At 53.9% G+C, this 121,896-nt stretch overlaps 6 protein-coding genes and 1 pseudogene across 7 annotated transcripts; 5 read left to right on the forward strand and 2 right to left on the reverse strand.

Moving 5' to 3' along the window:
• Positions 1-4,913: 4,913 nt before the first annotated feature.
• Positions 4,914-5,822, forward strand: LOC128063755 (vomeronasal type-1 receptor 1-like). The gene has a single exon (XM_052656569.1). It carries the CDS (start codon positions 4,914-4,916, stop codon positions 5,820-5,822), a length of 909 nt encoding a protein of 302 aa, XP_052512529.1.
• Positions 5,823-14,102: 8,280 nt separating this feature from the next.
• On the forward strand, positions 14,103-15,032 carry LOC128063748 (vomeronasal type-1 receptor 4-like). Its single transcript, XM_052656561.1, has one exon. It carries the CDS (start codon positions 14,103-14,105, stop codon positions 15,030-15,032), a length of 930 nt encoding a protein of 309 aa, XP_052512521.1.
• A 9,718-nt stretch (positions 15,033-24,750) lies between these two features.
• Positions 24,751-25,647, forward strand: LOC128064098 (vomeronasal type-1 receptor 4-like; annotated as a pseudogene).
• Positions 25,648-27,320: 1,673 nt separating this feature from the next.
• NLRP13 (NLR family pyrin domain containing 13) lies at positions 27,321-49,658 on the reverse strand. Its single transcript, XM_052656683.1, has 11 exons — positions 49,358-49,658; positions 42,370-42,435; positions 39,352-40,960; positions 36,937-37,104; positions 34,564-34,731; positions 34,032-34,202; positions 32,525-32,695; positions 31,869-32,039; positions 30,925-31,095; positions 29,840-30,010; positions 27,321-27,444 (listed from the first exon to the last, which is right to left on the reverse strand). Exons 1-11 carry the CDS (start codon positions 49,656-49,658, stop codon positions 27,321-27,323), a joined length of 3,291 nt encoding a protein of 1,096 aa, XP_052512643.1.
• Positions 49,659-55,570: 5,912 nt separating this feature from the next.
• Positions 55,571-71,886, forward strand: NLRP8 (NLR family pyrin domain containing 8). Its single transcript, XM_052656709.1, has 10 exons — positions 55,571-55,943; positions 56,888-56,962; positions 57,437-59,036; positions 61,183-61,353; positions 61,705-61,872; positions 63,521-63,676; positions 66,086-66,256; positions 67,079-67,249; positions 70,559-70,729; positions 71,757-71,886. The coding sequence occupies exons 1-10, from the start codon at positions 55,571-55,573 to the stop codon at positions 71,884-71,886; spliced, it is 3,186 nt and encodes a 1,061-aa protein (XP_052512669.1).
• Positions 71,887-82,411: 10,525 nt separating this feature from the next.
• NLRP5 (NLR family pyrin domain containing 5) lies at positions 82,412-101,652 on the forward strand. The gene is made up of 11 exons (XM_052655256.1): positions 82,412-82,718; positions 85,123-85,200; positions 86,129-87,740; positions 89,470-89,637; positions 90,875-91,042; positions 96,975-97,145; positions 97,529-97,699; positions 98,830-99,000; positions 99,185-99,352; positions 100,829-100,999; positions 101,523-101,652. Exons 1-11 carry the CDS (start codon positions 82,430-82,432, stop codon positions 101,650-101,652), a joined length of 3,297 nt encoding a protein of 1,098 aa, XP_052511216.1. The 5' UTR covers positions 82,412-82,429.
• Positions 101,653-106,038: 4,386 nt separating this feature from the next.
• Positions 106,039-120,816, reverse strand: ZNF787 (zinc finger protein 787). Of its 2 annotated transcripts, none has more exons than XM_052655286.1 (3): positions 120,683-120,816; positions 113,363-113,450; positions 106,039-107,147 (listed from the first exon to the last, which is right to left on the reverse strand). In XM_052655286.1, the coding sequence occupies exons 2-3, from the start codon at positions 113,439-113,441 to the stop codon at positions 106,072-106,074; spliced, it is 1,155 nt and encodes a 384-aa protein (XP_052511246.1). In that variant the 5' UTR covers positions 113,442-113,450; positions 120,683-120,816; the 3' UTR covers positions 106,039-106,071. The 2 variants fall into 2 exon arrangements, with proteins under 2 accessions (XP_052511246.1, XP_052511245.1); XM_052655285.1 differs by lacking the exon at positions 120,683-120,816 and adding an exon at positions 120,163-120,344.
• Between the last annotated feature and the right edge of the window lie 1,080 nt (positions 120,817-121,896).

Genomic DNA, 121,896 nt, shown 5'->3' on the forward strand with positions numbered 1-121,896 from the left:
AAAAGGAGCGAGGGCGGCCGTGGGGTTAGAAACGCCTGAGGTGCCCGAAGGCGCTGTTTCCTCCTCACGTTGCCGCAGGTGCTCCGTGACAAGGGGAATGTTCATCTTTCCAAACGCCAGCTCGTGGTTTCCTTGGTCTTCTCTATTGTTTTTCTGGTCTCTGCTTCATTTATTTCCATTCTGTTCTGTTTTATTTCCTCGTATCCATTGACTTTTCCTTAGTTTGGGGTTTGGTTTTTGGGGGGCGGGGGAGGGGATGGTGGTGGTATTTTGGTGGGTTTTGGTTGCTGTTGATCCTTGTGGTAAAAAGCTAGCTTGATTACTAGAATCTTTTTTCTTAATGTAGGCATCTGTTGTGAAAAGGCCCCTCTTAGAACAACTTGTGCTAAATCCCATAACCTTCTGTTTGCTATGTTTCCACTCACTCTTGTCTCAAGGTCTTTTATTTCCTTTTGCATTTTGTGACCACTGTTTGCTCTAGAGGTGGTTGTTCATCTCCATGTGTCTGTGAATTTTCCGACTTTCCTGCTGTTATTGGCATCTAGTTTCATATCATAGGGGTTAGAAAAGACACTTCATGAGATTTCAGTCTTAAATCTGTTAAGACTCGTTGGGGGACTTCGCTGGTGATCCAGTTGAGATCATTTTTGTATATGATAGTGCCCAACTTTTGTTTTTGCAGGTTTTAAAATTGGAATATAAGCTCATATAATGTTATGTCAGTTTCATGGGTAAAATAATGATTCAGTGCTTATGACTAATACTGTTAGTTTGACATGTATACACTACAGTGTGTAAAATAGATAACTAATGAGAACCTACCGTATAGCACAGGGAACTCTGCTCAGTGCTCAGTGGTGACCTAAAGGTGAAGAAAAGAGGGGATAAGTGAATCACTTTGCTGTACAGCAGAAACTAAATAATATTGTAAAGCACGCAATGCAACTCAACTATACTCCAATAAAAACCTGTGTTACAACATTGTAACAGCCATCCTCCAATGACAAACATCCCATTGTATAATACACCACAGCTTCTTTGTCTATTTGTTTATAGTGGGCACTTAGATTATTTCCAGGTCTTGGATGTTGTAATAATTCAACAACAGTGTATCTGGGTGGGACCAAGGCGCTGACTTCACTGCAAATCCCTGTGCCCTGGGTTCCTTGACAATGAGGGCAAAAGAGGGGGGGGGGTCACTGCGGAATCTGTCAGGTCTGCATGACCAGAGCCACTGAGCTTCTCAACCATGTGTAAAGCCGTCTAGTGACTTCTCAGAACCTAACAAATTAGACTGTGGGTTATAATTTCTGCTAAGACATTCTGCCGGGAGCCACCACGGGAGATCCCACCCATGACAAAAGTCATGTGGAAGAGAACTGTTAAGCAAGGCTTCAGAACTCTTCGGGCTCCCTAGGCTTTCTCGAACATCTACCCCAAAACCAGAATCTGTTTTACTATTTCATGATTTTCACCAACTCCTCTGACATTAACAGGGGGCTATTCCTGACCACCTCTCTGGAGAAAATCAACGTAGGGCTATAGCTAATAAGTCTGGACATGAGAAAAATATTTCCAATCAAAACCCCTCTGTTAGCATTTTAGCTTGCTTGGCAGATATATCCAGACTCCTACAGCTACACATGTGATTATTTACAGCCTCCCAACTGTGAGAGGCACAGAAAGCCTGAAACATAGAGCCTTTCAAAGAGTTAAAAGTTATTAGAGTAGTGCTAATGTAGGATTTCATTATTGGGCCAATGCTCATTGCCAAGTTCCCATATCTTATCCACTGTGCACCTGGGAGTACATTAGTTAACATAGTTGGAAAGTGAGAAAAACAAGTGTAGCCTTGAAATGAACCATATCGGACTTTTGAGCTAATTGGTTCTTTCTTGTAACTCACTGCACCTTTGCTTCGTGAGACTGTAACTCTGTTTAATACTTTCTGAGGCTGACGTAGATTAGAAATATAAGAAAAAACATTTCAAGGGAAAATAAGTTTTCTGGTTGAGAAGCCTTTATCAAAAGAGGGTCATAAAATGTTCACAGGCCTCCAAGGCCAGAGGATAATGTACACAACATTGTATATGGGAAAGGTTTGCAGAAAAAATCCTGGTTTTGATAAAGACAAAACAGATGTAATGTTTGGGCTGACTCTGTATGACTTTGCATCTTTCATTTCCCTCTATGTATAAGACAAGCTATATAAGTACCTTTAAAAAATAAAGCTATCGGGCCTTGCTTACTGAAGTAGCTTGGTCTCCTCGTGTCAATCATTTTCTCCCTCCCTCTTTCTTCAGGCTGATTCCCTTGGAGCATGGAGGCTCCCTGCGTTCACTTATCTGCCCGGGTTTCTAAGACCTGAACGGGAAGACGTTCTGCGTCTTCACTCCCTCGGGAGACCGGGAAGGCACCTGTGGCCTCCGTGAACAGGGCAGACTTCTTGTCTCGAAGTTTTATTGGCTTTCTATGTAAACCAAGGAATATCAGCCTCTGTCTCTCCCCTATTTTCTTATCTACAATAGTCTTTCCTTATCTCTCTCTCTAAATCATCCACCGACGCTGTTTTTCCTTCAGGTTCCGCTGGATCCTGCAGGGGCTGGACCCCGGCACATTCTGTTAGAGTTCTGGATGTTTTTAAGTTGTGTGTATAGATGTTACTCATATTTTTGTCTCTCTGATTGAATGGGGGATATGCTCCCCCGCTACTTTATTTTGGAGCAGGAGGAGAAAGAAAAAAGACTTCGTAATGAGATGAAATCTAATGAATTTTCAACTCTGTGAAAACTGCAAATGCTAGAAAATAAGCAATGTATGCCCTTTTTAAAGAATTGGAAGTACTAAAATGGAAAACCAACAAATGACCTACTGTATAGCACAGGGAACTCTGCTCAATTTGATCTGGCAGTCAGGATGGGAGGGGAGTTTGGTGGAGAATGGATACGTGTATATGTATGGCTGAGGCCCTTCACTGTTCACCTGAAACTATCATAGCATTGTCAATCGCCTATACCTCAGTACAAAATAAATTTTTTTTAAAAAATGGTAATAGGATTAGCATAATACTGTCTGTGACAATTCAGTGCTGAATTTAATATTTTCAAATACAGTGAAATGTAGCTTGAACCATGGAATTGTCTGAGTATTTCTGTCCCAAAATTCATATATTGATATCATAACCCTAAACATGATGGTGTTAGGATGTCATGAACTATAAAAGTGCCCTTATAAAAGAGACCTGGAGAGCTCCATGACTCTTTCCATCACCTGAGAACACAGCAAGAGGCACCAGTCATGAATCAAGAAGGCAGCTCTCCTCAGACAGGAACCATGCTGCAGCCTTGATCTTGGACTTCTAACCTCTGGAACTGTGAGCAATAAATTTCTGCTTATAATCCTCTCAAGTGGGTGATGTTTTGTTGTACCAGTTCAGACATTCTAAGGCCAGTATTGACAAGGACCCCAGGTGGTCGTCGTGGCTAAGACTGAGCGCTATCAGAGGCAATCTCAGAAAAGGCTGAGTGATTCTGCACTGGACGCAGCCTGCTCCGCCCTCCCCAGCGGCCCCCCTGTGTCCCTCTGTGCAGGGCTGAGGTCCCGACTCCTCTGTCCATGGTCCTGGGCACATGACAAGCTCTCTCAGCAGGGCTTTCTCCCTCTCTTAAGAGGCCTGCACAGACCAGCTCTGACTTCTGTGCTCACCTGGGATGAGGTGAGTTACACACTTCTCTGCTGATGCAGCGTCACACTAATAATTATTGCTTCTACTGGCTTGTGTGCATGTTTAGTCACAGCGGATACAGAACTCCAAGTGATCTGGTGGATTTCTCTGATAGTAACTGAGGGAAATGTCACCAGACTCACAGAACTGTGGGGTGAGGGGTCCTCCTGGAGATTCTGTCAGACTCCTGCACACGGAGTCCCCATCAATCCATTGATTATGAGGCAGGATTTCCTACCCAGGGCTTGCTCCAGAGGGATTTCTGCTCAGGAATCTTTGCTCCAGTATAATCTTGGTTCCTTCTCTTCACCTGCTGTCCCTTCCCTTGTGGAGGCAGTGATGTCCCCTGTCTCTCACCTCTGTTACTGATTCGAGAATTTTCCGTCTATTTGGTGTTTTCCTTGTTAGGACAGAGAGGTGACTCCCAAGCTCCTCACACGAGGAACTACAAAGTGCAGGTCCACAACTGATTTCTTAAGTTATACTGTGTGTGGTAATTCTGATGAAATGTGAGTTTCAAGTGTGGATAACTGACTCTGTTGAAACTGTGTTAAAATCAGCTGGACAATCGTATAAGTTCAATACTTTTGCAATTTGCGATTTTTTTCCTTCATGCACTCTTAAAATAGGCAGGAATGTCTCTAAGAGGTTTGGTGTATCTGCTTTTCTGTCCTGTCGCACAGTCATATATACTCAGTACATATTTGTAACATCTATTATGCATCGACCATGTTGGTAAACAAGATAAAAGTGGTCCTTTAAAAAAATGTGTTTATTTATTTGGCTGCATTGGGTCTTAGGTGCAGCGCATAGACTTACTTGCTCCTCGGCCTGTGGAACCTCGGTTCCCCGATAAGTGTTTGATCCTCTGTCCTTGCATTGCAAGCCGGTTTCTTAACCCCTGGGCCCCAGGGAAGTCCGGGTGTGGTTCTTAACTTCATGGAACTTACATGCTGGTGGAGAATAAGGATATGCCATATTAGGACCTAATATACTAATAGTGAAAAGTATAACTGATGTCACGCATGTGTCCTAGAGGTTGAGCTCCACATGTGGAGTATGACAGTGTCTCCCTTCTCAGGAGAGGAAAAGATCAATAATTCTTTCCCAATGTTGATTCTGTAAGATGACTGGTGATGTCATCTCCTGCCCAGCTTCCTTTCACCTTCAGGACACTGACGTCTTCTCCATGTCTGTTCATAGAGATGCCCTGAGAAACCCAGGGGAGGTGGTTCTGAAAACCATCTTTCTCTTCCAGGTGGTGGCTGGGGCTCTGGGTAATGTCATCCTTTTCTTCCACAGCATCTCTCCAATCTTATTTGGCCAGAAAAAGAGACGCACAGACGTGATTCTCACACACTTGGTGCTGGCCAATCTCTTGATTATTCTCTCCTCTGGGGTTCCCCACACAGTGGCAGGTTTTGTTTTGAGGAACCCCCTGAACAGCCTCGGGTGTAAGTTTGTGTATTACGTACAGAGGGTGGCTCTCAGCACCGCCCTGTGCTCCACCTGTGTCCTGAGCACCTATCAGTCCTTCAGTCTCACCCCCAGGAGAGTGGAGTGGGTGATGCTCAGAGGAAGGGCCCCCAGGGTCACTGGCCCTTCCTGCTGCACCTGCCGGGTGCTCAGTTTCTTAATGAGTATCTGTGTTCCCTTGATGATTACTGGTCCAGAGAACACAAGAAATGATACTGACAATCAAGGGAAGTGGTTCTGCTCACCCACAGCTCCTTACGCAGGTTTTATGTACTTTTGGTTCATCTCTGATGCCGTGTTTCGTACCCTCATGGTCTGGTCCAGTGGCTCCACGGTGCTTCTCCTGCTCAGACACCACCAGAGGGTGCAGTATACCCACACCCACACTGGGCACCACAGATGCCCCCCGGAGACCAGAGCTGCCCACACCACCCTGATGCTGGTGGTCACCTTTGTCATCTTCTACGTGCTGAATTCTATTTTTTCTTTTTATATCAGTGCCCTTTTAGATTCTTGTCTATGGTTGATACAGACCTCTAGTGTCTTGGCTTCATGTTTTTCCACTGTTTCCCCCTTCCAGTCACTCCTGAGGGATCCTAGAACTCCTAGGTTCTGCTCTTGAATTGTTAGAAAAAGTGGTTAAGTAGCTAAATACGTAGTGCATCCGTGTTTAACCTCTCAGTCATGTCTGACTCTTTGCAACTCCAGGGTCCTCTGTCCACGGAATTTTCTAGGCAAGAATATTGGAGCAGGTTGCCATTTCCTCCTCCGGGGGATTCCCCTAAACCAGGGCTCAACCTGTGTCTCCTGCATTAGGCAGGCTCTACCACTGTGCCCCCTGGGAAGCCCCTTAGATACATAGTAGACAGCTTCAGTAATAGCCAATTCCTTTCTTCTGTAATTATTTATATATTTGTTTTATACCCACTTTTATTGAAGCATAATTAATGTGACATTGTATCACTTCAGGTCTTACAACATTATGATTGGATATTTGTATACGTTGCAGATAATCAGTCAAATAAGTCTAGTTAATATCTATCTACCGCCAGGTTGTTTTCAGTGTTTGTCACATCTGATTCTTCGTGATCACGTGAACTGCAGCACACCAGGCCTCCCTGTCCTTCACCACCTCCCAGAGTTTGCTCAAACACACGTCCATTGAGTCGGTGACACCATCTCATCATCTCGCCCTCCGTTGCCCTCTTCTCCTCCTGCCCTCAGTCTCTCTCAGCATCAGGGTCTTTTCCAGTGAGTCAGTTCTTCACATCAGGTGGCCACAGTATTTGAGCATCAGTCCTTCCAGTGAATATTCAGGGTTGATTTCCTTTAGGATGGACTGGTTTCATCTCCTTGCTGTTGAAGGGACTCTCAAGAGGCTTCTCCAGCACCACAGTTTGAAGGCATCAGTTCTTCAGTGCTCAGCCGTCTTTATGGTCCAACTCTCACATCCATACGTGACTACTGGAAAAACATAGCTTTGACTATATGGACCTTTGTTGACAAAGTGATGTTCTCTGCTTTTAATACACTGTCTAGATTTGTCATAGCTTTTCATCCAAGGAGCAAGCGTATTTTCATTTCCTGGCTGCAGTCACCATCCATAGTGACTTTGGAGCCCCCCAAATAAAATCTGTCACCATTTCCACCTCTGTAAATACTACAAAAATTTTCCTGTGACAAGAACTTTGAAGATTGACTCTCTTACCACTTTTCATTATGCAATACAGTATTATTAACCACTGTCTCCATGCTGTACGTTTATATACCCATGACTAATTTATTTTTTATAATTAGAATTTGGCACCATTGATGTACTCAGTACAAATTTTTACACAAAATCCAAACAACTTTGAAGGTCAAATAGATAAATGTTCATGCTGCCTTGAGAGGTCTGAAAGTGAATCCATGAGATTATCAACTTGAAAAAGATTCCAGCCATTACTAAGGAAACCCGCTTTCCCCTTGGCCAGTTCAGCTGCCTGAAAGAAGCCTCCTTTCTTCAGGAACGTCACTTCACTTTGTGAAGTGTTTCCACAAAGTTTGTCTCCCTGGGGTGTAGCTCATATCCGATACACGCTTACACATAATCCAGTATTACTCTACATTGTGTTACTCCAGAGGGGGTGGACGTTTTATTTCATAGCTGAGGGTAAGAATCCTGGGAAATGGAGACGGAGTTAGGTTTTTGTTTGTGGTTTTTTTTTTCACTCGTGTTTCTCTGATATGCTGTAGTGTTACACAAAAATCAATGTTATTCAATGGGTTACATCATTTTTCATGTTGGATTTTCTTTACATGGTTCAGTTCAGTCGCTCAGTCATGTCCGACTCTTTGTGACGCTATGGATTGCAGCACGCCAGGCTTCCCTGTCCATCACCAACTCCCGGAGCTTGTTCAAACTCATGTCCATTGAGTTAGTGATGCCAACCAACCATCTCATCCTCTGTTGTCCCCTTTTCCTCCTGCCTTCAATCTTTTCCTCCTGCCTTCAATCTTTTCCAGCTTCAGAATCTTTTCCAGTGAGTCAGTTCTTTGCATCAGGTGGCCAAAGTATTGGAGTTTCAGCTTCAGCATCTTTCTCCTTCCAATGAATATTCAGGACTGATCTCCTTTAGAATGGACTGGTTTGGTCTCCTTGCAGTCCGAGGGACTCTCAAGAATCTTCTCCAGCACCACAGTTCAAAAGCATCAATTCTTCGGTGCTCAGCTTTCTTTATAGTCCAACTCTCACATCCATCCATGACTACTGGAAAAACCATCGCTTTGACTAGATGAACTTTTCTTGGCAAAGTAATGTCTCTGCTTTTTAGTAGGTTGTTTGGGTTGGTCACGGCTGACCGTCAGTAAATTTGATGGATTAGACAGATGAAGTCATATGATGGAGGGAAGAGAAGCTTCCCGTTCCATATTTTTCACTTAAACGTTTAGTCTTCGTCACTGAAACACAGAATATTGAGACTTAGTTTTATATTTTATCCTTATCACTGTTTTCTGTGTTGCTTTGTCATAATATATTTTTTCTGGGAAAATGTGGCATTTTTAATATTCCATTGTACTTAGTAGTCTTAATGTGTAATTATTTGTATTTATTGCTGTATCAATTACATATGAGCTTCCAAATTTTCTTATATTCTCCTTAGAATTATTATGACTGTTTCAAATAATATGTCAGAATAGAAATGCTCCAACCAAAGGACACAGACAGGCTTATTAGATAAAGAAACAGACCCATATACCTGCTATTTACAAAAAACTTTCCATCTAGAGACACACGTAGACTGAAAGTGATGGAATGGAAAAGGTTATTCCGCACAAATCAAAGCAAAATCAGAGAGATAGTTATTCAGAAAAGACTTGAAAATAAAGACTGTTACAAGAGACAAAGAATAACACGACATATTGATTGAAGGATCAATCCACGAAGAAGGTGCAACAACTGTGAACATATATGCACCCAACACAGGAGCACCTCAGTACAGAAGGCCAACCTGGTGTGTGTGCTACACCCACGCCCCTCAGTCTAAATGAGCCCCTTTCAGGAGCTCAGTGGCCCCCTGGGACTGGCTCGGATCTGGATGCTTTCACCCACTCAGCTAGAAGTCTGGGGATGAATCGTGTGTTTCAAATATCAGAACCTGAAGTGTTAGTAATTCTCTTTGTGTCTTCATTACCTCGTTGAGGAATGGCACATAGTAGGTCTAAACTGTCTCTATGTGTTTGTGTTGAGCAATGTCCCCATAGTGAATAATCATTCAATATATTAAAACCTTTACGCACATTGTCCCAGACATGGCCATGAATGTACAGCTTTATAGGAGCAGTAAGCGTTCCCTGGTGGCCCAGTGGTTAAGAATCCGCTTGCCAGTGCGGGGGACATGGGTTCCATCTCTGGTCTGGGAGGGTTTCCCACGCCACAGAGCAACTGAGCTTGTGCCACTGTGCCCGAGAGCCGCTGTGCCCCAGAGCCCGAGCTCTGCAGGAAGAGAAGTCACAACGAGAAGCTCACGCACCACAACTAGAGTAGCCCCGCTCTCCACAGCGAGAGAAAGGCTGTGCACAGCACCAGAAGCCTCGTGCAGCCAACATAAATATTGTTTTTTGAAGAAGCGGTAGATGTTCTGTCTACCAGGGTTATCTCGGAAGCCCCTTGTTCATGAAATGCAGACGTGTCTGCGGCCTTCATGCACCAGTTCTCCATAGGAGGCGCCTGATGGGGAGGGTGGATGGTGTCCCTTCTGCTCCATGGTCCCCCAGGAGAAACACCAGGCCAGCTGCCCACCTGATGGATCAGGTATCAAACATCCAATTATCAAGTCAAACTTCCAACTAGCAATTGATCACCCATGGATCAATTTAAAGAATTCTAACATTTTCTCCCTAATATAAGTTTAATAAATTCTTTTCCCCAACCCCTGTCTGCATGTCCCAGAGTGCATGTTGCCAGAGCTAATGGACTGTAACACAAGGGCAGGCTGGAGGTTCAATGAGAGACTCAAGGAGGTGGCCTGTGGGCGACGCGGAGCCAGAACGTGGTGACATGCTGGAGGTTCAATGAGAGACTCAAGGAGGTGGCCTGTGGGCGACGTGGAGCCAATGACAAGGTCCTTGCAGAGTCACATGGATACAAGGGAGACCTGAGGATCCTGAGCCGGAAACTCTGGCTTCAAAGGGGGCGCTTTCCAGATTAAACGGACCTGAGGCCATAAATAGAAAGGGCTGTGAAACTTAACCTGAGGGGAAAGCCCAGCCTCCAGATCACATGCTGATGATCAGTGAAAACACACTTTGGAACAATTTGGAAAAGTGAGTCCGTGAAGGAAAATGCCCACCGGGAGACAGTGAAGGGAGCCCGGGTGCTCTGTGAGTGTCCCTCCCCCGGCTATGACTGTCACTGTGAACTTGGGCTCTCCCGCAGGGAACACAGAAAACGCTCCTGCCCTCTGCTCAGCTGCTCGCGCGGACCTTCTCAGTAATTGCCAGGAGTTGTCCCTAGTCCCCAGGCGTGGATGAGGGTGACGAGCACTGGGGGCAAGATCTGGCCCTCACTGGAGACGCCCCAGACTCTCCATGCAGACATGTCACCTCCGCTCCAGACGACATGATAATGGCTCCTCTGTGGGGAGAGCGGGCCCAGGGGCCCTGCCCCTATAACTGGGGCCCATCCCGACCGACACTTCCCTGCACAGAGTGTGGCGCCGAGTGCAGGCAGGTGAGTGCTCCCTTGTGTTCAGCCTCAGGGCAGGAAACAGGAGAGCCGGCTCTCAGCAGGAGAGGAGGTCAGAGCTGCGTTGTCAGCACCTTGGGCAGGACAGGTGCCCCCCTGCCTTGTCCTGAGCTGCCCCGTCCACGCCCTGGCTGGCAGGTGGAAGGGGGGAATGTGCTGGGGTGTGTATCTGAGTGGGACCAGAGCTGGGAGTTCACTGCAAATCCCGGGTCCTGGGGTCCCCGACAATGAGGGGAAGAGGGAGGGGGTCACTGTGGAATCTCTGCTGAGTCCTGTACGGCCAGAGTCACTGAGTCCTTCAACCATGTTTAAAGGAAGTCTGTTGATATTCTCAAACCTAATAGATTAGGGTTAGTATGAATACTGGAGAAGGCAATGGCACCCCACTCCAGTACTCTTGCCTGGAAAATCCCATGGATGGAGGAGGCTGGAAGGCTGCAGTCCATAGGGTCACTGAGGGTCAGACACGACTGAGCAACTTCACTTTCACTTTTCACTTTGATGCATTGGAGAAGGAAATGGCAACCCACTCCAGTGTTCCTGCCTGGAGAATCCCAGGGACGGGGGAGCCTGGTGGGCTGCCATCCACGGGGTCGCACAGAGTCGGACTTAGCAGCAGCAGTAGTATGAATACATGAGAACATATTTTTGTGCTGAGTTCATTAGAACTGGAAAATCCTACAGCATCAAATAAGTCCTGATGACACAGACACACACGTGCACACACAGAAATACACAGAATTACGCTTCTTAATAACGACAGACACATTTTTCCTATTTTCAGTCCCTCTTCAGTTGGATGAAGGTTTTCACTAATTTTGGCAAAGATATTCTCTCTCCATTCTGCGTGGGCTTTGTGTTGTTGTGTGTGATCCACATATTTTTCTCAAGAATATGGAAAAAAATCCCAACTGTCCTTCCTTAACCTGAGGCATTATGGAAAGGGAAAAGAATCTGCAGTGAGATGAAATTCAGGTAATTTTCAAGTCTGCCAAGAAATGTGAGTGATGGAAAGGAACCGTGTACACTTTTTTTTTTTTTACTTATAAATAGAAATTAGAATATGACTGGCTTTTGTAAGTTAACTTTGCATTTTATACTCAGAAATGCACTGAAATATATCTTGGGCTGTCCGTGGTCTGAAGTTTGCTGCTGTTGCTGCTAAGTCACTTCAGTCGTGTCCGACTCTGTGCGACCCCATAGAAGGCAGCCCACCAGGCTCCCCCGTCCCTGGGATTCTCCAGGCAAGAACATTGGAGTGGGTTGCCATTTCCTTCTCTGGGTCTAAAGTTTGAGTCCCTGCAAATTTCATGCTTTGAAAACCTAACCCCACACATGACCGTCTTTGGAGGTGGGTGCTCCGTGCCCTCACATGTAGAATTAGTGTTGCTGTAAGCGAGGCTCTGCAGAGCACCATGGACTTTTCCATCACATGAGGACGCTCTGAGAAGCGCCAGCCATGAGTCAGGAAGGGCGCTCTCACAGAGGGGTCCTCACTACAGCCTTGTTTGTGGGCGTCCAGCCTCCAGGACTGTGAGCAGTGAATTTCTGTTGTTTATAATCCCCTGAGTGGGTGATGCATTTTTTTTGAAATAACACCTCAAGCAGACTAAAACAGGTGAATACAGAGAAGGACCCCGGGTGGCAGTCCTGCCTGAGACTGAGGACTTTCATCGAGGCGAGCTCTGAGAAGAGGCCGAGTGATTCTGCACTGGACGCGGCCCGCTTCGCCCTCCCCAGCCCCCGCTGCGTCCCTCTGTGCAGGGCTGAGGTCCCGACTCCTCTGCCCATGGTCCTGGGCACACGACGTGCTCTCTTAGTGGGGCTTTCTTATTCTCTTAGGAGGCCTGCACAGACCAGCCCTGATCTCTGTGCTGAGCTGGGGTGAGGTGAGTTACATTCTCCTCTGAAGCTTCAGCATCGCGTTGATTCCTGCCGCTTCCACTGGCTTGTGCGTGCTTAGTCAGCACATACGAAGTCCAGAAGGTTTGATCATACCCTCGTTCCTGCCGTGTCTGAATCTAAAGTTTGCTCTGTGTCTCCAAATTTTTCTTTGCCTTGTAGTATGCCTAGGAGTTTTTTCTTGATATCTGGACATGAGGTACTGGGTAAAAGGGACTGTTAATCAGCCTTCAGTGATGTGGTGGTGAGGTGAGGGGAGAGGGGAGGTTCTACACCCTACAATGAGGTCCCAGTCTCTCTGTGAGCCTGTGCCTCTGGACTGTGAACCTCACCAGCAATTCTCTGCTTTTTTTCTCCCCAGTCGATTGGGCAGGATGGCTAGTGTGGGCTGGATGCTGGGTATTTCCCTTCCCAGGTCAGTCAGGCTCTGAGAAAAACCCCGGTTGGTTAGGCTCCAGTTAGCTAACCTCTCCTAAAGGCAGATTAAGAAGAACCTCGTGCTCTGATGTTTTTCAAAATGGTTTTTCCCCTTCCAACCCCCACTGAAAGCACAAGGAGATTTTGCCACTGATTTTTTTTCCACTGATTTTTCCCTCAAAGAAATATCACAAAACTCAGAACTGTGGGGATCTCCCTATAAGTTGGTCTTCCTGGAGTTTCTAATTGCCAGACATCTCCACACGGAGCCTCCAGCAATCCATGGAGCCTACGTAAATCCTTTATTAGTTCAGGGTTTTCTGCCCTGGGTCCGAGGTGTTTCGCTCATGAACCTGTGCTCCAATACCCTCTTCCCCTTCTATTCACTGTCCGTCTCTCCAATCATGGAAGCAGAGGTTTCCCCTCTGTTCTCGCCTCTGTTAGGAATCCAGGAATTTAAGAGTGTTCTGTGTTTTAATTATTGTTAGGACAGAAAGTTGACTTCCACGAGGGAGCAGAAGCCAGAAATGCATGACCGATGTTTTATCGTTCTTTCGTATCTCTGATGAGCTGTGAGTTCTCCAAGGTGGACAACTGGTTCAGGGACAGCTGTATTAAATGTAGTCAGACTCTCCTATAATCTCAGTAGTATTGTTTCATTTTTCAAAGTCAATCTGTTACTATAATAGAATGATCATACACTCTAAAGGGGAAGGGTATATCGCTGTCTTTCTCTCATGTCACCTGTAATATGTATATTCAGGACATATTATTTAACACCAATTATTGGTCAACCAGGGCTTCCCAGGTGGTGCTATTTGGTAAAAAACAAAAACAAAAACAAAAAACCCACCTGCAATGCAGGAGACATAAAAGACTCGAGTTCGATCCCTGAGTCGGGAAGATCCCCTGGGGCAAGCATGGCAGCCCGCTCCCAGTATTTTTCATGCAGAATCCCAAGGACAGAGGAGCCCGGTCGACTGCAGTCCACGGGGTCACTAAGAGTCGGAAGCAACTGAGACTTGGCATGTATGGACACACGCATCCGTCAGTCATGTTATTGATCAAGAGAGACATGGTTCTCAAGTTCCTGGACCTCACAGGCTAGTGGAGCATCAGCTTATACAAGTGGACAGAAATAAATACAAAATAATAAGTATTTTGTATTAGACATTGTAACTGATACCATGCATGTGTTCTCTAGGTTGAGACCCTCCTGTGGAACAGGACAACGTCTCCCTTCTCAGGAGACAGAAAATGCAAGAATCCTTTTCCACTTTGATTGTGTAAGAAGACTTCTGATGGCATCACCAGCTCAGCCCCCTTTCCGCTCCAGGACACTCTGACGTCCTCTCCATGTCTGTTCACAGAGATGCCCTGAGAAACCCAGGGGAGGCGGTTCTGGAAACCATCTCTCTGTTACAGATGGTGGTTGGGGCTCTGGGTAATGTCATCCTTTTCTTCCACAGCATCTGTCCGATCTTGCTTGGCCGCAAGACGAGACCCACAGAAGTGATTCTCGCCCACATGGTTGTGGCCAATCTTTTGATTATCTTCTCCCCTGGGATTCCCCACATAATAGTAGCTTTTGTTTTGAGGAAGCCCCTCTCCAGTCTTGGGTGTAAGTTTGTGTATTACGTACAGAGGGTGGCTCGAGGCACCACCCTGTGCTCCACCTGTTTCCTGAGCACCTATCAGTCCTTCACTCTCATCCCCAGGAGAGCAGAGTGGGTGATGCTCAGAGGAAGGGCCCCCAAGGTCATTGGTCCTTCCTGTTGCGCCTGCTGGTTGCTCAGTTTCCTAATGAATATCTGTGTCCCTGTGACAGTCACTGGTCCACAGGGCACAAACAACTATACTGATAACCATGGCAAGTGGTTCTGCTCCTCCTCAGCTCCGAAAGCACGCTTTCTGTACCTATGGTCCGTCACTGATGCCGTATTTATTGCCCTGATGGTCTGGTCCAGCGGCTCCATGGTGCTTCTCCTGCTCAGACACCGCCAGAGGGTGCAGTATATCCACACCCCCACTGGACGCCACAGACGCCCCCCGGAGACCAGAGCCGCCCACACCATCCTCATGCTGGTGGTCGCCTTCGTCACCTTCTACGCACTGGATTGCATTTTTGCTTTTCGTATTGCTGCATTTTTAGATTTTCGCCTGTCGTTGCTTCATACCGCTAACATCTTGGCTTCGTGTTTCCCCACTGTTAGCCCGCTGCTGCTGCTCCTTAGGGATCCCAGAGCTCACGGGTGCTGCTCTTGGGTTTTTAGGCATCGTGGCTGAAATAGTAAATATGAAGAAGCTTGCGTGTTAGCTACAAGCTCTCTATTTTATGCCTATCTACTGAGCACTGTTTATTTTGAAGTATAATTAGCACACACCATTACAGACGTTTTGGTTGTGCAACAGAATAACACAGTCTTTTTGTGTTGCTGACGTACAGTCGCTAAGTTGTATCTGACTCTTTGCAACCCTATGGACTGCTGTGGAAGCATGCCAGGCTTCCCTGTCCTCCACTATCTCCCAGAGTCTGCTCAAATTCATGTCCATTGAATCGGTGATGGCAACCAACCATCTCATCCTCTGCCGCCCTCTTCTCCTTTTTGCCTTCAATATTTCCCAGCATCAAGGTCTTTCTCAGTGAGTCAGCTCTTCACATCAGGACAAAGTATATTGGACCTTCAGTCTGAGCATCAGTCCTTCTGATGAATGTTCAGGGTTGATTTCCTTTAGGATTGATAGGTTTCATTTCGTCACAGTTCAAGGGACTCTCAAGAGTCTTCTCCAACACCACAATTCGAAAGCATTAATTCTTCGGTGTCAGCCCTTGGTATGGTCCAACTCTCACATCTGTGCATGACTGCTGGAAAAGCCATAGCTTTGACTATACAGTCCCTTGTTGGTAAAGAGAAGTCTTTGCTTTTCAATATGCTGATCAGGTTTGTCATAGCTTTTCTTCCAAGTAGAAAGCATCTTCTAATACCATGGCTGCAGTCACCATCTGCAGGGATTTTGGAGCCCAAGAAAACAAAACCTGCTGCTGCTTCTACTTTTTCTCCTCCTAGTTGCCCTGAAGTGATGTGACCGGATGCCATGATCTTCATTTTTTGAATGTTGAGTTTTAAGCCAGCTTTTTCACTCTCCTCTTTCACTTTCATCAAGAGGCTTTTTAGTTCCTCTTCACTTTCTGCCATTAGAGTGGTGTCATCTGCATATCTGAGACTGCTGATATTTCTCCCAGCAGTCCTGATACCAGGTTGTGCTTCATCCAGCCCATCATTTTGCAGGATGTTCTCTGCATATAAGTTAAATAAGCAGGGTGACAATATACAGTCTTGACATACTCTTTTCCCAGTGTTGAACCAGTCTATTGCTCCGTGTAAGGTTCTAACTGTTGCACCTTGACCTCCATACAGGTTTCTCAGGAGGCAGGTAAGGTGGTTTGGTATTCCCATCTCTTTAAGAATTTTCCAGTTTGTTGTGATATAGCGTAGCCAATAAAGCACAAGCAGATGTTTTTCTGGAATTCCCTTGCGTTTTCTGTGATCCAGCAGACGTTAGCCATTTAATCTCTGGTTCCTCTGCCTTTTCTAAACCCTGCTTGTACATCTGGAAATTCTTGGTTCACATACCGCCGAAGCTTGGCTTGAAGGATTTTGAACATAACCTTACCAGCATTGGAAATGAGCACAGTTGTCCAGCAGTGTGAGCATTCTTTGGCAGTGCCCTTCTTTGATAGAATGCAAAACGTCACAAGTCTAGTTAATACAATATCTGTATATAGTTACAAAGATTCGTCTTGTGGTGACAACTTTTAAGATTGCTCTCTTAGCGACGTCCAGATATGCAGTAGAGTATTGTTGTCACGTCTTATATACCGCCTCTCCATAATTACTTATAAGAGAAAGTTTGTACCTTTTTTCTGTTCTTTACTAATTCTTTCCTTTCTTTTTTAAATTTTGACCCTGCTTGCAGGATCCAGTCCCTGACCAGGGATTAAACTCGTGCCCTCAGCAATGGAAGCACCGGGTCCCCACCACAGGACAGCCAGGAAATTCCCTATGCCTTCTGATTTCCCTGGTGGCTCAAATGGTAAAGCGTCTGCTTAAAATGCGGGAGACCCAGGTTCAATCCCTGGGTCGGGAAGATCCCCTGGAGAAGGCAATGGCAACCCACTCTAGTACTCTTGCCTGGAAAATCCCATGGATGGAGGAGCATGGTAGGCTACAGTCCATGGGGTCACAAAGAGTCGGACATGACTGAGCGACTTCACTTTCACTTCCTGACATGTGTACTCAGTACCAAATTTTTACATAAAATCCCATCAACCTAGAAGGCAAATCAATGTTGGCACTGCCTTGAGAGATCTGAAAGTCAAACTATGAAATAGCAGCTCAAGAGCTATTCGCAGAAACATTGAGGAAATCAGCTACCCTCTTGGACAGTGTAATGCTCTGAAAGAATTGTCCTTTATTCGGTATCATTTGAAGTGTGTCCACACACTTTATTTCCATATTAGTTTAACTAATACCTGATGTACATTGATTGGCACTTATTCCAATATTGGGCCCGATAAATATCACCCCTGAGTTGTGGGGAGATTTTATTTCATGATGATGCTATGAAACCTGGAAAATGGAAGTGACTTTCTACACTCTTTTGTATCTTTGTTTCACTTCTATTTCTTTAATATGCTCTAATGCCACACATAATTACCCATATTGTACAATGGATCATTTTACCTTTAAACCTGGACTTTCTTTCCATATTTGACCAGTAAACATCACTGACTTGATGGATGGAGTAACAGGAAGGAATAGTAGAAGGTGCCCACTCCTGTTTGTCACATAAACGTTTAGTTTTCATCACTGTTGTGCAGCATCTTGGGACTTTGTTTTCTGTTTTATCCTAATCGCTATTTTCTGAGTTCCTTTTCTCTAATACTATCGTTTAGGAAAATGCGGCATATTTATTATTGCATTTTTAAAAGAGGTAGTCTTAATGTGTAACTCTTTGTATAGAATGCTCTAGTCATTACATGTGGGTTCACAAATTCTTATATTCTGGTTAGAATTACTATGACCATTTCAAGGAAGATGTAAGAATTGAAATGCTCCCACCAAAATGGATAAAGAAACATACCATGCACCTGCTGTACAAAGCACTCACTTTCGCGCTAAAGACACACAGGCTGAAAGTGAGAGGATGGGAAAAGATTTTCCTCACAAAAGAAAATCAAGAGAGAGTCAGAGTAGCAATACTTGTTAAGAGAAAATAGACTTTAAACTAAGATTGTTATAAGAGACATGGAAGGACAGTACATAACGCCCAAAGGATCAGTCCACGAAGAAGATGAAATAGTTGTTAAATATATCTGCACCCAACATGGGAGCACCTCAATACAGAAGGCGAATCCAGTGTGTCCGTTACACCCAAGCCCCTCTCGGTCCAGATGAGCCCGGTCCAGATGAGCTCAGTGGCCGCCTGGGACGGGAGCTTCCACACTGGACAGCTCAGATCTGGACACTTGCACCAGCTCAGCTAGAAAGTCTGCTGATGAGTCATGGGTTTCAAATATCAGAATCCAGGGTATTAGTAATTCTTTTTGTATCTTCACTACCTAGTCGAGGAATGGCACATAGTAGGCCCAAACTATCTCTGTGTTTGTGTCCAGCAACGTCCCCATGGTGAATTCAGCATATTAAGATGACTATCAAGCACACTGTCCCAGACAGGGGTCATGAATGTACACCCGTGTAGAAGCAGTAGGTGTCCCGTCTGCCTGGGTCATCTTGGAAAACCCACGTTTATGGAACGTGGACGCGGCTGCTGCCTTCATGCGCCGATTCTCCACAGAAGGGGCCCGATGCAGAGAGTGTACCGTCTTCCCTCGGGACAATGATCCCAGGCCCACTGCGCACCTAATGGAGCAGGTTTCAAGGACCCCAACACCGATTTACATCTCCAACTAGCAATTGATCATTACAGCGATCAACGTAAAGAATTCTGAAGTCTCATATTGTCCTAATAAGTTCATCTTGCTAACCCCTGTCTGCACATCTAGGAATGCATGTGACCAGGCTCGTGGACCAGAACACGGGGACAGGCTGGCTGTCCAGTACGAGGCTCAAGGAGGGGGCTCCATGGGCGATGCAGAGCCAAAGACAAGGTCCTTTCAGAGTTATGTGGACGTGAGGGAGACCTGAGGATCCTGAGGAGGGAAACTCTGGCTTCAAAGGGGGCGCTTTCCAGGTTAAACAGACCTGAGGCCATAAATAGAAAGGGCGGTGGAACTTCAAGTCAGGAGAAAGCCCAGCCTCCAGATCCCATGCTGATGATCAGTGAGAACACACTTTGGGACAGTTTGGAAGAGCTGAGGCCATGAAGGAAAATGCCCACCAGGAGACAGTGAAGGGAGCCCGGGTGCTCTGTGAGTGTCCCTCCCCCGGCTATGACTGTCACTGTGAACTTGGGCTCTCCCGCAGGGAACACAGAAACCTCTCCTGCCCTCTGCTCAGCTGCTCGCGTGGACCTTCTCAGTAATTGCCAGGATTGTCACTAGTCCCCAGGCGTGGGTGAGGGTGACGAGCTCTGGGGGTAAGATCTGGCCCTCACTGGAGACGCCCCGGACTCTCCATGCAGACATGTCACCTCCGCTCCAGACGACATGATAATGGCTCCTCTGTGGGGTGAGCAGGCCCAGGGGCCCTGCCCCTATAACTGGGGCCCATCCTGATGGACACTTCCCTGCACAGAGTGTGGCGCCGAGTGCAGGCAGGTGAGTGCTCCCTTGAGTTCAGTCTCAGGGCAGGAAACAGGAGAGCCGGCTCTCAGTGGGAGAGGAGTTTGGAGCTGAGACTGTGCAGGATGCCAGCTGACCCTGCCTCACTCTGCACGTCCACGCCCAGGGTCGCAAACAGGTGGACACGACTGCAGCGACTTGGCAGACATGCAGGCAGCGTTGTTTCTCAAGCAGCGCAGCTGAGCACAGGCAACGGGGCGCAAAGTTCACAGCCAAAGGAGGAGGTCCAATACAAGGTGAGGTTTGTTCTTCTCTGTCATGGCTGGGGCCACGGCGAGACGCAGCTTTCTAGGAATGCCGTGGAAGTTGCAGGTAACTGTAATTCACAGCAGAGATCAGAATCCGTAAGTCTTGTATCTCCTCCCTCTGTTGCTGGAGACTCTGTGTAGTAGCAGTAGCTGATGCTCACAGCATGTTGAGTGTCCAGACACTGTGGGCAGAGAATCTGTTAGTCAACAGGGGGAGCTGTACTAGTCCTCAAATGACTCTCAGTGTATTGCAAGAGGAAGTGTTGGTCCTCAGTCGCGTCCAACTCTTTGCAGCCCCATGGACTGTAGCCTGCCAGGCTTCTCTGTCCATGGGATTCTCCAGGCAAGAAGAGTGGGTTGCTATTCCCTTCTCCAGGGTATCTTCCCGACCCAGGGACTGAACATGAGTCTGCATTGCAGGCAGATTCTTTACCATCCGAGCCACCAGGGAAACCCAAAGAGAGAGGTGGAGTTAAAACAAAAGGAAAAAAAAAAAAAAAAAAAACGTAGTTTTTGTGTTTTTTTCGAGTAAATGACATTTTATTATTCAAATTCTCTGGTGTCAGTGTGCAACAGGAAAATCACTTCCTCCTTATAGACTGACTTGCGTCTCATCAGCAGCATCAGTGGGAGGTGGGTATAGGAACAGTGGGATGTTAAAGAAAGTTCATCTTCTTTCCAACGGAGCAAGAATTTCAGCTTCTTTCCCAAGGTAACATCTGTGTTTACGTCAGTGATCTTACCCCGTTTTGCTTTTTCTAGTATCTTCTCTTTCAAGTCTTCTTTTTATTATTTTTTTAATTGGAGGCTAATTACAACATTGTAGTCGTTTTTGCCATACATTGACATGAATCAGCCATGGGTGTACATGCGTCCCCCATCCTGAACCCCTCCTCCCACCTCCCTCCCCATCCCATCTTGAGACTGAGATAGTGAATCAGAACCCGTCATTGAGGATTATCATCAGGGGACTGTAAGCAAATGAAACCAAGTGGGCTGGAGTCTGAGGGAGCAAGACAGTTGAAGGAGTGGAAAGAAGGGAGTTCCAGGAAAAAGGATGGATGTGAGTTGTTGTGATAAAAGGAAAATATGTTTCTTTTTTTTTTTTAAGGGAAGTAAATTCAGCTGGACTTCAGACAAGAAACACTAGTGAGATGGGAAATGCCTTAGGCGCCTGACCTTGAGTGTTACAATCATCCCTCACTGTTGTGCCCACGGTCCGGTTCCCTGAGACAGACAGAATAAGACCCTCACAGCAATGGAAACGCACAAAGGGGGTTATTGCTAGCTCGAGCTAGGGCTCAGGTCTCATCCAGCGCAGGGGAGTCTTGACGAGAGCCCCCAGCACTGAATCACATCTACTTTTATACAGACGGTTCTTCGTTCCTGTAACAGCATAGCTGATTGGCTAAACCGTATGCGCACGCGGGACTTTTAAACCTCGCATCCCTATCCAGATTGGTTTGGGTCTGGCGCAGGCAGGGGGCTACAGGGGTTTTTTCTGACTGGTCGAGCTACACTGCCTGCGGGAGTTCCCAGTGCCTCAACTTTCCTAGAGACTAAACCTCAGGCCTAGCCTGCCCCTTAGAGCCTGTCCTGGCTCCAGTTTGGTCCTAACACTCACATTCCTACCGGGCGGGCGGAGAGTTTATCTTTTCAAAAAACCAGCTCTTGTCTTTGCTGATCTTTTATCACTATGATCTGTATTTCATTTACTTCTGCTCTGATTTTTGTTAATGTTTTCCTTCAGGTGAGCATTGGGCTTAGTATTTTTTTTTTCTTTTAGTTCCTGGATGTATAAAGTTAGATTGTTCCTTAAAATCTTTCTTTTGGGACTTGCCTGGCAGTCCAGTGGTTAAGACTTAGCTTTCCAATGCAGGGGGTACGGGATCCATCCCTGGTCCTGGAGCTAAGGCATCCCACATACCTTGAGGTCAAAAAACCAAAACATAAAGACAGAAACAATTGTAACTAATTCAATAAAAACTTCAAAAAATGGTCCACATCAAAAAAAAAAAACTTAACAAAAAAGACTAGTTATCATATTCGTTTCCAAGTTTAGCAAGATTCTCATTTTTACGAAAATGAAAACTAATGAAGATGTAAAGCAATCTGTCTGTGCATTGGGTCTAACAACCAAAGTATTTTATTTGCTTTCGGGTGACATCATTGACAAGCAAAAACTGTACTTATTGAAGGTGTACACCTGGATGTTTTGACTGAAGTGTTTATTTTTACATACGGCCTGAGGCAAGCTGGAAACTGCTCTAGAAAAATCTCTCCACAGACTTCTCAGCAAGTCAAGACCTGCAAAATTATTAATGATTAAAATTCTTTGCAAACTAAGGATATTTTCCATACCAAATAGATCATCTGAGGGACTTTCAGCAGCCTGTACAGTCAGAGAGCTGCCCATTTCATGACGGGTGTTCTGTATACTATCACTGCCGGGGGGCCAGCGTGAGGAACTCCGCCCATGGCAAAGGTCATGAGGAAGGAGGCTTGGCATATGCAAAGGCGTGATCAAGCCTCAGGAAAGCCCCTGTTCCCGAGCATCTACCCTGAAACCAGAGTCTGTTTTATGCTCTCACCTACACCTCTGACTTTACGGGGGGCTCTCCCCCATAACCGTTTCTCTCGGGAAAGGAGTAAATGTGCAGCTCCAAGGCAATAAAAATTCCTGGGCGTGACAAGAGTGTTTCAGCTTATGGACTCCTCTGAAGGTTATCTAGCCCACTTGTATAGGTTCGTCTGGCCACATGTGATTGTTTATAGCCTCCCAATCTGAGAGGCACGAGATGTTTTAGACTTACTAAAGGCAATTCTTTCGGGGAGTTGAAAATTATTAGTATAGTGGGTTGGTTAGGAATTATATTGGTGAAGGGTTTTTCATTTGTTGTGCCAATAATTACTGTTAATTCCCTGCCGTGGGTGGGACAAGGATGTCTCAGGTCAAACCTCTCTGCTGACAGACTAGCTTGTGTGACAGGATTATCCATACTCCTGCCACTATGCACATGATTGTTTACTACCTCTTAACCATAAACAGCACAGAGAGTTTTGGAGTATTTTGAGAGTCTTAGCATAGGGCTTTTTCTTCTTGTTGAGTCAATGATTGCTGCCAGGCCTCCATATCCTTAGGCACCTGGGAATATATTAATCAATGTATTTGGAATATAGAAAAGGAAATATAGTAGTTTTTAAGGTTGGCAATACTAGACTTTTTGAGTTAATGAATTTTCTCTTTTGTAATAGATCACTGTACTTTGTTATAAATCACTGTGTCCTTGCTATGTAAAAATGTAACTCTATCACTATCTTAAGACTAAATAGATCTTAAGGGGAGCATTGGTGAAAGGATTTTCATTTGTTGGGCTGATGTTTGCTGCTAAATCTCCATGTTCCCTGACCTTATAATGAATATAACTAACATATAGGAGAAATAAGTATTAACCTTTAAGATTAATCATGTTAACCTTGGGTTAAATAAATTCCTTTCTTGATTGTAACTTGCTACACCCTCATCCTATAGGAATGTAACTTTATTTGGAGGTGGAGGTTTAAGAAAAAACACCCTTGGAAGAAATAAGTTTTTTGGTTATCAGAAAGAAAGGATCATAAAATGTCAGCGGATCTCATGGCCAGAAGATGATGTAATATCCCTAAGACTTTTTTTATGTGAAGCACCTGATTTTGATAAAGGTCAGGACTGCTGACCCCTGCGTGACTCTGTATTCATCCCTATGTGTAACAAAAGGTATATAAGCAAACCTAAAAATAAAGAAATTGGATCAGTTTCCAGAAAGACTGATTCCCCCATGTCGCTTCTTTCTTGCTCCCCATTTCTCTGGCTGAATTCCCATCTGGAGCATGGATGCTATTCCACGTAAACCAAGTTATTCAGCCTCTTTTTCTCCACTAATTTTCCTACTACACTATCTGTTTCTAATCTCTATATATCTGTAATTAAATATGTATTTTTCCAAGGATGCCGACTCCCTCCCCACCTTCGAATCACCCTGGATCCACCGGGGCTGGACCCCGGCATATCACATCAATGTATAATTTAGATTTCTGCACAGCTGGAACTATATTCTTTGAAAATTTCGATAACTTCTGTAACCCTGTAATATGTATATTACTCTGCCTTCCTGTTTAATTCTCCTCATGCATGATAACGGTAAGGAGGGTGAAAATGAATTGTAAATATGGTGTAGGCACCGACTCCACGGACGAGAGCTTGAACAAACTCCGGGAGATAGTGAAGGACAGGGAAGCCTGGCGTGCCGCAGTCCATGGGGCCGAAAAAGAGTCAGACACGACTGAAGAACAGCCGTGTATTTTCATTTTTGTCTTCTTTCACTTATTTACCAACTACACGTTTATTAGATTTAATTCATTATTATGTGTCAATCATATATTTTTTACCAACACAGGCATGGCTTCTAAGCTCCTAGGTTTTGCATCTGTGTAGGGAGTCAGAATATGAAAGTAAATAGAAAGAAATACCAAGTAATAATGATAAAACGTGAATAGGTGTCAGTGGTATACTTCTGCAGGCTCAGTCCCTCCTCTGTGATGGATGATGGTCTCTCTTTTCAGAATAGAAGGTCCAGGACCTGTGTACGAGGTCATATAAGCGTCCCCATGCCTGCACTAGCAAATCCTGATCTTCACGCCAGGCCACTCTGAAGCCCTCTCCACGTGTGCTCAGAAGGATGTGAGAAACCAAAAGTGCCAGTTGCTCGGTCATGTCCGAATCTCTGTGACCCCGTGGACTGTAGCCCGCCAGGCTCCTCTGTCCATGGGATTCTCCAGGCAAGAATATTGGAGTGGGTTACCATTCCCTTCTCCAGGGGATCTTCCTGACCCAGGGATCAAACGCGTGTGTCCTGCATTGCAGGCGGATTCTTTACTGTCTGAACCACCAGAGAAACCCACATTCAGAAAGATGCTCCGCCCCCAGAAAGAATCAGGGGAAATGTTTCTGAAAGCCCTATTTCTGTTCCAGGTTGGGAACGGGCTCTGGCTGATGTCACCCTCTTTTTCTGCAGCGTCTCCCCAGCCTTGCTTGGCCACAAACAGAGACCCCTCCAGACGACTGTCGCCCACATGGCTGTGGCCAGCTCCTGGGTTCTTCTGTCTGCTGGGCCTCCCCACACAATGGCAGCTTTTGTGTCAAGGAAGCCCCTCTCCAGCCTTGGGTGTGAGTTTGTGTATTACATACAGAGGGTGGCTCGAGGCACCACCCTGTGCTCCACCTGTGTCCTGAGCACCTATCAGTCCTTCACTCACCCCCAGGAGAGCAGAGTGGGTGATGCTCAGAGGAAGGGCCCCCAAGGTCACTGGTCCTTCCTGTTGGGTCTGCTGGATGCTCAGTCTGTTAATGAATGTCTGGATTCCTGTGAGCATCTCTGGTCCACAGGACAAGCACAACTATACTGATGCCCAAGGCATGTGGTTCTGCTCACCCTCGGCTTCTAAAGCAGGCTTTGTCTACTTGTGGTCCACCTCGGATGCCGTGTTTCTTACCCTCATGGTCTGGTCCAGCGGCTCCACGGTGCTTCTCCTGCACAGACACCACCAGAGGGTGCAGTATGTCCACACCCCCACGAGGCACCGCAGATGCCCCCCGGAGACCAGAGCCGCCCACACGATCCTGATGCTGGTGGTCGCCTTCATCACCTTCTACCTGCTGAATTCTGTTCTCACTTTTTATAACAGGGCCCATGATGATTTTCGCCTGCGGTTGATGCAGCTCTCAGACGCCTTGGCTTCGTGTTTTCCCACCGTTTCCCCCTTCCTGCTGCTCCTTAGGGATCCCAGAACCCCCAGGTTCTGCTCCTGAATCTTGGCAAATAGATGGGGAAACAATGGAAACAGTGACAGACTTTATTTGGGGGGGAGCTCCAAAATCACTTCAGGTGGTGACTACAGCCATGAAATTATAACACGCTTGCTCCTTGGAAGAAAAGCTATGATCAACCTAGATAGTATATTCAAAAGCAGAGACATTACTTTGCCAACAAAGGTCCATCTAGTCAAAGCTATGGTTTTTCCAGTAGTCGTGTATGGACGTGAGAGTTAGACTGAGAAGAAAGTGAGTGCTGAAGAACTGACGCTTTTGAGCTGTGGTGTTGGAGAAGACTCTTGAGAGTCCCTTGGACTGCAAGGAGATCCAACCAGTCCATCCTAAAGGAAATCAGTCCTGAATATTCATTGGAAGGACTGATGCTGAAGCTGAAACTCCAATACTTTGGCCACCTGATGCAAAGAATTGACTCATTGGAAAAGAGCCTGATGCTGGGAAAGATTGAAGGCAGGACGAGAAGGGGAAGACAGAGGATGAGATGGTTGGATGGCATCACCGACTCAATGGACATGAATTTGAGCAAACTCCAGGAGATAGGGAAGGATGCTGTAGTAAACAATAGTAAAGGGAAGCCTGGCGTGCTGCAGTCCATGGGGTTGCAAAGAGTTGGACATGACTTAGCAGCTGAACAACAACAAAAAAATGAAGGTGTTATAAATCATCAAGTTCAAAATAAAATCTCCGTCTGTGCCCTGAGACCACTGGTAGCCTTTGCTTGTTGAAAAGGAGGGTAAGAAAGAATCCTGGGGGTTAAGAAAAGGGAGAGAAAATGACCACTCTGTGACTTCCTGCTCTTCACATACTTTCCATGCGTGACACCATCGACGTCACGTCACATCCTGTGCGGGATCCACGTTCGATATTTCCAGGTCGGTGGATTACGCTTTAGATGTAAACACAGCCTGTGATCTTTCACAAGAAGCAAAGGCTGAAACTGGGTCTGTCTGCATCTTAAGAACCAGTCTAGCCCACCTCCCCTAGGAGTGGAGGATGGACGTGCAAACAGGGTTGTATTTAAAACGGAGAACCGACAAGGACCTACTGTAGAGGGAACTCTGCTCAGGGTTATGTGGCAGCCTGGATGGCAGGGGAGTTTGGGGGAGAGTGGATCCATGTGTATGTGTGGCTGAGTCCCCTTGCTGTCCCCCTGAAACTGTCACAACATTGTTAATCAGCTGTACTCCAATACAAGGTAAAGTGCTGAAGAAGAAATACAATTTGTCAAACAAAAAAGAATCCGTCAAGTTGTCCATCAGGCAAATTTCATCACAGTATTATAATTATGGAATTATACCTACATCTATCCCACCTCTCAGTCCATGAGAAATGAAGTTTTCAATTTCCTCAAGACATCTTTTTATATCCTTTGCTTTATTTAATCCTCTTAATGGCCCCAAGAATTTAAATTATTACACCAGTGAGGGAAAAAAACACAGGCAAGCCCATGAGGGATCTTAGGCCAAATACAGACTTGGGTGAGGATTCGGGAGACTGGGCATTTAACCAGCTGCCTGTCACAGGCTGAAGGGGCATTCTGGAGGCAACAGCTCATTCGTCCCCATGAACGGAAATTCCTGAGTGACACACACGTCCGGGAGGCTGTTCTCCCAGGACGGGCCGCGGTAAACCTGCGGTGTCGTCTCCCTGGGTCACCACCACCATCTCTCTTCAGGGTCGTTAAAGTCCCACTGAGACGTGACTCGCAAAGAACACCCCTTCTCATGCAGTTTCTCCAACTCGGCACTCACTACAGAGCACAAGTCTTTTTCGAGCCTGCAAAAGCAGAGACAGAAGGAGAGGAGATGGAGACAGCATGGGATGCTACGACGGGTGCCCCAGAGAGGCTGACTTCTATGTCCCACGCATCTCTCTCTACCTCCAGCTTCACGCAGAGATTCCAAGGCACTGGAGCGCCTTTCCACAGACGGGAAATCCCCAGGAAAGATGATGGAACAAACCTAAGACAGGGCATTCCAATGAAAAGCACAACCACAAAGGCCTACACAGCACAGAAAACTAGACCCAACATTTGGTAATAACCCACAAGGGAAAGGAATGAGAGTAGAAAAGAGCAGATATAATCGACACGGAACGCATAACTGAATCACTCTGCTTTACACCGGAAAGCAGCGCAGTTATACATCAGCCATACTTCCATTTTTAAGCATGTGTGACGGAGCATCTGCAGAGACGCGGAAGGACCTAGAGACTGTCAGACAGAGTGAAGTAAGTCGGTGGAAAACAAATGCCATATATTAATGCAGATATGTGGAATCTGAAAAACACTGGTGTATACAGCCTTATTTACAAAGCAGAAGTAGAGACACAGACATTGAGAACAGACATATAGACATAAAGGGGGGGTGTAGAGGGGGTGGGAGGAACGGACGGGGAGATTGGAACCGACACATATCCACTATTGATACTACGTATAAAATCGGTGACTAAGGAGAACCCCCTGCACAGCACACGGGACTCTACTCTGGCAACCTAAATGGGAAGGTGAAAGTGAAGTCGCTCAGTCGTGTCCGGCTCTTTGCGATCCCATGGACTGTAGCCTACCAGGCTTCTCTGTCCATGGGATTTTCCAGGCAAGAGTACTGGAGTGGGGTGCCATTTCCTTCTCCAGGGGATCTTCCTGACCCAGGGATCGAACCCAGGTCTCCTGCGTTGCAGGCAGACGCTTTACCCTCTGAGCCACCTAAATGGAAAGGAAATGCAAAATAGAGGGGATGTAGGAAGCAGACGGCTGATACACGTTGCTGCACAGCACAGCAGAAACTAGCAACACTGTAAAGCAACTAGACCCCAATAAAACCTTTTAACGTGTGTCTTAGTTATGAAGTTGATAATACGAAACCCTCAATGTACAGCTTTTGACCAGCTTCTCCAAGTGGGCAAGGTTCCCTGGTATTGAAGAGGATTCCTGCTAAAACATGCTTAGTTTAAGGTCTTTCTCAAAAAATAAAAATAAAAAAGTAAAACCACAGCTTATCTTTCTGACCTCATCTCCAGGATATTAAACAAGGTGGGAAGTGTTCTAATTAAATGCTCTTCTTTCAAACGAACTCACAGTTGCCAGTGCCAAAAAAATAGAGTCTGGGATGGACATGCATACACGGCTGTGTTCAAAATGGGAAACAAGGCCCTACTGCAGACGCAGGGAACTCTGCTCAGTGTCACGTGGCAGGCTGGATGGGAGGGGAGTCTGGGGGAGAATGGGTATATCTATGTGGATGGCTGAGTCCCTTCGCTGTTCACCTGAAACTATCACAACACTGTTCATCAGCTGTACTCCAACACAAAATGAAAAGTTTAAAAACTCAAATGCGCTTCTTGCAATGCCCCCAAAGGCCACACAGAGCTCGGTCCAACCTTGGGGCTCTGCACACATTCCTCTGACTTCCTCGGAGCACATGCCTCCCTCAGCTGCAGTCACTGTCTGTCTTCCCCACCAGATACACGGTTCATCCCTCCAGCCTCGCCAGGACCCCCCAGACACGCCTTCCCTCACCACCCTGCTCACCCTGATCTCCACCACAACCCGGAGCTTCCCTCCCAGCATTCACAGCAGCTAACCCTGCTATCATGGGTCTTGGATTTATATCCCAAAGACAAACACACACCATGATGAGACGGCCCAGGACTGTGTGTCACACCAACAGCCACGCCCTTGTGCTCGGCCCAAGGTCAGCACTGGGAAGGAAGTCGCTGAGTGAACGTCTGAGTGAGACTCGGCAGGCACCAGAATGAGAAAAGTAGGGGACTCACTCCCCAAAGCACCAAGTGCGTAGGACCGCGCCATCCAGTCTGGGGACCCCCAGGCACACGTGGCTGGTTACTTCAGCCTAAAGACGAAAGAGTCAGCTTGTCCACCCCAGGAACCACATTTCAAGCGTCTGGTACATGCACGCCACTAGCAGCTCCTCTACTGGACAACGTGGATGCAGACCACCATGCGTGACGCCGGAAGTTCGCTGGCCCGAACCGCCCTAGGAAACTGAACGCCCTGGGAAACTGAACGCCCTGGGAAGCTGAACGCCCTGGGAAGCTGAACGCCCTGGGAAGCTGAACGCCCTGGGAAACTGGACTGTGGGCTCGCTCTAGGACCTCGTCCCATTCATCCCCATCCTGACAGCCGCTTCCCCGCATAGGAGTCGGGGATTACCCGAGTTTCCGCAGCCTGCACGTCGTCTTTCTCAAGGGCTTCCACAGTCTGCTGACTCCGTCCGGCCCCAGGTCGTTTCCTAAAAGGTTCAGGTTCTCCAGGCTTTTACTGCTTCCGAGAACAGAGGACAGTGGCCGGCAGCAGGTGGCCGTCAAACTGCATTTCTCCAACCTAGGAGTGGTGGGACAGAAGCATGAAAGATGGTCCTCCAAGACGGAGGGGTTACACACAAAAGGGACTCAGGATTTAGGGGGAAACACGCTACTGAAGGGCTTCCCAGGCGGCCCAGTGGTAAAGAATCCGCCTGCCAACGTGGGAGACACAAGAGACGCGGGCTCGATCCCTGGGTGGGGAAGATCCCCTGGAGAAGGCAATGGCAACCCCCTCCAGTACTCTTGCCTGGAGAATCCCATGGACAGAGGAGCCTGGCGGGCCACAGTCCACGGGGTCGCAAAGAGCTGGGCCCTGAAGACACGCACACAGCACACGTGCTACTGAAGCAGACTTGCTAACACACACCAGACACTTTGCAAGTGTTGACAGGTAACATTTAATCCACATGCCGATCCTGTAGAAGGCAGGGGATATCTTAAACCCCACCTGACAGATGAGGAAACTGAAGTTTAGCCTGCCCGAACGTGGAGGAAGTAATTTTAGGATAAAGTGGACGTGTTCATTTATAAGGCCCTGAAAAGGACAAAAATAAGACGACCATCCCTCATTACACTTTTTCCATCCTATTTCTACATTTCAAATGCAAAAACCTGAAATACTAGCTAGCTGCTAGCAATACAAAGCAAAGGTGACAAGAGGCTGACACATAAATCCACAGATAACAGGCGTATACACAGCGGGTAGACTCACAGGTGCCTGGATGACAAATGTTACAGATACGGAGAGACGGGGACGGAGAGAGATTGCAGAATCCATCTTTCAGGCAGAACGTGAACTACCACTGAACCTTGTTCAAAGGCTAATGGCAATTCTTTGCACCTCTTTTGCACCTTTTCTGTAAATTCAATGTATTACCGGAAGAAAAGATAACCACCCCCCCCAAAAAAAAGAAAGAAAAAGCACTGACTCACCCAAGTGTCTGCAACACACAACTCGGACTTTTCAGGACACTGCACAGCTCCCTCACCCCCTCGTCCTGAACGGCATTGTTCCCGACGTCCAGAATCTTCAGGTGACCATTGCGCTTGAGGGCGTGAGCAAGCTCGCAACAGCCCGCCACCGTGAGAAAACAGTGTGACAAGCTGCAAGATGAAAAAAAGAAAATACAATGAGGGAAAAGCAACCCTTGAACCCTTCCTCTCTGCACGATCCAGCCCGCCTTCTAAGGAAGAAAGCGACCCCAAAACCGGCTTCTCCTGAGCCCTGGAAAGAGGAAGGTGCTGGTTAGGAGGTCTGAACGCCTGGGCGCCCCATGTACCCGTGAACGGAAGAAAGTAGAAGGAACTGTCTGTCCCCACCCACCCTCAGGCCATCGACAGGCTTGTCTGTGTTCAGGACTTCTCTCTGCAACACTGACCCCCAGAGCACCCAGACTCTTTCTTTTTTTTCTGTTGTTGCTATCAGAGAATATTCCGTCCTAAAGGAGATCAGTCCTGGGTGTTTATTGGAAGGACTGATGTTGAAGCTGAAGCTCCAATACTTTGGCCACCTCATGCGAAGAACTGACTTATTTGAAAAAACCCTGATGCTGGGAGGGATTGGGGGCAGGAGGAGAAGGGGAAGACAGAGGATGAGATGGCTGGATGGCATCACTGACTCTATGGACGTGAGTCTGAGTGAACTCCGGGAGTTGGTGATGGACAGGGAGGCCTGGCGTGCTGCAGTTCATGGGGTCGCAAAGAGTCGAACACGACTGAACGACTGAACTGCCACCACTACCGACATCCACCCACACATTCCCACCTCCAGCAAAACCAAGAGCCCGCTGGGGACTAGCCACCGGGCCCAGGACTCAGAGCCCAGCTGACCTCAGGCCGAGTGACACACCCCTCCTCGAGGCAGTGGCGGGACTCACTTCAGGCTCTGCAGGGCGCAGTAAGCACGGCCCAGGGCTGCGCACAGAAGCTTCACTCCTCCATCTCCCAGGTTGTTCTTCCTCAGGTTCAGGTGCGTCAGGCTCCGGCTCCGGAGGAGGGCGTCCGACAGGTGCCTACAGCTGAGTGCACCGAGCCGGCAACACCAGAGCCTGTGCAGCCAGAGGCACAGAGATGGGCGCTCAGGACAGCGGCTCGGGGCGACACTGCCCTCCCGCCCCGCGGGGCCTCCCTGAGCCCCATCCCGGACATGCCCGGTACCTGCCTGTCACCCTCTCTCACCCCAGACTGACCCACTCATGGCTGGGTTAAAAAAATAGAAGCATCTTTTGTGTTGCTTTTTGGAGCTTTATACAAATGTGTTAAGTCATTTCAGTCATGTCCGACTGTGTGACCCCATGGACTGCAGCCTGCCAGGCTCTCCTGTCCGTGGGATTCTCCAGGCAAGAACACTGGCGTGGGTTGCTGTTTCCTCCTCCAGGGCATCTTCCCGACCCAGGGATGGAACCCAGGGCTCCTGCACTGGCAGGCAGGTTTTTCACCACCAGCGCCACCCAGGAAGCCCAGGGATGCAAAGGGACCCCGAGGGGCCGCCCCACGGAGGGTCCCCCCGGACACCGAGCCAGGAGGGACTCACTCCAGTCTCTGCAGGATGCACGCTGGCCAAGTCAGGGAGCCGCACAGCAGCCGCGCGCCCTCGTTTCCCAGCGGGTTCAGTCCCAGGCACAGTCGAGTCAGGCGGGGGGTGCTGGTGAGAAGTGAGGCCAAGTCCCCACAGGCGGCCGCCGACAGGTTCCCCTTCTCCAGCCTGCAGCGGGGGAGACGCCAGGTGAGCCCCGGCATGCCCGGCTCCCTTTCTGCTCCCCAACTCTCCGTCCCGGTGCCCAGGGCTGTGCAAAGATCAAGTCAGGTAAAGAAGAGAAGCACCAAGGAGGAGAGTGAGGTGGCAAAGGTAACACCTCTCTACCGCATGACATTCCTCATATCTTCACAGATGATCTTACGGAACAGGAGGAGGCTCGCAAAGCTGTACAAAGCTTAATTATGTCGAATTTAAAAGGAAACCCACAGACTCAGAGAATGAACTTATAGTTTCCAGGGCGGGAGGGTGGGGGAAGGGATAGTTAGGGAGTTTGGGATGGACGTGGGCACACGGCTGTATTTAACATAGAGCACCAACAAGGAGCGGCTGTAAGCACAGGGAACTCTGCTCCATGGAAGCCTGGAAGGGAGGGGAGCTTGGGGGAGAACGGATGCATATTCATGTTCGGCTGAGTCTCTTTTCTGTTCACTTGAAACTCACACAACATTGTTTGCTAATCAGCTATACCCCACTACAAAATTAAACGTTTAAAAAAAAAAGATTTATCCATTTCAGTCCTGCTGACCGTTGGGCCAGATCATTCTCGATTGGGGGCCCCCTCCAAGGCTCCGTGGGGCTTCCCACGTGGCTCAGCGGTAAAGAATCCACCTGCCAATTGCAGGAGGCCCGGGTTCAATCCCTGGCTCAGGAAGATCCCCGCAGGAGGAAATGGCCAACCCACTCCAGTCTTCTCGCCTGGAGAACCACACAGACAGAGGCTGCAGAGAGCGACCAACGGTTGGATGCAACCGAGCACACGCGCTCCAGGGCTCCGGAGGCTCTGATCACAGCTGGTCCTGACCCACTAGATGCCAAGAGCAAACTCTCCTCCCCACATGTGAAAACCAAGCCCGGGTCCAGACACTGCCTCACGTCCCTGGCAGGACAAAATCGCCCCTGGGTGAAAAGCAGCCTGTTTGGAGGAGGCTGGCAGAGGCCTGAGGAGGCGAGACGAAAGAGACGAAAGCAGCTGATGGTCATGACAGCCAAGACAAGGTGAGAGCGAAGCTGGCTGAGAAGGGGCCCCAAGGGGAGAGGGGAGAGGCGGCTGAGACGCCCCGAGGGGAGAGGTAGCCGAGCCAGGGCCCTGAGGGGAGGGGTGGCAGAGATGGGGCCTGAGGGGAGAGGGGAGAGGCGGCATGAGGGTGACGAGACCCTTGTAGGGGGTAGGGAGACACAACACGGAGGTCCCTGAGGCGCCCCAGACGCAGCCCCACTGACACCCCCACTCTGCCCTGCAATCCTGCAAGGAAGGGCTTTCTGCCGAAGCAGGGCGACTTACGACAGCTCCTTCAGGGCACAGGCGGCCGTCCCAGGGGGCGCCCGCAGTCTCTCCAGCTCAACGTGGGAGAGGTCGTTGTCTGCAAGGCTGAGGAAGCTCAGACTCGAGTTCCTGCCGAGTTCCATGAAGAGCTGATGGCAAACCTCAGCGCTCAGGCCACAGGACTCCAACCTATCGGAGAGACCCGGGGCTTCCCTGGCGGCTCAGACAGTAAAGAACCCGCCTGCCAATGCAGGAGACCTGGGTTCGATGCTTGGGTCGGGAAGATGCCCTGGAGGAGGAAATGGCAACCCATTCCAGGATTCTTGCCTGGAGAATCCTCAGGGACAGAGGAGCCTGGCAGGCTACAGTCCATGGGGTCAGAAAGAATCGGACACGACCAAAGCAACTTAGCATGCGTGCTCCACCCCCATGCATTCTCCCCCTTTGCTAGCCTTCGCATCCTTTTCCTGCAATGTTGACTCCAGCCCCCCCAGTGAGTCTTCAAACCCACGCGTGATGTTGGGGACAGGCCTGGAACGCAGAGACTCACCACAGATACTTGAGGCTGCAGGCCGAGTGCCCCAGCATCCTGAACACACCCGGGGACACGGCGGCATCCAGGCTGTTGGAGCTCAGGTCCAGGTGGGTCAGGTGCTGGTTACCGTGAAGCAGAAGGCCAAGCTTCCTCAGACCCTCCACAGGGGACACGGACTTCCAGCTGCAGAGAGACGCAGGGACGGAGTGCTGGAGGGGAGACGCTCCCGCAGCTCATCTTTCCAACACTGCTGCTGCTGCTAAGACGCTTCAGTCGTGTCCGACTCTGTGGGACCCCATAGATGGCAGCCCACCAGGCTCCCCCGTCCCTGGGATTCTCCAGGCAAGAACACTGGAGTGGGTTGCCATTTCCTTCTCCAATGCATGAAAGTGAAAAGTGAAAGGGAAGTCGCTCAGTCGTGTCCGACTCTTAGCGACCCCATGGACTGCAGTCCACCAGGCTCCTCCATCCACGGGGTTTTCCAGGCAAGAGTACTGGAGTCGGGTGCCATCGCCTTCTCCGGCACACACACCCAACCGCCAGGGCGAGGGACTGATACAAGAGGAACCCAGACACTGAGGGGAGTCGCGGCGCTGAACAGCACTCGGTTTCCATTTCTAATTGGACGACAATCGTTTTACAGCAACGGGCACCAGCCAGGGGCACACACAGGCCCCGCCCTCTGAACCCGCCTCCCGCCTCCCGCCTCCCGCCCCACCCCACCCGCTAGGTCATTACAGAGCACCGGGCTGAGCTCCCTGAGCGATGCAGCAGCTTCCCACCAGCTGCCTGTTTATCTACTCTGGTGCGTCTGTGGGCTTCCCAGGTGGCTCAGTGGTAAAGAATCCGCCTGCCAATGCAGGAGATGCAGGTTCGGGATCCCTGGGTTGGGAAGATCCCCTGGAGGAGGAAATGGCAACCCACTCCAGAATTCTTGCCTGGAGAATCACACGGACAGAGGAGCCTGGCGCGCTGCAGTCCATGGGGTCGCAGCGAGATGGGGGTGGGGGAGTTGCTGAACTGGCTTCCTTCTGCTTTGGGAGAAGTCCCCATCTCATGAACACTGAAGTCTGTTTCCCCAGGGACTTCCCTGGGGGCCCAGTGTTTAAGATTCTGCCTCTCAGTGCAAGGGGTGTGGGTGCAGTCCCTGGCTGGAGAGCTAAGAACCCACAGGCCTTCCGGCGAAAAAAATTAAAAAAAAAAAAAAAAAACAGAAGCAGTACCGCAACAAATTCAATAAAGACTTTAAAAGTGGTACACACACACACACACACACACACACACACAATCTTTAAAAAAAAAAAAAACTGTTTCTCCGCCATAACGTAATGCTCCTAACCCTAAGCTCCACGAGGGCAAGGAGTAACTGTTCTGGAACTTTCCTGGTGGTCCAGAGGTTAAGAATTTGCCCGCCTATGTAGGGGACACAGGTTCAATCCCTGACCCAGGAGGATCCCACGCGCTGCAGGGCCACTAAGCCCATGCGCCAGAACTCCTGACGCCCGGGGGCCCTAGAGCCAAATTATTAGAGGGTCGGGTCCCCAGGGGTTCACTGCAGTGCTGTTTGCAATAGCCAGGACACGGAAGCAACCTAGACGTCCAGCGACAGATGCATGGATAAGGAAGGTGTGGCCGTATATACAACAGAATGTCACTCAGCCATAAAAAACAATGCATTTGAGTCAGTTCTAGCGAAATGGATGAACCTAGAGCCTGTTTTACAAAGTCAGAAAGAGAAAAACAAATACTGCATATCAACGCACGTATATGGAATCGAGAAAGATGGTGCGGATGAACCTATTTGCAGGCAGCGATGGAGATGCAGAGAATTGTGGAAACAGCGGGGGGAAGGAGAGGGAGGGGCGGATCGGCTAAGGCTGGGGGCGGGTCACGAGCCGCTGGCGAGCCCCTTCCGCGACGGAGGGAGCGGGGAGGCAGGAGGCGGATGGACGTGTAATTATGGCTGATCCCTACACAACTCGGCACAATTAAAACACACACACACACACACACACACACAAAGGTCAGACTCAAATAAACCAAGTGGAAATGAAGGGCACCACGTGCGCGGGAACGCCACACACTAATTCTAGAGCCAAGATTCATGACAGTTACTGAGCTGTTCATGGCTCTGAAGGAATTTGCTCTAGAAAGGGCAAGTCTCTGGCCAGCTTGCCACTTCTTACTCCATCAGATGGCCATTTTTAAAAAAACTTCAGGAGACTCTGCCTAAGTAGGCGCTTCATGACTCTAAGGCCCTTGATTTTATTCTCCTAAGCACCCAGCTCACTTTCTGGCTAGTAGATACTTATGACCGTTATCAAAAGATAAAATAAGCTGGGCTATCCTCCAGTTGTGTTCTTCAAATTGTGAGCGTCTCACACTTACGCCAGTTTCTGAAGTCTGCACCGTGGGTTTCCCAGGTTGAGACAGAGTCTCATCATGGAGGCAGCGCTAAGCTTGCTGTTACTCAGGTCCAGCTCGCTCAGGTTCCCGCTGCAAAACACCGAGCAAATATCCTCCCACTGATGCATCCGGAAATCGGCAGCCCTCATCCTTCGTGGGGGAAATGAGAGAACGCTGATGAGAGTAGGTAAAACCCAACCAACACCCAGAACGTGAAGTACAGGGGGCAGCAAGACACCCTCACAAGGGACTCACTGGGGCCCTGAACAGGAAAGTGTGCAACCCGAAAAGCAGAGACACCACTTTGCCGACAAAGGTCCATCTAGTTAAGGCTATGGTTTTCCCAGTGGTCATGTATGGATGTGAGAGTTGGACTATAAAGAAAGATGAGCGCTGAAGAACTGATGCTTTTGAACTGTGGTGTTGGACTCTTGAGAGTCCCTGGGACTGCAAGGAGATCCAAACAGTCCATCCTAAAGGACATCAGTTCTGAATATTCATTAGAAGGACTGATGCTGAAGCTGAAACTCCAATACTTTGGCCACCTGATGAGAAGAGTCAACTCATTGGAAGATATCCTGATGCTGGGAAAGATTGAGGGCAGGAGAAGGGGACGACAGAGGATGAGATGGTTGGATGGCATCATTGACTCAATGGACAGGAGTTTGAATAAACTCTGTGGGATAGTAAGGACGTGGAAGCCTGGCATGCTGCAGTCCATGGGGTCGCAAAGAGTTGGACAGGCTATGACTTAGCAACTGAGCAACAGTAATACTCATACAGCGTTTAAAACCACTGAGGGGAAAAAAGCCAGTAAGAAGCTGTGCTGTAGAGAAGAAAGAAATAATCTCAACATCAGAAGATCTTCACTTCAGGGAAGGTCTGAAACTTCCTTACACCTTAGGATGATCACGAATAAAGTGAGGGATGATGTTGCAGGTGTTAATTCTCATAATAAGTTGAGATTACTGTTGGAAAATCACTTGTAGTAAAAGCACTTACATGACCCATTACTGAACATCACCAAAATAGTCACCTATTGAAGTTTTAGGGATTCCAGGACAGGACAAATGATCACCAGTAAGTATCAGTTCAGTCGCTCAGTCACACCCGACTCTTTGCGACCCCATGGACTGCAGCACGCCAGGCCTCCCTGTCCATCACCAACTCCCAGAACTTGGTGAAACTCATGTCCATCGAGTCAGTGATGCCATCCAACCATCTCATTCTCTGTTGCCCCCTTCTCCTCCTGCCGTCACACCCCCAAACCAAGCAGCTTATTGATATCACAGTCAGGTCAACACAAAGAAATTAAGCTGCTCAGCATTTCAACGTCTTCACTCAAAACTGAACTGCTACTTCTCGAAAATTTGAGGGTTAAACAGGAAAGGGTTTGATAACATATACAGCAACTCCTGTTTCAAGATAACAATTTAGAAAACATTTCTGGGGCCTGAATTTAGGAGAACAGCTAAGCTTCCTTATCATCCAGCCAGGAAGCCAGAAGTGTCAGGGACAGGATAAAAAAAGGTCACAGGAGAAGAACCAGATGAAACCAAATATTTTAAAATATTATTCTTTCAGGAGGACAAACTCAGAGAAAGCTTTAAGACTTTGGTGACGCCACTGGCCCCACTGTGGCTCAAACACATGCTCAGAGGAGAGCCACAGGGCATTTTATGGATGGTCTGGAGCTCTGAAATAGAGCTGGGCACTGACCTGGGCCGGGCTACTTCAGAGCCACAGGGACTAAGAGAACTGCGCTTTCTTATCTCTGAGAGACAATAGCAGACCCCCCTCCACTGAGTTTTGGGCACCAGTTTGACACAGTAGATATCATCTCTTGATGCCTGGTACATAAACCTTCAACATGCAGGGTCTGAGATACAAAAATTACCTCTGAGTAAATGAGTTAAGAACCCAGGGAATCCTACATAAAACCTCCAGGAAAAAGTGCTCACGGACTGGAGCTGATTTAGGATGCTTGGTCAGTCCTAAAAGAAATCAGCCCTGAATATTCACTGGAAGGACTGATGAAGCTGAAGCTCCAATCCTTTGGCCACCTGATGCGAAGAGCTGACTCACTGGAAAAGACCCTGATGCTGGAAGGGACTGGGAGCAGGAGGAGGAGGGGACGACAGAGGAGGAGATGGTTGGATGGCATCCCCGACTCGGTGGGCATGAGTTTGAGCAAGCTCCGGGAGATGGTGAAGGACAGAGAAGCCTGGCGTGCTGCAGTCCGTGGGGTCTCAAAGAGCCGGGCATGACTCAACAAGCAAACAGCAAACCACAGATAACACAACAACAGACCAGACCCCCCGTGTTTCCTGGAATAACGTGGGCGGAGCCGGCGAAGGGGAGCCAAAGTCAGGTAAGGAGGGGGCCTCCAATACTCACTCCGGAGTTCCCAGGCCGGACGTCCTTTCCTTTTCCAGGACGCCGCTGACGGAGAGCCTCAGCTTTCGTAACTTCTGACAGTGCTTGAGGCAAAAGGAAGAGACCCGGAGGTGTTCGCAGCCCTGAATGTCCAGATCGGCCTCCGGGAGGTGATTCAAAACCCGCCGGGCCAGGTTTTCGTCCTGGGTCTCATGCAGGCACTGGAAGAGCCAAAGGAAGTCAAAGTGCGCCGAGACGGCGCCGCACCTCTCCAGCTCCTCCGCCCAGTCCAACAGCTCGCCCGCCGCCCCGGGCGACATCTGGCAACCCAAGGCCTCTTCCAGTTGCCCGGCCAGGTCTGTTCCTAAGAGGCCGAAGAAAAAGCGCACCGTCTGACGCCAGTAGGGGCTGGCGTCGGCGAAGGCGTGGTTCAGCCACCGCCTCATCTCCTGATGCCGGGGGACCCCGCCCAGCGAGCCTCGGGAGCCCCGGAGCACGTAGAACAAGGCCCCGAAGAACTCCTGGAAGCTCCGGTGGGCAAACGTCACGCAGTGCTCACAATCGCTGACCCTTCGAAGAATCTGCAGCCTCAGCAGACCGTCGATGAAAGGGGCCTCCAGGCGCCGGCGCTCCAGGGCGTTTCCCGCAAAGGTGAAGGTGGCCAGCCACAGCCCCTCGGCGGCCAGCGAGCAGAAGGCCCTCCACTGTCCGGCCGAGCTGCCGGCCCGCAGACCCGGCTCCGCCTCCTCGAGGAGGCTGCAGAAGAGGCGGGCGTAGAGGCTGGTGGGGGTGGGCGCGCCCGGCGCCGGTGCCGGTGCCGGTGCCGGTGCCGAGGCCGGGCTGGCGGCCAGCTGCCGCTTGAGGCCGGCGCACACGGCCCAGCACGCCAGCGGCGCGGCGCACGAGCGGACCAGGGTCTCCGACCCGCGCATCCGGCGCCAGGCCTCCTCGGCCACGTCCGGGTCCCCCAGGAACCTCCTGAGATACTCCCGGCGGTCCCCTTCGGTGAAGCCCGGGATGCCCACGTGGCACGGGCTGAGCAGCAGCCTCCGGAGGGCGCGGCCCCCAGGGGGCCCGGCGGTGACGAGCAAGGTCGCCTCAGGGACCAGCTCCTTCTTCAGCAGGCGGACCAGGATGCTGGCCGCCGGGAGCTCCTGGTACCAGTCGGCGCTGGGCCGGCTGGCGGAGCCATCGGAGCCCAGGATCACCTCTTCCGCGCCGTCGATGACGAACAGCAGCCGCTCGGGGTGCGCCCTGAACTCTTCCACAGGGACCTGCGAGTCCGGCCAGTCCAGGGCCAGCAGGCCGGCGAAACTGGTGTCGCCGAGCTCGGCCAGCCGGTGGCCACTGATGTAGAAAACGTAGGAGAAGCGGCCCCGGAAGAGGACGCCCTCCGCCCAGTGCAGCACCAGCTTGGTGGCCAGGGTGGTCTTGCCCACGCCAGCTGCGCCCTCGAGCAGCACGGTGAGGGGCGGCGCCCCGGCCCCCGGCGCCTGCAGGAGGCCCCGCAGCTCCGCGTGCTCCCGCTGCGTCACGTCCCGCAGGTAGATGTGGTCCTCGGGCCAGGGCGTGCGGTCCCACAGGGCCAGGATCCGGGTCCTCAGCCTCTCCCTGTATCTTCTTCTGTGGGCTGAAAGGGAAGGGAGGCGACACAGACGGCCCAGAGGCGCCTGAGATGATGCTCCGCATCACTAAGGACCAGAGAAACGCAAGTCGCAGGTCGGAACTACAGGGTGGTGGGAGCGAGGTTTGGGCGGAGAATGGATACAGGTATAGTAGGCTGAGTCCCTTCACGGTCCCCTTGAAACTGTTACAGCATTGTTAATCCGCTGTGGTCGCTCTAGAGTTGCTAAGTCGTGTCTGACTCTTTGCAACCCCGTGGACTGTCGCCCACCAGGCTCCTCTGTCCAGGGGATTCTCCAGGCAAGAATACTGGAGTGGGTTGCCATTTCCTTCTCCAGGGGATCGTCCACACCCAGGGATTGAACCCTAGTCTCCTGCACTGGCGGGCAGATTCTTTACCCCGGAGCCAGAGGGGAAGCTGTACTCCGATATGAAAGGAAAAACTTAAAAAAAAAACAAAAAGCCTACAATGAGGTATCACCTCACACTGGTCAGAGCAGCCATCATAAAGTCCACGAGAAATAAATGCTGGAGAGGGTGTGGAGACAAGGGAGCCCTCCTGCACTGTGGGCGGGGAATGGAAACTGGTGCAGCCACTAAGGAGAAGAGTGTGGAGGTTCCTTTAAAAAAAAAAAAAAAACTACCACATGCCCACTTCCGGTCATATATCTGAAGAAAGCCACAGTCGGAAAAGACACAGGCATCCCAGCGTTCACAGCATTGCTATTTACAACAGCCGGGATGCGGAAGCACCCTAGATGTCCATGACAAATGGATAAGACAGACCCAGAGTGTGTGTGCGTGAACGTGTGTAGTGGACTATTACTCAGCTATAAAAAGAATACAAAGCCACCTGCAGCAATATGGAATGGGCTTGGACACCACTTTACTAAATGAACTAAGTCAGACCTACATACAATATCATTCATATGTGACATCTAAAAAAATCAAACTAGTGACTATAACAGAAAAGACTCACAGACACAGAGAACAAACTTGTGGTTGCCTGTGGTGGTGGGGGGGTGGGGAAGGAGGTACGAAATACTGTTCCTAAGACAGGCTACAAGGATGCTGTGTACCACATGGGGAATATAGCTAATAATTTTTTTTCAAAAAAACCCTGTAAATACAATGCAACCTGTTACAATTGTGTAAAAAATAAAATACAGCTACCTATCACTGCAGCGCAAAGTCCAGAGACGGACAATGTACCTAACCCCTTAGAGGGGACCCGGTGAGAATGTCCGGCTAATGGTGACCTGTTGCTCTTCCAGGCTTGATCGGAAGGTCAGATCGGCTAGTTTCTGGCACACTGTAACTGGAAGGCAATTTCAAGGCAGGGGCAAAAGTAGAACGCGAGGAATGCGCGTTCCACCGAGCAGCTTGTCTGCGATCATCGCGAAGTAGTCTACAAACCTGTCTCTTCCAGCGCCGCTGGTTCTTCCTGGTTTGGGTCTTGGAGTCTGCACACCTGTGACATTTCTGAAATGAAACAGTGAGGTTGGGATGCTGAGATTCTGCCCGGCTGGAAAACAAGCTCAGAACCACGGGTGATCTGAGCAGAACCAGCCGTTTCTCTGCCAGACGTGGGATTAAAGAGACCAGACGTCATAGCTTCCAGTTTATCGACCTGACCACACTGGAGACATGCTCCTTTGCAAAGCCGCAGCTCATGTTGAAAGCGCACCCCTGTGGGCACAGGGAGAGGGGAGGAGAGGGGGAGACGCACGGAGAGAGTAACACGGAAACGTCCATTCCCGTGCGCAAAAGACAGCCGACGGGAATTTGCTGCGTGGCTCAGGAGACTCAGAGGGGTGGGGTGGGCGGGGAGATGGGAGGGAGCTGCAAGAGGGAGGGGCGTGTGTATACCTGGGACCGATTCATGTTGAGGTTTGACAGAAAACAAGTCTGTAAAGTAATTATTTCAATTAAATTTTTTTAATTATTAAAAAAAATACCACTTCCTGGGGCCCTGGATGCAGCCAGCACCCCCCACCTGGTCTGGAATGCTCCCCCCCCACAACCCACCACCCCCGCCATTTCCGCTTGGCTCCCTCCATCCCCTCGGAGGCTGCTCACATCTTGGCCCCTGGCGACCTGGGTGGACCTACAGTGTGTCAGAGTGTGGTAAGTCAGAAAGAGAAATACACATATTGTTTATGAATTCCATATATGTGGAGTCTGAAAAAATTGGCAGAGATGATCTTAATTATAAAGCAGAAATAGAAACACAGCACAGGCGAGGAGAAGACACGTATGGACGCCAAGAGGGGCGGGGGTGGGGGGCTGGGAGACGGGGGCACACGCTGTGGAGGCCGCGCAGGCGCCGAATGAGAACCTGCCGGCCCGCAGGGAGCTCCGCTCAGCGCTCGCGGCGACCGAGCGGAGGCCGAGGGGGTCTGGGCGCACGGACGGCTGCCTCGGCCTGCTGCGCAGCAGAAACCGACCGCACTGTAAGCAGCTATACCCCCAGAAAGACGGTTTTAAAGAGAAAAGAAACATATCTGGCCCCCACCAACTGTAAAAGCAAAAAAAAAAGAAAAAAAAGTAGTTGGTGACCCTGTTAAGAATGCATCACACGCCTTCCTCACCACGCGCCTGCCTCGGCCCTGCTCGCCCTCCCCTCCCCTCCCCCTTCTCCCCTCCCCCTTCTCCCCTCCCCTCCCCCTTCTCCCCTCTCCCCTGCGTTGCTCACCGTCTGGTGAGCAATGTACTGATTCATCACGTCCATCACCAGCTCCCACACTGGAGCAGGAGACAGCTCAACACCCGCCATACACGGACGCAGCCACCCACACCCAAGCGTAGATCCAGAGAACCCAAAACTTTAAGGACGCCCGCACCACAACGGTCACGGCGGCACCAGGTCCAACAGCCAAGATGCAGAAGCAGCCTGAGTGCAGGACAGAGGGCTGGACAAAGGAGGCGGGGCGCACGGGCAGAAGGCAGTGTCCGCCCGCCCCAAGAACGGGCGAGAGACGCCGCGCTCAGCCGTGGGGAAGCGCAGCGGCGACCACACGGAGCGAGGCCAGGAGAGGAAAGACAAGCGCCATGCAATATCACTGAGAGCTGGAATCTCAACGTGGATACACACGACCTTGCTTAGGAAACGGAACCAGCCTCACACACGACGGCTACCAAAGGGAAAGGTGTGCGGCAGGGAGAGATGAGCAGGCAAGAGAGCACAGACCCACTACTATTTATAAAAGAATCCGCAGGGACCCGCTGCGGAGCACGAGGAACCCCACTCAACACTCTGTATATACGGGAGAGAACCAGAAAAGAGCACGTATGTGTATGTATAAATGAACCAAGTTTCTGTACACCAAAAAAAAAATCCCACACCACTGTAACTCACCTATATACTCCAACTGAAAATAAACATGGAGGGAGGGAGAGAAAAAGACAGAAGAGCCGCTGACCCTGTCCCCTCAGGCCTTGGGGACCCGGGCTGGCGTCGCAGCCCTGGGGCCTGAGCAGGCTCGGGTCCCCAGGCGGGACGGGGCTGAGGGCGCCGGGCAGGCTGTGCCCGCAGTGAGCACCCCCCCCTCCTCCCCAGACCTGGCCTTCCTGTTCCCCGCTGCCTGAGCCCACCGTCTCCAGACCCAGGGGTCTCTCCCGCAGCAGAGGCAAGCCCAGCGCCCCCAAACGGCCGTGCGGTCTCTGGGCTGGAGGCGCTTCGCAAAGGCCCCGGGGCTCCGTGAGTCCTGGGGGTGGGGTTCAGCCTCCTCCCTTAGGGTCCCCGCCTGAGGACAGCTCCCTCTGCAGAGCGGTGTGGCAGGAACTGGGGTGTGTCTGGGGAGCAAAGGTAAGGAGAAGGACACACAGGCCTTAGGTGTCTCCATTCTAATTAACACCCCAGGACCACGACTCGCCCGGAGGCTCTGGTTGCCCAGGTAACCGGAGTTGGGCAGGAAGAAATGCTGCCGCCTTGTGGCCATTCCCTGTAACAACCCCTTGAAAACCGGTGTTGATGGGCCGACTATTCACCAGGCCTGCGGGGCTGGAAATAACACCTGCCCTCAAGAAATGATCCCGAGGTAAGTCACCGGGAAAGAATTCATAACAGGGCTGATTAGAAGATAAAAAGCCCATGGAAAGAGACTCTGCATCACTAATTATTCAAGCAACGCAAATCAAAACACATGATGTTATCAGTCCCACTGCTCAGAATGGCCATCCTCCCAAAGATTAAAAATCAAAACACATGATGCTATCAGTCCCACTGCTCAGAATGGCCATCCTCCCAAAGATTTTGGAAAGATTAAGTGTCGCACAGGGGGCGACGGGAGCATGGAATCCTCCCACAGTGTAGGCCGGATGTAGGAAGGAAAACAGCGCGGAGATTTCTTAATACACTAAACATGGAGTTACCACATCTAAGCCCACACCTTGGCTTAGATCCACAGAAAATCATGATTTGAAATGATACGTGCACCCCTATTTTCAGGGCAGCACTCTTCATAATACCCTAGGCAGAGCATTGGCCAAAACATCCACTGACAGAAAAATGAGTGCCTGGTCCATCCACACACCGGAATACACTCAGCCATCAAAAAGAGCGCGGAAAAATGCCTCCGTGAGCAGCATGGATGGAGCCAGAGATGACCGCACTAAGCGAAGCCAGGGAGAGAGACCACTTACAGGAGAGAGCCATCACTTCATACCAGTGAACTCATTTACAAACAGACTCAGACTTAGGAAACCACCTTATGATTATTAAGGGAAAAAGGGAGGAGAAGGGAGACGTTAAGAGGCTGGGATTAACAGACACACACCACTTCTTATCCTACTGTTAGCCCAGGGAAGTCTACTGAACACACTGCCATAACATACATGGGAAGAGGAAAAAAAAAGATACACATGGATGTATAACTCAGTCATGTTCCTGTTCGCCTGAAACAAACACATCGGAAATCAACGCTGCTCCAATAGAAAATAAAAAATATATTACCAAAAGGAGAAAAAAGTTGCGCGTGGGAAAATGCTGCCACCTTGTGGTCTTTTTTTGGTAACTACAGTGGAAAAACCTGTGCTCATGGGCAATTGACCCTGATAGCTCAGCTGGGAAAGAATCCACCTGCAATGCCTGACACCCCGGTTCAATTCCTGGGTCGGGAAGGTCCGCTGGAGAAGGGGCTAGGCTACCCACTCCAGTATTCCTGGGCTTCTCTTGTGGCTCAGCTGGGAAAGAATCCGCCAGCAATGCGGGAGACCTGGGTTTGATCCCTGGGTTGGGAAGATCCCCTGGAGAAGGGAAAGGCTGCCCATTTCAGTATTCTGGCCTGGAGAATTCCATGGAGTATATAGTCCATGGGGTTGCAAACAGTCGGACACAACTGAACGACTTTCACTTCACTTCATGGGCACTTAATATCGCCAAGCCTGCAAGGATGGATGGAAAGAAACACAAATGTCCTTGGGTAGGTCCCGGGAAAGAATTCAAAACGGAGTAGACGTTTAACAGGCAAATTTCAAGAGGTTAGTTTTACTCACACTGCTTTTTAAAAATCACATGAAAAAGCCTTCGACATCGCTAAATCTTTAGAGCAATGCAAACCAGAACTGAAAGGCGGTCATCGCCTCACACTGGTCAGAGCGGCTTTTGTCAGAAAGTCCACAAACAATAAACGCGGGAGAGGGTGTGGAGAAAAGGAAGCCTCCTGCACTGACGCTGGGAAATTGATAACAGCCAGGAGGGAGGACTAAGTGGAGGGTCATTAAACAAGTGAAAAGAGAATGAAGTTAGGACGCTTCCGAACCCCAGACAGGAAAAGAAACCCCAAATCGATTGAAGACCTCCATGGGGGCACGGCTGCGCTCAACCTCTTGGGCAAAGTATAGGCAGAGCGAGTTTTCACGTTAGCCACAGGCAGGGCTTTGGGGCCCAACTCAGAAAAATGAAAAAGAAAACTCAGTGAAAGGGAAGAGCATTTGCACAGCTAGGGAAAGCCATGAAGAAAAAGACAAGCCTCAGAATGAGGAAAAAACCTTCAAATGAAGACACCCACAAGAAATTCATCTCTGAAACATGCAAACAGCTCATGCAGAGCAAATCAGAAAATACGAACCGAACCACCTAATGGGAAAATGAGCCAAAGACCTAAATGGACATGTCTCCAAGGAAGGCATCCAGGTGGCCATACAGCACGTGAAAAGATGCTCAGCATCACTGTTGGAGAAATGCCCATCAAAACAGCAATAAGGTACCATCAGCCCACCCCTCAGAACGGCCATCCTTGAAAGACCTACAAAGATAATGGCTGCGGAGGGCGGGGGAACAGGGACGACTCCTGCTCTGTGGGCAGGGACGTGGGTGGGTGCGGCCACCAAGGAAAGCAGTATGGAGATTCCTTAAAACACTAGGCGCCTTACCGTCTGAGCCACCAGGGAACTCTTAAAACACTAAGCACAGTCTAACCGCCTGATCTGGCAACCCCACCCTTTGCCTTAGGTCTGGAGAAAATCAGTTTAAAACGACACAGGCATCTCAATCTTCAGGGCAGGACTGTTCACAATATACGAGACACAGCGTCAGAGCAGAATGTCCATCAGTAGAGAAATGAAGAGGAGCGGGTCCACCTACGCCCTGGAAGACACGCAGTCGTCAAAAAAGAACGGAAAGTGCCAACGCAGCTGCATGGATGGACCTAGAGATTTACCACATGGTGCGAAGCCAGAGAGGGAGAGAGGCCGCTCTTACAGACAGAAGCGATAATTCACACTGATGAACTCATTTAGAGGCAGAAACAGACTCAGACTAAAAGAGCAACTGATGATTATAAGTCCAGGGGGAGGGATACATTAAGAGCTTGGTTAACAGATACACACTGCTGCTGCTAAGTCGCTTCAGTCGTGTTCAACTCTGTGCGACCCCATAGACGGCAGCCCACCAGGCTCCCCCGTCCCTGGGAGTCTCCAGGCAAGAACACTGGAGTGGGTTGCCATTTCCTTCCCCAATGCATGAAAGGGAAAAGGGAAAGTGAAGTCGCTCAGTCGTGTCCGACTCTTAGCGACCCCATGGACTGCAGCCCACCAGGCTCCTCCGTCCATGGGATTTTCCAGGCAAGAGGACTGGAGTGGGGTGCCATTGCCCTCTCCGAATATACACGCTAGTATATATCAAACATAATTTTTAAAAACCTACTTAATAGCACAGGGAAGTCTATCGAACACACTGTGATAACCTAAATGGGAATACTCCAGGAAGAATATATAAACGTCTAGGTATAGCTGAAGCAATTTCCTGTAAACCTAAAGCAAACAGAACATGGGAAATCAACTGGACTCCAGTAGAAACTAAAAACTGAATTATCACGTAGCGCATGAAGAAATGCTGCCGCCTTGTGGCCACGTTTGGTAACAACACCTGAAAAACCTCTGCGGATGGGCACTTACCATTCACCTGGCCTCCCCGGATGTAAGGGAAAAACACCCATGATCAACAAACGTCCAGGAGTAAGTCCAGGAAAAAGAATTCAAAGCAGGGCAGACGGTCAAGAAGCCAATTTCCAAGTTTACTCCTACTGGTTTTTTTTAAGTACACTGTAACCTTGAAAGCAATTATACTCCAATTTTTAAAAAGAGAGAAACACTCCACTTTGCTAAATATTTAAGATATTCTAATCAAAACTACAATGAGCTATCAGCTCACATCAGTCAGAATGGCTATCGAAAAGTCTACAAGCAATAAATGTTGGAGGGCGTGTAGGGAACATTGATGTGCGTGGTAAGTCACTCAGGCGTGTCGGACTCTGTGAGACCCCGTGGACTGTAGCCCACGGGATTTCCCCGGCAAGAATATTGGGTAGGTTGCAATTTCCTTCTTCAGGGGATCGTCCCAGACTAGGGATTGAACCTGAATCTCCTGTGTCTCCTGCATTGGCAGGTGAATTCTTTACCACTGAGCCACTGGGGAAACTCAAATAACTAAATAAGCTTTTAAAAAAAAAAAAAGCAGGGCTCCCCTGTGTGGCCCAGTGGCTACAAATCTGCCTTGCAACGCAGGAGACACCAGTTCAATCCCTGGTCCGGGAAGATCCCACAGGCTGTGGCTCAACTCCTGCGCCGGTGCTCTGGAGGCCGGGGGGAGCCCGCGTGCACCGCGAGCCCCTGCTCGGAAACCAGAGACGCCCCGCTGACTGCAACTAGAGAAAGCCCGGGCGCAGCAGTGACGACGGAGCACAGCCAAGAATGAGTAAGAAGTGAAGATTTTTGAAACGAAAGCTGTCTAGTAGCAGAGCTGAACTTTCAGTTCCCTCCTGGTGCCTTCTTTCCATCACCACCCGCTCCCGGGCCAGGGCGCCGGACTCCCGCAGCCCGTCAGGGAGGCTCCCGCTCAGGGGGGACCAGCAGCCAGGGAGCACCCCGCAAACGCCCGGCAGCGCGCCCGCCGCCCGCTCACCGTGCAGCTCTGCTCGCAGCCGCTCGCACAGCGAGCTCAGCCGCAGGTGCTCAAAGACGCGGAGGGCCGCCTCCCACGTCCGCCTCCCGGGGAAGCGCTCCTCCAGCAGGCAGAGCAGGTCGGCGGGGCCCGCGGCTCTCAGGTCTGCCCAGGGGATCCTGCGGGCGCCCTCCGGCAGCAGCTCCGGGCACTGCAGGCCGAGTTTGAAGTCCTCCAGCTGCCAGGGATCCAAGCGCCTCAGGTGGGACAGCAGCTGGTCACGGGCACCGTCGTGCCCAGAAATGCCGGCAGGGGAAGCCATCGGCCCGGGAGCGAGGTCTCCAGCCGCAGCAGGAACAGCTCCTGCGGAAACAGACAGCGGAGGCCGGGCACCGCGACTGTCACCCGCTTCGCGCAGCGGGATCCAGCCACGCGCCGTTTTCTCCGCGCAGCCCGCCTGCCTTGTTTTGCTGCGCTTACAGACCTCTCTCTTGCACAAGGACGGCTTCCCAGGGGACTCAGCCGTAAAGAATCCGCCTCCCAATGCAGGAGACCCGGGTTCCACCCCTGGGTCGGCAAGATCCGTGGAGGAGGAAACGGTAACCCGCCCCAGCATTTTTGTGGGAAATCTCATGGACAGAGGAGCCTGACGGGCTACAGTCCATGGGGTCGCAGAGAGTCGGAAACGACTGAGCAACTAACACTTCCATTTTTCCCTTCCTTTTTAAGGCTAAGAGCCTATTGTATTGCTTTGTATCTCCCAGACTAAGTGCAAGTCCTGCAGAAGGAATTAGTTTGGGGATGTGCCCTACAGCAAAGGGCCCCCGGTCATCAATACGCTTTTGTACCCTGAAAATTGTAAGAGGGTCCGCCTCATGTTAAATGTTCCCGCCACACACACAGACCCTGCAAAGAAATTTCTGGAGGTTCTGGCTACGTCTCCCCTTGTCTGTGTCCACACTCATTAAGCTGCTTGTTAAATGTTTGCGTGCTGTGGGTTGGTGTTTTTTCTTTTTTCTTCGTATTTAATTATACCTCAATATAGCTGGGTTTTTTCCCCCCTTACTTTTAAATCCATCTCAACAAAGCTGTTTAAAAAAAGAAAAGAAATAAAAAGCCAGTGTAAGGAGACCTCACTCACCAAGCTGTCTTCTCAGCTCTTGCAAGTTTCTGGAACGCAGACGCCCCACCCCTCCCCAGCCCGCGATTAGCCCCGGGGCCCTCCAGCTCCTATCAGGTCTGTCCGCGGCTGTCCCGCCCCCTCCGCCGCAGCCGCGTCTCCCGAGAGGTGGAGAAGCCACGTGCCACAGGTGATCCTGGAGTCCTTCTCTTCCAGGTGTAAGTCGCCCTGGCTAGGAGAGGGATGCAGAGATGGGGTTCTAATTAAAACCCAGCTGATGTAAATGAAATCTCCCACATCAGCTGGAGGCCACTGGTGTGAATACCTGTCCTAGAGTGGGGCCATGAAGAAGGCTGAGCGTTGAAGAATTGATGCTTTTGAACTGTGCTGTTGGAGAAGACTCTTGAGAGTCCCTTGGACTGCAAGGAGATCCAACCAGTCCATCCTAAAGGAGATCAGTCCTGAATATTCATTGGAAGGACTGATGAAGCTGAAGCTCCAATCCTTTGGCCACCTGATGAGAAGAACGCACTCATTGGAAAAGAGCCTGATGCTGGGAAAGACTGAAGGCAGGAGGAGAAGGGGACGACAGAGGATGAGATGGTTGGATGGCATCACTGACTGGATGGACATGAGTTTGAGTAAACTCCCGGAGTTGGTGATGGACCGGGAGGCCTGGTGTGCTGCAGTCCATGGGGTCGCAAAGTCGGACACAACTTTGCAGCTGAAAAACAACAGCCGTCTTCAGGGCAGGGGTGTGTCCAGAGGTCTTAATAGGATGATGAGAGAGGAGACCAATAAAGTCTGTGAAGCTCCGACAAAGGAAGCAGACTGCTGGTCGCCAAGGGAGAGGCTGGGGAGGGCTGGGGCTCTGGAGTATCGGATGTGAACGATTATAGAGGGGGGATAAGGTCCTACCGCAGAGCTCAGGGCACTGTATCCAACTTCCAGGATAACCCATCATGGAAAAGACTATTTAAAAGGGTGTACGTGTCTGCGTGTAACTGAACCACTTTGCTGTACAGGAGAAAGGAACACAGCATTGTATATCGACTAGACTTCAATAAAACAAAAATAAAAATAAGCATCTGTGAGGTCTGAAAATCACAACCACATCTGGAACCATTTCTTCTCCCAACGCCATGAACCAGAAACATGGAGGCTTTTCCACTGAAGGCAGGATCGAGGCACCTTAGTCTTTATACCACCACTACTTACTATTGTGTTAACAATTAAATTAGTGATTTTTAACTAACAATTTAAACTCATTTAACTCTCCCCTGGAGGGAAGTAGGCTTCTCGACTCCTTCCTGTCATAAACATCTCCCAAAGCAGAAGGAAAATGCACTTGGTCCGCCCCACCATCCACCTTCCCCCCCCCGCCCCCGCCGCCCTTTCTTTTAAATTTTTTAAAGTCTGAAAGTAGGGTAGCACATTTACAGTAGGCTTGAAAAACTCAGAACAAAGTTACATAAAATTCCACTATCGTAATTATTTTTTAAGTAGATAAATTAAGATTTCTAGTTGGAGTTTCAATATGAAACTCTTAGAAATCACTATTATGAATAGACAGAAAGTAGAAGGATATGTGTGTGTAATGTTAAGTTGCTTCAGTCGTGTCTGACTCTGCAACCCTATGGACTGTAGCCCGCAAGGCTCCTCTGTCTATGGGATTCTCCAGGCAAGAGTACTGCAGTGGGCTGCCGTTTCCTACTCGAGGGATCCTCCTGACCCAGGGATCAAAGCTGCACCTCCTGCAGCTCCTGCTTTGCAGACTCCTTCCCACTGAGCCACGGGGAAGCCCAGAGAAGGATTTGCAGACCTAAAAGCACTGTGAACCAGTTCAGCAACTAAGATTTACACAGCTTTCACACGACAGCAGGGAATAAACTCTATTCACGTTCCCATGGGGTGTGTACTAGGAGACACTGGAACATGTTCGGTCGCTCAGTCGTGTCTGACTCTTTGCGACCCTCTGAACCACAGCACACTCGGCCTCCCTGTCCGTCACCATCTCCCGGAGTTCACTCAGACTCATATCCATCGAGTCCGTGATGGCATCCAGCCATCTCATCCTCTGTCGTCCCCTTCTCCTCCCGCCTTCAGTCTTTCCCAACGTCAGGGTCTTTTTCGACGAGTCAGCTCTTCGCATCAGGTGGGCAAAGGATTGGAGTTTCAGCTTTAGTCCTTCCAAGGAATATTCAGGGTTGATTTCCTTTAGGACTGAACATATCCAGGTGAAAAAATGTCACGGTCTAAAGGTTTTGAAAGCATACAAAGTCTGTGCCCTTGTCACTGTGGAATTATGTTAGAAATCAATACCAAAGGATATTTGAGAATAACCCACATGTGCCCTGCCTTCCACCTTTAATAGGCTGAGGATCCAGGCAATGAGCAATCGTAATTAGTTTTAAATTTAGCAATGAGGAAGCAATTAGAGCAAGGCGTAAGGCCTGGAAAAGAACAGGTAATGGTGTATATGCAGATTCTTGATTACATATTGGAAAACCCAAAAGATTTTGTGGAAAAGCTAAGACCAAGATGTGTGTGTGTGATTTTCTGACACGCTCTGTCTCTGGGTCTCCCTCTGAGAGGGTCTGTTTTGGGGAGACCCACATTAGGTCCTGCTGATACCAAAACCTTCCTTTGGCTCAGTGAAATTACATTCCAAATAGGGGTGACGGTCATGGGAACAAGATCATCCGGTTAATGGCTCTAGAGGTTTACCGCTGGACGCAGCATCTCTGGGCTGAGGACAGGCGTTTTGCCCTCTACGAGTCCGGGGAACGCCCCAAATCTGTAATTTTCTAAAGTTGCCTGTTCTTCTGAATAGAGGCAGGGGCGCAGGTCCTTCCCAAATGGGAGCACCCGTGAGGACAAGCCTTGCAGCCCAGGGCCTCGCACTCAGAATGCTAAATGCTTTCCAGCTTGTGCGGTGAGGAGGCGGCAACACGCCAGCCGCAGCCAATGGGAAGCTGAGTGGAGCCCGGAGCTTATAAAGGTGGAAGGCGGGCCGGCCCGGCGCTTTCCCTTTCTGCTTTGGGAGATGTCTGTGACAGGAAGGAGCCAGGAAGCCTAGCCCTCTTCGGGGTGAGTGGGTTGTTTTCCTTTGTACGTCCTAGTCTTCCGCAGCGCTTCCTCACCGTTACTGGGTCAGACCCGTGCATTCGCCAGGCCAACGAGGCTTAGTTTGCGCTTCTTTCTAGTGCCTCGAGGTGTGAAGTGAGGTTGTTATATTGAAGATCTTTCCTTTTTCTTAACCTAGGCTGCTGCTTTTTGCTCAAATAGCGGAATAACGGAATCAAGAGTGGAGGTGGTTCTTACCCATAGGGAGCTTGCAATTGTCCAAAACCACTGCTGGAAGGGAAAGAGAGAAAACTTGGAGTCAGCGCCCAACACCGGATGACTGAAGCAACCGGGAAGTTCCCGGAAGCGGGGATGAGCGCGGAAAGATAGGAAAGATGACTCAGAGAGGGGCTCCCCTGGTGGTCCAGCGGTTGAGACCCCACCTTCCGGTGTGGGGGCGGGTTCCATCCTGGTCAGGGGGCTAAGATCCCACGTGCCTTGTGGCCAAAAATCGAAAACAGGGAACAGAAGCATTATGGTAACAAATGCAATAAAGACTTTGAAAATGTCCACATCCCAAAATCTTAAAAAAAAGACAAAACCTCAGAGAAGCAATAGGATGTGAGCATAAGGAGACCGAGACACAAGCCCCTCCTGATAAAGACGTCCTTCTCTCTTCCTCCCCATTCCGCTCTTTACACACAGTAAATCCGGTGCCAGCCGGCGCAAGAAGGATGTGACGTGGAGAAGATCGGTAGAAGGCAATAACGTATATACCTTAAAAAAAAATCTTTTCATCAATTCTTTAATACCATATGTTATCAAATCCATATTCAAATTTCCGCAGCTGTCCTACGAATGTCTCCAACAGCTGTCTTATTTAAACTAGGAGCACAAGTTGCATCCGCTTTTATTACAGCCTCTGGGCTTCCCAGGTGGCACTGGAGTAAAGAACCTGCCTGCCAATTCAGGAGACGCAGGAGACGCAAGAGACGCAGGCTCGATCCCTGGGTTGGGAAGATGTCCTGGAGAAGGAAATGGCAACCCAGTCCAGTATTCTTGCCTGGAGAATCCCATGGACAGAGGAGCTTGGCGGGGTACAGTCCATGGGGGTTGCAAAGAGTCAGACAGGACTGAAATGACTTAGCAAGCACGCATTACGGCTTGTAAAACACTTTTATTTTAGAACTTCCCTCCCCTCCCCGCCCTTTTGACATTGGCTTTTTTTTTTTATTGTGGTAACTGTGACACAATATAAAACCTACTATATTAACTGCATTTAACTGTACAGTTCACCAGCCCTAAGAAATTCCCATTGTCAGGCAAATCTAACCATCGGCCCTCTCCTGAGTGTTTCACCTTCCTAAACGGAGATGTTGGTTTCAGGTGCTTTTTATAAACGCTCATTGGGTCTTTAAAATGACCATGGCGTAGAAGGAAGCCCTGAGTCACTACTCGCTTTGTTGTACCAGGCACTGTCTTAAACGCACCTCTGCGTGTGTCTCTGAGAGCCGTGCCCAGCACCTGTGATAAGATTCCTGCCATCAAAGGTGAGAAGAGAATGAACACTGGAGCGGATCTGAGTCTAAATGCTGAGCCCCAGCACTGGACGGGCCCCACGTCTTCCCACAGGACAGAATTTCCCAGGAAGGGAGCGAAAGAGAAAGTCCAGCGTGTGACCGGCTCCACCGCTTACAGTGTTCGCCACTCAGTCATATCACACCCTTTCGTGACCCCGAGGACTGCAGCCCCCCAAGCTCCTCCGTCCATGGGATTCTCCAGGCAAGGGTACTGGAGCGGGTTGCTATTTCCTCCTCCAGGGGCTCTTCCCCGCCCAGGGATGGAACCCGGGTCTCCTGCGCTGCAGGCGGGTTCTTTAGGTCTGGACCACCAGGGAAGCCGCCAGGCCCCGTCTAGACGACGTAAACCCCCTCCCCAGGTGGTGCTCTCACGCTCTGTAACCTCATGTCTCCGCAGGCTGCCTCTGTCTTCCCTGCCAGCTGGTCCCCTCTGCCCGCCGGCGCTGCGGTTCCCGACCCTGAGTGACCATGGGCGACGTGGACTTGAACTCTGACCCCTGCTCCTGCCCGTCCTCCCCTCTGTCCCGCTCTGGTGTCTCCCCTCCCTCGCTGGAGCCCTCCTCCTCCTCCACCCTCCCCTTCAGAAACGGAGTCATGCTCTTCATGCTGTCTGTGAGCGCGGAGCAGCTGCAGAGGTTCAAGGAGCTTCTGGTGGAGGAGGACCCCAGCCCCGGCTGCACCCCGCTCGCCTGGGGCCAGCTGAAGTCAGCCCGCTGCGGGGAGGTGGTCCATCTGCTGACCGAGTACTTCCCGGGACGGCGCGCCTGGGAGGTGGCTCGTGACATCTTCGCCAAGATGAACCAGACAGAGCTGTGTCTTCAGACGCAGAGGGAGCTGAACGGTGAGAGGGGATCTAGAACAGGGCGGGCTTGGGGGCTGGAGAACTCGGCGCTTTCTCAGCCGCTCCTGTGGGCCAGCTGAACAAGGGCAAGTGGTGGAGTGTGTGTGTGTGTGTGTGTGTGAGTGTGTGTGTGTCTCTGTCTGTGTGTGTGTGTGTGTGTGTGTCTCTGTCAGTGTGAGTATGTGTGTCTCTCTGTGTGTGTGTGTCTCTGTGTGTGTGTGTGTCTCTGTCAGTGTGAGTGTGTGTGTCTCTGTGTGTGTGTGTGTCTCTGTGTGTGTGTGTGAGTGTGTGTGTCTCTGTGTGTGTGTGTGTGTGTGTCTCTGTCTGTGTGTGAGTGTGTGTGTGTGTCTCTGTCTGTGTGTGAGTGTGTGTGTGTGACACACACACACCTATGGGCTTCCCTGGCGGCTTGGTGGTAGAGAGGTCGCCTGCAATGTAGGAGACACAAGTTCCATCCCTGGGTCAGGAAGATCCCCTGGAGAAGGAAATGGCGACCTGCTCCAGCATTCCTGCCTGGAGAATCCCATGGACAGAGGAGCCTGGTGGGCTACAGTCCACGGGGTCGCAAAGAGTCAGACACGACTGAAGTGACTCAGCACGCACGCATCACAGCTTTTAAAACACTTTTATTCTAGAACTTCCCTCCTCTCCCCACCTTTCTGACATTGGCTTTACCTGACGACTAAGCGACTGAATACACACACACAGACACCCTGCCCGGTGCCGCCGCCTCCGCACCGTTCTCACCTCCCACCATTCTCACCTCGCACCATGGCGATGGAAGCCGGGAGTTTCCCTCTCCCTGCACCAAGAAGGGGAGAGGACGGATGGCCTGGCCACCGCTCTCCTTAAAGGCCCTGTTGCCTCTGGGCACCTCTGTCTTTCTGTCCGTCTTGTCATGCCTGTGAGACAGCCTCCTTTTTTGTTTTTTCGGTCTGTTCCAGAAATGTTACCTAACTTGGAACCGGAGGCCTCGAGCCTGAGAAGGAGGGTGCTGACTTTGGAGGAAGATGAGTCTGGTGCGTGCTGGCCCTGCATAGACCCTGGCGGACGAGAGGCAGTGGGTTGGGATGAGATGCTGGCTTCCTGAGGCGCGGGGGCTGCAAACGGGTGTGCCAGTGTCCCTTCCGCGAACCAGAACTTCAGATAAAGGACTCATCTCAGGAGGACGTCCAGCCACCATCCTTCTCTCTCTCACTTGGTTGGATTCAGTCTTTTTCATAATATATTTTTAATTTACTTTTGGCTGTGCCAGGTCTTAGTTGCGGCATGTGGGGTCTAGTTCCCTGGCCAGGGACAGAGCCCGCGCCCCCTGCATTGGGAGCGTGGAGCCTTCGCCCCCGGACCGCCAGCGCTTGCGGCACAAGCGCCTGATCAGTGCACCTGCGTGCTGCAGCCGGCGGTAGACACGCAGGCTCGTTCTCTGGTTGGTCGCTTAGTTCTGAGCAACAGCTGATGCTGGACCCCGTGTCTCCGCCGTCTCGTTCCTGCAGATAAAATTCGGGAGTACAAGGCACGTGTGATGAGTGAGCAATCAACCCTGTGCGACAGGACATCTTGGCCTGGGAACAACGTGGACTTCTTTTACCAAGAGCCCTGCAGAGAAGACACTCTCCTGCAGTGCCTTCTTCTCCCCAGAAAGCCCCAAGGAAGACAGCCCAGGACTGTGGTCCTGCAGGGAGACGCCGGTGTCGGGAAAACCACCGTGGCCAAAAAACTGATGCTGCAGTGGGCGCAGGACACGTTCTACGCCCACAAGGGCTGGCTCGCTTTCTACCTCCACTGCCAGGAGCTGGACCGGCCGGAGGAGCAGAGCTTCTCCGAGCTGATTGCCCACAAGTTGTCTGGGTCTCCGGCTCTCACGTCTAGGATCCTCTCCCACCCAGAGCACCTCCTCCTCCTGCTGGACGGCTTCGAGGAGCTAACCTTGACCCTCATAGACAGACCGGAGGACCTGAGTGAAGACTGGGGCCAGAAAATGCCAGGCTCCGTCCTCCTGACCAGTCTGTTGAGCAAAAGGATGCTCCCTGATGCCACGCTCATCGTCTTCCTGAGGTCCAGCTTGTGGAAGACCGTGAGCCCCTTTCTGAAAGGCCCCTTTCTGATCCCCCTGACGGGCTTCAGCGCACCTGAGAGATCCATGTATTTCAGGTCGTACTTCAAAAACAGGCACGATGCCGACGCAGCCTTGCGTTTCGCCACGGGCAACGCGGTCCTCTTCTCCATGTGCCGAGTCCCCGTCACCTGCTGGCTGGTGTGCTCTTGTCTGAAGCGGCAGATGGAGAGAGGAAGCGGCCTGCCGCGGGCGTTCCCCAACGCCACCGCCGTGTTCGTCCACTACCTCTCCGGCCTGTTGCCAACCAGGGTGAGGCACGTCGGCGGCGAGACCCACCAGGAGCAGCTGAAACATCTGTGCTCCTTGGCTGCAGAAGGCATGTGGAAGAACCAGTGGGTGTTCGGTGAGACGGACCTCAGCCTGGCCAGACTGGACGAAAGGGACGTCGAGGCGTTTCTCGGGGTGAGGGTCCTCCGCAGGGCGGTGGCCGGCGGAGACCTCGTTGCCTTCACCCACCCGAGCTTCCAGGAGTTCTTTGCCGCCCTGCTCTTCGTCCTCTGCTTCCCGCAGAGGCTCAGGAATTTCCAGGCGTTGGACCGCTTCCGCATCTTACAGCTGCTTGCTCATCCCGAGAGAAGGAGAAACCACCTGGCCGGGATGGCGCTCTTCCTGTTTGGCCTGCTGAATGACACGTGCGCCCTGGCCGTGGAGCAGCTGTTTGGGTGCAAGGTGTCCCTGGGGAACAAGAGGAAGCTGCTGAAGGTCGCCACCCTGCCGCCCGACGGGGACCTCCCGACCCCGCAGCACGGGCTCCCCCAGCTTCTCTACTGTCTGCACGAGATCCGGGAGGAGGCCTTCGTGGGTCAGATCCTCCACGACCACCGGAAGGCGCGGCTGGCCATCAGCAAGGTCAGAGACCTGCAGGTCTCTGCCTTCTGCCTCAAGTTCTGCCCACGGCTGCAGGAGCTAGAACTGGCCGTCGCCTGGGCCGTCGCCAAAGCGACCAGCCTCTCGCCAGGCCGGCTTCCTTCCCCCCGGTAAGTGCTTGAACCTCCTCTTCGGTGGGATTCAACGTCCTGCTGGGGAACCTTGTCTAGCGTCTCCTGGGCGTCAAGGGTGACCGCCTGTCATGAGTAGATCCCTTGCGCATGGGAGTTTGTCTTATAAACAGGCCGTTCCGGTTTAACAAAAAAAAAGAGAATTGGTAGTGGTCGGCTCAATGGTGACTTCATTATCTGAACCCCAGAGACCATCAGTGAACGAGAGAAACTTCGTATATATTTTTTCTCTTTCGTGCAACTGAAGGAAGTGCTGGGTTAAATGTTCTGCAGGGCATGTGTTTAGTCATATTCCAATTCTGCTTGAAACAATATGGCTTCGTTGAAAACACGAGCCGGAAGCAAGTGTTTATGTCTCAGCTGAGGGTTGTCGTGAATGTTTGGTACAGTTTCACTGACCAACGTGTCTAAGAGTGTGTGACACTCTAAACTTCCCGTTGTTTAATTGCCAAGTCGTGTCTGATTCTTTGCAACCCCGCGGACTGCAGCCCGCCAGGCTCCTCTGTCTGTGGGATTCTCCAGGCCAGAGCACTGGAGTGGGTTGCCACGTCCTTCTCCAGGGGGCCTTTCTGACCCGGGGATCGAACCTACGTCTGTTACATCTCCTGCACCGGCAGGAGTGCACAGTTCACCTTCCTTCCTGCTGTGCCGAGGGCCCTGCCCCCACGCACGTGGGGCTCCCTGTCTGTCACCCCGTTATTCTGTGGGGCTCCCCCTGTCCCCTCATTCTGTGGGGCCCCAGTGTGTCCCCCTCATTCTGTGGGGCCCCAGTGTGTCCCCCTCATTCTGTGGGGCCCCCTTCTGTCCCCCTCATTCTGTGGGGCCCCCGTCTGTCCCCCTCATTCTGTGGAGCCCCCCTTCTGTCCCCCTCATCCCGCGCACGCTGTGATGTTTAAGTCTCCAGGCACGAGCTGTCCAGTGGGGCGTCTGTGACGGGAAGAGTGAAGGCGAAAACCAGAGCCGAACCACTGAACCCGCTGCTGTTGGGAGAGGGTTTAGATTCTGTGCTCACCGTGCCCTACTAGTAGTAATAAACTTTCCCCCTTATTCTGTTCCTTTATAGAGTTTTTACTCTTCCTTTTTAAAAGTTTTTACTTTATGTTTTGGTAGAGCCGATTAATGGTGCTGTGATCGTTTCGGGTGAACAGTGAAGGGCCTCGGCCCTACATACACGTGTGTCCATTCTCTCGCAAACCCCCCTCCCATCCAGGCCCCCACATAGCCCTGAGCAGAGTTCCCTGTGTCTACAGAAGGTCCCTGGTGGTTCTCCATTTTAATAGCAGCGTGAGCATGTCCATCCCAAATCCCTGACCATCGCTCCCCCCAACCCTTCCCCCCTGCTAACCAGAAGTTCCCAAAGAGCCAGACACGACTGAGCGACTGAACTGAACCGAAAGTTCCTTCTCTCCGTGTGAGTCTTTCTGTTCCGTAAGTTCATCTGCATCAATTCTCTCCAGATCCCACGTACGAGGGGCGTCACGTGACACTTCCCCTTCTCTGCCTTGCTTCAAGGCGTTTCTCCTTAGTGACAGTTTCATAGGCACGCAGTAAGAGTATGGTTTCTATCTTGCGACCTAATTCCTGCCCGCACATGAATCCTGACTGATCACAGCGCAGCTCGCTCCCTCCCTCAGTCACGTTAAACTGTAAGTGGGGCCACGAATCTTCTGGAATAGAGTGAGGAGCCTCAGTGCAGTTCTGCTGGGCGACTTTGTACTTACTGGTTAAGTATGTGTTACGCATTTGGCTGCGTGGGGTCTGGGTGGCGGCGGCGGCTCCCTCCTTGCATCGGGTGGGATCTCCCCTCGCAGCGCAGACTCTCCAGCTGTGCTTCCTGGGCTCAGGAGCTGTAGCGCGGGGGTTTGCTGCTCTGCAGGCACGTGGGAGCTTAGTTCCCACCAGGGATCGAACCCACACCCCCTGCATTGCGAGGCAGATTCTTAATCACTGGGCCACCAGGCAAGTCCCCCGGGCCACTTTCTAAGTGAGGGCATCTCAGCAAAGCCCCAAAGGGATCCACAGTCATAAGCAAGTCCTGGGTTTGCTGGTAGGTTTTCTCGAGCTTAATTGCTAATGATGAGCCTTTTTTTCTGTTTGTTTGTTTTTTTTCTTTACTCCCACACAGACCAGAAGGCAGTGACAGGAGTTCTCTCTGGTGGCAAGACTTCTGCTCTGTGTTTAAGACACACGAGAGTTTGGAAGTTCTGACTGTGAAAGACAGCGCGATGGACATGGAGGCCGTGCAGATTCTTGCCGCAGCCCTGAGGCATCCACACTGCAACCTCCGAAAACTCATGTGAGTGCCAGTCATCCTGACCTCAGTGTCAGCCCCAGTCACGTCCGACTCTTAGCAACCCCATGGACCGCAGCACGCCAGGCCTCCCTGTCCATCACCAACTCCCGGAGTTCACCCAAACCCATGTCCATCGAGTCAGTGATGCCATCCGACCGTCTCATCCTCTGTCATCGCCTTCTCCTCCCGCCTTCTCTCTTTCCCAGCGTCAGGGTCTTTCCCAGTGAGTCAGCTCTTCACCTCAGGGGGCCAAAGCACTGGAGCTTCAGCTTCAGCATCCGTCCTTCCAGAGAGTGTTCAGGGTTGACGGGCTAGTAAGGGTGCTGTGGTAACTGACACCGCTTACTTCTTCAGCTTTAAGCGTGTGGGCCCCCTCGTGGTGAGTGAAGGCATCATCAGAGTTTTGGTGGAGAACCAGTACCTGAGGCACCTGGAAATCCGAGACACGGAAATGGGCCCCCGAGTGATGGATGCTCTCTGCAACACCCTGAGACACCCGCGGTGCTTCCTGCAGTGTCTCAGGTGAGGCCGGAGGCGCGGCGGGGAGAGCACGCCGGCACCCAGGGCGCGGGCCACAGGCTCAGCCTGGCTGACGTCTCACTGCGGTGCAGCTGCTCCTCGTTCCGGCTTCTTCTTTTACCAAAGTGTCGTCGATTTATAGGATCGTGTTAGCTTCAGGTGTACAGCAAAGTGATTCCGTCCTGCAGATAGGTTTTTTTTTTTTTCAGATTCTTTTCCATTATAGGTTATTGTGAGATATTGAAGATAGCTCCCTGGGCTATGCTCTGCTGTGCCAAGTCACTTCAGTCCTGTTCCCCTCTGTGCGACCCCCTGGACCGTAGCCCACCAGGCTCCTCTGTCTGGGGGATTCTCCAGGCAAGAACACTGGAGCGGGTTGCCGGGCCCTCCTCCAGGGGATCTTCCCGACCCAGGGATGGAACTGGCGTCTCCTGCGTTGGCAGGCGGGTCTTTAGCCTGGGAAGCCCTACAGTCCCCTGTGCTTTAGAGGAAACCCTTATTGCTTCATCTCCTCTGCTGTTCAATTGGGCTACAGTTGCTTGACAACGTTGTCTTTGCTTCCGCTGTACAGCAACGCGATCTATTCTGGACATCCTCTCTCCTGAACACACGCCTGCTCATCCCGGGCTCGTGGTCTCTGCCTCTCCCCACCGCTTTCCGCTTTGGTAACTGGGAGTTTGTCGCCTCTGTTTGAGTCTTTTCTCTTCTATAAGTAAATTCCTTCATGTTATGCTTCAGAGTCCACATATAAGTGATACCAGAATGTCTGTGTCTGACTCACTTCGCACAGTATGACCATCTCTGGGTCCATCTCTGTAAATGGCATTTCGTTCCTGTCTGTGACCGTTCACTCAGCTTCATTTTTAAGATGATGGCCTCATAGCTGCACACACTGTGACCCGCTCGCCACTGTCAGGCTGATTCACCCCTTGGCCGGCTCCCAAGCCGCCGTTTGAACACCTGAGACCAGCTCTGTCAGCCACGCCCGTGCACACGGCCGTCGAGTTAAGCACCGTCAGCACCCTGGACCAGAGGTCTCCCGAGTTCACTCACCTTATAACTGGGGGGTTGCGCTTTAACTGTTATTTCCTCCACCCCGCCCCCCGCCCGCAGCCCCCACTCTGTCCGATGGGTCTTCATCCTGAAGGTGGTGTGGCGGATAAGCGTGGAAAGAAGGTGTGCTCCAGGGCGGCTGGAGTCCCTGTCTCGGGATTAGAGCCCCACGGTTACCCACGCCAGTTCGTCACGGCCCCCCGTGTGTGTTGCTTTCTACTGTGCGAGTGAAAGTCGCTCGGTCGTGTCTGATCCTCTGTGACCCCGTGGACTACGCAGTCCATGGGATTCTCCAGGCCAGAATCCTGGAGTGGGTAGCCTTTCCCTTCTCCAGTGGATCTTCCCAACCCAGGAATTGAGCCGGAGTCTCCCGCACTGCGGTGGATTCTTTACCAGCTGAGCCAGCAGGGAAGCCTGTTTTCTGTTGGTGACGTGCAGTTCAGATGCTGAACGGATGCGGGTTCATCCGGGGAGGGTGGAAGCCCCCTCCCGCAGCTCTCGGGGAGGGATGAGGGCCGAGGAGGACGCGAGGTTGGGTGGCTGGGGGCACCACGCCCCCCCCGGGAGCTCAGGGCTGCTGTTGCTGTGACTCCCGCAGGCTGGAAGGTTGCCCGTTCAACCCCACCAACAGGGCTGACCTCACCAGGAGTCTCAAGAGGAACATCCATCTGAAGACCCTGATGCTGAGACGTGGCTCCCTGGAGAGGGGCGAGCAGTGTCCCCCCGTGCTGGCGCCCCAGCTGGAGAGGCTGTCGTGAGTCTTCCCGGGTGCCGTGCTGCGGCTCAGATGGTCGGTAGACGGAGAAAAACAGGAAAGGGGGAGAGTGCGTCACGGAACAAAGCGAAGTCTTGTGACTGTTAATGGTGGGAGGGACGGTGGAGGGTTCAGACAGAGACACAGAGACAGACAGACAGACACAGAGAGACAGACAGACCGAGACACAGAGAGACAGAGACACAGAGACAGAGAGACACAGAGACAGAGACAGACAGACACAGAGAGAGACAGAGACACAGAGACAGACAGAGACAGAGAGAGAGACAGACAGACAGAGACACACAGAGAGACAGAGACACAGAGAGACAGACAGAGACAGAGAGACAGACAGACAGAGACACAGAGAGAGAGACAGACAGACACAGACAGACAGACCGAGACACAGAGAGACAGATAGAGAGACAGAGACAGACAGACAGACAGACACAGAGAGACAGACAGACAGACAGAGACACAGAGAGACAGAGACACAGAGAGACAGAGACACAGAGAGACAGAGACACAGAGAGACAGAGACACACAGAGAGACAGAGACACAGAGACAGACAGACAGACACAGAGAGACAGACAGACCGAGACACAGAGACAGACGGACAGACAGAGACACAGAGACAGACAGAGACAGAGACAGACAGACACAGAGAGACAGAGACACAGAGAGACAGAGACACAGAGAGAGAGACAGACAGACAGATAGACAGAGACACACAGAGACACACAGAGACACACAGAGACACAGAGACAGACAGACAGACAGACACAGAGAGACAGACAGACAGAGACACAGAGAGACAGAGACAGACAGAGACAGGGAAAGACACACAGAGAGAGACCCAGAGAGACAGACAGGGCTCTAGCCCAGCACGTGTCCGCACCTGCTGTCCCGAGAGGTAGGAGCACAGGAATCCTGGCGCATCGTCAGCCCCTCTTCACACGGGAACCTCGCCGGCACCATCTTCCCTCCTCACGGGTGGCCCCGGCCCTGGGACCCCCGCCCCATCTGGAGGTGGGCTCTGGCTCCCCACCTGTTTGTCACGACCCGGCCGCACACAGACCCGACACGGAGCCGGGTCTGCAGGCCCTCGGGCTCCCGAGCGGCCTCATCGGCCGCGTGTGCTTTCCCCAGCCAACCGACGTCGCAGCCGGCTCCTGTGTTTCCTCGTTTCTGCAGGCTGTTCCTCTTTGGTGCTGAGCAGTAACGTGTGGATGAACGCACAACAGTTTAAGTGTCTGTCCTATCTGCCGCTGAGGCCTGAGCTGTACACACACACACACACACACACACACACACACGTAGAACTGCCGTGTCACGGAGGCACTCATCTTCAGATTACCAGGCTCGTTTCCAGACCACACGTACCACTTTGCAGTCCCACCTGTGGTGCATGTGAAAATCCCCTAAATTCTCATCAGACTCTTGTTACTGTTACAGCTTTGGCCCATCTGTTGAGAAAATGACATGCTGCTGTTTATGTGTAACTCAAGCACTAGATTATTTTTTAACTGAAGTATAACTGACTCACAACCTTACGTGAGTTTCCGGTGACCTGGTACTTTCTAACTCACAGAACGATCACCACGGTAAGTCCAGTGATCAGCTGTCACCATGCCGAGTAATGACAACATTAGATACTTGTCTCCATTTTATTTTTGTAACGTTTAACTTTTTAATCTTTATTTTATTTATTTGGCTGAGCCGGTCTTAGTTGTACCACGTGGGATCGACTTCCCTGACTGGGAATCGAACCTGAGCCCCTGCCCTGGGGATGTGCAGGCTTAGCCACTGGACCACCAGAGACACTTTCTTATTTACATCTGCCCTCCCTTGCTGTGGATGAAAATGCTTTCAGCACCATCCTCTCCACTTAGCTGTTTGGTTTTTTTTGGCTACTTTTTGGCTACACAGCATGTGGGAGGTTAGTTCTCTAACCGGGGATCAAACCTGTGCCCCTGCAGTGGAGGTACAGGGCCATAACCACCAAACCTCCAAGGAACCCGCTGCATCTTAGCTTCTCTAACACAAAGGCCTGCTGTACGTCTTCAGGGCACCTTTCCATCTTCCTGTAACTTTCAGAGATGTTGTCTCTTCCCACGTCACCTCCATAAATGTCTTCACTCTTAGAGTTCCTGCTGGCCACTTTCTCACCCTCTTCATCCCTCTCTGTAACTGTTTTCCTAATCCACAATTCCTTCTCACATCACAACCCCCAGTCCTCTCCTTTAAACCCGGGAAGCCCTAAGAGGTGGTCACAGAAGTGGGAGGAGACGTCTGCCTTTAGATCAGAAGCCCAGATGGAAACCGTTGAGTTTCAGCAGGAGACCAGGAAAAACCCAGTCGAGGGAACAAATTAGATTGCATCCCGACCGTGAGTGTCTCACCCACAGGCTGGAGAGCTGTGACCTCACGCTGCTTTCCTGCGGAAGTCTTGCCTTTTCTCTCGTGAGTAACCAGAGTCTGACCCACCTGAGCCTAGCAGAAAATGCCTTGCAGGATGACGGGGTGAAGCAGCTCTGGAACGTCTTAAGACACTTTCCGTCTCCTCTGCAGAGGCTGGTGTAAGTCCTAGACACCGCTGTCTGGAGCTCCCTGGGGAAGGATAGGGCGGTGGGGAGAGAGAGACTGCCCTGTGTATGTCGTATGTTCCTTCACGCCACGGATGATCAAGAGCCTACCGCACGCGGGGCATCGTGCGGATACTGGAGGAAAGCGTATCAGAGAGGAGGATGGCAGTGGTTTCAGTTTCAGGGGCAAACTAGCTAGGGGCAGAGTTCTCAGACTATGTGCCGCGCGACCCAGTGGGGAATCACAGAGGCACGGCTTTGTGAGATGTCAGAGATGCGGACACCTTTTCATCGCTGCCGGAGCTATTAGCTTGAGGCAGTTCCAACAGCAGATGGTGCTAAATTCCTTCCAGTGATGCTGCGCAAGTGTGCTAAGTCACTTCAGTCGTGTCTGACTCTTTGCAACCCCATCGACTGCAGCACGCCAGGCTTCCCTGTCCTTCACCATCTCCAGGAGCTTGCTCAAACTCATGTCCATTGAGTCAATGATGCCATCCAACCACCTCATCCTCTGTCGCCCCCTTCTCCCGCCCTCAGTCTTTCCCAACATCAGGGTCTTTTACAATGAGTCTTCTCTTCACATCAGGTGGTCGAAGTATTGGAGCTTCAGCTTCAGCATCACCAATGAATATTCAGGGTGGCTTCATTTAGGATTGACCGGCTTGATCTTGCCGTCCAAGGGACCCTCAAGAGTCTTCTCCAGCACCACAGTTCGAAAGCATCAGTTATTATATTTAAGTAAAGCTGTTTTACAAAAAAAAAATACAAAAGGCAGAAAAGGAGCTTAAAAGTGTTTTGGTTGGTGTTTCTTTGCAGGCTGAGGAATTGCGGCCTGACCTCCGAGTGCTGTCAAGATATAGCATCTGCTCTTGGTAAAAATAAAAACCTGAGAAGTCTGGACCTTGGCTGTAACAGCCTGAGGGACAACGGCGTGGCCCTGCTGTGTCAGCCCCTGTTGAACCCTGACTCTGGCCTCCAGGTTCTCGAGTAAGCTGTCCCCATTGCTTCCTTTGGGACCCGGGGTCTGTAAAATTCTCGGGGTGGGATGTGGGGACGTGTTTTGCATTGCTGGGATTTGCCATCCATTCGGGTAGAGGACTTAGAAGCTTCAGAGCAGTGGTTCTCAGAGTGCAGTCCTCAAATATTGCTCAGTTGCTCGGTCGTGTCTCTGTGACGCTGTGGGCTGTGTATGTGTGTGTGTGTGTATGTGTGTGGTCACTCAATAGTGTCCAACTTTGCGACCCCATGGACTGCAGCCTGCCAGGTTCCTGTGTCCATGGGATTTTCCAGCAAGAATACTGAAGTGGGTTGCAATTTCCTCTTCCCAGGGATCTTCCTGACCCAGGGATCAAACCTACATCTCCTGCACTGGCAGGTGGATTTTTTACCCCTGAGCCACGTGGGAAGTGGCTCAGACCGTGAGTGTTTTTGTCTGGGAAGTTGTTAGAAAGGCAGGTTCTTGCACCATTTGCCTGTGTGTGTCTGGGTTATCTCGTTGAGCGTTACGCCCTCAAGGTCCACCCGAGTTATCCCAATCGGCAGGGCTTCCTTCTCCCTCGTGGCTGCGAGGTGTTCTGTTGTGAGTATGCGCCACAGCTGCTGCTTCGTGGCTGCGTAGCGTTCCACTGTGTGCATACCACACCTCCTTTACCCATTCATCTGGCGGTGGGCATCCAGGGCGCTCCGTATCGTGGCTGTTGTGAACAGCGCCGCTGTGAACATGAGGTGCAGAGAACTCTGCCTGGTATTCTTGTTCCGAGCTCCTGGGTGCATACCCAGACGTCAGGTCGCTGGATCACGTGGGCCCTGCACAGTCTGTATCTCACAGACCCCTCCCATGCGTCCCAGGAACGCTAGGGTTTAAGGACTATCATTCCGGGAAAAATTCTTCTATTCAGTGAAACGTACAGAAAACGTGTTACTTTTAGACTAGTACCTTAGCCTTAGGTGGAGTCTTGCGAAATCAATGTTTGTGCTTAGGGGCTCTTTTCTCTGTATATAATTTTTTCTTCTCATAACGTCTCTATGCCAACATCATACTAGTCAGTGACTTAAAAGGATCTGTCCTATTTTTATTTGTTATAGTGGCTACTCCAGATATTTAGAAAAGATTTAGAAACATCTCTTCTCCAGTAACAAAGGTTGAAAGGTTTTTAGAGTTGCTTTTTATTTTTTTAAAATTGTGTATTGGGATTGATCAACAATGTTGTGTTAGTTTCAGGTAAACAGCAAAGTGATTCAGCTATGCGTATGCACTTTTTTTTTGCCTCTTTCCTACCTGCATTTTCGGTTCACTATTGGTATGATCTGGGTTCTAGGTCTAGGTCTTTTTTTCACTCAGATATGTGAGCTTTTGTTTTTTTATTGAAGTCCAGTTGCTTGCCGTATTACACTAGTTTCAGGCATACAGCATCGGGATTCAGTATTTTTACAGAGTCCACCCCATTAAACACTATTATAAAATAATGGTTACGATTCCCTATGTTGTACAATACATCCTTGTTACTTATTTTATACTTAACAGTTTGTTTCTCTTAATTCAATTAATTTGCCCTTTTTTCCATCTCCCCCTTGTTAACACTGGTTTGTTTCTATATCTGTGAGATTTTGTCTGTTTTGCGTGTTTACTCACTTGTGTGATTTCTTATATTCCACATATAAGTGACATCACTTAAGTCTGGATCATTTAAGTCACTTTATGTTACATCGTTAATTCCTAGGATTAATCCTGATGATGGATTTCATTTCTGTTGATAATGAACTACTCGAAGGGAATTCACTGGAGGTCACAATACTTTTACTCCAGAAATTTAAATACTGATTAATCTCCTAGGTTGAGTGAAGCGTATTTGCAACTATGGAATACATTTCCAGGTGACCATAAGTGGAAAAAAATATATACATATGTATATTTGAATCATTTTGCAGTATAACAGAAATTAATACAACATTGTAAATCAACTATATTTTTAATAAGTAATCTATTTTTAACTTTTTTATTTTGTATTAAGGTATACCTGATGAACTGGAGAAGGCAATGGCACCCCACTCCAGTACTCTTGCCTGGAAAATCCCATGGATGGAGGAGCCTGGTGGGCTACAGTCCATGGGGTCACAGAGTCGGACACGACTGAAGCGACGCAGCAGCAGCATAGCTGATTAACGATGTTGTAATAGTTTCAGGTGAACAGTGAAGGGACTCGGCCATAACATACATATACATGTATCTGCTACTGCTGCTGCTAAGTCACTTCAGTCGTGTCCGACTCTGTGCGACCCTATAGACAGCAGCCCACCAGGCTCCCCCGTCCCTGGGATTCTCCAGGCAAGAACACTGGAGTGGGTTGCCATTGCCTTCTCCAATGCATGAAAGTGAAAAGTGAAAGTGAAGTCGCTCAGTCATGTCCGACTCTTAGCGACACCGTGGACTGCAGCCCACCAGGCTCCTCCGCCCACGGGATCATCCAGGCAAGAGCACTGGGGTGGGGTGCCATTGCCTTCTCCAATACATGTATCTATTCTCTCCCAAATTCCCCTCCTAACCAGGCTAACACATAGCATGGAGCAGAGTCCCCTGTGCTATACAGTAGTTTAATGTTTTAAAACTGCTACTATATATAAAACAGATAACCAGCAAGGACCTACTGGGTAGCACAGAAGAACTCTGCTCAATACTCTATAATAACCTAAATGGGAAAAAATTATTCAAAGCAAAGATACATATATATGTACAAGGGAGTCTCTTTGCTGAACACCTACAGCTAACCCAACGCTGTCAACCAACTATGCTCCAAAATAAAATTTTTAAAAGGGAAAATAAAACTTCTGTTGTTGTTGAGTCACTAAGTTGTCTCCAACTCCATGCAGCCCCATGGACTGCAACATGCCAGGCTTCCCTGTCCACCAGCAACTCCCGGAGCTGGCTCAAACTCATGCCCATTGAGTCGGTGACGCCATCCAACCATCTCACCCTCTGTCGCACCCTTCTTCTCCCGCCTTCGATCTTTCCCAGCATCAGGGTCTTTTCCAATGAGTTGGCTCTCCTCATCAGGTGGCCAAAGCACTGGAAATTCAGCATCAGTCCTTCCAATGAGTATTCAGGACTGATCTCCTTTAGGATGGACTGGCTGGATCTCCTTTCTGCCCAAGGGACTCTCAAGAGTCTTCTCCAACACCACAGTTCGAAAGCATCAGACTATTCAGAAGGAAACGAGGTATTCCGGCCGCAGGGTGCCTTTCGGGCTGTGAACAGCTCGGCTGCCCGGCGCTCAGCCCCGGCCTCTTTCCCTCCCGCAGGCTGGAGGAGTGCCAGTTCACCTCCGTCTGCTGCCCGGCCCTGACCTCCGTGCTCCTCCACAACCGGACCCTGCGGCACCTGGACCTCAGCGGAAACGGCGTCGGGCTCCGGGGCGCCAAGCTCCTGCAGGACGCCGCCCTGAAGAGGGTGCTCCGCCCGGAGGTCGTCCTGTACGTCCCCGCCGCTTCCAGTGCGGCAGCCACAGCCCTGGGAGGGAAGGCGCCTCGTCGGGAGGGCGACCCTGGGCCCAAGATGCTGCTGGTGGAGGCGGCCACATCCTGCACCCCTTTCCTGGGGGTCTACAGTTCCCTCATGGGGCTGCCACGCCCCAACTCTTGCTTGTCTGTGATGAGAAAGTGGACCCGGATACTCCCGTCTGCTTTTTTTTTTTTTCACATTTAAAAATTTTATTTAATTTTTTTTTACAATAGGTCCTGTTGGTTATCTATTTTATTTTTAAAAATATTTATTTATTTGGCTACTCAGGGTCTTAGCTGTGGCATGTGGGATATAGTTCCCTGACCAGGAACTGAACCTGGTTCCCCTGCACTGGGATCGTAGAGTCCTAGCTGCTAGACACCTCCAGGGAGGTCCAGCTGTCTGTTTTAAATATAGCAGTGTGTGCATGTCCTCGTCCACCCTGGTGGCTCAGTGGTAAAGAATCTGCCTGCAATGCGGGAGACCCGGGTTTGATCCCTGGGTAGAGAAAATCCCCTGGAGAAGGGAATGGCAACCCACTCCAGTGTTCTTGCCTGGAGAATCTCATGGACGGAGGAGCCTGATGGGCTACAGTCCACGGGTTCAGAAGGAGTCAGACGTGACTTAGCATGTGTATGGGAAGCTGGAAGACTCTGGGCTCACTGCAGTCATTCCGTTGATGTGCACCTCAGCTCTCTGGGGCCAGGATCCTGTTTTCCCGTCCCGAGTTTCCTCAGGGCTCACCGTGGGGAGTGGGTGCAGTCTGACGGCTGCTGGACGGCAGCTGTTCCTTCCTGAGTTTCCTCAGGGCTCACCAGCTCACCTTTGGCTGTGCCTGCAACCACTGATGACTGGGACATCCTTTGTTTACTGATCTGACAGGCAGTGTTCCGTTTATCTGTCTCCTGGGTGGTAAAGTTCTGTTCTAGAGGGTTTCTGTATTTTTCCAGGACTGCAAAAAAAAAAAAAAAAACATACACTGATTCTTACTTTTCACAGCAAGAAGAGACAAAGCCGTGGTGTGGACATGATGAGGAGACTGGAGGGCCCGGTGGTGAACATGGATGTCCTGCAGGTGGTTCAGGACTGGAAGGATGAGCTCTGTGATCAGGCCGCAGGGACGGTTTGATCTCGTGACCCCACCCCACCCCACCCCCTGCCCTGGATATAGTTGTGGTTTTTTTCCTGATGAAAATTGGGAATCGGTTGCCTTGTCTGTGGGCCATTCTGAGTCTGGGATGGCGCAGTAAGTTCCAGGAGATTCTGTGGAGCATGACCTGCAAACAGCCCCCTGGGAGATACTGAACAGTGTGTGTCCAACAGAGATTAGTCATGGAATTGGGGTCACCACGGGAAGGAGCGTTCCAGCTCACGTCTACTCCTGGCTTCTGGATGGCTTTGAATATGTCCTGTTAACATTGTCGCTGACTCACCTACTGGGGTGTTGCAAGAACTGAATTAAAATTGTGCATGAATGCAATTAGAAAACGTTTCGAGTGTTCATTTATAAATAGACTTGCAAGTTAACTGTTAAAGGAAGACATCTTGCTTCGAAAGCATGCGTCCTACTAGAGTGAAGTAAGTCAGGGGGAGAAGGAGAAATATCGTGTGGCATCCCTTGTGTGTGGAACGGAAAGAGATGATACCAATGGGCTTGCTTACAAAACTGACTCACAGACTTAGAGAACGGACTTATGGCTGCTGGGTGGGGGAGGGGCACGTGCACACTGCTGTATTCAAAATGAATGACCAAGAAGACCCACTGTTAGCACAGGGAACTCTGCTCAGTGTCATGCGGCAGCCTGGGTGGGAGGGGAGTTTGGGGGAGAACGGATACACGTATATGTATGGCTGAGTCCTTTTGCTGTTCAGCTGAAAATAGCGTAACATTGTTAATTAGCTATACCCCATACAAAATAAAAAGTTTAAAGTTTGGGGGGAGGAAAATCCAAGGAAGGTAATACAGCAAGCAATGGAAAATGGAAATTACCTCATATTTAAGGAACTCTTTTCACAAGGTGAAAGGTGGACCTCCCAGGTGGCTCAGTGGTAAAGAATCCGCCTGCCGATCAGGAGACAGAGGTTCAACCCCGGTCCGTTAAGATTCCACGTGTTGTGCAGCAACTAAGCCAGTAAGCTGAAAACAACAAAAGAAGTGAAGTGTGACTCTCAACTTTTTAAAGGAGTTTAGTCCATTAATAGAGTAAAGCAAAGGGAATTTCTCTGCGACTTATACTGGGATGGGCCTGGGCCCAGATTGCGGGTCTAGAGGGTGGTTTCCTCAATTCTGCCTCCCCAGTTATCATCCCAGGGCCTTGAGAAGTTGTACAACGTGCAGCTGGCTTCCTGTGCAACCTCCTGGAGGGACTGTACCACCCAGGACAGACTTTGCTCTGGTGTTTTCCAGCCACCCTGCTTGCAGGATCTCAGTTCCAGACCAGAGACTCAGCCCCAGGCTCTTGGCAGTGAAAGTGCAGAGCCCTACGAGGACCAGCTGGGAGGGCCCCAGACTATGGGCTTTTTGGGGTTCTAGCCATCTAGCCCAGGACTTCCCTGGTGGCCTAGTGGTAAGGAATCAACCTGCCAGTGCAGGAGACGAGGGTTTGATCCCTGGGTGGGGAAGATCCCCTGGAGAAGGGAATGGCAACCCGCTCCAGTATTCTTGCCTGGAGAATCCCATGGACAGAGGAGCCTGGCGGGCTACAGTCCCTGGAGTTGGACACATAGTATAGCAAACATGGCTAACTAGCACCTGGGTCTCCCGAATTACAGGCAGACGCTTTACTGTCCGAGCCACGTGGGAAGCCCGCTAACTAGCACACAGCTAGTTAAAAGTTAGGACAGCATTTAGGACTCCAAGACCTCGAAAGCAGTCGTAGGGTCATTCTCTTTTTGTTGGCATGAGTTCATGTGCCCAACACACAGTGAAGCGAAACAGACTGAGACGTCGCTCTTTGGAGCACAGAAAGGTTTACTGCAGGGCCAGAGAGACGAGTGGCTCATGCCCTGAAAACCCTGAGGCCCCCAAAGGGCTTCAGCAAACCATTTCTAAAAGCTAGGTGGAAGACGATACTTTAAGTCAGAAAAACATTGTGCACTACCGCGTATACCCCGATGCTGGGAAAGACTGAGGACAGGAGGAGAAGGGGGCGGCGGAGGATGAGATGGTTGGATGGCATCACTGACTCAATGGGCATGAGTGTGAGTAAACTCTGGGAGTTGGTGATGGACAGGGAGGCCTGGCGTGCTGCAGCCCACGGGGTCGCAAAGAGTCAGACGCGACTGAAGAACACAACGCATATATATGGAATCTAGGAAAATGGTGCTGCTGCTGCTAAGTCGCTTCAGTCGTGTCCAACTATGCAGCCCCATAGACGGCAGCCCACCAGGCTCCCCCGTCCCTGGGATTCTCCAGGCAAGAACACTGGAGTGGGTTGCCATTTCCTTCTCCAATGCGTGAAAGGGAAAACGGTACAGGTGAGCCTATTTCCAGGGCAGGAACAGATGCAGACAGAACAGGCTTGTGGACACGCCAGGGGCAGGAGGGGGTGGGAAGAACTGAGAGCTGGGTGCAAACACACACTCATTACCACGAGCACAACGGAGAACCAGTGGGAGGCTGCAGCGTGACGCAGGCTCAGCCGGCGCTGCGACGAAATACAAATGCACGTGATTCTGTAACAGATATACGTGGATAAATAAACGCGGGAGAGCAGCCAAATCCTCCACGCACAACTCCAGATAACTTACATGAACACTCTGCTGTCAAAAGAAGGGGTGAACTTCCCCGACTCCTTAAGCGTGTGCCACGCCTAGTGACTCCCACCCGAAAAGGGAAGGATGGAAAGGTAGGGAACGCGACAGACGCGTCAGCCAGCTAACCAAGATTAACATCAACGCTGACAAATTGTGCGGTATTGATTTATTCTTGATGTGATGTGATTTAAAATGGCACTTTCAGTTCAGCTCAGTTGCTCAGTCGCGTCCGACTCTCTGCGACCCCATGAATCGCAGCACGCCAGGCCCCCCTGTTAATCACCAACTCCCGGAGTTCACTCAGACTCACGTCCATCAAGTCCGTGATGCCATCCAGCCATCTCATCCTCTGTCGTCCCCTTCTCCTCCTGCCCCCAATCCCTCCCAGCATCAAAGTCTTTTCCAATGAGTCAACTCTTCACATGAGGTGACCAAAGTGCTGGAGTTTCAGCTTTAGCATCATTCCTTCCAAAGAAATCCCAGGGTTGATCTCCTTCAGAATGGACTGGTTTGATCTCCTTGCAGTCCAAGGGACTCTCAAGAGTCTTCTCCAACACCACAGTTCAAAAGCATCAATTCTTCGGCACTCAGCCTTCTTCACAGTCCAACTCTCACATCCATACATGACCACAGGAAAAACCAAAGCCTTGACTACATGGACCTTTGTTGGCAAATTAATGTCTCTGCTTTTCAATATGCTATCTAGGTTGGTCATTACTTTTCTTCCAAGGAGTAAGCGTCTTTTAATTTCATGGCTGCAGTCACCATCTGCAGTGATTTTGGAGCCCAAAAAAATAAAGTCTGACACTGTTTCCACTGTTTCCCCATCTATTTCCCATGAAGTGATGGGACCGGATGCCATGATCTTCGTTTTCTGAATGTTGAGCTTTAAGCCAACTTTTTCACTCTCCTCTTTCACTTTCACCAAGAGCCTTTTTAGTTCCTCTTCAATTTCTGCCATAAGGGTGGTGTCATCTGCATATCTGAGGTTATTGATATGTCTCCCGGCAATCTTGATTCCAGCTTGAGCTTCTTCCAGCCCAGCACTTCTCATGATGTACTCTGCATAGAAGTTAAATAAGCAGGGTGACAATATACAGCCTTGACGTACTCCTTTTCCTATTTGGAACCAGTCTGTTGTTCCATGTCCAGTTCTAACTGTTGCTTCAGATTTCTCAAGAGGCAGGTCAGGTAGTCTGGTATTCCCATCTCTTCCAGAATTTTCCACAGTTTATTGTGATCCACACAGTCAAAGGCTTTGGCCTATTCAATAAAGCAGAAATAGATGCTTTTCTGGAACTCTCTTGCTTTTTCCATGATCCAGTGGATGTTGGCAATTTGATCTCTGGTTCCTCTGCCTTTTCTAAAACCAGCTTGAACATCAGGGAGTTCAGAGTTCACGTATTGTTGAAGTCTGGCTTGGAGAATTTTGAGCATTACTTTGCTAGCGTGTGAGATGAGTGCAACTGTGCGGTAGTTTGAGCATTCTTTGGCATTGCCTTTCCTTGGGATTGGAATGAAAACTGACATTTTCCAGTCCTGTGGCCACTGCTGAGTATTCCAAATGTGCTGGCATATTGAGTGCAGCACTTTCACAGCATCATCTTTCAGGATTTGAAATAGCTCAACTGGAATGCCATCACCTCCACTAGCTTTGTTCGTAGTGATGCTTTCTAAGGCCCACTTGACTTCACATTCCAGGATGTCTGGCTCTAGATGGCACTTTACCCCTAAATGGCACTTAACCCCTCCCCAAATCTCAAAACTATATTTTAATTATGAAAAACACATCAAGGCAAATATCAATAGAAGGGCATCCTACAAAAACGCCTGTGTGTTCGTGGCTTCAGTCATGTCTAACTCTTGCGACCCCAAGGACTATAGCCCACCAGGCTCCTCTGTCCATGGGATTCTCCAGGCAAAAATACTGGAGTGGGTTGCCATGCCCTCCTCCGAGGAATCTTCCCAACCCAGAGATCGAACTCACATCTCCTGCATTGCAGGCAGATTCTTTACTGTCTGAGCCACCAGGGAAACTCTGACAAGTACTCAAAAATCATCAAGGTCATCAAAGCCAAGTAAAGTCTAAGAATTATCAGAGCCCACTTGGTTACATTCTTAAACAGTCATCTTGTTCTACATAAAGTGAAGACCAGGAATGACCTGCGTCAGCTTCTCTACACTATAAAGGGGCTCTGTCCAAAAGTCAGAGCAGTAGGGACCCTCACCTCCACCCCCAACCCCTGCTCCACTCTTACAGGGTCAGACAGAAATAAAGGTCCATCCAAACTCAGACTCTAAAGGGAAAACTGGCTTTAACTTGTTCTCCAAAGCCCAGAGTTTGACACGTCACACACAGGTGAGAGGATTCACGGTGAATGAGAACGGCTGCCCCCAAAATGCTTTCCCTGGGGTCAGCAGGCTGGGAGGTGGACAGTGTAAATCCAGAGAACACCCCCCCACTAACACACTCCCTAGGAGGACCTCAGAGGTCCCCACTTTGCTAAATAAAGCAAGGAGGGACAACGCCTTGAGGCGAGCCATCTTTGGGGCACATTGTACTACACAGACTCCTTAAAGATACCGTAGCGGGCTTCCCAGGCGGCTCAGTGGTAAAGAACCCGCCTGCCAATGCAGGAGACGCAGGCTCGATTCCTGGGTCGGGAAGATCCCCTGCAGAAGGCAACCCACTGCACTGTTCTTGCCTGGAGAATCTCACGCATCCTGCAGTCCATGGGGTCGCAAAAGAGTCAGACCCAACCTAGCGACTAAACAACGCCATCCCGAGCAGCCCCATCCTGTCTGAAATGAAATGGGTGTGGCCTGAGGCTCAGGGATTGTAAAAGTTCCTCCAAGTGATTCCAACCTGCAGAGAAATTTGGGAATTACTGGGGTTAGACAAATCACTACTGTGGTAAACGTTTTGCAATATATGTGCATGGAATGAACACATTATACACCTTAAACCTATGCAGGGTTGATGATTCTCTTAATAAAGCCGGAGGAAAAAAGAAACGCTTTGGGAGAGAACCATTCACGTGGAGACTCAAGGCACGAAATAGCTGGTCTTACTGTTAACTGAGACGGGCATTTTTAAATTTTAATTTTTTATACAATTTTCAAAGGTCCCACTTCATTTACAGTTATTAGAAAACCTCGGCTATCAATTCCCTGTGTTGTGCACAACATCCGTGTAGCCCGGCAGCTGATCTCTCCCCCACCCCTAAACCACCCCCCTGCACCTGCTGCTGGGGACTGGCACCTTATCCTCTATGTGTGTCTGCTTCTCCTTTTTTACATGCCGTAGACTGTTGCCTTTTCAGATTCCAGAAATCAGGGGTAAGATACAGTATGTGTCTTTCTCTGTCTGACTTATTTCACCTTAGCTTAGTTGCTCAGTCGTGTCCGACTCTTTGTGACTCAGTGGACTGGAGCCCGCCAGGCTCCTCTGTCCATGGGATTCTCCAGGCAAGAATACTGAAGGGGGTTGCCATGCCCTCCTCCGGGGGATCTTCCCAACCCAGGGATTAAACCCAGGTCGCCCACATTGCAGGCGGATTCTTTACTGTCTGAGCCACCAGGGAAGCCCAAGAATACCAGAGTGGGTAGCCTGTCCCCTCTCCAGAGGAACTTCCTGACCCAGGAATTGACCCGGGGTCTCCAGGATTGCAGGCGGATCCTTCACCAGCTGAGCTACCAGGGAAGCCCTCACTTCAGCACACTACCTCCGATTCTCACCATGTTGCTGCACGTGGCAAACTTTGCTCTTTTTGATGCCTGAGTAATACTCCGTTGTATAAACGCACCGCATCTTTATCCACTCCTCTGTCAGCGGACACGGAGGTGGTTTCCATACCTTGGCTACTGCGGATGCTGCTGCTAAGACCACAGAGGTGCAGGTATCTTTCCAAATGAGAGCTTCTGTGCTGATCCGGAATACACCCAAGAGTGGACCTGCTGGGAGCGTCTGTGCTGATCCGGAATACACCCAAGAGTGGACCTGCTGGGAGCGTCTGTGCTGATCCGGAATACACCCAAGAGTGGACCTGCTGGGAGCGTCTGTGCTGATCCGGAATACACCCAAGAGTGGACCTGCTGGGAGCGTCTGTGCTGATCCGGAATACACCCAAGAGTGGACCTGCTGGGAGCGTCTGTGCTGATCCGGAATACACCCAAGAGTGGACCTGCTGGGAGCGTCTGTGCTGATCCGGAATACACCCAAGAGTGGACCTGCTGGGAGCGTCTGTGCTGATCCGGAATACACCCAAGAGTGGACCTGCTGGGAGCGTCTGTGCTGATCCGGAATACACCCAAGAGTGGACCTGCTGGGAGCGTCTGTGCTGATCCGGAATACACCCAAGAGTGGACCTGCTGGGAGCGTCTGTGCTGATCCGGAATACACCCAAGAGTGGACCTGCTGGGAGCGTCTGTGCTGATCCGGAATACACCCAAGAGTGGACCTGCTGGGAGCGTCTGTGCTGATCCGGAATACACCCAAGAGTGGACCTGCTGGGAGCGTCTGTGCTGATCCGGAATACACCCAAGAGTGGACCTGCTGGGAGCGTCTGTGCTGATCCGGAATACACCCAAGAGTGGACCTGCTGGGAGCGTCTGTGCTGATCCGGAATACACCCAAGAGTGGACCTGCTGGGAGCGTCTGTGCTGATCCGGAATACACCCAAGAGTGGACCTGCTGGGAGCGTCTGTGCTGATCCGGAATACACCCAAGAGTGGACCTGCTGGGAGCGTCTGTGCTGATCCGGAATACACCCAAGAGTGGACCTGCTGGGAGCGTCTGTGCTGATCCGGAATACACCCAAGAGTGGACCTGCTGGGAGCGTCTGTGCTGATCCGGAATACACCCAAGAGTGGACCTGCTGGGAGCGTCTGTGCTGATCTGGAATACACCCAAGAGTGGACCTGCTGGGAGCGTCTGTGCTGATCCGGAATACACCCAAGAGTGGACCTGTTGGGTCATATGGTAGATTTATTTTATGTACTTGTTCTTTTTCTCTCTTGCTCAGTTTTTAAATTATGAAAGTATGATAACATATTTACAGGAGACTTGGAAGAAATAGACCAAAGTTACATATAGTTCCACTATGAATCACAATTATGTTTAAGTAGATACAGTAACATTTTTGGAGTTTCAATGTCGAAGGAGCTTCGGTTTTAGTTTTTGAGAAACCTCCATAATGCTTTCCACAGTGACTGCACCAATTTGCATTCAAATTGCATCAAACTACATTCGTACACAGCAGTGTGTGAGGGTTTCCTTTTGTCCATGTCCTAGCCAACATTTCTTGTGTTCTTTTTAATGATGGCCATGCTGACAGGTGTCAGGTGAGATCTCACTGTGGTTTTGATTCGCATTTCCTTTATTAGTGATGTTGAAGACAGGTGCACTTTAGAACACTGCAGAAGATTCATTTGATAACAAACAGGTGTATATACCATGGGGCTTCCCAAGTGGTGCCAGTGGTAAAGAACCCGCCTGCAGTGCAGGAAACACGGGAGACGTGGTTTTGATCCCTGGGTTGGGAGGATCCCCTGGGGGAGGGCACGGCAACCCACTCCAGTATTCTTGCCTGGGGAATCCCATGGACAGAGAAGCCTGGCAGGCTACAGTCCACAGGGTCGCAAAGAATGAGACACGGCTGAGCAACAGAGCAAGTAAATACTCTGAATTCACAGAAATCCAGATAAGAGGGTGGTATGGAGAAAGTCAACTGAGCAAGCAACAGCAGCATCCTTAAAGAGTGGTCAGTAAGTGCCAACACACACACACAAACACACACACACGCACACACACCCGTTGCTCTGGGCCAATCAGGTACACACACACACACACACACACACACACCCGTTGCTCTGGGCCAATCGGGTACACACACACACACACACACACACACACACACACCCGTTGCTCTGGGCCAATCAGGTACACACACACACACACACACCCATTGCTCTGGGCCAATCAGGTACACACACACACACACACACACACACACCCCCGTTGCTCTGGGCCAATCAGGTACACACACACACACACACACACACACACCCATTGCTCTGGGCCAATCAGGTACACACACACACAATGTTGCTCTGGGCCAACCAGGTGAGGGCGGTACTGACCCGCGGCACAGGTGAACTAAGGCCACAGGTGACCTTCAGCACAGGTGAACTAAGGCCAACAGACCATCCTCACCTGGCAGGTGGGAGGGCGCGGGGCAAGCATGCGCAGAGAGGTGCTGCTCCCCGTCTACCCGGGGTGTGCCCACGTGGAGCGTAGCAGCCAATAGACGGCAAGAACGTCACGGCGTGGATCCCCCAAAGGCCCATCACCACAGGCTTGCCAGTCGGGATCCCGTCCTAGAGGTGAGGAGTCAGGATGGTGGGCGTTCCCTCCCGCCTTCTCCCTGGAATCTTTCTCTCCCTGATTTCCTCCCTTCCTGGTCGGAACCTGCTCGCTGAGCCCTATGCTCTGCTCCCAGTCTCTCCAGTTAGACTCGTCAGAGCCCAGGGACCAGAGAAACCCTCAGAGAGAAGGAGGTGTGTCCCACTGCTCTGCTTTGATGAAGAAGTCCACCCACAAAACGTATCTGTTTGGCGTATTTCGGTATATCTCCCGGCTCTTCCCAACCTCTAGGTCTGAAGTTGTTGTTTAGCCGCTAAGTTGTATCTGACTCTTTCTGAACCCCATGGACTGTAGCCCACCAGGCTCCTCTGTCCATGGGATTCTCCAGACAAGACTACTAGAGTGGGTTGCGTTTCCTCTTCCAGGGGATCTTCCTGACCCAGGGATCGAACCTGGGTCTCCCACACTGGCAGGCGGATTCTTTACCACTGTGCCACCTGGCAAGCCCCTTGGTCTGAAGTAGATGACGACCTTGGGGTGCTCTGACTTGAAGGTCAGGACCGGCTGATGTGTGTCTGTGTCTTAAAGGAGTCTGGGGGTGCCACTCACCGGGGCTTACGGTCATCAAACGGTTCTACTACACCCTACAGTCCTGAGGGTGCTCTTTGTCACGGGAGGAAACCGAGTTACTGGGAGAAACGCCTTTGCCTGGGGCAACAAGACTCGATATTCAAACAGGGTCTGATTTCAGGCCCTGTAATCCTAACAGCTTCTGTGGGATCACGCAAGACCCCCCTGCAGCAAATGAACTTATCTATGAAACAAAATGAACGCACAGACGTAGAGAACAGGTTTCTCCAGTTGCTGCCCCAGGGCTCTGAGTGGAGGCTAGTCTCTGGCTGCAGAGCAGGGGCTCAGGGCACTTGAGCATCAGGAGCTGAGGCTCCCGGGCCCCGGAGCTCTGCCGCACGGTCTCAGCTGCCCTCGGCATGGGGGACCCTCCTGCGATCGAACTCGTGTCCCCGGCATTGGCAGGCGGACTCTTAGCCACTGTATTCCCAGGGAAGTCCTTGGAATACCTTTATACCAAAAGTCTTCACTGTGTTTGTGTAACTGGAGGGTATGTTAACAAGCGCAACAGGAAACAACTCATCTGAAAACCCTGTGGCTGATTTTCACTAAGTGACGGGAACCCATTGGCCAATTCCGCTGAGCCTAGCCTGTTAGCCAGGATCACTCACTGGCAAGTGTTTTCAATCTTTCTCTACGACCTTCCCCAGGGCTCAGCAGGTAAAGACTGCCTGCAACACAGGAGACCCGGGTTCGATCTCTGGGTCGGAAAGATGCCCTGGAGGAGGGCATGGCAACCCACTCCAGTATTCTCGCCTGGAGAATCCCACGACAGAGGAGCCTGGTGGGCTACAGTCCTTGGGGTCGCAAAGAGTCAGACACCCCTGAGCAACTAACTCTTCACCCTTCTAACAGGTCCCATTGGCTTCGTTTACCGAAGACTACGTTTCCATTTCGCCTGAGCGCTCAGCCTTGCGTCAAGATGAGAGAAGCCAAAAAAGCACCCTTCTCCAATTACGGACTGCAGTGGTGCTTCGAGCAGCTGGGCAAAGAGGAGTTTCAGACGTTTAAGGCCCTCCTGAAGGAGCACGCATCAGAACCGGCAGCGTGCTCCTTCCCGCTGGTCCAGGTGGACAGGGCCGATGCGGCGTCCCTCGCCTCCCTCCTGCATGAGCACTGCAGAGCGTCTCTCGCCTGGAAGACATCCATCGACATCTTTGAAAAGATGCGCCTGTCGGCGCTGTCTGAGATGGCAAGGGACGAGATGAAAAGTGAGTGAGATTGGGGCAGACCTCAGGGGTAGGGGAAACGGGGTGACCTCAAGTTCCCAGGAGATGGGGACCAGGAGACCCCCATTGGTCTCTCGGGGGTGGGAGGGTGTCTATCTCTACAGCGGGATTCTGAACTAGGAGCACTCACTCACTCACTGCTCAACCTGCCTCGCTGGAAACCCAAGTCATCTCCAGCCTGTGAAACCATGAAGGAGCAGACAGGTCTGCCTGGTGGGTTGAAGGTAGCAGACGGGATGTGGAGTCAAAAGTGCCAAGCCAGAGCTCTGGTGCCCCCACATGTGTGACTTCTGGCAAATTCTTTCCTTCTCTGCATCTGGGGAAGTCTTTGTGCTGCCTCTATGTGCTGTTGCCAAGGTTCAATAAGAAAGTGAATCTTCATCCTGTTTGTCCTTATTAGTTTTCTGTCTGGAAGATCTGTCCTTCGGTGTGAGTGGGGTACTAAAGTCCCCGACGACTATCTTGTTGCTGTCCATTTCCCCTTTAACAGTTGCCAGCATTTGCCTCATGCACTGAGGTGCTGCTGGGTTGGGTGCATGTGTCTTTATAATTGTTACATCATCTTCTTGGATAGATCCCTCAGTCATTATGTAGCGGCCTTCCTTGTCTCGTGAATGTACTGGGTCGTGTCTGACTCTTTGCAACCCCATGGACTGTAGCCTGCCAGGCTCCTCTGTCCATCTTCCTGGAATTTTCCAGACAAAAATACCGGAGTGGGTTGCCGTTTCCTCCTCCAGGGGCTCTTCCTGACCCAGGGATCAAACCCAAGTCTCTCCTGTCTCCTGCACTGGCAGGTGGATTCTTCACCACTAGCGCCACCTGGGAAGTGCCTTACTTGAAAGCCTGTTTTATCTAATATGAGGATTGCTACTCCTGCTTCTTTTGACTTCCGCTTGCATGGAATATCTTTTTCCAGCCCTTCACTTTCAGTCTGCGTGTGTCCCTAGGTCTGAAGCATCTGGGTTTGTTTTGTTTTTAAGAACAGTTAACAGCTGTAGAATGGGTGTCTCCCTTATTTCTTGCCTTAGATTTAGAGACTAAGGTTCAAGGAACTTCTCTAAGGATTGCCCTCCCTCAGAATGTTGGTACCCATATTCTAGCAATGTACTTACATCAAGTTCTGTGGTTATCATCAGGTATTTAGGAGAAAGGTAGTAGAAAAAAAAATAATAGCTCTCCTTTATCTGGAGAAGGAAATGGCAACCCACTCCAGTATTCTTGCCTGGAGAATCTCATGGACGGAGGAGCAGGGTGGGCTACAGTCCACAGGGTCGCAAAGAGTCGGACGCAACTGAGCGACTTGACTTGACTTCACTTCACTTTTCCTTTATCAGGAGGAATTCTCTCTTTCAGCTGTGGACAAAAACTTAAGAGTCCCAAGTGTGAGCAGCCAGATTGACTACAAAGACTTACAGGTAGTCCACGCCTCGATGCTGCTCATCTGTTGTGTCTGTAAAGGGCTTGAACAGAAGCTCTTCCTTCTGAGAATCAAAAAAAGGTCCCTGGATGGCAAACATATTAGTATTATTCATAGGAAACCGCTGTTTTTCAGTCGCTCAGTCATGTCTGACTTTGCGACCCCATGGACTGCAGCACACCAGGCCTCCCTGTCCATCACCAACTGCTGGCGCTTGCCCAAACTCACGTCCATTGAGCCAGTGATGCCATCCAACCATCTCATCCTCTGTCATCCCCTTCTCCTCCTGCCTTCAATCTTTCCCAGCATCAGGGTCTTTGCCAGTGAGTCAGCTCTTTGCATCAGGTGGCCAAAGTATTGGAGCTTCAGCATCAGTCATTCTAATGACTATTCAGGGTTGATTTCCTCTAGGATTGACTGGTTGGATCTCCTTGCAGTCCAAGGGCCTCTCGAGTGTCTTCTCCAACACCACAGTTCAAAACATCAATTCTTCAGTGCTCAGCTTTCTTTACAGTCCAAATCTCACATCCATACATGACTACTGGAAAAACCATGGCTCTGACTGTAAGGACCTTTGCCAGCACAGTGACATCTCTGCTTTTTAATACACTGTCTGGGTTTGTCATAGCTTTCCTTCCAAGGAGCAAGGGTCTTTTAATTTCATGGCTGCAGTCACTGTCTGCAGTGATTTTGGAGCCCAGGATAATAAAATCTGTAGGAAATGAGGGTTATAAAATCAAAATAAGAGTGGGTGTTTACTGATCAGTACCCCCATCTGAGCCACCGTGTTGAGACTGGCACGGGCCATGCGTCTCCATTTTCCTCGCTGCAGACGGATTGGGGAATAAACTGAGATGCTGAGACGAGTGTGGGTTCCCTTCAGTATTTTGGGCTGGAGATTCTTCATCCCTGATGAGGGTGGCTGCCATGACGTTATTGAGACAGTGGCTCGCCTGTTCTTGATTGCAGAGCATCTACTGGCTGAAACATCAGAAGATTCCGCACCAGCAAAGACTGACCAAGGTCCAAGCATGAAAGAAGTGCCGGGTTAGTTGGGGATCACGGGGAGGGAAGAAGTGGTGGGAAAATGCATGCGTGTGAATTACGCTGCTCTTAACATTTATATACAAGGAGGTGATCGTGGGAAAAATTTGTTTTGATATGGACCGTTTTTAAAGTCTGTATTTAATTTGTTTCGATATTGTTTCTGATATATATATATATATATATATATATTTTTTTTTTTTTTTAGCCCCGAGGTATGTGAGATTTTAGGTCCTTGACCAGGGGTCGAACCCACAACCCCTGAGTTAGAAGGTGAAGTCTTAACTACTGGGCCACCTGGGAAGTCCTGGTAGTGACAGCTAAGACATTCGTGGGGCTTTCCAGGTGGCTCAGTAGTAAAGAATCTACCTGGCAATGCAGGAGACCCAGGTTTGATCCCGGGATCAGGAAGATCCCCTGCAGGAGGAAATGGCAACCAGGACTGCAGCCTGCAGGCCCCTCGGTCCGTGGGGATTCTCTAGGCAAGAATGCTGGAGCGGGGTGTCATTCCCTCCTCCAGGGGATCTTTCCGACCCAGTGACTGAACCCTCATCTCCTGCGTCTCCTGCACTGCAGGCAGATTCTGTACCACAAAGGTACAGTAGCAAGCAGCGAAGTCTCTGGCACAGCCTATGGTGGGAGACAGACACGTAAAGCGTCAGCTGTGAGTGCGGGAAAGAGCAGCCCAGTTAAAGGGACACAGATCTATTTCCCAGGACATCCATCCGCTCTGAAGAGGTGATCTTAGGGCCAGAGATCCTTACACGCACATTGCTAGGAAGAAACGAAAGCGCCCCAGAGGCAGGCTGGCTGGCTGTCTTCGCAGCGACTGGGTCTGTGGTCTTTGTTTGCGTCTCTGCTTGTTTCTTGCTGAAACCGTGACTCTCTTCACACCCAGTCCCATTCTTCCCCCCTCTTCCGTCCCATGCAGGCCCCAGAGAGGACCCACAGGACTCGCGGGACTACAGGATCCACGTGATGACAACATTCTCCACCAGGCTGGACACACCCCAGCACTTTGAAGAATTTGCCTCCGAGTGTCCGGACGCGCACGCGCTATCGGGGGCATTTAACCCAGACCCCCGGGGGGGCTTCCGGCCTCTCACGGTGGTTCTGCACGGACCCCCGGGGGTCGGGAAGTCCATGCTGGCCCGGAGGCTCCTGCTGTTCTGGGCACAAGGCGACCTCTACCAGGGCTTGTTCTCCTACGTCTTCCTTCTCCGCGCCAGAGACCTCCAGGGGTCCAGGGAGACCAGCTTCGCGGAGCTCATCTCCAGGGAGTGGCCGGACGCCCCGGTCCCGGTGGAGAAGGTCCTGTCCCAGTCCAAAAGGCTCTTGATCGTGGTGGATGGACTCGAGGAGCTGGAGCTCACCTTCGGAGACCAGGACTCCAGCCTCTCGGCTGACTGGGTGGAGAGGCAGCCCGTGGCCGTCCTGGCACACAGCCTGCTGAAGAAAGTCCTGCTCCCCGAGTGCGCCCTCCTCCTCACTGTCCAGGACGCGGGCGTGCAGAGGCTCCAAGCCCTGCTCCGGTCTCCCCGTTACCTCTGGGTAGGGGGCCTCTCGGTGGAAAACAGGGTGCAGTTGCTCCTCGGCGGCGGGAAGCACGGTCGTCAGAAGACACGTGCCTGGCACGCGGGCACAGACCACCAGGAGGTGCTTGACAAGTGTCAGGTGCCCGTGGTGTGCGCCCTTGTCCGTGAGGCCCTCGAGCTGCACGGGGAGCCGGAGAAAGGCCTTCCCGTCCCCGGCCACACCCTCACGGGCTTGTACGCCGCCTTCGTTTTCCAGCGGCTGGCTCCCAAAGATGCAGGCCGGCGCGCACTGAGCAAGGAGGAATGCAGTGCCCTGAAGGGCTTGTGCCGGCTGGCCGTGGACGGCGTGTGGAATGCGAAGTTCGTGTTTGATGGCGACGACCTGGGCATCCACGGGCTGAAGGGGCCCGAGCTCTCCGCCCTGCAGCAGGCGAGCATCCTTCTCCCTGACAGCCGCTGCGGAAGGGGCCACGCGTTCTCCCACCTCAGCCTCCAGGAGTTCTTTGCTGCCTTGTTCTACGTCCTGCAAGGCATCGAGGGAGACGGGGAAGGCTACCCGCTGTTCCCCCAGAGCACAAAGAGCCTGACGGAGCTCAGGCACGTCGACCTCAACGTCCACCTGGTCCAGATGAAGAGGTTCCTGTTTGGCCTTGTGAGCAAGGAGGCGACGCGGGCCCTGGAAACCCTCCTAGGCTGTCCCGTCGCCCCCGTGGCTAAGCAGCGCCTTCTGCACTGGATCTGCCTGCTGGGTCAGCACCCTGCTGCCCCTGCTGCCTCCCCAGACTTGCTCGAGGCCTTCTACTGCCTTTTCGAGACACAGGACGACGAGTTTGTTCGCTTGGCCTTGAACGGCTTCCAAGAAGTGTGGCTGCAGTTGAACCGGCCGATGGACTTAACGGTGTCTTCCTTCTGTCTCCGTCGTTGCCAGCATTTACGCAAAGTTCGACTGGATGTCAGAGAGACACCAAAGGATGAGTCTGCTGAGGCATGGCCCGGGGCTCCCCAAGGGTGAGTGCCCCACCTCTGCCGTTCCCGTTCTTGTGTTTGTGTTTCTTTCCAACACAAGAGAGGTATAACTGAGCAAAATTGCACATATGTAAGGTGTATGATTTGGTGTTTTGATGTACCTGAAATAATCACCATCAAGCTAGTCAGCACGCCCATGCCTCATATAGCTACCATTTTCTTTGTGTGTGAAAACTCCTAAAGACCATCCCCCTGGGTCTGCATCGTGTTAACACATTAGAGCTCCAGAATGCACTCATCCTGATAACTGCAACTTTGTACCCTTTGGCCCACATCTCCCAGTTCCCCACGCCAAGGCCCAGGCAAGCGCCGCTCCACGCTCGGCTTCCGTGAACTTGACTGCTGTAGAATCTGAGACCGGGCACGTCGCCCCGTGACTGGCTCATCTCGCTTGGCACACTGTGCTCTGGCTCACCGCTGCTGTGGCCGACGGCAGTGCCTCCTCCTGTTTCAAGCCTGAACCATGTTCCACTGTGTGTGTGTACACCGCATTTTCTCTTCTTATGTGTTTATGTTTAGTGGGAGGATAACTGCTTCATGGAGTTGTGTTTCTGCCACACATCCACACAAATCAGCCACAGGTATACACGTGTCCCCCCGCCCTCGAACCTCCCCCCCACCCCATCCCACCACTCTAGGTCCTCACAGAGCACCGAGCCGGGCTCCCGGTGCCGTGTGGCAAATTCCCGTCCGCCATCTGTTCTACACATGATAATGTACGTGTTCCAAGGCCACTCTCAGCTGATCCCAGCCTCTCCGCCCCCCGCTGTGTCCACAGGTCGGCTCTCTAGGTCTGTGTCTCCACCCCTGCCCTGCAAGTAAATGCATAAGTACCATCTTTCTAGATTCCATATAATGTGTCAATAGGCAATATTTATTTTTATCTTTCTGACTTCACTCTGTATATAACAGGCTCTAGGTTCATCTACGTCATTAGAACTGACTCAGCCTCATTCCTTTCCATGGCTGAGTAACAGTCCACTGAGTGAGTATGTGCCACAGCTGCTTTATCCACGCCGCTACCGGTGGACATCTAGGTTGCTCCCACGTCCTGGCTGTTGTAAACAGCGCTGCAGCGGACGCTGGGGCACACACGCCACAGTTTCTTTACCCACTGATGGACACTTAGGTTGTTTCTGTATCTTGACTGTTGTGAATAATGTACAAATGCCTCTCTGGGACCCTGATTCCAATTCTCTTGGACACACCCCCAAAAGTGGGGTTTCCGGATCATACGGGAGAAGATGAGATGGCTGGATGGCATCACCGATTCAGTGGACACGAACTTGGGCAAACTCTGGGAAATAGTGCAGGACAGGGAAGGCTGGCGTGCTCCAGTCCACGGAGTCACAAAGAGTCGGACATGACTTGGCAACTGGACAACACCAAATGGTGGTTCTATTTTTAATTTTGGGGGAGGGACGTTCCATACCGTTTTCCATAGTGGCTACACTTTGACGTTCAAGAGGCAGCTAGAATTCAAGCACAGATCTTACTTAGAGCTGGCGGTATGCCCTGTGGCTACAGAAGTGTTCTGGAGGCAGTTTGGTTATGACACCACTCCTCCAGACCATGAGATCAGATCCACTCAGAGCCTCTGAGACCCTCCCCATCCTAACAGCCTGACTTCTCTCCTCAGGCATGGGTTGCGCAGTTGCTCGTGTCAAATCCATCCTGTGTGAACAAATGTTTGTTTCCTTCTCCACAACAGGCTGAAGATCAAGACCCTTGATGAGCACTGGGAAGACCTCTGCTCCGTGCTCGGCACACACCCAAACCTACGAGAGCTCGACCTGAGTGGCAGCGTCTTGAGCAAGGAGGCCATGAAGACCCTCTGTGTCAAGCTGCGGCAGCCAGCCTGTAAAATACAGAATCTGATGTGAGGCTTCCCAGACCCCGTACCTCCCCCTTCGTGTGGCTGTGTCTCGGCTCTCCTCTCCTACCTACTGATCTTCAGAATGTATTTGCAGGGAATAAGGGCTGTGGAAGGTGCAGGAACCAAGTTCCCAAAAGTACAGGTGGGGAATGTCTAAGGATCTTGTGAAGGGATTACTAAGGTGGGTTCGTTTACTCAGGGTTTTGAAGGATGAATAGGAGTTCTCAGGGTTTTGAAGGATGAATAGGAGTTCTCAGGGTTTTGAAGGATGAATAGGAGGGGGTTAGTAGGGGGGGTAGTGAGGAAGGTTCATTTCAGTACTGTATTCATTGATACCATAAGTTTACACTGTCTGTCTGACGAATCATGTGTCAGTACCTCCATCAATGCTATGATACAAAACACTTTAGATGTTATACGTATAACCTACATATGAGTCTATACATACGTGTAACACTGGACATCAAAAATGAAAATACAATGCAAAAAAATCATAAATGTATTTATACATATAATGATGTACACACTGATAATGAAGAAGCATCAATAACGTTGCTTTATGGATTCCTGGGTAGGAAAGATCCCCTGGAGAAGGAAATGGCAACCCACTCCAGTATTCTTGCCTGGAGAATCCCATGGACAGAGGAGCCCGGGGGACTACAGTCCATAGAGTCACAAAGAGTCAGACACGACTTTGCAACTAAGCTGCAAGAACAGCACGGTGGCCCTGCCTGGACACGGATGGATGAGCCATTACACACTCCTCATGGCATCCATATTACGGTCACAATCATAACACAATATTGGAAACATTGCTATATTCTAAAAAAAAACCACGTACCTTTAATGATTGGCTGACAGGCTGTTTCTCTGGTTATAAGAGAGAAAAGCCTTCTGTACAGCAATGTAATTCTTTGCAAGCAAAGTTCTAAAATAGTAAGAAAACAAGCACATCGTTGGTTTTATACTGAATGCCACTCACCTTCTTCCTGTGTAGGGATAGGCGGTCCACGTCAACACCAGTTTTGCATACGATGGTCTACATGCGTGTTTTTATATTTCTTGAGAAAAACCCCACATACACAAGAACTCATACAGTTTAAACCCGTGTTGTTTGAGGAGCAACTGTAAACGCAAATAATGAAAGATCAGAGTCAAAACGGGACCAGAGAAGGAAAGATGAGGATACGACGGAACCTGTCCCATCGTCCTAACTCGAGCCCCCTTTTCTCGTCTGCAGATTTGCCGGCGCCCGGGTCACCCCTGGCCTCCGTCACCTCTGGATGACTCTGGTGATCAACCGGAACGTCACGCGCCTGGACCTGACGGGCTCCCGCCTGGGCGAGGAGGACGCGCGGACGGCGGCCGAGGCCCTCAGGCACCCGCACTGCGCGCTGCAGACTCTGAGGCGAGTCCCGCGCTGCCCGCTGTCTGCTTCTCGGGTTTCCGGGCGTTCCTGCTTTACTTTGCACTTGGAGAGAAGCTTTCGCACAGAGCTGCTGAGGCCTTCCCAAGCTCTGGGAGTCTGGCGCCGGGACGAGTGCTCGGCCGCGTGTGTACAGTGAACGCCGCCAAACCCGACCCGAGGCGGGGCGCGCTCCCGTGCGCTTCTCCGTGAGACGCAAGGTCCGGGGGCTCCCCTGGGGGCGCCGCAGCCGAGACGGCGCTCGCGATGCGGGGCGCCCGGGTTCCATCCCTGCCCGGGGAACCAGACCCCGCCAGCCGCCACCCAAAACCCAGCGCGCGCACGGCCCGCGGGACTCCGCTCAGGGCTCCGGGGTAGCCTGGACGGGCGCGGGGTGTGGGGCAGAGTCGCACTGACTGAGCCATGCACGCGCGCGCACACCCACACGCCCCACACCCCCCCCACATACACACCCCCCCCACATACACACCCCCCCCCACATACACCCCCCCCACATACACCCCCCACATACACCCCCCCACATACACACACCCCCACATACACACACCCCCACATACACCCGCCCCACATACACCCCCCCCACATACACACACCCCCACATACACACACCCCCACATACACCCCCCCCACATACACCCCCCCACATACACACCCCCCCACATACACCCCCCCACATACACACCCCCCCACATACACCCCCCCACATACACACACCCCACATACACACCCCCCACATACACACACACCCCCCACATACACACACCCCCACATACACCCCCCCCACATACACCCCCCACATACACCCCCCACATACACCCCCCACATACACACCCCCCCCCACATACACCCCCCCACATACACCCCCCACATACACCCCCCCCACATACACCCCCCACATACACACCCCCCACATACACACCCCCACATACACACCCCCCACATACAAACACCCCCCACATACACACCCCCCCACATACATCCCCCCCCACATACACCCCCCCACATACACACCCCCCACATACACACCCCCCACATACACACACAACCCCCACATACACCCCCCCCACATACACACCCCCCCCACATACACCCCCCCACATACACCCCCCACATACACCCCCCCCACATACAAACACCCCCCACATACACACCCCCACATACACACCCCCACATACACACCCCCCACATACACACCCCCCACATACACACCCCCCCCCACATACACCCCCCCACATACACCCCCCCCACATACACCCCCCCACATACACACACCCCCACATACACACCCCCCCACATACACACCCCCCCCCACATACACCCCCCCACATACACCCCCCCCACATACACCCCCCACATACACCCCCCCACATACACCCCCCACATACACCCCCCCCACATACAAACACCCCCCACATACACACCCCCCCACATACATCCCCCCCCACATACACCCCCCCACATACACACCCCCCACATACACACCCCCCACATACACACACACACCCCCCACATACACACCCCCCCCACATACACACCCCCCACATACACACCCCCACATACACACACCCCCACATACACACACCCCCACATACACCCCCCCCACATACACCCCCCCCACATACACCCCCCCCACATACACACCCCACATACACCCCCCACATACACACCCCCACATACACCCCCCACATACACACCCCCCACATACACACACCCCCACATACACCCCCCCCCACACACACACCCCCCACATACACACCCCCCACATACACACACCCCCCCACATACACCCCCCCACATACACACCCCCCCCCACATACACCCCCCCACATACACACCCCCCCCCACATACACCCCCCCACATACACACACCCCCCCACATACACACACCCCCCACATACACGCCCCCCACATACACACACCCCCCCACATACACCCCCCACATACACACACCCCCCCACATACATCCCCCCCACATACACACCCCCCACATACACACACACCCCCCCCACATACACCCCCCCCACATACACCCCCCCACATACACACCCCCCCCACATACACCCCCCCCACATACACAAACCCCCCCACATACACCCCCCACATACACACACCCCCCCACATACACCCCCCCCACATACACACACCCCCCCACATACACCCCCCACATACACACACCCCCCCACATACACACCCCCCCCACATACACCCCCCCACATACACACCCCCCCACATACACCCCCCCACATACACACCCCCCCCACATACACCCCCCCACATACACACACCCCCCCACATACACACACCCCCCACATACACCCCCCCCACATACACCCCCCCCCACATACACCCCCCACATACACACCCCCCACATACACACCCCCCACATACACACACACCCCCCCCACATACACACACACCCCCCCCACATACACCCCCCCCACATACACCCCCCCACATACACCCCCCCCACATACACCCCCCCCACATACACCCCCCCCACATACACACCCCCCCCCACATACACACCCCCCACATACACCCCCCCACATACACACCCCCCACATACACACCCCCCACATACACACCCCCCCCACATACACCCCCCCCACATACACCCCCCCCACATACACCCCCCCACATACACACACCCCCCCACATACACCCCCCACATACACCCCCCCACATACACACCCCCCCACATACACACCCCCCCACATACACCCCCCCACATACACCCCCCCCACATACACACCCCCCCCACATACACACCCCCCCCACATACACCCCCCCCACATACACACCCCCCACATACACCCCCCCACATACACCCCCCACATACACACCCCCACATACACCCGCCACATACACACCCCCCACATACACCCCCCCACATACAAACACCCCCCACATACACACCCCCCCACATACACACACGCCCACATACACACACCCCCACATACACACACCCCCACATACACACCCCCACATACACACCCCCCCCCACATACACACCCCCCCACATACACCCCCCCACATACACCCCCCACATACACATCCCCCCACATACACACCCCCACATACACACCCCCCCCACATACACCCCCACATACACCCCCCCACATACACCCCCCCCCACATACACACCCCCCCCACATACACCCCCACATACACACCCCCCCCACATACACCCCCCCACATACATCCCCCCACATACACACCCCCCCACATACACACCCCCACATACACACCCCCCCCACATACACCCCCACATACACACCCCCACATACACACCCCCCACATACACACACCCCCCCACACACCCCCCCACATACACCCCCCCACATACACACCCCCCACATACACCCCCCCACACACACCCCCCCACATACACCCCCCCACATACATCCCCCCACATACACACACCCCCCACATACACACCCCCACATACACCCCCCCACATACACACCCCCCCACATACACACCCCCACCTACACACCCCCCCACATACACACCCCCCCCCACATACACACCCCCCCCACATACACACCCCCCCCACACACACACACCCCCACATACACACACCCCCCACACACACAGACCCCACACACATCCCCCCACCTACACACCCCCCCCACATACACACACCCCCCCCACATACACCCCCCCACATACACACACCCCCCTTCCCCCCCCCACATACACCCCCCCCCACATACACACCCCCCCACATACACACCCCCCCACATACACACCCCCCCACATACACACCCCCCCACACACACACCCCCACATACACCCCCCCACATACACACCCCCCACATACACCCCCCCACATACACCCCCCCACACACACCCCCCCCACATACACCCCCCCACATACACACCCCCCCCACATACACCCCCCCACATACACCCCCCCACATACACACCCCCCCACATACACACCCCCCCACATACACACCCCCCCACACACACACACCCCCACATACACACACCCCCCACATACACACCCCCACATACACCCCCCCCACATACACACCCCCCCCACATACACACCCCCACATACAGCCCCCCACATACACACCCCCCCACATACACACCCCCCCACCTACACACCCCCCCACATACACACCCCCCACATACACACCCCCCCACATACACACCCCCCCACATACACACACCCCCCACATACACACCCCCCCACATACACACACCCCCCACACACACACACCCCCCCACATACACACACCCCCCACACACACAGACCCCACACACATCCCCCCACCTACACACACCCCCCCGACATACACCCCCCCACATACACACCCCCCCACATACACACCCCCCCACATACACACCCCCCCACATACACACCCCCCACATACACACCCCCCCACATACACACCCCCCCACATACACACACCCCCCACATACACACACCCCCACATACACACCCCCACATACACACCCCCCCCACATACACCCCCCCCACATACACACCCCCCCACATACACACACCCCCCACATACACACCCCCCCACATACACACACCCCCCCACATACACACACCCCCACATACACACACCCCCACATACACACACCCCCACATACACACACACCCCCACATACACACACCCCCCCACATACACACACCCCCCACATACACACACCCCGCCACATACACACACCCCCACACACACACCCCACACACACACACACCCCACACACATCCCCCCACCTACACACACACACCCACACGCACACACATACACACACCCCACACACATACACACACCCCCCACACACATACACACCCCACACAGCCCCCCACACCCACACGCACACCACACACCCCCACACACACAGCTATACCCGCACACACACGCACATACACACCTGCACCCACACACCTGCACACACCACACGCGCACCCACACACACACCCCCCACAAACCCACCCACCCACACCCCCACCCCCACCTACACACCCCTACACACACACCCCTACACACACACACCGCACACACACCGCACACACCCCTGCACACACACACCGCACACACCCCCCACCCCCACACACACATACACACACACACACACCACTGCACACCTCACACACACACACCTACACACACACACCTACACACACACACCCCACCCCCCCACACACATACACCCACACACACCTACACACACACACCCCATTTGGTGATACAGGCGTGTGCAGTTAGTGTCGTCATTCACCATTCCAGGGACATCTCAGTTGCTGCCAGTTTGTGATTTCCTGGGGGGGGTTTTGCCAGTTAGATTCACTGGGACTAAAAAACAGGACTGCTTGGTGCTTTGGCTGTATTTTGAGAGAGATAAACGTGAGGTCTGTTCAGCTTTATTGACTAACATACCTCAATCCTGTATTATAAACATCAAAATTACTGAAAGACTACATTTTAATGATTCCTACCAAAAAAAAAAAAACCTGTGTGGTGGGATCCAGATGTTAGCTAATGCAGCCTTGGCAGTCATACCGCACTATATCCGTGCGCCAAGTCAGCACGCTCACACCCCAACTTACACAGTGTTGCAGGTCAGACAAACATACAGAACGTCAGCTGGTGATCATTGCGATGAATAAAGTAATAGGGGGATGAGAAGACGGGCAGAGGAGGGCGGGCAGGCATGCTTGGGAAGGTGGTGAGACCGACTTACTCAGGCGAAGTGGCATCCCAGAGGGTGAACGGAAAACTGAACCACAAAAAGGTCTGAGGCTGCGAACAGGCATGGCAAATGCTGGGACCCTCAAGCCAGAGCAGAGAACGCCCAGGAGCCAGCTGAAGGGACAGGGCGGCTGATGGGGGCAAGCTGGGCTGCTTCTGGAGAGAGGTGAGTACGTGCTCCACGTTGCCTGTCTCTGCAGGTTGGATCGCTGTGGATTAACCCCAGCCTCTTGTCGGGTGATCTCCCAAGTGCTTGCTACGTCCGTCAGCCTGAAATCCCTCAGCCTCACGGGAAATAAGGTGGCAGACCAGGGCGTGAAGTCTCTCTGTGACGCCCTGAAGGTCACACCCTGCACCCTGCAGAAGCTAATGTGAGCGGTACTTCTGTTCACCAGCCCTATCTTCCCTTGTCACAGGGGGTGGGGGGAAGGGAGGGGAACTGGCCGATGCATAAGCTGAGGGTTAGCATGGGGAGGGAGGGCCTCCTTCGGGGAGCCCTCTGTGGAAGTTTGTTTATTTCTGTTTAGTCGCTAAGTCCTGTCTGACTCTTTTGCGACCCCGTAGATAGTAGCTCGCCAGGCTCCTCTGTCCATGGGATTCTCCAGGGAAGGATACTGGAGGGGGTTGCCGTGCCCTCCTCCAGGAGATCCTCCCGACCCAGGGATGGAACACGCGTCTCCAGTGTCTCCTGCGCTGGCAGGCGGGTTCTTCACCGGCTGAGCTGTCATCTCCTTTCTGGCCTCTCTCCTTGCAGCCTGGGGAGCTGCGGGCTTGCAGCCGCCACCTGCCAAAACCTGGCCTCCGCTCTCATAGAGAACCAGGGCTTGACACACCTGTCCCTGTCGGGTGACGAACTAGGGAGCGAAGGGATGAGCCTGCTGTGTCGGGCCGTGAAGCTCCCCAGCTGCGGTCTGCAGAAGCTGGCGTGAGTCCACCCCGCGGCCCCCAGAGCATCTGTAGCTCTATTACAGCGAGCGCAGGGCAGCGGGGAAATGGTCAGGACGCGGGGACCTCGGAAGCACCGCGTCCTGCCCCCTCCTGACAGCTCCTACCCTGGAAAATCCCACCGCTGCTTCTGTGTTTCCTTCGAGCCAGAAGTCCTCATTCATCCACATGCAGCCGCGTCTCATTACTCCCGGTAGCCCCGTTCGGTAAAGTTGCCGAGAGGACAGGACAGGTGGGCGCAGGATGAGTGACGCTCCGGGGAGAGACTCCCACTGCTCCTGGGAGAATACAGGCTTAGGTTCCTGGGTGCCTCTGGTCACAGCGTTTTCTTAAAATTTCTTTTATTGAAGTATGGTTGATTTAGCATGTTGTGTTAATTTCTGCTAACTGCACAGGTGACTCAGCTTTTTCTAAACGCTTTTCCACTGTGGCTCGCCACAAGATGTTGAATGCGCTTCCTGTGCTAAGCAGTAGGACCCTGACGTTTACCCATCCTGTATGTAAGAGCTCACGTCTGCTGACCCAGACTCCCCATCCTTTCCGCCCCCAGCAACACCCCTGGCCCTTGGCCACCACCAGTCTGTGAGTCTGTTTCTGTTTCAGAGAAAAGTTCCATCTGTGCCCTATTTTCTCCAACCGATCAATACCTAACCTTGTTTTATGTGTTTCTGTTTACAGACACCTCATGTAATACATATTATTGAATCATTAACATTGAACTCAGGCTTCCCTGGGGGCTCAGTGGTAAAGAATCCGCCTGCCAAGGCAGGAGATTCCTCCCTGGGAGGGGAAGATCCCCTGGAGGAGGACATAGCAACCCACTCCAGTATTCTTGCCTGGAGAATCCCATGGACAGAGGAGCCCGGCGGGCTACTGTCTATGCGGTCGCGAAAGAGTCGGACACGACTGAGCAACTCAAGAACAAACGTGGAGCTCACAGCCAACACCACTGTACCTCGTGCCTGCAGGAAGCTTGTGGAACACACCCGTTTTCTCTAAGGCGCCTTCCAGCCTCCATAGCCTCAGCGCTGTCCCTGGGGGCCATCTGAAAGGCTGAGGTCGCTCTGAGGAGCACACCTGAGCTTCCCCTTCTCTGTGTGTGCCCCGCAGACTAAACGCATGCAGCCTGGACGTGGCTGGCTGTGGCTTCCTCGCCTTGGCACTCATGAGCAACAGGCATCTGACCCACCTGAGCCTCAGCATGAACCCCCTGGAAGATCCCGGGATGAACCTTCTGTGCGAGGTCATGATGGAGCCGTCCTGTCCCCTCCAGGACCTGAAGTAAGTATCCCCACTTGTTGGAGATCAAGTCTACCGTACGGAGGCCTGAGGTTCTAGCCGGTCAAAAGAGAGGACACCCTGAGTTAGTTCCAGGGTCCGTCTCTGCGTCCCCGTTTTGCTCTCTCTCCCCCCACCTCCAGCTCTCCCTCGCTCTCTGTCCCCTCCCTCTTCCCGCCTCTCGCAGTTTGGTGAACTGCCGCCTCACCGCCGCGTGCTGCGAGAGTCTGTCCAACGTGGTCACGAGGAGTCGGCACCTGAGAAGCCTGGATCTGGCTGCCAACGCCCTGGGTGATGAGGGGATTGCGGCGCTGTGCAAGGGACTGAAGCAGAAGAACGCCCTGACGAGACTCGGGTACGGTCCTGGGATCACCTCCGGGAGGGCTGGGCTCAGGGAGGGGAACGCAGACACGACATCGCTCCCACAAAGAGCAGGTTCTGCTCACCATCCCATCGAGTGGAGCCCAGCATCCAGGCCGACTGGGCACCTGTATGTGGATGAATGAAGTAGCAAACGCTGGAGGACATGGTCCGGAGGTGCTGAGAGCTAAGTAGATAAGTGTCTGCTGGACACAGTGCCGAATGGTGAAGGTATACAGACCCTGGCGTTGCCGGTCTAGTGAGAAGGATGGATCAAAGAGCAAATGAGGACACGGGTGGAGCTCAGACTCTCGAGGGCACCAGAATCGCCCCAGAGGCTGCTTAGAACTCTGTACCAGTACATACAGCGGACTGCTCTGCAGCCCGGCAAAGGGAAGGGCTAAAGCCACGTGCAGCAACACGGATGGGCCCAGAGCTGCTCACACGGAGTGAAGTGAGTTGGGCGGAGAAGGACCAAGACCATATGGTATCTCCCAAGTGCGGGATCTTAAGAAATGATACAAATGAGCTTCCTTATGAAACAGAAACAGACTCACAGACGCAGAAAGCAAACGGGAAAGCGGTGGTGGGAAAGGGATAAAGCAGGAGGTTGGAATTAACATACACAGAACACTGTGCATGGAAATAATCAAGGGCCTACTGCAGAGCACAGGGCGCTCTACTCAACATTCTGTAATGACCTACATGGGGAAGGAATCTGAAACACACTGGGTTTACGCATGGTATCACAGGGTCCCTCTGCTGCACACCTGAACCTAATACAACATTATAGATCAACTCTGCACTCAGGAAAGGCTCTTAACAAAAAAGGCCGCGCCACTGGCAGCCACTAGCTTGCTCTCAGTGCCCGTGACTCTGCTCCTGCTTTCTTCATTCACTCATTTTTTAGACTCCATATTTAAGTAAAACCATACAGTGCTTGTCTTTCCCTGGCTTCCTTTACCACGCATAATACCCTCCAGGTCCAGCCATGCTGTTGCAGATGGCGAGATTTTTGTTCTTTTTTGTGAATAGTATTCCACTGTACTTTTAAACTCGAAGTAGGGCAACTTCCTAGGGGTCCAGTGGCTCGGACTCTGCTCTTCCAGTACGGGGGGCATGGGCTCGATCTCTGGCTGGGGAGCTAAGATCCCGCCTGCCATGTGGCACAGCCAAATAGTGATGATAACAATAGGATATATCTCTTTAAAGTAAAAATTTTTTAAATGTTGTACAGGCAAGAATCCCAGAGTGGGTTACCATTCCCTTCTCCAGGGGATCTTCGCAACCCAGGGATCAAACCTGCATTAGCAGGCAGGTTCTTTACCGTCCGAGCACACCAGAGGGGCCCAAATAATGATAATAAGAGAGACAGCTATCGAAAATAAATAAGACTGTAGTGGAAGTCAAATACAGATTGGAGGGAGGCTCCCAGATGGCGGGGTCTTTCTTGGCTGTGCTGACCCTGCAGGTTGGAGGCGTGTGGACTGACCTCTGAAGGCTGCAAGGCCCTGTCCGCCGCCCTCATCTGCAGCCGGCACCTGGCCAGCCTGAACCTGATGCGCAACGACCTCGGCCCCAGAGGAATGGCGACGCTGTGTTCCGCTTTCATGCATCCCACCTCTAATCTACAGACCATCGGGTGAGCCCCCAGAGATGGCTTCTGAAATGCAAACAGACAAACAAAATGTTTGTGTCTTCCAAAAAACCATAAGGAGGATTACTGCAGGGTCCAGCCAGACCACTTGCGGTCTTGGTGGTAGTTTGGTGGCTAAGTTGTGTCTGACTCTACTGTGAGCCTCCTGGACTGTAGCCTGCCAGGCTTCTCTGTCCATGGGGATTCTCCAGGCAAGAACACTGGAGTGGGTTGTTGTTTCCTTCTCCAAGGGATCTTCCAGACCCAGGGATGGAACTCAGCTCTCCTGTGTTGCAGGGAGATTCTTTACCATCTGAGCCACCTTGGACAGCCCTGAAAGAGATGGAATTTGATTTTTTAAAAGGGTCGGGGGCTGAGTTTTATTCTAGGGGGAAGGCGCTGTCTGTCTGCAACAGTGTAAGAAGAGGTTTCAGACCCTTGGGCGGGGTGTCTGGGAGTGCTGAGGGAGGGAGAGGCGTCAGAGGCAAGTTCCCAGGGTGAGGAGGCCCCTTTCTGGCCGTCTTCCCAGGCTGTGGAAAGAGCAATACCCAGCCCGAGTGAGAAGGCTGCTGGAGCAGGTGCAGAGACTGAAGCCCCACGTGGTCATCAGTGACGCCTGGTACTCGGAGGAGGAGGACCAGCGCTGGTGGAGAATCTGAAGCCGGGAGAACCCCACCCCCACCCCCACTCTGATACGGGACCCTTCAGGAGACGGATGACGATTCCTGATCCTCACAAAGCCTCACTGGTGGTGGTTCCTGAGTATCCACTTCAGCTCGGTTGCCGATGTCTGCCTCTGACAAAGGCGTGTGCCCTTCACGTCCTGGAACTTCAGTTATCTGTGAAGCGTCTGTCCTACCTGAACACACGGGCAGGACTGAATAAACACTGAGCATTTGGAAGAAGCATCCAGTGCCTTCTTGATCGATCGGGGTGTGACTCCAGAGCAGATGAGGAAGGCCTTGGGTCTTTAAAAAAGTCACAACTCTGATGTTTCTTAAACAAAAACTTTTTAAGTGCATATCCGAATTTCAAAGGAAGATGTGACTATCACTGAGCATCAGAGGTATGAACACAACGTTGTCTTTATCGCTTACTGTAGTAAAGAACTGGTCTGCCAGAGTCTCCTCCTCAAAGCAACCACGAGGTAGGGAATGTTTTTCCTGTTTTACAGAGAAGGAAACAAAGGCTGATGGATGTTGACATTGGCCTGGTGTCACAAAAAGTCATTTAGACATCCTGAGAAAGCTCTAATTTGGAAAAAAAAAAAAACCCTGCACCCCAAAATTCATAGGCGCACTATTTACAATAACCTGAAGACACGGAGACACCTCAGTGCCCATGACAGATGAATGGGCCAAGACGGCGCACGGGGAGTGCTGCTCGGCCATAAAGGGTGGCGCTGGCCATCTGCAGCAGCGTGGGTGGCCCCAGGATGATCACGCTCAGTCCAGGAAGAGAAAGGCAAAGGCTGTGTGGTTATCACTCCACATGGAATCTAAAATTCGACGCACGGTTATGTGCACGTTTACGTCCATATTTGCCCCAGGGAAAGGCAGGGCAAGAGGTCAGGGACCCACTCCTGGAGGGGTCCATCCCTACTGTTCAGTTGCTCGGTCATGTCCGACTCTGTGCCACCCCGTGGACTGTAGCTCACCAGGCCCCTCTGTCCCTGGGAGTCTCCAGACAAGAATATGGAGGGGGTTGCCATTTCCTCCGCCAGGGGATTACCACTGAGCCACCAGGGAAGCTCTGGAGGGTGACCCTTGGCAAATCCAGGGGCATCGCCCTGACCAACCAAGTACGTCTGGCCATGGCGGGGGGGTGGGGTGGGGGGTGGACCTGGGGTGGCATCCATACTGCGTCCTAGATGACTGGGCTCTTCCCTTGTCATTTTCTCCAGGTGGATAAAGTCGGCTGTGTGTGTGTGTGTGTGTGTGTGGCCATGTCAGCTGGTCCTCTAAGCCACAAGTCCCCGAATGCCTGGCCTGGGATCGCTGTGTAGAACCTCCCCATTCACTGGGCGACAAGTCGGTGGGTGGATGAGTCCAGGTTTAGTTAGTCCCGCGACCCCAGGAGCAGGCGCCCAGCCCACCTCCCTGCGCTCCCCCTGGTGCCCACCAGGTGGCGGCAGAGCGTCGCCTTTCCCTTTACGCGCGCGGGAGCAGGAAGGATGGAGGGGTCCCTGGGGCCAGTGTCTCCCCAGCACCGCCGGCCTCCAACCAGGATAACCCTTTGGGGGCGGGAGCCCCCCCTGTGCATGGCAGGACGTCAGCAGCATCCCTGGCCTTTCCCCCACTAGATGCCACGTGCACCCACGCAGCTGAGAACTGCCGCTTCACTTGAGACAGAAAACCCTCTCCTGGCCGCACGTCCACGCCCCACGGGACGAAAGTGCTCTCCACGCAGGCCCGCGTACTCCTGACATGTTAGGGGGTGGCCACTGCCTGCTCCCCGCGGAGGAGGAGGGCTGTTTCCTAGAGCCAAGGGTGCGGCTGCATGAGTCACAGCCGCCAGAGCTTGGGAGCAGGAGACTGGATAAATAAGTGCGTTCCCCTGCTGGCTCACTGCGTGCGCGCTCAGTCATGCCTGACCCTGTGGGACCCCGTGGACTGCAGCCCACCAGGCTCTTCTGTCCATGGGATGCTCCAGGCAAGAATCCGGGAGTGGGGTGCCATGCACTGCTCCAGGGGATCTTGCTCACCCAGGGACTGAACCCGCATCTCCTGCGTTGGCAGGTGGATTTTTGACCACCGAGCCACCTGGGAAGCCCCTCGAGCTCAGTGAATGCCACACTGTGACGAGAAGCGAGCTGAGGACTGGAGAAGGCAGGCGGCACGGCTGGCTCCTAAGTCCCGCACTAGGCTCCTCCTGGGACAGGAATCCGGGCACTTAGAGACACCCCAGGGGTCCCTTCAAACAGTTGTGACAGGCAAGTTTTTCTTTGTGCAGAGGAGGCAGCGGAGGGTCAGAGGGGTTAGTTCACTTGCCCGGGGTCACACAGCCTCTCTCTGTGGCCCAGAATCTGGCCCGGTGACAGGTGTTGCCTCTGCCCACGGAGGTGGGGACAGAACGACTCAACCCAACGCTTACTCCTCCCCAGGGGACATGGCACACCCCCGCGCCCAGCAGGCGGCACTGCCCCCCCTCCTCCCCGCCTCCGGAAGCACCTGAGGTCAGCGGCATACGGAGAAGGGACCTGCGGGCACCGGGCAACGTCTCCTCAGCCTTTGTTTCCCCCGGCCTTGCTGGACGAACAGCGGCTTTCCCCCTCCCTCCTGTACAGGGGTCCGAGACCTCAGAAGAAACGGACCCGGGTCCACCGTTTTCCAAGCGAGGCCACGGCCACTTGAGAACAAGGTGTTCTAATGAAGCCTCCTGGGCTACACGTCCCTGCCCACGGGCGGCCGGCCTTGACCTTGGCTTCCGAACCCGAGGCCCCAGGGGGATGTGGCCTGGGGCATGCTCAGGGACAGCAGAGGCCAGAGGAGACTCAGCCCTGAGAGGACACACTCCCCACCCCTGCTTCCTCCTCCAGCTCCCCCGGCTGGTTGGTCAGCTCCGAGCTTCGCGGAGGTCAGAGGAACACAGAGGAACCGTTTGGCCAGGCTGGAAACACCCCCAGGGAGGACCCTACCTCCCTGGGGTCACCCACTGCAGCTCCCCAAGACCCCAGCCTCCCAAGGTCCCCAGGCCTCCAGCGGAGGGTCCCGGGATGGTGGGGTGGTATCAGGCACCGCCCCCACCCGGGCCGACCTGTGGGTCTGGCACGTGGCCCAGCAGCAGCAGAAAGCCACTGCCCACCCTTGTCTTCCCCCGAGCCCCGCTGGCTCCTGGGGGGCCGGGGCGGTGCGGGGCGGTGTGTAGGCAGGTACCCGCCCACCCACCAGAGTCCAGCTTCTTCCTAGAGGCAATAGTTCTGTCGCTGGGAAGTCGAGACAGGCACTCCTCTGCGGTGACCTGTGACGCCGTGGCTGTACCCCGCTCCCCCAGGGGATCTGAGGACGGGACACGGCTACAAGGTGCAGGACAGGTCTTCCAAGACGCTGGACGCAGGCGGGGCCGCCGGGGCTGGTGGAGACGGGAGCCTGGGGTCCTTGGCAGCGCGGGGGAAGAGCTGTCCGCCTCCGCGAAGCGCGGCACGGCCTGTGCAGCCCCGCCCCGCCCCCTCCCAGCCGCCGGAGTCCTTTTAAAACCAGCGGTGGGCGGGCCTCGCTCGAAACACCCGCCCCAGGTCCTCACGGGCCTGTCTGTCCTCCCGGACTGAGGACGCCGCTCATGCACTCTCCCAGGACAACCTCCAGGGCGCACCCGGGCACGCGCGCGGCCTGGGCCGACGTCGGCCTCTCTCCTCCGGCCTGGCCGGTGCCCCCTACCCACCCACCCATCAGCAGCTGCCCGGGTGCGGGGCCCTCAGTTTCCCCGGACTCAAGAACCACGCACAGGAGGGACGATCGGATAGTGCGATTTATTGCCCCCGTGCCCTCCTCCCGCCGCGCCCAGGCCTGGGATGAGCCGGGACCCGCTGTCCGCGGGGTCGCCCGGGACGCGGGCGCTCGGCTCCGCACGCCTCCGCGACCCCAGACCCGGCGGGGTGGGGGAGGGTAGGGAGAGGAGAAAGGCTGGGATCGCGAAGGGGAAGAAAATAACAGGCGGGCGGGGGCAGGAGGCGGTGTGATTAAAAGAAAATTCTAAAGGGGAAAAGGACCCTCTCTCCCTTCCCGCTGGGGCCCCTCTGAGGGTAAAGGGCGCACGGCTCGCCGTTCTCGCAGCAGCCCGGTTGGCGGCGGAAAGGAAAGAGGGCGAATGGTCTTCCGCTCATGGGTTTCGTCGCGTCTTGGTCTCTCTAGTTCCCAACCAACGTCTCGATTCGGGCTCGGCCGAGAACCGACGGGGCCAAGCCAGGCCGAGCGGCGGGCGCGGGGAGGGGCCGGGCGGCCTGGTGGGCGCCCCGCGCGCCCCGCCCCAGGCCCGCCGCACCCCCGGGGCGCCCCTCTGTCCGTTTCGCCCCAGCCTCTGGGTCCCGCGCCGTCGTTCCCGCCCAGCCCGAGGGGCCCCGCCCCCCCGGGCCGCCGCCCCTACCGGCCCTCCCCGCCGCGGCACTCGCTGCACCGCCCGCCCGCCGCCTCCTCGTCGTCGTCGTCGTCGTCGTCGTCCCCGCCCGCCCGGTAGTAGTTCTGTCCGCAGTGGCTGCAGACCGAGGGCGCGCCCACGGCGTGCACCTTCTTGTGCCGGCGCAGCGCCGCGCCCTGCACGAAGCCCTCGCCGCACTCCACGCAGATGTGCGCCGGCTCCTCGCCCCCCGCCGCCCCCAGCCCGTCCCCGTGCTGGGCGCGCTGGTGGGCCAGCAGCCCGGCCCCGTGCCCGAAGCCCTTCCCGCACTCCACGCACACGTACGGCTTGGGGGCCGGGGCGCGCCGCGAGCGGGGTCCCGGCGCCCTGGCCCCCGCGCTCGCCATGGCTGCGGCCGCCGCCGCCCCCTCGCCCGGCGCGCCCACCACAATGATGCCCTCTCCATCGCCCACTGGGATGGCGATCTCGCCGTCCGCCGCCGCCGCCTCCTCGGGCGCCTTGGCCCGGCGCACGCTGGCCGCTAGCACCTTGGCCGCCACGCCCGGCCCCGACAGCTCGGGGTGCAGCCGCAGGTGGCGCGCCAGGCTCTTGGGCTGGCTGAAGCCGCGGCCACAGCGCGGGCACACGAAGGGCTTGAGGCCGCTGTGCGAGCGCCGGTGCTTGGCCAGGCTCTTGCTCTGCGTGAAGCTGCGGCCGCAATCAGGGCAGGCGTAGGGCTTCTCGCCCGTGTGGATGCGCTGGTGCTGCATGAGGTTGGAGCTCCAGCTGAAGCGCTTGCCGCACTCGGAGCAGGCGTAGGGCTTCTCGCCCGTGTGGATGCGCCGGTGCTGCACCAGGTGCGAGCTCTGCGAGAAGGTCTTGCCGCAGTCGGCGCAGGCGTTGGGCCGCTCGCCGGTGTGCGTGCGCTGGTGCCGCGTCAGCTTGGACCAGTGGCTGAAGCTCTTGCCGCACTCGTTGCAGATGTAGGGCGCGGGCGGCCGCGGCCGGGGCGGAGGGCCGGCGGGGGGCGCCGATGGGGGTGGGGACAGCTTGGTCGGGGGCCAGCTGGGGACGTCGTCGTCATCCATGATGAGGATGTCCACTACAAGGAAAGGGGGAGAGGGCGTCAGAGAGCCCGCGGAGGGCGGCTGGGGCTGCTTCCCGGCCGCGCTGCGAGGCCTCCGGAACCGGCTCCCCTCCACCAGGCCGGGGGCGGCACCTCCCTCGGAGCGCCTAGAACCTGGCCTGCTCGTGCTGGACCTGCCCCGGGCAGACGTGCTCGCTCAGTCCCCATCCCCACAACCCCCACACCCCCCAGTTTCCTGCGTTTTACCGAACACTCCGTAACCATCCCCTAGGGCTTGTCCTTCCTTCACAGCCGTTTCCCCCACGCCCAGAACAATGCCCGGGACTTGGTGGGGATCCCAGAAACGTCTGCTAAAGGAATCAACAGACTCGAACGGGGCTGCGGGTGGAGGGCTAGGGAAGGCCCTAGTACAGAATGACCCCTGAGGCAGGAGATCCTCGCACCAGGCGGCTCGAATCGGCCCGGGAAAGGACGGTGTCACATTGCGGTTCTGGGAAGACGACCGTCGCTGCGAGGGTCGGACTGGTTAATGAGATTACAGCAGGAGAGCCCTGACTACCCCCCACTAACTGGGGGTGCAACCCCACACTCCGCAGCCTCTATCACAGAGGTCCTCAGCCTGGGCCCTGTGTGCCCAGTGGAGACAAGAAAGGAGCGCGGGGCCTCGGTCCCGGCGCCTGCGAACCGAGGACACCACCTCGGACACGTCCACGGGCCGACTGCCCGACAAAGCCTCTAATACATTTGCACCGCCGCTTGCCCGGGCGGCCTCCTGGGAGAGATGAGCGGCTCCACGAGATCTGGGTACACCCTCGGCGACATCTGCCTTCCCTCTGCGACTCGGGCCTGAGCTACAGAATGGAGACGGCGGGCGGGGGTGGGGGGGGGGGCCTCCAGCTCAGACACCTGCCGGGGCCCAGCCCCAGCCCCGCCCACAACCCCAGGCTCCACCCCTGGGCGTGGCCTTGCCCCATACACGGCCCCGCCCGCCAGCCTCGGGCTCCACCCCTGGGCACAGCCCCGCCCACACCCGGACCCAGCCTCGCCCCGGTCTCAGCCTCGCCCACCAGCCTCCGGCCTGGGCCTCGGACACAGCTCCGCCCCCCAGGCTTCGGCCCCACCCTAGGAACGGCCCCACCCACCAGACTTCGGTCCCGCCCCTGACATAGCCCCGCCCACCAGCCTCCGGCCCCGCCCCCAGGTGCAACGCAAAGGCGTCGCTCAAAGGTGAACCCCACCATAACCTACCTAGCTCTGTTTTCCCGCCCCCTCGCACTAGCCTGCAGGCCCACAGGGCCAGCGGTCGGACCGTGTTCCAGCACCCGGCCGGAGACAAAGTGCCCCAACACTGTCCCCGAGATAACGTCCTCGTGCACTCGGTAGGCATCCGTGCGTTAAGTCCCGCGAGGTGGGCGCTGGGGACGCGGGCCTTCGCAGCGAGGACACCGAGCCAGATGAGCCGCCTCCCGCGGCGACACGCCTGGGGGCGGAGAAGCACCAGGGGCCCGCAGTCCGGATCCCAGGTGGCCGCCCTGAGCTCCGGCAGCGCTGGGGGACGATGCCCCACGCGCCACCCCCGGTGACTGAGCACCGACGCTTTGAGAACCAGGACTCCACGCGAGGAGTACCGGAACAGGACATCACTTCGGTAGGAAGCCTGGGCAGGGTGGGAGGCGCTTCTGAAGAGAGGCCTGGGGCCCACTCCACTTCGACGTCAACAAATCGGGAACTCCCGGGCGGCCGCCGTTAAGACTCCACTGCTTCGCGGGCCCCAGTTCCACCCTGATCGGGGCCCTGCGATCCAGCAAGCCACGCAGCGCGGCCAAGGGAGATAAGAAGGAGAAACAGTCATAAGAACACGACATCCCGAGGCGTGGGGAAGGGAGGGGGTGGGAAGCAGGCTTGCTATTGGCGGAAGACCGAAGTACACGCTCTGCTTTTCAAGTTGTCCCGAAAGTTTAACAACAGACACGTGACTCGGCGATGACGTGCATTTGCCATCGCGAGGACCCGGACATAACACAGCCCACCTGAACCCGTGAGACCCCTGGGACTCAACCAGCAGTCCTGGATGCAGGTGGAGGGCGAGGGGCGGAGCGCCGGTCCGGAAGCAGGAGAGAAAGCTGGGGGTGGGGGGTGCCGCAGGGCTGAACTGAGAGTGGGGCTGAGCCAGGGGCGGTGCTGCACCGCCTTCACCGCAGGCACTACTTTTCGAAGGTCAGCGGCTGCCCCTGGTCCGCCCTCCCTACCAGAGCCCCTCCGTGCCCCGCCCCACGCACCACCCCCCCAAGCCCAGAGAGCCGTGCAGGAGCCGCCCCCTCGCGTTCCTGCACACCGTCACCCAAGTGCACATCCCCAGACAAGAGTTCGGTCCCTTCACTTTTGACTTCAGCTACGTCTTTTAGGTCCTATGTAATACACAGCTTCCCCGGTCTCTTGCTTTTCCTGACAATCTTTTCGCGGAGCCTGTGGCCCTCTGGACCCTCGCGGGCTGCCAATTCCTCCTCGTGGGCTGCAGCTGGGGGCCCAGCCCCGCCGGCCCTGTGGTCGGTCATTCTGAAGGTGCAATCCCGTCCTCTCACCAAAGGCATGGATTATCGTCTCTCGTGTGATGGCGTATCGTTTCTGTGACATCAAGGGCCACTGACACGCAGGAACTCGGACATCTACGGAATCACAGAGGGATGCACGGCGCGGCCCCTGCACGCAGCGGGCTCAGAGGGGCCCCACCCCCGTCGTGACAGGGCATTTGTCCTGCGTTGATTGTGGTCAGCTCTGCATTCTGTTTAGTAGGTGGAGTAGTTTTTAGAGACGCTCCCTCGTCCGCTGGTTGGGACCCAGCGGTCAATTTCACGGGTTTACGGCGGGATGAACCTCATTTTCCCTCACCTGCCCGGCCTTCCGTTGTCCTCCAGCATGACCAAGTAACCTTCCCTTTCCTCACTGTGCTCCGAGTCCACGGATTTACACACATCTGGTGGGCTGCACCCCCCCGCCTGTCACCCTGCCAGCTGCGGCGCGTGGGAGCCTTGAGGGGGCTTCGAGTCCTCTGGATGGGACCCAGGGGGGCCTTTGACAGCATCGCTGCCACCACGGTCTCACCCACACTTCCTTCCCCAGACCTGCAGCCGGCCATTTCTACAAGGGCGCTCTGGTTTCTCGGAGCGGAAAACAATTTCAAGCTCCAAATATGGAAGTGATCACTGCTTTTTTTTTTTTTTTTAAAGTAAAATTCCTGTAAGTTCTAACCGACACTTTCCATACAGATCCAGGCCAGCAGGCTTCTCTGCGGTCTTCCTTAGACACCCGCATCCCTGGTCCTCACAAGGCGAGGAGAGAACCCGGAGGCGCCGTCTCTGCCAGGCTGCTGACACCACACCGGCACGGCCAAGCACGGTTCCTCAGGACTTGGGCGCCCACCTCACAGCCAGCCTGGCCCTGCTCCCTGCCTGTGGGTCCCTGGCCCGCAGATCCCCAGGAAGGGCCCATGTGGAGGCAGTCTGCTTGGCTCTTCGGGTAAGTTCACCTGTGCCCTTCAAATGTGCAGGTCGGTTCTGCAGGCATATGATGTGACCCACCGCTTCCCCCGACAATCAGAAACAGGACCCCTCCACTTTGCCCTGGCAGAAGGCGCCGCTGACCGGCTGAGCGCGATGCCGTCTCCTCTGCCCGGGGCCGTTTGCTCTTTCCCCAGGTACCCGGGGGCATCTGCTTCTTCGAGCCCAGCAACTTGAGTCAAAGACCATCCATCCGAGCTGATGTTCTCAGATTTTCGACTTGCTCCTTCGACGCCCAACTTTTCCATTTCAGGAATGTGTTCTAGATGTGTAGGTTTCACCGCTCTCTTCCTTATACAGGGTTTTGTCTTCTTGGGGCCTTCTTTAACTAACTTCGGTACCTTTCTTTTTTCACACCCTGCCCTTCTCTCTCTGATTTCACACCGTCCCTCTGTTCCACCTGCAGGTTCCCTCAGGGAACGATGCACCGCTTTGACTTGCTCTTGAGCTGCCCCATCTTCGTCCTGCAGTGGCTTTGTCTGTATCTCTGGCTCTCTGCTCAGCCTTGCCCCGGGCCGCGTGGTCCTGGTCTTGTTCTTCCGAGCCCCTCCGCACCGTCCCACCTGTCTGGGAGCGCACCTCTGACGCCTCCCCATCTGAGGACACCCTCCTCGGCCCCTTTCCCTTATTCTGCTAGCTCCTGCGGGGTAGGGTCAGCAGGATGGAACTTCAGTTCCCTGTCTGCCCATCTCTGGGCGCCCGCTCCCCTGAATCCGCAGGCGGCTACATTCTGGACACTGTTTGCAGCTCCTCGGGAGTCCTCTGCCGTGTGTGTGACCTGATCTCCCAGGGACCCCCGCTCTGCCACCACCCCATTTGGTCAGTACCTTCCCCTCCCCACTGGGGGTCCCACTGGACCCTGAAGCCCCCTGTGCAGGCCCTGCCCTGCCTGGGGCCTCCCCGGTGGGTCTTTCCCTGGACACGGTCGGGAAGCCGCGGGCCCAGGCGGCCTGTGCACCCCGCCGCTGCCCTCCATGGAGCGCCTGCTGCAGCTGCTGCCCACAGTGACCCCCAAGGGCAGCCTGGCAGCCGGCTCCCCGCCCCTAACACCATGCGGGCGGGCCCGGCCCCATCCCGCTCTGCTCGGAGCTCTGCCAGGGCATGTGGATCTTGCCCGGGTGAGGTTGCTGTCTTTTCACACGGGTCTGCTGTTGCCCCAGCTCAGGCAGAGCATTTTAGGGGACTCTGCAGGGTGATGCTAGTGGCACTGAGATAGGAGAGGCAGGCCTGACCGCGCGAGGCCAGGACCCTGGCCCTGGAGGGTGATCTCCAACCCACCAGCTGAAGACTCCTCCCCGCCTCAGTCAGACCATCTCTTCACCTACGATCGTGTTCAGAGGACCTCTCTCTGAGCACCCACGTGGAAGACCTAGCCAGCTCTCACACCGCACCCCTGCCGGCTCCCCCCAGGGGTCTGCAGGCCTGGGGCGGGGGTCAGCATGCCCATGAGGCAGTCAGCACAGACCTGGCTGCGGCCTGCAGACAGTCCAGCCCAGCCCCAACCCTGGCTCCTGGTGGCCCTGCTGTCCCGTGCCCCGGGCTCACAGCCTTACCCCCGGGGCCCCTCGGCCCTCCCCACCGCACCAGACAGCACTTGGGGTCTCGGGGCAGGGGTCCCACGCTGCCCCTCACGGGAGGGGCCTATAGGGGTGCCCACAAGGGGGAGCAGAGCAGCAGGGGGTCACGGGGTAGGGGCCCGAGCAGGCTGCTGGGCAGGGCACAGGTGAGAGCCCACCTGCTCGTCAAGGTCTGCCCAGCCAGAGCACGAGTGGACAGTGTGGACGGGCAGAACTCCGGGCTCCGAGGTAAACCGCCCTCCGGAGGCTTCTGGCAGCAGAAGACAGGCAGGGGCAACGCTGAGGCCGTCAGCCGAGACGAGCGTTTGCTGCTCCCGGAGAACTTATGGGTGAACCGCTGAGACACCGGGGAACGTTGTTTGAAATCCCCCAGGAAAGGGGCACAGGCAGTGCAGGACCGCCCAGTGTGGTTCACTGCTGGGGCCAGGCAGCAGGACGAGCGGCCACCACACTGTCGGGCTGGAAGTTTCCAGAAGGAAACCGACCCTCCGGTTAATCTTACTTTAAAGCAGTAAGACAAGGAGGCAGGGCGCTGCAGCGAAGGAGGGTTTGGGGCCTCCCTGTAGGGTGGGGTCTGGGCCCCGGGCCGGGAGCCCTCACAGTGAGAGGTCGCGGTCGCCGGCCAGGACGCACGAAGACGCATCGACAGCTGCACGGAGCACTTCATGCTTTATTTCACAGGCACCCTGCACGGAAGCCCAGAGGCCCAGGGAGACGGGGCCACGGCTCCCACCGAGGGCGGGGGCTGGGGAGGCTGTGGCCGGGTCTCAGCACGCCAAGTCTCATCCCCGGGGGCTCACAGAGGAGGTTACTCAAGCCAGGTAACGCTTTATTAAATAAGACAGGCTGCCCATGTCTTATATGAAGATGAAAACCCAGGAGGACCCAGGCCCACCCGGACGCCCTACATCCTCCTGGCCCCCAGCCCCTGGGCCCTCCCTGGGCTGAGGAGCCCCCACCCGCGGCAGCCCCCAAAGGCTCCCAGCTGGGGGGCCACGGAGACCCCACCAGGCCCGGGAAGTGGCTGGCTGGGACCCCGAACCGCCGGGGGCGGGCAGAGCGCAAGATCAGCCAGGAGAAGCCCAGGGCCCCTCACCTGGGTTCTCGTGACTGGCCATCTGCTGGTCCTCGGAGTCCAGCGGCCCCGGAGACCAGGCCTCTTCCCGCAGCTCCATGTCTGGGCCCTGTCGGAGGGGAGAGGAGAGGGTTCACAGGACGCCAGAGCGCACGCGGGGGCCCCTGCTGCACCCTCCACCCCCGAGCTGGACGGCCACAAGACAGACTTGGGTGGTGCTCAGCCGGAGCCGGGGACCCCAGCCGCCTTCCCAGGATGGCTGCCCCGAGTGGGGGGGGGGGGCATGGGGCCACGTGGCTCCCAGGAAGCTGGTGGCCCTGGGACGCACCACCCCGAGACCCCTGGGCCCACGACAGCGCTAGACACAGCAGGCGCTGCTGACGGTGGGCGATGCCCATGAACGGCCCGAGCAGCGTGGAGGCTCTAGGTCCGGAAGGCAGCCAGCCAAACGCCGATACACGGGCCCCCAGACCCCACAGTCCAGGCAGAGGGTGGTCGGGTGTGCCAACCAAGAGGGCCACCATAAGAACAGCCTGGCAGGCTGACCACAGGGGCTCAGCCCACGTGGCCCCAGAATCCTGCTCCGAGGCCACCTTCACAGCAGCGCCGCGCAGAGGCAGCGAGGGGAGTGGAGCGGGCCATGGAAGGTCGGGCTGAGGCCGGGCTGCCAGGCTGCGGGTGGGAGGAGCACCCACGTGGGGGCACGGGGCTTCTGAGTGATGAAACGTTCCGGGACGAGACGGCGGCGGTGGCTGCTGAAGTCTGTGAGTAACACCCAGCAGACTGTCCCTTTCACGAGGGTGGCTTATGTCCCAGTGAATCCGTAAACAGACTGAGATGTGTGCGCAGGCCCTGACTCAAGCACCGTCCACGTCAGAAACGAGTGAAAAAGAAACAGGAGCAGCCAGGGCAGGAGGGGCCGCTCGGCAAGCCTTCCGATCCATACCTATCTGCCAGGCGGCCACGTGTGGGGCCAGAACAACCACGTCCAAGTCAAGCAAGCAGGGCCTTCCCTGGGAAGGTGTCCACCTCCGGCCGCTTCCTGCACTGAGAAGGTGGGGGACCTCCGGCCTCCCCAGGGTGTCCATAGGCTCCAGGGGAGGGGACGCAGGACAGGGAGGTGGTAGGCAGCTTGCCCCAAGGCCAGAGGTCCCCACACCCCCAGACAGGGCAGCTCAGACAGGGAGTGAGGGAGACACCACCTGATTCCCACGGCGGGCGGGGAGCAGGGCGGGCCTCGAACTGCAGGACCCTCACCCACACCCAGCTCCTGGTGCAAGGAGCTCACTGAACCCACAACTCCCTGAGAGGATGAGGCAAGTCCCCCGTGATAGAGGGTCCCACACTAGGAGGCAACGATACCCCAAGAGGGCGGGGGACCTGCCCACATGACCTTCCTTTGACCCCCCCCCCACCGCAGCCAGGTTACCCCACAGCACGCAGACCCCCTGCTGGCGCTCCGCCCCCCCCATCACTCGGTTTTCCTGAGCTGGTGCTTAACAGAATCCATCTCTCCTCCTGATCGCCTCAGTAAGTCCAGCTGGAAGCCCCAGGAGGGCAGAGGAGGGCAGGGGAAGGCCCCTCGGTCGACAGACTGGAGCAGAGTGGGGAGCTGCTGTCCAACTTTTCACTGGGTCTAAGTGGGATCGAGGTGTCCACACAGACCCTCAGCGAGGCCGACCAGTGGCAGGTCACAGAGTCTGCGACCCGGAGGCCAGGGCACGGGGGCCGCCATGATTCAGGGAAGTGCCAGCCACACGGGCACCCTGGGAAACGCCTGGAGGAGCCCAAGGGGAGCCCGCAGCAGAGGGGGCGGGGGCGGTCTGCCCGGAACTCGGAACCTGGCAGGAAGCCCCGACTATGCTCCACAAGTGGCAGCTTCTCTGGCTGACTTCTAGGGCCCATGGGCTCTCCCACCTGGCGCAGGGCACCGGGACGGGACAGTCCGCTCTGCATTCTGGTTTTGGCCTTGAGCAGAGGGCGGTGACCCCACCCCCCGGTGAAGGGAGACTTAAGGCCACCCACAGGGTGAACACCCCGGCATCCACCTGCCGGGCCTCTCAGGGGGGCTGCAGGGGGCCGCTCTGGCTCGGGGGCCGGGCCCTGTGCCCCCACCACGGCCTTGCACAGCAGGGACCCCAGGAGCCCGGGGCGGTGGCGGGGAGGAGCCGGAGCGCGCCCTGGGAGGCCCCCTGGGTCCCTGTGAAGGGCCGAGCACGCGCACTGCAGAGTCACCCCCGGCAGCTCGTGCGGTCCTCCACTGCGGCCGCTCGGGCTCCTGTGTTGCCCCGAGCCCCGGGGCCTTGGGGTCCTACCCCGGGACCTGGGGGGCGGGGGAAGCCGCAGCCCTCCCACCCAGAGCTGGGGCCTGGGGCAGCCCCTGACCCGGCAGCTCCCTGGGGGAGGTGGGGCGATTCCTGCGCCAGCCCAACTGTGGAACCTGATGACTCTGGAGGCTGAAGGTGGTGGGTCCTGCCCTCCGGGCCCCCCAGACGCTCCGCAGCCCAGCACACCTGTCAGGGCCGGCCGCCCTGCTCTGACCCCCACCCACTCCACAGAGACGAAGGCCCACCCCCGCGGGGCCCTGCAGCGGTCCAATTAGCCTGGGAGTCGGCAGGGCCTGCGAGACAAATTATTATTATTCTTGTTATTAGACCCACCCACCTGTGCTGGATGCCTGCCCACCGATTACCCGCCGGCTCTTTCTTCCGCTGCCAATCTCGCCGCCGCCTCCGGCCGGCCCTGCTCCAGAGCCTGCCCAGGGCTCCCGCTGCCGGAGACAGCTGCCCCGGCCGTCTCCTCGCTTCTCCCCCCAGCCTCTCTGTTCCTGGGCTGCCGTCAGGCCGTAGGTGGGACCCCCGGCTCCTCCCCAGCCATTCTTCCCCAGCCCCCACCCCAGCCTTGAGGCCACCGAGGCCCAGTGGCTACCTCTCGGCCTCCACCCCGGGAGGGCCCTGCACCCACCCTCACCGCCCTCTCCCAACTCCCACCCCTGGGGCCTGCATCCTCCAAGCCCTCTCCAAATCTGCTCCCCACACCACGGACCGGTTCATCTTTTCCAGGCACTAGGTTCAAACAAATCAGTCGACTGAAAAGGGGCAGAGGATGGAAGAGACACTTCTCTAAAACGACACGCAAGGAGCTGGCGAGCGCACGAAGAGATAGATGCTCGGCGTGGCGTCAAAACCACAGACAGACCCCAGCGCAGGCGTGCCGGGCGGGCACAACCACAGAAAGCACGCGCGCACGCCGAGCAGCAGGGCTTCCAGCCACGAACCCAAGAGGAGTGAGAACACATCTGCACGACAGCTCACACGCGCGTTTGCGGAAGCAGCAGTCACAAGAGCCGCGCGTGGAGACAGCCCAGATGGCCGTCACCGGTGATGGGTGCGCGTGCGGCCCGTGGCAGCTGGAGGAGCAGGAAGAGGAAGCGCTGGTCTCGGAGGGGAGAGACTGCGGTGACTCTGCTCGCCCGAGAAGCCAGGACGGGCAGACCCAGACAGGACGCGGGCCTGTGGTCCCCAGGGGCACATCCCTGTGCGCGTGGTCACCGTGAGCTCTAAGAGGGTGACCTGTTCGCACTGCAACCACCTCGCAGGGGAGCTGCTGTCTGTTTTATTAAAGCTAGCTCCATCCCGCCAGCCCCCTGCCTGAACCACCCCCACAGGTGGCCCTTGCGCTAGGTCCAAACTCCAGACCCGGGCGGCGTCTGCCAGGTCAGCCCCGCAGACGCACTTCCTCCTGGGAGGCCTGCCCCATGTCACACCTGCCGGGCACCTTCTGGCCTTCCAGGGGTCTGCCACCACCAGCCTTCCTAAATGCTGGTGGATAAGTGAAGATTCCTTAAAACAACAAAATACTCTTCAAGACAGAAAAACACAGCTGCACACGTGGGCCATCGCTGGTTGTCACCCCTCGACCGGGCGAGGGGCCAGACTCCGCTCCCTCTGGGGGTGCTGAGCTCTCCTGGTTGGTGTCTGCAGGGTACTTCCTTCCTCCTCGCCCCCCGCCCCTCCCCCCTCCCTGGAGACCTGCCGCCAGAGCCCAGGGAACACAGCACCTCCCCCAGGAAGCCTTCCCAGACTCCTCCCTTCCCGCAGCTCCACTGTCCCTTCTCCCCACACAAAACCAAACAACACACTGGGCACAGGGCGCAGCGTGGGCACCTTCTGACCCCCACGGCCACCGAGGGGATGGGAGGCTGCCCTCGCTGGGCTGGTGGGTGGGCAGCCAGGGTGGAGTCGGCCTCACCCCTAGCCACATCACCCGGGGTGGGTGCTCCACCCTGCGCCTCGTCTTCACGGGCTTGGTGTCCAGATCACAAGAGGAATGGCCGCGCTCCACAAGGAGCCGGGCGCCCAGGGAACGTGGACAGGCCTCTGGAGCCCAGTTCAGACCCATCTGGGGCGGACCCAACCTCCCAGCACCTCGGGACACATCCGCGGCCCAGCCTCCAGGGCCCGTCCTCCCCTCCGCCAGGAGCACCGGCTCAGGCTCCCTTCACTCCCGATTACAGCCAAGTGCACGTCCCTGGGAGGCTCTCCCTGACTTCCTCCTCCCTGCGTGTCCACACAAACCCCAGCAGACGGCGAGCTCCTCCAGCCCAGGGAGTCAGGACGTCCTGGCCGGCCGACCCTGCGCCTCCAGGCTGGGCCACGTGTGGGTCCCCGGCATCACTCATGACGAGGCAGCCCGCAGAGGACCCCCCATTCGGCAAGGAGTGTTCTGTGAGCCCAACAGTCAGGCAAGCAGAGCAGGGAGACCCTCCGCCCAGGTGGGCCCCAGGAGCAGCTGGCCAGCTGGGGGGCAGCGCAGCGGTGAGAGGCGCCCGCACTGCCCCCAGGACAGGGCTGCCGGCCCTGCCGGAGAGACGGGTGACCCCCCACAACTGGGCCAGGGAGGCCTAACACATGGAAGGAGAGACACCTGAAGACAGGCACCAGCTCCGAGTCCCCGAGCCAGTCATCGGCCCCAACCCATGGGGGGTCCCCAAGTCCCCAAACCAACGGACACCCCAGAGACCTCCAAAACAGCCTCTGTTTCCCCAGACCCCAAGCCTGGCCAAAAGAAGCCAGCGGAGGCAGCGGCTCTGGTAAAAGCCAGGCTCCGGACTCCCACCAACCCTGCACCGGTGCTGGGGGCTCAGCCCACCCCACCAAGTGGGGTGACCACCCCCACCCTGCGGGGTCCGGGGTATGAGCCAGGCCCCTGGCTGCAGTCTGCCTCCACGAGGAGGCCAGGGCCACAGCGGGGTCCCAGGCATAGCCTCGGCCGGCTGGGGGCGCTGCAGGACACGTCTAGGGTCGGGGCTGGGGGCGTCTTAGCCCAGGAGTGCCCAGAAGGGACCACTCGAGACCCGGGGCAGCCAGGCAGAGACTCAGGTCAAGACTAAGACCGCCGCCACGGCCAGGAACCCAGCCCCCCCTCAGGTCCCCAGGTTCTCTCGGGCAGCTCCTCTGTCCCATGAGACTCGAGACATCTCCCCCAGGGCTCCTCCAGCTCCTGGCTAGCCTGGCAACCCCCAGGCCCTGCCTAGGGCGTCAGAGCCTCTCCAGGACTGCACCGTCCTGCCTCACCCCCAACGGAGCACCGCGCCAGGACCACTGTGTCCCAGGCCCAGCACTGGGCGGGGCTGGCAGTGGCGTCGATGGACGAGGCTCACCCAGGGATGGTGGACTGTGCTCTGGGTCATAGGGGCCTGAGGAGGAACTGAGCCTGGGAAAGGGAAGCAGCAGGTCCAAGGTCACGGGGCTGGAAGAGCTGGAGCCCGGGAAAGCCGGGCCCGCCGGAGGCCTCTGCACCCGCTTCACACCCACTTCTGAGAGCTGTGCGCTGGTTCCAAAAGGAGTGTCGGGAGCCTTCCTACCAAGGTCAACGCCTCTTTTTCACTAGTAGAAACTGAGAAACTCCTTGTGCTGTGAGGTCACAAAGGTGATGAACGTGGAGCTGGGACCTGAAACCTGTCTTCTGACCCCAGAGCCCGGGGCGCGGGGCCACCCCAGGCCAAATCCTTCCAGTTCTCTAGCTCCGCCTGCGGGGGTTAGACTCCAAGACCTCCAGGAGGAAGGGGCTAAGACGAGAAACAACACAAGAAGGAATCGGATCTGAATGTTCTGGGGCTCAGGCCGGAGGGCCTGCCTGCAGAGGCGGGGGGTGAATGCCAGCTGCGTTGAGCCAAAGAGGCTTATGTTCTTAGGGAAGAGATAAGCCACAGTAACCGGGCTTCCCCGGGAGCAAGGGCAGACCCAACCCCCAGCTGGATCCCAACCCTGGATCCCTAAGGCAGGGCCAGGCACCAGGAACCACGCGGAGCACACGGACCCTCAGTCCCTTCCTACAATGCCCCTCTGGACTGGGGCTGGGGTGCCCTCCCTGGTCCCCTGGGTGAGGACAGGAGTGTGCAGGTGAGGAGGCGCATGGACCCGGTCCAGGTCTTCCGCGCACTCAGCGAGCCTGCTTCATCTCCCTGTCCTCGTGCCAACCAATGCGCCCACAAGAGTCTCTGTCCACACTCGCCGTGGCTCACTTTTCCGTCTGATCATGCCATCCCCGGCTGGCCTGTGCCCCAGGAGCACCCGTTTCCACGACTGGGGTGCCCCCCTTTGTGGCCGGGCCGAGAGCTGGGGCTCAGGGGCGCGGTGAGGCGCCCGGGAGGCCTCGGGGTGGCAATCGGGCCCGGCCGCCGGCCTCGCCCTGCCCCGCGGGCCACGCGGTGCCTGACCTTGGCCTAACATTTCCCCTCCAGTGCACGCGCTTCCTGCCCGCCGCCCGCGCCCGGGCGAATGAATGAGCCTCCCGCCGGCCGGAAGGCCCGTAATTACCGGCCGGATCAAAGGCCGCACGCAGCGCGCCCGGGGCGGCAACGGGATCTGGCTCCTTTGAAAAGAGGGGAAAGGGGAGCGGGCAGGCCAGGGGCAGGCCACCGTTTCCGGTCAGGCCTGCTGGGCCGGCGCGCGCCGCTTCTCCCACCGGGGCCTCAACTTCCCCCGGGAGTCGCCACCACTTCCGGCCACGAGCGGCCGGGAAAGCTGGGGTGGGGGTGGGGGCGACACGGCGGCCTCACCGGCGAGCCCCCGGCCGAGCCCGCGCCGCGCGCCCCCGCCTCGGGCGCGCCCCCGGGCGTGGCGCGCGCTCCCGCCCCCGGCGCGCGCGCCCCGCCCCGCGCCAGCGGCCGCGCGCTCACTCACGCCCGGGCCCCCGCGGCGCGCACGCGCACTCGCCCGCCCAGTCGCGCTCGCCGCCCGCCTCCCCGCCCGCCCCCCCGGCCGCAGCCCGGCGCCCTGAGGCGCGTGCCCACCCGGCCCCGGGCGCACGGCCCCCGGCCCCGCGCCCTCCCCTCACCTCCTCGGTCCCGGGGCCGCCGCGCCGCACTCCTCCTCCTCTCTCCCTCGCGGATGGTGGCAGCGGCGGCAGCGGCGACTCAGACCCTGGGGTCAGGGGGACGGGCGCCCAGGCCGGAAGTGACCTTCCTGGCCGCTTCCGCCCGCGCCGCTCCCCCTCTCCCCTCCCTACCCCCCTTCCAGCCTCCACCCCGTCCTCGCCGCTCTAGGAAGGCGAGTCTGGCGACCCCCCCCCCCAGCTGCCGCGGGCCCCCCCCAGCTCTATGGTGCGGAGCGGGCGCCCCAGGGTGGCACTTCCGGACGCGTCTAGGACACGGGTCCTCCGGCCACGCTCTATGGCGCGGCGCGCCGAGGGGCTTCGCGCCCCGCCCCCTTCCAGGCCAGCAGGCGCGGGCTCGGCCCGTTAGGCGGAGACTTCCGGGTGCCCAGGGAGGTGCCCCGCGCCCCCGCGCTGGGCTCTCGCGCCTGCGCGGTCGCGCGGTAGGCGTCGAGGAGGGTGGCGGCCAGGGCCACTCAGCTACCCCGGGTCCTCCGGTCGTCTCTATCGTTGTAACCCCTTCCGTGCCGGCGCCGCCCGCGGCGGCCGGAGCCCGCGCGCCCGGAGGGCTCTCTCGTCGGCCGCCCTGGTCCCTTCTTTACTGGACTGATCGCTTCAGGCGCCGCCCGGCGCGCGCTTGAGCCGGTGTCCTCCCTTCCAGAGCGACAATAACACATTGTGCGCCTGCCTCCAGGGGCTTTAGGTATATTAAGTAGTTTGTGGATAATCCAGTCCCGTTGTGCAGATAATGAGGAACAGAGAGGTCAAGATACCTGGCCAAAGCCACACACCGAGGATGCGGGTCCTGGGCTCGAACTCGTGGAGTCTGGCTCCCAATTCCCACACTGAGCACTGCCTTTGCAAACTGCCTCCTGTCACTGAAGGTTGATCGTAACGTCCAGGGATTCACCTCCTCTCTGGAGAGGAGGGCGCTTTGTGAGCTTACCTGTTTCTGTTAGTAAATACGTGCTTTTTAAATTATTTACACCACAGTGTCCTCGCGGGCTGAGTCCTTCTGATCCCTTTCTGGGTCTACGGTTGACTGGCTGTCACCTGTGCGACAGATGACTTATTGATGTTATTTATAATTATTTTCTTACCAGGTGGCGATAATGGTAAAGAATCCACCTGCCAATGCAGGAGGTGTAACAGAGGAAGGTTTGATCCCTGGGTCAGGA

The sequence above is a fragment of the Budorcas taxicolor genome, chromosome 18, assembly GCF_023091745.1.
Source record: "Budorcas taxicolor isolate Tak-1 chromosome 18, Takin1.1, whole genome shotgun sequence".
NCBI classification, from domain to species: Eukaryota; Metazoa; Chordata; class Mammalia; order Artiodactyla; family Bovidae; genus Budorcas; species Budorcas taxicolor.

Coding starts and splice junctions, on each gene's coding strand:
- LOC128063755 (XM_052656569.1), top strand. CDS start 4,914: ATGTCTGTTCATAGAGATGCCCTGAGAAACCCAGGGGAGGTGGTTCTG.
- LOC128063748 (XM_052656561.1), top strand. CDS start 14,103: ATGTCTGTTCACAGAGATGCCCTGAGAAACCCAGGGGAGGCGGTTCTG.
- NLRP13 (XM_052656683.1), bottom strand. CDS start 49,658: ATGGCTTCCCCTGCCGGCATTTCTGGGCACGACGGTGCCCGTGACCAG. Junction 34,732..36,936: donor TGCAGACTTCAGAAACTGGC/GTAAGTGTGAGA, acceptor GTCTCTCTGCAG/CTGGAAGTCCGTGTCCCCTG. Junction 27,445..29,839: donor TGCAGGCTGCGGAAACTCGG/GTAATCCCCGAC, acceptor CTGCTTTTGCAG/GCTCGAAAAAGACTTGTGCT.
- NLRP8 (XM_052656709.1), top strand. CDS start 55,571: ATGGGCGACGTGGACTTGAACTCTGACCCCTGCTCCTGCCCGTCCTCC. Junction 66,257..67,078: donor TCTCCTCTGCAGAGGCTGGT/GTAAGTCCTAGA, acceptor GTTTCTTTGCAG/GCTGAGGAATTGCGGCCTGA. Junction 70,730..71,756: donor CTCCGCCCGGAGGTCGTCCT/GTACGTCCCCGC, acceptor TACTTTTCACAG/CAAGAAGAGACAAAGCCGTG.
- NLRP5 (XM_052655256.1), top strand. CDS start 82,430: ATGAGAGAAGCCAAAAAAGCACCCTTCTCCAATTACGGACTGCAGTGG. Junction 97,700..98,829: donor TGCGGTCTGCAGAAGCTGGC/GTGAGTCCACCC, acceptor TGTGCCCCGCAG/ACTAAACGCATGCAGCCTGG. Junction 101,000..101,522: donor TCTAATCTACAGACCATCGG/GTGAGCCCCCAG, acceptor CCGTCTTCCCAG/GCTGTGGAAAGAGCAATACC.
- ZNF787 (XM_052655286.1), bottom strand. CDS start 113,441: ATGGAGCTGCGGGAAGAGGCCTGGTCTCCGGGGCCGCTGGACTCCGAG. Junction 107,148..113,362: donor GGCCAGTCACGAGAACCCAG/GTGAGGGGCCCT, acceptor CTTTCCTTGTAG/TGGACATCCTCATCATGGAT.